Here is a 144179-nt window from a genome sequence, read left to right as displayed (position 1 = left end):
CAGGTTTGTGAGTTGCAGATTTCACCGGACGTTGTGGAGAGCTAGCAGCAGCAGGAGGCTGGAGGCTCAAGCCCGGCAGCAGGAGCTGATGTTTTCAGTTTCTCTTTGGAGAATGAGGAGAATCGGTCAGGAGTTGCCATCCAGTCCCAGAAGGTGAGAGCCCAGCAACAAGGAGTACTTACTGTGCCCCTGGTAGGTCTGCGATTTTGGGACATGGGGTGGCTGCCATCATGCTCTCCAGAGCAGAGATGGAAATGCTGACTGTCATTGTCATGTGCTCCTCTTTGGGACAGTGTAAGACCTGCCAGGACAGCAGGGATGAGGGGGGTGGCTGAGGCCCCATGTGCTTGGACTGATTCCTGGACTATGACCCAAGTGGGCACTGGCTCCTTTGTTGGATGGACTTATGGATTTTAGACAATGTGAAATACCCTGATGGGGGTGGGGGGGGGTAGCTTAGCTGGAGGCCATCCCCTGCCCCGGGAAGTTTTTCCCATGGTTAGAAAGAAGGCTGAGGACTTTCTGTGCTTTTGGGCAAGTGCTCAGAGACTGGTGAAGTGTATCTTTGTAATTGTTGAAATTGTATGATTTGTTTTGTTGTTGTAATTTGTGTACTGTGCTTAATTTCCTTGTGCAGGTATACCTGTGCTTTAGATTGTGAAGCGAGCAAAAGGGGTGTAATGTTGATCAAATAAGTTTGTAAATATGATATATAGGTTTGCTTGCTTATAGTTTGCATTGGATGTGGGGGAACAGGCTGTAAGCAGGCAGAGTTGTTATACCCTAAGGCTTAGTTTCAAGACTAAGCCTTTCCCACCCTAAGTGACTTTGTATCGAAGACTTCCTTGTTTATATATTGGATTAAAGGTTTTGAGTTCTACACTATAAAGTGGGGCAGACTGGGAGCTTGCTGTCTCTTGGTTCCTGAGATTAGCATTAAAGGAGAGAGCAGAGTAAGGAGAGCAGATAAAGACCACATGGAGGAAAGAAGAGGCAGCCAAGATGGCAGAGTGCTGAAGGAGAAGCCCGTTTGTGCAGAGTTTGTGCAGAGAGTAGGAGATAGGGAACAGAAGTAAATAAGAACGGTGAGGTAGAAACCTTTGATTCTAGGAAATTCAGATAAGTTAGTAGTTTTGGGAGCCCTGAATGGAAAGGGAAGTGTTTTCCCACTGTTTATTTCTTGCCCACCAGGTGCGAGCTAGTATTAAATGTAATGGCCCACCAGTTCTTGCATCCATTGTTTCATTACCATTTGTCTGAATCAAATGCAAACTTGCATGGACCTGGCGGCTGTGATGGTGGCCGTGGTTACTGGTTTTAAATGCATAATAAAAACATTTGTAGGCCCTGGCCAGTTGGCTCAGCAGTAGAGCGTCGGCCTGGCGTGCAGGAGTCCGGGGTTTGATTCCTGGCCAGGGCACACAGGAGAAGCGCCCATCTGCTTCTCCACCCCTCCCCCTCTTCTTCCTCTCTGTCTCTCTCTTCCCCTCCTGCAGCCAAGGCTCCATTGGAGGAAAGTTGGCCCGGGCACTGAGGATGGCTCTGGGGCCTCTGCCTCAGGCACTAGAATGGCTCTGGTCACAGCAGAGCGATGCCCCAGATGGGCAGAGCATCGCCCCCTGGTGGGCGTGCCAGGTGGATCCCGGTTGGCCGCATGCGGGAGTCTGTCTGCCTCCCCCTCCCCGTTTCCAACTTCAGAAAAATACAAAAAAAATGTAATATTTTACATTGTAATTATGCTTACATGCCTATTAATTTTTAATAATTGTAAGAATAAAGTACTCATTTAGATACAAATAGGTCACATCACACCTAATGGATCAACTCTGCATAGATCAAATACGGACATTTATATATTAGTCTTACAATATCAAAAAGGAGGACATGTAGGAGGACACTTTTCGAGGGAGGATGGAACTTACTAAAGAAGGACTGTCCTCCTTAAATGAGGACAATTGGTCACCTTATAACTACCCTGAAATCACTATAAAAGTCCCAGCTTGAAAATGAAATGTTGCCTGACCTGGGGTGGTGCAGTGGGTAAAAGTGTCGACCTGGCACGCTGAGGTTGCTGGTTCAAAACCTCGGGCTTGCCTGGTCAAGGCACATATGGGAGTTGATGCTTTCTGCTCCTCTCTCCTTCTCTCTCTCTGTCTTTCTCTCTCTCTCTCTCTGTCCCCTCTCTCTAAAATGAATAAATAAAACCTTAAAAAAAAAAGAAAATGAAATAAAATGTTAAGGCAGGTTTTGAGTCTGAAGCCCTCTGCTTTCTCAGATTACTGGCCATCTTATGAAAGTGCATTATAATGATTCAATCCTTGTCTCTGCATATTGATTTGTGGTGACAGTCAGCATGAGCAGCAACACTTTCAGGTTACATTTATGGCAACTCTACAAGGACAGTTCTGGTAAGTTTATTGCTTGGTGGGAGTCCCATTGGCTGCCTGTACTGTGGGCTCCTGGGGTTACAAATACAGTTTCCCTTACAGCTGCTGAGTATTTTTTTTTCTATTTTTTTATTTTTCTTTTTTTCACTTGACAGTTTTTCTGCTTCTATCTCTTGGCAATACCTGATACCATCACCTCTGATTAAATCAAAAGTGCCTTCTGGTTCTGGTCTGGTTGCATACTGCATTCTGAATTGCAATTTTTGCTGTCATATAAACAATGAGGTACATTTTATACTCTGGTCTGGTTACGTATTATTGACTTGGCATGGCAAGAGGTTACAAGAAAAACCTTGAACTCGGCATGGAAAAAGTTATGGCCTGATGTTGTTGCAGACAGGGACTTTGAAGGATTAGAATCAGAGACCGAGAATGAGATTGAAGTGTTGGAGGAGATTGTGTCCCTCAGAAAGTCAGTGGGTCTGGAGATAGATGCGGGTGACATAAACGAGCTCATCAAGGAACATGAGGAGGAACTCTCAACTGAGGAGTTGAAGGAGCTACAGATGATGCAACAGACGAAGCTTTTGCAAGAGATTAGTAGTGAGGAGGAGGTAGAGTCGGAGGAAATGATTTCTACAAGTGAAATTAAAGACATGCTGGCAATGTGGGAGAAGCTTTCAAATTTCGTTGAAAAGAAACACCCAGAAAAAGTTTCAACTGGTCCTGCTTCAGCACTTTGTAATGACAATTGTCACATTTCCATAACATTTTAAAAGGCAGGCAAAAGCAACCCTCCTTTGATAGATTTTTATTCAAAAGTCCTGCAAGTGAAAGTGCAGACAAAAAGGCAAAAAACAGGTGATGATTAAATGGAAAATATGTAATGTTAAGCTTAGGTTAAGTTTAAAGTTAAGAAAGTGCATTTTTTTTACAATTAAGTTTTTGTGGTTTCATTTTAAGTAAAGAAAGTGCAGTTTTAGTTTTGTTTAACATAAAGAAAATGCAGTTTTAGTTTACACTTAGTGTTAAGAAAGTGCAGTTTTAGTTTACGTGTCTACAGTGCCTGCATCCCTTCCTCTCTCCCTCCTCCTCTGCCATTCACCTCCGTTAGCCGCACTCATCTGTCTCCAAGGTAAGAATACAGTACTAAATAACACTTTTTTCTTTTATTTCATATATTTTTTATGCATTGGTAAAGTATACATGTGTGTTTCTTAATTAAAAACATGTCTTTTTTCATAATTTAGGATAGTTTGGAGATATTCACAGGGCTGGAACGGATTAAATCCATTTCAGTTATTTTAAATGGGAGAAATTTGTTTGATATACGAGTTGACTGACTTACGAGCTCAGTTACAGAACGAATTAAATGCGTATCTCAAGGTACCACTGTATTGTGTTTTCTGGTTACAGTTTTCAAAGACTCCTTGTACATCATTTTTTTTCTTCACTGTAATTTTTTATTAATTGCTTCTCATATGTGCCTTGACTGGAAGCCAGTGACCCCTTGTTAAAGCCAGCAACCTTGGGCTTCAAGCCAGTGACCTTGGGTTCAAGCCAGCGACCTTGGGATCATGTTAATTATCCCACACTCAAGCTGGTGATTCTGCAATCCAGCTGGCACAGTCATGCTCAAGCTGGCAACCCAGTGTTCACTCTGTCTAAACTCAAAACTCAACTTCAATGATAGTATCCATATCCTCTTTCCCTTTCTAGCTTTAGGCTTTTACAAACACTGACCCTTAGCCTGGGGACCTGGGAGAAGGGGAAGGGCCTTTGTTCCTTCTAGGCCAGACTTTCTGCCTTATCTTTAATTTATTTAGAGAAGTACTTCCACAGCATATCTTTCCAACCCTTTTCTCTGACTGCCATATCCTTACTTTTTTTTTTCTTACTTCAAAGCCAGTGTCCACAGCAATGCCCCTCCTAAGATCACACAGCCATCTAGACTGTTTGTATGCTTGTAGCACTTATCTAACTGAATTGGAATCGTGCCCCAACAGTTTGCCTATTCACCCCAAAGGCTGGAAGTTCTTTGAGGACGAGACCTGCTTTGATTGAATTTTTTTTAATATTTCTAGTGCCATGTACTTCCTGGAACAAAAGAGGAATCCAGTAACTATCAACTGAGATAATGAATGAATTTCATGCTAGAATAATAGCATACAACTTGAAACTCCATAAATTATCACAAGAGATGGTGGGCTGTCTCCTGGCCTAAACCTATATCTAATCTCCTCAGAGAATATAAGTAACTCTACCTGAAGACCAAAGGATCTTTTGTTTTCTTTTAAATTTAAATTAGATGGCCAGAGTGAGATAATGCATAAACATCCGAAAGAGAATTTACAGATCTATGAATTTACACTAACATTTCTATTTGCTTTCTTCTGTCTTTCACCTCTACCAGGATAAGGTGAGTGGGATTAGACTTTTAAAATGTAACTGAAATATTTCTTTTCCACTTGCTTATTTTATTTTATTTTATTTTTTTAGCAAGTGAGAGAGAAAGAGAGGGACAGACAGGGACAGACAGACAGCAGGGAGAGAGATGAGAAGCATCAACTCATAGTTGTGGCACCTTAGTTGTTCATTGACTGCTTTCTCATATATGCTTTGACCAGGGAGCTCCAGCTGAGCCAGTGACACCTTGCTCAAGCCAGGGACCTTAGGTTTAAGCCAGCAACCATGGCTTCATGTCAGTGACCTTTAGGTTCAAGGCTATGGTCCCATGCTCAAGCTAGTGACCCTGCTGCTCTCAAGCTGGTGACCTTAGGGTTTCGAACCTGGGTCCTCAGTGCCCCAGGCAACACTCTATCTACTGCCCCATCACCTAATCAGGCTGCTTTCTACTTCAAATAAAAAGAACTGAATTCATTTCTTGCCAGCAAAAAAGTGAAATAGTTTGGTAATTTCTTAGTATCTAGATTGTTGTTAAATCATATGAATTTGAAAAAAACTATTTAAAAAATATTTTCTTTGTAGATTATTTTATTTAAATGTGAATTAACTAATTTTCAAGTAAAACTATTTATTCATTGAATGTGAAAACTAACCAATTAAGTTTTCAATTGAAACATGCCTCGGTCCAGTCATGGCGAGTCTATTTCGGGGTCTCAAATGGGAAAAGGTATGAAGTTGAATAAATGATAGACAGAGACTTAAAAATATATACATACAAATGGGAGGACACCATGGTGAACAGTCTCTACTGTTCCTGAGCCATAAGGTGGCTGCTCCCAAAGATGCATCCACCTTTATTCATGGGGAAAAAAACGTGGTCCATTAACAATTCAATTGTTTATGAGACAACTCAAAGGCAACCCCCACCATACCATTCAAATCTAACTTTACACCAATAAGAAACTAGCTTCCAGCCTCTTCCGGAGAACATAGGTGGGACAAGTGAGACTCAGGTATAGCTCTTTGTTAACTAGGCAGGTGAGGTGGGGGTTTGGCCCAGCGCCTCTGTCCCCAAGATATATACAAATTGCAAAATACCCTAATTATATTTCAGTCCCCCCAAAAAACATACTAAAACTAAAAATATTTCTAAAATAAAATTAGCATCTGCATGGTCTTTGTACAAACCTGGAAGTAAAGCAGAAAAGTTTTCCTTTTTAGAGGGGAACAGCTTTTAATGGAAATGTGCTTAAGTATTTTTACATTTAAGAAGTAGTAATAAATTTGACAGTTGAAATAATATTTCTGGGATTGCAATATGTATTTTTTAAAATATTTAAAATTTCTTCAAGTGGCTTTGGTTATCTTGTACTGTGTGATTTTTTTTAGTCTTTCAATATGTCTGCATGGGTAGACAAAGATAAACAATCATTTTTGATTTGAAAAGTTCTTTCAATCAACAAGAGATTCTATGGGCCCTGACCGGTTGCCCAGTGGATAGAGCATCAGCCCAGGAAATAAACATCCCAGGTTCAATTCCCAGTCAGGGCACACAGGAAAAGCTACTATCTGCTTCTTTCCTGCTCCCTCTCTCCCTTCTTTCTCTCTTCTTCTGCAGCCAGTGGCTTGATTGGTTTGAGCATGGCTCTGGGAACTGAGGATAGCTCAGTTGGTCCAAGTGCATTAGCCTCAGGTGCTAAAATTAGCTAATTGGCCCCAGATGGGGGTTGCCAGGTGGATCCCAGTTGGAGCGCATGCAGGAGTCTGTCTCACTATCTCCACTCCTCTTACTTAAAAAAAGAGAGATTCTGCCTGACCAGGCGGTGGCACAGTGGATAGAGCATAGGACTGGGATGCCAAGGACCCGGGTTTGAGACCTCGAGGTCGCCAGCTTGAACGTGGGCTCATCTGGTTTAAGCAAAAGCTCATCAACTTGGACCCAAGGTCGCTGGCTCGAGCAAGGGGTTACTTGGTCTGCTGAAAGCCCACAGTCAAGGCACATATGAGAAAGCAATCAATGAACACCTAAAGTGTCGCAATGCGCAACGAAAAACTAATGATTGATGCTTCTCATCTCTCCGTTTCTGTCTGTCTGTCCCTGTCTATCTGTCTCTCTGACTCTCTCTCTGTCTCTGTTAAAATAAATAAATAAATAAAGAGAGATTCTGTGAAAGGGGGTTATTCCAGAAGAATAAGCCATTGTGATTTAGATTTCTAATGGTAAAAAGCAGTCATTTTCTGCCCTGGCTGGATAGCTCAGTTGGTTAGAGCATCATCCCAATATTTAATGGTTGCAGGTTCCATCTCTGGTCACACACAGGGCACACACAGGGATCAATATTTTTGGATCTCTCTCTCTAAAATCAATAAACTTAAATATATATAATTTTAAAAAGTAGTTACTATGCAACTTGTTCTTATTAACTGTTCCCAAAGGGAATGCTCTCTGTTTTGTCTAAAAGATGCAGTGTTAAATTAATCCTTAAATCACTAAGTAGAATGTCTTAAAGTCATCATGTTTACCTTTGTCACTGTAAGAAAAGTCCTACCTTGTAAGAATTTTTATGAGTTTATTTGAGCCAAACTTATCAACTGCCAAGAAGCAATGTCTCAATAGATTGAGAAAATGCTCTAGAAAATGGCAGTTTTACCATTTATTTTATACATCAGAATTAAAGGGGAAGATGTAAGGGGTTTCATGAAATTGATGATAGATTAGAGAGGCAGGAAAAAGCAAAGCAGGAAAATCTTTGGGATTGGATAAAAAGTAAAAATGTATACTCAAACTTCTGTTATATAGGACAACATAAATAGTTAACAGCTAACAGTTAACATGATAATGCCTGATCTGTGGTGGTACAGTAGATAGAATGTTGACCTGGTATTCTGAGATCCCAGGTTCGAAACACTGAGGTTGCTGCATGGGCCAGGCGGCTGTGATGGTGGCTGTGGCTACTGGCCTTACATATTTGCATTTACTTCTTTCTAAAAATTTGTTAAATTGTTATGATCTAATTGGCAGTCTTCTTAAGTATGAATGGGATCTCTCTCCCTTTCTTTCTGCATCATGTCTTACAGAGCATGTTTACCTTTCTCTTCTGCCATTCTTAGATAAGAGTTAACAAACTGAGACCCATCCTTGCAACAGACCAATTGTTTTCAGTCTTAGCCTCAACAGCTCACTAGTGCTTTAGAACAAACAGTCCTCATAGATTTCAGGATCCCACTTTGGTTTTCTCATTCTGTTTTTAATCACAGTTTCTGAAATGTCTTCTTTCACTCTCTTTGATCAGTTATGATTTACAAGAAATAAAACACACACCAGTTTTAAATGGATAGTTTGATGGTGACAAATGTATATAATCATATAATTGACACGCAGATTATGATATATAAGGTGACCAACTTTTTTACAATGAAAAGTAGGACAAAAATAAATTGAAGAAAGCAGTATCATAAATAAAAGAAACATTTTATTCATTGCAACAATAATATACTATAAAATGATAAATGCATAATAAAAACATTTTTACATTGTAATTATGCTTACATGCTTATTAATTTTTAATAATAATTATAAGATAAAAGTACTCATTTAGATACAAATACATCACATCACAAGCAATGGATCAACTCTGCATCGATCAAATATGAACATTTACATATTAGTCTTCCAATATCAAAAAGGAGGACATGTAGGAGGACACTTTTTGAGGGAGGATGGAACTTACTAAAGAAGGACTGTCTTCCCTAAAGGAGGACGATTGATCACCTTATGATATAAATTGTTCCATCATTCCAGAAAGACTTTTTGTGCCTCTCCTTCCGCCCCCAACCACGGGAACCTACTGAACTATCGATACTTTCTGTCACTAAGGTTTATCCATTGTAGATTTTTTTATTGGTTGTTTTTAGAGAGAGAGAGGAAGAGAGAGATAGCAAGAGAGAGACAAAGAGAAACATTGATTGTTTGACTCTTGAATGTGTCTTGACTGGGGATGGAACCAGCAGCTGTGTCATATGGGGCAATGCTCTAACCAGAAAAGCTATGTGGCCAGAAAGTTGTTTTTTAACAGTGGTAAAATAAAATAAAATAAAATAAAATAAAATAAAATAAAATAAAATAAAATAAAATAAAATAGTACTAAATTGGCCACAGTGATTGAGACCCTAAAAGCTTATTTTGTATGACAAACACACCAATCCAGATACACAAAAATACTAATCCACATAATAAATTCAGTACTTATTATTCAAAATAAACAAGCAAAATGAAGGATGGAGACAACAGAAAGTAAATACAAGATAAAGATTTTGTAGAAGACTTTTCAATTTTTGGGCCAGATGGAACAGGGTAGATACAAGAAATAGGTCTTATTACCAAACTACAGATCTTGGCATTTTAGTGGGTCATAAACTCTTTCTACACTTTGTTTAAAGCTATAGATATTCTGACTCAGAAAAAATGTACACAATTCCGTATTTATCATTAGAGGCCAAGACTCTCAAGTTGAGAAATTCTACCATAGACATAATAGTTTGGTTTCTCTTGTTTGTAAAGGACAGGCAAGAGGGAGTTGGGTTGGGGTTTTGCTTTCATTTTTTTAATTGATTTTAGAGAGAGAGGCATTAATTTGTTGTTCCACTTATTTATGCATTTATTGGTTTATTCTTGTATGTGCCCTGATCAGGGATCAAACCTCCAGCCTCAGTTACATCAGAATGATGCTCTAACTGAGCTACCTGGCTAGGGACTGAGAGTTTTGCAGAAACAAACAAAGAAGCCCCAAAGTCAAGGCCTAGTTGAGAAGAAGATTCAGAAGAGCCTGACTAAAGCTTGGTCAAGGATAGACTCTTTGTCAAAGGGCCATCAAATATTGGGAATTTTATGAGTTAAACTTTATAAAGTTGACTGATTAAAAACATGCAGAATGTATAGTTTAACATGTAAATTTCCTAGCTGGTATGTGTAGTATGTGTAGAATCAGGTAGATGAGTATAGTACTCCCAGCTTGAATTTTTTTTTGTTTGTATTTTTCTGGAGTAAGAAATATGGAGGCAGAGAGACAGACTCCTGCATGTGCTCGACCAGGATCCACCCGTGAAGCCCACTAGGGGACAATGCTCTGCCCATCCAGGGCATTGTAACCGGAGCCATTTTAGCACTTGAAGTAGAGGGTATGGAGCAATCCTCAGTGCCCGGGCCAACTTTGCTCCAATGGTGGCTTGGCTGCAGGAGGGGAAGAGAGAGATAGAGAGGAAGAAGAGAGGGAAGGGTAGAGGGGCAGATGGGTGCCTCTCCTCTGTGCCCTGGCTGGAAATCAAACCCGGGACCTCCATACACTGGGCCGATGCTCTACCACTGAGTCAACCGGCCAAGGTCTCACAGCCTGAATTTCTTTTCAAATCAGGCTTTAACATCAAAATCTTGGTAGTGATACCACATATATGAAAATTATAAACATGTATGAAGTAGTTCCTATTATCTGTGGGAAATATGTTCCAAGACCCCTAGTTTATGCCTGAAACCACAGATAGTATCAAGCCCTATGTATACTATGTTTTATTCTATATACACATATATTTTTACTTAAAAGAAGCACTTTAGGTCTTCTCTTTGACATATCCAAATTACTAGCATCAACACTCTTGCATTTTGGGGCCATTATTAATTAAATAAGAGTTACTGAAACACAAACACTGTGATACTGCAATGGTCAATCTGATAACTCAGATGGCTATTAAGTGACTAATGGGGAAGGGGGACCATATACAGTGTGGATATATTGGACAAGAGATGATTCATATCCAAACATGAAGGAGCAAGATGGCTTGAGATTTCATCATAGTATTCAGAACGGTGTGCAATTTAAAACTTACTGTTTATTGAGTTGTTTATTTATGGAATCTCTTCATTAATTTTATTGGGGTGACACTTGTTAACAATGGAATTTTTATCTAATATTATTGAACTACTGTTGTCTACAGATAGCTGAATCTGTGGAAAGTAAAACAGCAGATAAGGAGGGACTACTGTCAACTGCAAAGTAGTACATTACCATGCTGATAGTACAGCAGTGGTAAGGTGATATGGTAAAGCTTTGGCCCAGCAATAAGGTAAAAACATGCAAATAGGTCTCTATTATTGAATTTGGGTTATAAGAAAACTCCTTACTCCAAAAAGTTTTCTCTGGTTGCTCTGGTTGTTCTGTTAACAGAACACAGGATTCTTTCTAAAATATGAGATAATATAAAAAGCAAATGTGAGCCTGAAATTTAAGAATGGGAACAAGAGAAAGAGGAAATTAAGGAAAAGAAAATAATGAAAACAAGAGTTGTGGCCACAAAAACTAACCCCCTGATACACAATTTTTCCTAAAAGCTAGGCCAATGAAAAATACTCCATCAGAAGCTGTTGGCTCACAAACTGGCCCTTAAACAGGAAGGGGAGTTGGAAGAAAAGGTATACAACTCTAGATTTGTAGGTGGCAGGTTTAATAACCAAGGGAACTTAGAAGTTTTGTCTTGAGAGTTTCAAGATGCATAGATCTCCACACCTGCCTGACAAATATTAAAAGTTTATATAGAGGCCTTGCATGTGTTCAGTCACATACCATCTAGAGATGGTCTCAATAATCTTATTATATCAAGGCTATGTCCTTGGACCAGACCCCACTATGGGAACAGTGGGCAAAACATACATTCCAAGGACAGAAGAGGTTGCAAGGAGCCTCCAGTTGCGTGGGTCCAGTTCATGGGTCAACCACACCTCCTACAGAAGAAGATGATGCTGAGTGAAGGACTAAAGGAGCAAATCAAGGGAGACCAAATATGGTCAAACACCAGTGTCCTCAGGAGAAAAAAAACTGAAAAAAGCATTCATGCATTAAATGAAGCTCCAAGACATTAGTTTTTCAGAGATAGAAATCATAGCAATGCTTTTTCATGACCTAAGACCTTTGACTATATGGAACAACCTTGTTTGTGTATGGAAGTTTAATTACAACTTAATGGGAAATAATGAGGAGTGAGGATAAGGAAAGAAAATATAACATTTTCCCATGATAATTGTATAGTTGTAAACTGTAAGAGGAAACCTAAAAAAAAAAAAAATTTAGATATCTATCCATCAGGGATCAGTTAAATAAATAGATTTCCATACAAATATGATCATATTCCTCATGATGAAATATTATAAAAGCATTAGAAGAAATAAAATCAAATCTGTATTTATGGACAAAATCTGGCAAGATATATCTTCTCTACCATCCACCAGGAGATGTTTGATTACCCTGGCCAGCGTTCAGCAAGAATCCTGCTAGATCAATATATATATAATATATATGAGTTTGTGGTTTCATGAATGTTCAGAGGATAAAAATATGTTTAGTGGGTGTACTAGGAAAACAGAACCTTTAAAAATTGGTAGCCTGTGCCTTGGCTGTTTGGCTCCATGGTAGAGCGCCAGTCCAGTGTGTGGATGTCCCAGGTTTGATTCCCGGTCAGGGCACACTGGAGAAGCACCCATCTGGTTCTCCACTCCTCCTCCTCTTGCTACTCTCTCTTCCTCTCTCTCTTCCTCTCCTGTAGCCATGGCCCAATGGGAGCGAATTGGCCCCAGGCTCTGAGGATGGCTCCATGGCCTCACCACAGGTGCTAAGGATAGCTCGGTTGAGTAATGGAGCAACGCCCCAGATGGGCAGAGCATCTCCCTCTAGTGGGCTTGCCAGGTGGATTTTGGTCAGGTACATGTGGGAATCTGTTTCTGCCCCCACTCCTCTCACTGAATAAAAAAAAAAAAAAGTTGGTAACCTGTTGACAGAAAAATGAGCTGAGAAATCTCCAGGAAAAGTAATAGTCTGAGCAAAGGCATAAAGCTGGAAAGGGGAAGATTATTTCCAGAGTGAATAACAGACAATATTACCTAGTTGAGCACTTACTACATGCCAGGTGTTTTCAGATTTGTGTTATTTTATAATATCCTGGAAAAAAAGGTACAGTAGTTCCCTTTATCTGCAGTTTTTGCTTTGCAGTTTCAGTTACCATTGGTCAACCACAATCCGAAAACATTAAGTGGAAAATTTCAGAAATAAACAATTGACAACTTTTGAATTGGATGTCATTCTGAGTAGCCTAATGAAATCTTATATCATCCAGCTCCATCCTACCCAGGATGTCAATCATCCCTTTGTACAGCATCTCCAAGATGTTATATACTCCCCAGCCATTAGTATTGTAAATTAGTAGCCAGCTCTCTTATGAGATCAATTGTCTTGGTAGCTCGGTGATTGTATACAAGTAACTCTTATTTTACTTACTAATGATACCAAAGCACAAAAATAGTGATGCTGGCAATTCGAATATACCAAAGAGTAGCTAAAAAGCACTTTCTTTAAGTGAAAAGGTGATAATTCTCTACTTAATGAAAAAAAAATGCTGAGATTACTAAGAACTACAGTAAGAACAAATTTTCTGTGAAATTGTGATGGAAAAAGATATTCATGTTAGTTTGCTTTGCACCTCAAACTATAAAAGTTATAGCCACAGTGCATGGTAAGTGCTTAGTTAAGATGGAAAAGCACAATGCCCTGGCCAGCTGGTTTGGTTGGTTGGAGCATCGTTCCTAAATGCAGAGGTTGCCCGTAGGATCCCAGGTTCAGGGCCCATACAGAAACAGATATTCCTGTCTCTTTCCTGCTTTCTCCTTTCCTCTAAGATCAATAAAATAAACGTTAAAAAAAAAAAAAAAGGATGGGCCCTGGCTGGTTGGCTCAGCAGTAGAGCATCGGCCTGGCATGTGAAAGTCCGGGGTTCAATTCCCAGCCAGGGCACACAGGAGAAGCACCCATTTGCTTCTCCACCCTTCACCCTCTCCTTTCTTTCTATCTCTCTCTTCTCCTCCCACAGCCAAAGCTCCATGGGAGCAAAGTTGGCCGGGGCTCTGAGGATGGCTCCATGGCCTCTGCCTCAGGCGCTAGATTGGCTCTGGTTACAGCAGAGCAATGCCCCTGGTGGGCATGCCAGGTGGATTTCAGTCGGGTGCATGTGGGAGTCTGTCTACCGCCCCCATCCAGCTTCTCATTTCGGAAAAATACCAAAAAAAAAAAAAAAAAAAAAAAAAGCATTAAATTTGTGGTAACTATTGGATATTAATCTTACCATTAACTATACCACAATTTACTTATTCAAATACCCTCTGATGGACAATTGTTTTTCCCATTTCACTTTGTCTTTGTCGGAGTGTCTGGTTCATGATAAATGTTTGAATGAATGAATAAACAAACAAATCAGTGAGTGAGTAATAAGAAACTGATGGCAAAGCACTTCTGACATGAACTCTGAGGGTCTATAGTTTATTTTCCATGCTACAAATTGCAGTGTGAAAGGGAAGGCATAAACAGAATTGTTAAATAGCCAGGGAAATTCAATGCCAGTCCACTGTCATCATTTCAAGACTTTAGAGATAAATGGGAGTAATTGGGGAATATTGTAATAGCATTTTATTGCTTTTGAACTATGTACTTTTTCAAATTTCATAATTTTCTTTGTTTTTTCTTTTGAGAGAGGCAGGGAAAGACAGGAACATTGAGCTGCTCCTGTATGTACCCTGACCAGGGAATCAAACTGACAACTTCTGTGCTCCGGGATGATGCTCCAGTCAATCGAGTTATCCGACCAGGGCTTGATTTCTTTATTTTCAGAGAGACAGAGGAAGGGAGAGGCGAGAGGGATGGGAAGCATTCGTTTGTTGTTCCACTCAGTTGTGCACCCATTGGCTGTTGTTTCAGGATGATGCTCTTAACTGGCTGATCTAACAGGCCAGGGCACTCAATTTTCATAATTTTCAGTACTCTCAATTCTTTCCTTTCCATCGCCAGACAATATTCCATTGTATGGGTAGGCCACACTTGGTTTATTCACTCATTAGTTGATATTTGGGTCTCTTCCATTTTTTTTTTTTACTACAAAGACTGCTGGGATGGACACTTTATTGTTTTTAATATAAAAATAGGTTTTTAATTCTCTTGGAGTATAGAACCTAGGAATGGAATTGCTGGGCCATACAGCAATTGTTTATTATATCAGAAATTTGAATTCTTCATCACATTATATGGCCATGCCACAATATGGTTATCCATTGATCAGTTGATAGACATTAGGGTTGTTTTTGCTTTAGCTATTATGAATAATGCAGTATGGATGTTCCTGTACAAGTTTCTATGTTTCTATCTCTCTAGGAGTAAAAGTGCTGGGATATGTGATAACTCTCTTAAACCTTTTGAGGAACTGTCAATCTGTTTTCCAAAGTGGTGCACCATTTTATAAACTTACTATCAACATATTAAATAGAGTTCCATTTCTTCACATCTTTGGTACTGTCTTTAAAAGTTAATAGAAACCAGCCTGACCAGGCGGTGGCGCAGTGGATAGAGCATTGGACTGGGATGTGGAGGACCAGGGTTCAAGATTCCGAGGTTGCCAGCTTGAGTGTGGGCTCATCTGGTTTGAGCAAGGCTCATCAGCTTGAGCCCAAGGTCACTGGCTCAAGCAAGGGGTCATTTGGTCTGCTGTAGCTCCCCTGGTCAAGGCATATATGAAAAATCAATCAATGAACAACTAAGGAACCACAACAAAAAATTGATGTTTCTCATCTCTCTCCCTTCTTCTCTGTCTGTCCCTATCTCTCTCTCTCTGACTCTCTCTGTCTGTGTCACAAAAAAATAAAATAGCAAGACTGATAAAAAAAAAAAGTTAATAGAAACCAGATAGGGCTATTAAGACAACGATATAGATGTATAAATGTAAAGCCCAAATTTGGCATCTAGACACTCACAAGTGTTTTATGGGTCTCAATGAGGTTATTCTTTTTTAAAATAAATGTATCAACAAACTTCACCACTGAGGAATTAGTTAAAAAAGGAAGCCACTGATGGAAATACCAGGAGCAAAGAATCTCATGGTTTGTGACTTAAATCATTGAATCTAATGTCTTTCAAGCCATTAGGACAGAGGTTCCTAAACTTTTTACACAGGGGGCCAGTTCCCTATCTCTCAGACCGTTGGAGGGCCGGACTATAAAAAAAAAAAACAAACTATGAACAAATCCCTATGCACACTGCACATATCTTATTTTAAAGTAAAAAAACCAAAATGGGAACAAATACAGTATTTAAAATAAAGAACAAGTAAATTTAAATCAACAAACTGACCAGTATTTCAATGGGAACTATGGGCCTGCTTTTGGCTAATGAGATGGTCAATGTCCGGTTCCATATTTGTCATTGCTAGCTGTAACAAGTGATATGATGTGCTTCTGGAGCCGTGAAGCGTGAGTCCGCATCACGGGAAGTAGTACTATACGTGAGCGACACCACACTTTGCATCCACATCCTGTGCTCCTCTCACTGACCACCAAGTCAGAAGTGCTTCCAGGCCTCCAGGCCTCCAGAGCACACATACCTCAGAGCCTGCACACCTCAGTGATACACGGCTCTGAGTTTACACACCTCAGAGCACACACACTCCTGAGCCATCTACCTTTCTACCACCCACCTCCAAGAGCACTGAAACTTCAACTCTGGTGCTGGTGACTGAGGGCTGCCACCAGAGGTGGCTCGTCCCCTGGCCTGCTGGCCTACATGGGGTGGGAGGAGGGTTTTGTGCTTGCAGAGAAATGTGGCGCTGCGTGGGGCGGGGTGGTGAGACCCGGCATGTAAAGGGGACGAGGTGTTGGCAAGCCCCCACCTGTGCCCGCTGGAGCTCTCATTTCTCCTCTACATGGATGCAAAATTGGCATAGATTCCATAATACACGCAGGTTTTAATAAAAAAAAAATACTGTACAGTGTGTCCGTAAAGTCATGGTGTACTTTTGACCGGTCACAGGAAAGCAACAAAAGACGATAGAAATGTGAAATCTGCACCAAATAAAAAGAAAACCCTCCCAGTATCTGTAGGAGGATGTGGCAGCATGTGCGCATGCGCCAATGATGACGTAACACCATGTATACAGCGGAGCAGCCCATGGCCATGCCAGTTGAGATGTGGACGGTACAGAGGAAAGTTCAGTGTGTTCTGTGGCTCACTAAATTCGAATCCGTGACCAAAGTGCAACATGAATGTCGGCGCGTTTATAACGAAGCGCCACCAAATAGGACTAATATTACTCGGTGGGATAAGCAGTTGAAGGAAACCGGCAGTTTGGTCGAAAAACCCCATTCTGGTAGTCCATCAGTCAGTGATGAGTCTGTAGAGGCTATACGGCAGGGGTCCCCAAACTACGGCCCCTGGGCCACATGCGGCCCCCTGAGGCCATTTATCCGGCCCCCGCCGCACTTCCAGAAGGGGTACCTCTTTCATTGGTGGTCAGTGAGAGACGCAAAGCATGGCATCGCTCACATACAGTACTATTTCCAGGATGTGGGATGCACGCCTCATGGCTCCGGAAGCACGTCACATCACTTGTTACATCTGGCAGTGACAAATATGGAACCAGACATTGACCATCTCATTAGCCAAAAGCAGGCCCGTAGTTCCCATTGAAATACTGGTCAGTTTATTGATTTAAATGTACTTGTTCTTTACTTTAAATATTATATTTGTTCCTGTTTTGTTTTTTTACTTTAAAATAAGATATGTGCAGTGTGCATAGAGATTTGTTCATAGTTTTTTTTAGTCTGGCCCTCCAATGGTCTGAGGGACAGTGAACTGGCCCCCTGTGTAAAAAGTTTGGGGACCCCTGCTATACGGGATAGCTACCCAAGGAGTGCTAAAAAATCTGTGCGTGAGCCCACATCGAACTGCACTGAATAGGTTTGAAACTGGGAGGGTTTTCCTTTTATTTCCTTTACAGACACACTGTATATTGGATAAATGAATACATAAATAAGTAAATACTGGGTCTCAAGAATTGAGTAAAACCGATATGAGAAAGTGCCTCAAGTTTACCCTGCAATTCTCTGTGCTCCCTTGCACGCACGCGCACACACACACACACACACACACTGGAATATGCATGACCCAGTCTGTAAACATTGGATAGACCTTACTCCATTTGACCCTCACAACAATCTTGTATACTGGGCATGTATTATCTGCACTTCACAGCTGAGGAAACGGAGGCTCCATTAGGCGCCCTCTCCGGGGAAATGGCCTCTGAGGACCAGAACTCCCGGGAGAGGGTGTGCAGTCAGGCCTGTGTTTCAGAAAGATCCTTGTGGTGACTGCAGAGAAGGGATCAGAAAAGACTGAACTGGGGACGGGGCCGACAGCGGGAAGGCTGCTGAGACAGGTGCCCTCGCTGGGCTGGGAGAGAGGACCAAACCCAGCAGCTCCAACAGAAGAACTGGCAGGACCCGGGGTCACTGGCGAATGAGGACAGAAGGACGAATGTCCCGAGTGTGACTCCAAGGTTTCTGATCTGGAGAAAGATCTAGCGAGGGGAGGGGCGCGATCTCAGTGCATTGACCAATGAGGAGCGAGAGGAAGCTAGTGCCCACCAGCAGGGAGGGGTGCAGAGCAGCACGAGATGGGGCGGGGCCGGTTCAGGCCTCCAGGTCTCCAGGCCTCGGGCCCTGCGTTGGTGGCAGGATAAATGGCCTGAGGGGGCGCATGCGGCCCGTGGGCCATAGTTTGGGAACCCCTGCATTAGGAGGAGGTAAAATCAATTGAGTGGGTTGGAAATTTATTAGCATTGGAAAAAGTAGGAAACATCGGAGTTCATCATAAGCAGTTAAAAACTTTGTGAAACATAGTTTTATTAATACAGAGGCTTGTACCAGAAAAGTGTTAAAATGTATTTTTTTTAAAAAATTTTATTTATTCATTTTAGAGAGGAAAGAGAAAGGGAGAAGAGAGACAGAGAAGGAGAGAGAGAGGAGAGAGGGACAGAGAGAACGTGGGGAGGAGCTGGAAGCATCAACTCCAATATGTCCCTTGACCAGGCAAGCCCAAGGTTTTGAACCGGCGACCTCAGCATTTCCAGGTCAGCGCTTTATCCACTGCGCCACCACAGGTCAGGCAAAATGTATTTCTTAATGTGGGTCACAAAGAAACACCTGAAGTGCAACTAACACTTGATGTTTGAATCCAAACATCTGTATCTGTGGGAATGTAAGTTTCTGCTTTAAAATATTATAGGTCTATTTTGAACATTTTGCTGAGAAACTTTTCTTCAAAAGAATGAAAGACAAGAACTTAAAAAATGTTTTGTCTCAACCTATTGGTTTAAATCTGTTGGAAAATTAAGCATGCTAAAGATGTATTTTCTTGAATGTGTTGCAGCATTAGAAACAGCATTGCTCACAAGCTCAGGCTCATCACTAGCTTTGAAGCTAGTCACTCATAAGTTAACTATCATTATCATTAATAATATGTGAGTACTAACATACCAACTGTGTAGGACAGCTTTAAGGTCTGTAAATACTACTGAAAACATTAACTTATAATCATAGGGGCAGAAGCCTTAGTGTGTACTGACCATATTTTACAGAACAAATTAGCTATGATCTTAAAAACAAAGTCAGAAACTTTTAAAGAGGTTATTAATCTCTAAAAATAAAAAACTGGTTGTGGCCGGGTAGCCCAGTTGGTTAAAGCATCATCCTGATATGCCAAGATTGCAGGTTTGATCCGTGGTCAGGGCACATAAAAGAATCAAACAATGAATGCATAAATAAGTGGAATAAATTGATGTTTCTTAATCCTTTGTTCTCTCTAAATATCAATAAGTAAAGTTTTAAAAATGAAAATTTGATTCATATTTTGAAAAGTTATGTCAATCATGGCATTTTAAACATAAAAGAAAATTATAATGACACTGTTTGAGAAATATCTAATAAATACACAGAATGACATCCCAAGTCAGGCAGTTAAAAATAAATATCATGTATACCATGAGCTTTCCAATATCCAAATGTACAGTTGGCATCCGTATCTATGAGCTTCTCATCAGCACAGTCAACCACAGATCATAAATATTTAAAAAAAAAAAGTTAGGTTGTTGCCGATGTGTATTATGTACTTAGACCAACAATGGTTCAATCTGTATTGAACATGTACATTTTGACTGGTTATTATTCCCTATATAATATAGTATAACAACTCTTTACATAATATTTACAATGTATTAGATATCGTAAGTAATCTAGAGATGATTTAAAGTATGCATGAATGTGCACAGGTTATGGGCAAATATGTCATTTTATATAAGGACTTGAGCATCAGATATAGATGTCCACAGAGGGGAAGAGGGTTTCCTGGAGCCAATTCTGCCAATAATACCGAGAGAAGACTATCGTATAAACTTGTCATTACAATAATTTTTTAATGGTCCCTGTGTGAGCTATTAAGATATTTGAGGGCAGGAATTTCCCACAGTAATTTACCTACTTGGCCTTCAATATTTACGGAATTTATTATATTTAACAAATACTTTATTAATTGCTAACTATGTGACCAATTCCCTGTAGTTAGTTCTAGGATTACAATGGATTTTATCGTTTCAGGGATTAGAGGTAACAGAAGGTTGAGTGATCACTATACAGTGTGTCTGTAAAGTCATGGTGCACTTTTGACCGGTCATAGGAAAGCAACAAAAGACGATAGAAATGTGAAATCTGCACCAAATAAAAGGAAAACTCTCCCAGTTTCATACTTATTCAGTGCAGTTCTATGTGGGCTCACGCACAGATTTTTTAGGGCTCCTTAGGTAGCTATCCCGTATAGCCTCTACAGACTTGTCACTGACTGATGGCCTACCAAAATGGGCTTTCTCCACCAAACTGCCGGTTTCTTTCAACTGCTTATCCCACCGAGTAATGTTATTCCTATGTGGTGGCGCTTTGTGATAAACGCTCTGATATTCACATTGCACTTTGGTCACGGATTTGAATTTAGCGAGCCACAGAATACACTGAACTTTCCTCTGTACTGTCCACATCTCGCCTGGCATGGCCGTGGGCTGCTCTGCTGTTACACGGTGTTATGTCATCATCTGCGCATGTGCACATACTGCCGCATCATCCTACAGAAACTGGGAGGGTTTTCCTTTTATTTGGTGCAGATTTCACATTTCTATCGTCTTTTGTTGCTTTCCTGTGACCAGTCAAAAGTGCATCATGACTTTACGGACATACTGTATTGTCTAGTGATGAGAAGCTAGCTGATGTCCAAGGTCTGTTTTAAGGGATAACTTTGAAAGGTAAACAAACAAGGGAAAAACATTAGTGGATAAGGAAACTTATATAAGGCACAAGTAACGGCGAAAAGTGCTGGAAGATACAGGGTGTTGGCAAGAGTAGGATTACAGATGTTCGTATGGAAACAAATACATTAATAAATACAATAAACTCTTGTTTCAGCATACTTACAACTGTAAACCTACTTTTGCCTTTGCCCACCCCAGTATAATTGGAGATGTACTTCATAAAGAGATTCTGATGCTGTGTTAAGAAGTTTAAATTACAAAACAAGACTAGCAAAGGCAATCAGGCAGGGAAGAGACATGATCAGATTAGATTGCTTTTGCATGGAATAAATAATAGACAAGTTGGGAGGTGAGATGAGCTATAAACTCAAGGCCTGAAGAACGTGTAGGGCAGTGATGGTCAACCTTTTTAGACCCACCGCCCACTTTTGTATCTCTGTTAGTAGTAAAATTTTCTAGCCGCCCACCCGTTTCACAGTAATGGTAATTTATAAAGTAGGGAAGTAACTTTACTTTATAAAATTTATAAAGCAGAGTTACAGCAAGTTAAAGCATATAATAATAATTACTTACCAAGTACTTTATGTTGGATTTTCACTGTTTGGCAGAATAAATCTTTATAAAACTTACTATAGTTAAATCTTTTTATTTATACTTTGGTTGCTCTGCTACCACCCACCATGAAAGCTGGAACGCCCACTAGTGGGCGGTAGGGACCAGGTTGACTACCAGTGGTGTAGGGCATTGTCAACAACTTTTGAGTATACCCTAATTTACAAAGGTATTCGGAAAATTGTTCCTCTATTAAGAGAACTTATATTTTAGCAGTTTAGACAGGTATTTAAGATATAACCTAAGAATCTAGGGGAACTAAGGGTGTGTTAGTGAAGGATTCCCTGAAAAAGTGATACTAAAGACTAAGGTAAAAGATTTTAAAAATTGACACTAATTTGAAGTACTTACAGTGTTTAGCAAAAAACTCTGCATAATCCCTAGTCTTCTCCAAAAGAGAACTAGGGATTTGCCCTAGTTCTTTTGCCCACATTGTAAATCTATCAAAGAACCTAAATGTTTATTAAAAAATTATGTGATAAAGACAAGATAGTCTCTCTCTTATCTATTCTCCTATCGCAGCTTATATTTGCATCAATACACTGTATTTTAAGTACTTGAGAATTTAGAAGACTAATTGAAAAAAAGGCTAGATTTAAGAGCCAAGAAAGAGATACTAGAAAAGGAAAGGTGAATGTAAAAGATAATTTAAAATGGCAAATACTTTAGAATGTTTAAGTTTCAGCAATCCCTGTAGCTCAGTTGAATTGAGCACCTTCCCAATATGCCAAGGTTGTTGGTTTGATCCCCACTCAAGGCACATATAATAATCAACCAATGAATGCAAGAATAAGTGGAACAAGTCAATGTTTTCCCCTCTTTCCCTTCCACTCTCTCTAAAATCAACAACAAAAAAATTAAAGTCTGAGCATTGTCCATTTAACACAATAATTTGGAGGTCCCTATTAATGTGTAATTTCAGTAAGAAAAGCATAGTAAATGACAACCAAACTGGATTGAGGACTGCTTTGCTGAGAAGTAATGCTACATGAGGGTTTTTTTTTGGTTATGTTTCTCTTTATTAAGGAAGGAACAGAGGATTTTCACGATCTTTGAAAAAAAATGTCACTTGTTGAAACATTATGAACATATAGTTTTAGCAACCTGTATTGGTACTTCCCTAGATTCTTGCATATATATAAAAAAATGTTAATACCATTTTCACCTACCACTAGGATAGAACATGAGATGTATACAAACTCTTAACATTTACACTCTGGAGAAGGTATAAATCTGTAAGGTATGAACCAATCACTTCTGATCATTTCTTCCAGGCCATGGCTAAGAGAGAAGCTAAGAAATAATTTCCCCCCAAAGAAAGAAGTCAAACAGACAAGTAACATTTAAAACAATTTATTGTTTAATACATTGTCACTTGCATATTCCAGTGATGTTTTTACATTCCAACTTGTATTTGTAATGGTGAATGTCACTGACAAGTAAGACAGTGAAGCACCAAAATATTCTTCCTTACTAATTTTCTGGTCAAATCCCTTTTCTGTGTGCTGATTATTATGCTATGCATAACAAAATCAGTTCATACCTTCTCGTAAGGCATAATAACATTTTAATCTCTTAACTTCATTTCTTAACTTTCATTTCCCTGCTGTATATGGCCGAGGGGTGTAATAAAATTCCAGCTTAAAAAAACAAATCAAAACCTAAAATGACTTGCCAAAGACAAGATTTCTCAGAGATACATAGCAGTGTAAAATTTAAAACGAAGTGGTAAAAACAAGAAGCCCTTCTCAAACATAACTTTCAGATAACACATCAGTATGATGAAAACTGAAAATCCCTAATGCTTACCAGTTGGTTCATTTTTTTAAAACCAGTTTCCACCAGGACAAATGAAAGATTGCACACTTTACTTCCTAATAGTATTTGTTCTGTTTTCGTGCCCTTGAAGAGTGCTTATGCTTATTTTTACAAAACACAACTCAAAAGCCCTCTTGATGACTTAGAGGAAACACCTCCAACCTTTGCTCATACCAGACATTCTTGGACATTAACAGGAGCTTATAATATTTTATAATTTTTCCACATGTAACTTCTGCTTCTCAGATTTTAACACTCGAGCCTGTGGCTCCAATTCACCGCCTGTGAATGTTCACCTTCTCAAAATCAGGATTCCTTTGAAACTGTTTTCCATCTATTACAGTACTCCCGCTACCGCACTAGGTAATTCAGTATTTATAAAGCTGAAAACTGGTGGTCGTGGCGTCGCGCTCACATCTTCATTCCAATCCACCAAGACTTAACTTTATCCTCTTAGCTATTTTCTTTGCCTTCCCTGGTCTGGGAAAAATTGTGCCGCCCACACATGCGTTACCAGAGACACTTGTCAGCCGCTGGCAGTCCCGCGGTGGTCGTAGCAGTCTAGCCCTGCCGACCAACAGCCCTCCCGGTACCTCATCCTCTTACGCACCTTGGCCCGGTTTGCGGGCTGCCCCAGGGCCAGGAGACGAGGACCCCCAACCCTCGAATGGCCCCGCTCCTCCGCGACAGGCTGAGAGACGAGCTCCGTAACCAGGAGCCAATCCAAAATTCGGCTGGGTCGGCCTAGCTCAGGCCACACTCGCCGTAACTAGGAAGGTCAAGCGCACCTTGCGGAAATACGCGCCCAGACCGCGGCTAGACCGAAATAGGCCACCCGGCAAAGTCCTCCCGAGTCAGGTGAGGGACGGCCAAGTCATAGGCTCCGCGACAGCGGTCGTAGGCGGGGTCGTCTCCCTTCCCGGCAGGCCGTCGACTTCCGGAGCTGCGCGTCGCCTCTCTGCGCTGCCGGGCCACCCCTCCCCCCGCCCGCCGCTTCCCGGCATGCTCCGCGGAGGAAGGGACGGAGTCGACAATAACAAACCCTGCCGCGGCGGTGTCCGCGGCCCTGCCGAGCCGTCGGCGCTGCCTCGGGGTCCTTCTGTCGCTCCGGCCCCTCGGCTCTGACTGGCCGCGGTTCCTTATCTCCCGGCCCCCGACCCAGAGCCGAGGGGCCTGACCGTGTCCCCTCTCTGCCCGGCCCCCTCCCTTCTGTCTGGAGTTCGGGGCCGCGGCAGGAACCGGGACGCCAGCGATTGTGTCGGTTGGTGGTGCCGGATGGGCGGTTGGTAGCCGCCGACGACGACGAGGCGGCGGCGGAAGATGGTGCCAGGGGCTGCCGGCTCTGCTGCTGCCGCCGGCAGAGAAGGAGGTGCTGCCAGGTAGGTGCCGCCCGTGTCCTCTTCCCTCAGCTGGCACCGCGGCCGCGCTGTGAGCCCGGCACGGGGGGTTTGGGGCCCCGGGGTCCTGGCAGCGCTGGAGCGCCGCCCGCGCGCAGGTGTGTGAGCCCGCGGGTCCGGCGCGCTCGGTCGCTGCAGGTGTTGCTTTGCGGTCGCCTCCCTAATACGCCAGCCCCTGTGGAGACACGTCTCCTGTGGAAGCCTCACTGGGCTGCGGGAGGTGTGGGGTGGGCTCGCCCGGTCCGGGCCTGCTCCATTCTCCTGTGAGGCCCCCAGGACGCCTGCCTGTCCGCGCCTTCGCCCGACTTGCGGGAGTGGCTGAGGGAGAGAGACGCCCGAACCGACCGGGGCGCATCCTTACTCATCCTCGCCGCTGCCGGTTTCAGCCCTAATGGTGTCTTTGACTTGAGAAACCGGAGAGGGGAATTGGGCCGAACGAAGCGGCCGCTGGGGAGGAACGGAGAGATGTCTTTGTCCCGACCCCGGAGTGCGAGGATCGGTATAAAGTTACTCCTGGGAATGACTCAGCCTCCTCCCGCCCCAGTGATAGATTTGAAATGGAGTGTATATGCGGATTTCACAACTTCCTTGGTAGAAACAGGAGAAATGGCAGCTTCTTGGAATATCTTTATAGTGTCTTCCACCTCCTGGTGGATGTGTTAGGTGTGTTGTTTATAGTTTCATAATCTCGTCTCTTCTATCATGACTCTTTGAAGTGTGGTCATACCACAAAGTGATGTTGGCCTGAGTGCCAAGGAAGACTAATACGCTTACTGTTGATAAAGAGTCATGTTTCTACAAGACATTAAGCTAGATAGGAATGTTCGTCTCAAGTCTACAAGTGCATAGAGCAATGATTTGAAAATGTGCCTGTGTTGCTGACCACTTTATTGTATGGTTTCCAGTTTTCTGTGTGTTGATGGTGATTGTATGGTTTATCCGAAAGGTTGGAAGGTTAGCTGTTTATTAGGAGACTAAGACAAATCTGGATTTGATTGAAAATTTCATTACTGTATTTCAATATTTGATACAAAAAGGGTTCTTCCAATTTTAATATTACTATGAGAAGCGGAAGGACCACTGAGGAAGATGTTTGATGTAGTCTTTGGGGGGTTATTTGATATGTAAGTAGACCATTGCTAAGGGTGTAAAGATAGTTTGCTTTCTTTAATGTTGTGACAGAATATGGCCTGAATGAACGTAATTTTCTCGGTAATATTTCTGTATTTTTTTTTTTTTTTTTAGTGTTTGCAGTGTGTTTTAAAACCTAGAGTTTTATAAAAGAAGCTTTATGTTTATAAATATCTATTGATGAATATTGGTTATGGACTAAGACCAGTTTTGTTTTTTTTTTTGTATTTTTCTGAAGCTGGAAACGGGGAGAGAATGTCAGACAGATGCGCCCGACTGGGATCCACCCGGCACGGCCACCAGGGGTGATGCTCTGCCCCTCCGGGCCTCGCTCTGTTGTGACCAGAGCCACTCTAGCGCCTGGGGCAGAGGCGGAGGAGCCATCCCCAGCGCCTGGGCCATCTTTGCTCCAATGGAGCCTCGGCTGCAGGAGGGAAAGAGAGAGACAGAGAGGAAGGAGAGGGGGAGGGGGAGGGGTGGAGAAGCAGATGGGCGCTTCTCCTGTGTGCCCTGGCCGGGAATCGAACCCAGGACTTCTGCAGGCCAGGCCGACGCTCTACCACTGAGCCACCCGGCCAGAGCTTAAGACCACTTTTTGAAAGTAATTTTATGTAGTCTATTTTGAATCTTTTATGTTTGTTTAAGTTAGGTTTAGTTATTGGCCTAGTTCTTACTGTGATCTTATTGGATGACAAGGAAGACAATGAAGTTGTAATCTTTGAGAAAATTTTCTAGCTCTTGCTAAAAAACACAAACTTAGAATGTCTGGCAGATTGACTTTTAGTAAATCAAAATTATAAAGTCCAAAGGGCAGAGGAAGTGTTACCCTTTCAAGAGGAATTTTACATGTAAGCTTTGTATATAAGGTGGTAGGAAATTTTAAAGAAGATAAATTACAAATGCAGACTGTTTTAGAGGCTTTGTTCTTGAAAAGCCATACTTTTGAACCTGAATTTGTTGTTATGTAAGTTTTGGAAGAGCTTTAATTTGGCTTCTCATTTTGATAATTTCATGCATTCAGCAGGTATTTGAATACCTGGTGTATACTTTATGTTACAAATGTATGTAACTTATGGATTTTTTTAAAAAAAGGAATGGATGGTAAATTTTTCTCATTTGGGTAATACTATAATATTTTCTAACCCTTCTACTACAGAAAATAACTGGCTCAAAAAACTCAAGTGAAAATGTAACAGCTCCTTTCCACACATACTCATTCCTACAGTTATTTACTTACCACAGACATTGAAGTCACTGTGAGGGAATCTAAGAATGTATAAGAAAGTATTCTTGCTTTATAAAAGAAAGAAAATTGGAGTCTTGCATAAAAATAATTATTATTGAGCATTACTGGAAATTTGAAGGAAACATACTGAAGGGATTTAGCTTCCAGAGAGTATAGGAGGATATTTCTAGGAGAAGAAAAATCATGATAGGACATGGATAAGTCACTGCACTTTTAAAAAAATAAAATCCTGGCTATCTCAACAAGTTTTGACAGAGATTTATCATGTACCTACTATAAACCACACATTGCTATAATAATGTGGGACAGTGGACAAACCGATCCAAAACCCTGTACTCAATCAAGAAAAACATGGAGTAGTAGAAACAGGTTAAAGAGAAAAATAAAGCAGAAATGGGAGGAAATGAAGTATTAGGATGGAAGGGTTGGAACTATCAAGATTGGAAGGCCTCACTAATTGGTAACTTTTGAGTCAAGACCCAAGAGAAGTGAGGAAGCTAGTGGTATTACTGACCCTGGGGAAAGAATATTCTTGGCAGAAGGAAAAGTAACTGTAAAGGATCTGAGATACTTGGCACAGACACAGAAAAGTGAAAAGGTTACTGAAGGTGGCTAGGTTACAAGGGAGGGTGATAGTAATAAGAGAATGTGGTGATAACAGGGGCTCTACAGATACTCAGATTTTTGAGTCTTAGTAAGGAAACTAATGTACTCTAACTCTGCATGGACAAAGGCACAGAGGTTTGTTCCTTTATACCCACAAGTCTGGAAAGCAGCTTGGATCTCAATTCTTTTTTTAAATGAAGTGTTACCCTTTCAAGAGGAATTTTACATGTAAGCTTTGTATATAAGGTTGTAGGAAATTTTAAAGAAGATAAATTACAAATGCAGACTGTTTTAGAAGCTGCAGTGGCCCTGGCCAGTTGGCTCAGTGGTAGAGCATTGGCCCAGTCTGTGGATGTTCCCAGTTCGATTCCCAGTCAGGGCACACAGGAGAAGTGGTCATCTGCTTCTCCTCCCCTCCCCTTCTCCATTTTCTATCTTTCTCTTCCTCTCCCTCTCAGGCAGCCATGGCTCAGTTGGAGCAAGTTGGCCCGGGGTGCTGAGGATGGCTCCATGGCCCATGGCCTTGCTTCAGGCTAAAAATAGGTCAGTTGCCAAGCAATGGAGTAAGGCCCCCAGATGGGCAGAGCATCCCCAATAGGGGGCTGGCCCAGGGGATCTCAGTTGGGATGCATGGGAGAGCCTGTCTCTGCCTCCTTGCTTCTCACTTAAGGGGAGAAAAAAAAGAGAGAAGCTGGAATGGATGTAATGTTAGAAAAGGAGATGTGCAGTGCTAAGTGATTTTATACTTACTGTCATAGATAAAAGTATAAATTTTAATAGTCACATTTCTCTGATTCTTTCATTATTGTGAACCTAATAAATCTATAGTAATTTGCTTGTTGACTGGATTTCTGTTGGCCAGGGCCTGGTGAGGGTGACTTTTCTTTCTATCCCTCAGTAAAGCTGAAATTCTGTTAAGTTACTTTTTGCAAGTACAGTACTTGTGTGCCTGTAAACACCCTATTTCTCATTGGTTAGTTTTTTGTTTTCACAGCTGTTTAGTGAGTGCTCCAAGGCTTATGGAATGACCCCTCCCCCCTCCATGATTTTGCTCTCTTTGTAGTCCCATATTTTACCAGCTTGTAGATATGCAAAACACATAATAGCCAGTAGTTATCCAGACTATTTATTGAAATATTAGATCAGTACCATACTGTTAATCTTTCCAAATTCTAGGTGTGTACATCTTAATATTGCTGAATGTTTGTGTAAAGCCTCAGTTTAAAAGAATGAAGTTAATTCAACATTTGCTTATATAATTTTGGTTTCTTTTTTAACTTAATATTTATTATAAAGTGAAACAGAACAAGAAAATTGTTGCTGTATAGTTATGTGAACATTAAAACATTAAAACTAGAATTCATATTTAAAGAAGTGTCACAACTTGATATTGCTATCCCTTAACAATTATACCATGCATAGCTCTGGGTGTCATACCTCGATTGGTGACAATAATATAGGAAAAACTGGCTGTGGCTTCCATACTTGGTATACTTTAGAGCAGGGGTAGTCAACCTTTTTATACCTACCACCCACTTTTGTATCTCTTAGTAGTAAAATTTTCTAACCGCCCACCAGTTCCACAGTAATGGTGATTTAAAAAGCAGGGAAGTAACTTTACTTTATAAAATTTATAAAGCACAGTTACAGCAAGTTAAAGCATATAATAATAATTACTTACCAAGTACTTTGTTGGATTTTCACTAAGTTTGGCAGAATAAATCTTTATAAAACAACTTACTACAGTTAAACCTATCTTTTTATTTATACTTTGGTTGCTCTGCTACCGCCCACCATGAAAGCTGGAATGCCCATTAGTGGGCGATAGGGACCAGGTTGACTACCACTGCTTTAGAGGGGGAACTATTATGTAGCAGACTTGACTTAAACTCATTTTAATGGTTCTTTTGAGTCTGTTAAGCAGAAGCTATCAAATGATAGGACATAGATAAAAAAATTGTATGCAAAAGTACTTATAAAGTGAATTTAGTTTTTATGAATGAGACTAATTCATAATAACAAAGGTTAATGATATTCTCAATTGGGACTTTTTTTAGACTATTTACTATTTCCAAAATTAAATGATCTTTGTCAAGCATTTTATATAATTTTTTATAAATGGCAGACATTGAATTTTGCAATACATTATATATGTACTTATATGGAAAAATTCCATATTATATATTTGTTACATAAATAACATCATACAATTGCCACCAATTTTATAGCAGTATGCATGATGTTATTTCACTTTTATTAAACCAGATTGTCTGTGTATACACATATATTTCCTGTCTACATAGAAAAAATCTGAAGGACATACTCTACTATTAAAAACTGTATTTGTTATCGCCATTCTTTTGGTGCTAGGAGAGAAAGAGAGACAGACAGGAAGGGAGCAAGATAAGTATCAACTCATAGCTGCCGCACCTTAGTTGTTCCTTGATTGCTTTCTCATATGTGCCTTGACCGGGGTGGGGGGTGGGGGGGTGGCTACAGGAGATGGAGTGACCCCTTGCTTAAGCCAGTGACCTTGGGCTCAAGCTGGTGAACCTTGCTCAAACCAGATTAGTCTGCACTCAAGCTGGAGACCTTAGGGTTTCGAACCTGGGTTCTCTGTGTCCCAGGCTGATGCTCTATCTGCTGCGCCAGTACCTGGTCAGGCTGGTGATGTTCTTGTATGAAGTTACTTATTTAATTTTAGACAAGACTTTCAGTTAGCAGACCCTGAACCTCTGAGGAAGGGTTCTCTTCAGAAGAATGTGAGGAAGATGGTTGACCTACTCTTAACACTAAATGTATGCAGTTTGGGGTGTCATTTGGGATTTTTCCCTTTGTTCTTTCCATATAAGGAAGCTAATTCTAAAATTTGAATAGGTTAGACTAGCTGACAGTGCGTTAGCTGGTATGACTAACCTAATCAGCATGGTTGTACTAAGAACTTCTAAATTATTCTCCAATTGATGAATTGGAAAGACTATTTTTTCCTTTTATAAATATAGGAGATGCTTTCTTTTTTTTTTTTTTTTGTATTTTTCTGAATCTGGAAACAGGGAGAGACAGTCAGACTCCCGCATGCGCCCGACCGGGATCCACCCGGCGCGCCCACCAAGGGTGACGCTCTGCCCACCAGGGGGCAATGCTCTGCCCCTCCGGGGCGTCGCTTTGCCGCGACCAGAGCCTCTCTAGCGCCTGGGGCAGAGGCCAAGGAGCCATCCCCAGTGCCCGGGCCAACTTTGCTCCAATGGAGCCTTGGCTGCGGGAGGGGAAGAGAGAGACAGAGAGTAAGGGGGGGGGGTGGAGAAGCAAATGGGTGCTTCTCCTATGTGCCCTGGCCGGGAATCGAACCCGGGTCCCCCGCACGCCAGCCCGACGCTCTACCGCTGAGCCAACCGGCCAGGGCCAGATGCTTTCTTGTTCTTTTCCTTGTAGACATCAAAACCGAGTTGTAACCCCTGTATATATGGGAGTAAATGCAATGGAATCAGTATTTCAAAAAGTACATCTTTCCTTCCCCTCATTTATAACTGACTGTATCCCAGAAGGATCCACGAGGAGCAAATGTCCTTTAATGATGTGAAATTCTCCCTACTCCCATAATGTAATCTGTATTACCTTTTATAGTTAATTAAGAGCTCTGTAAATGTGGAAGTGGAGAAGAGAATACTGTGGGCCACCTATGACTAGGGAAGATTTCCTAGAAGTGCTAATAGGACCATACTTTTGGACAATCCTTGGATAAGTAAAATTCAGATAAGCAGAGATGAGGGAAATTTTTATCTGGCAAGACTTGTTAAAGTGCACGTATAGGTTTTGTGTAGGAGAGTAGTTGAAGATACTTCTAGAAAGATAAACGTATTAATTATGAAGTCCTTGAGTGTTGGAGTTAAAGTGCCACCATTTTTAAAGTTTCTATTATATTCCTTGCATTCTGAACAAATCTGAAATACATTATTTCTGTTTCTCTCATTCACTCCATAAAAGGTAATATTTCAGTTTATACATGGTGAACTGTTGTGTGAAGGTTCTCTGAGCCTCAGTGGGAGAGATGAGATTCAAATACAAGTATATCTACCCCAAAGTCTGCCATTTTAATGCTAATCCAGTTTTATTCCAGAGATAGCAAATGTATGTGACTAGAGGGGCAGGCAGATAATAAAATTAAGTGAAATTATCTGGCTACTGAACTGAGGTTAGGAGAGGTAGCTGCATAGAAACAGAACAGAGCTTGGTGAGCCATTGGTTTGGGGACAGTGAGCCTCTAGAAAAGATACTTGGAAAGGAAGCAAACTGACTGCCATAGTTGTAATTGGTAGAACTGTTCAGGAAGAGTTGGAGCCGGATGGAGACTTAAAGGCAGTGAGAAGCATTTTCAAATTCTAAAAGAAGGGTTATGTCATTTGAAAATAAGGGGTTGGATTATAAAGGGAAAAAAGGATAGGATTTAAATAGAAATAACAAGTTTTAAGTGAAAGAGAATGATAGGTTTTGTTGACAAAAGAAGTAAGGAAATAGTTTTAAAGGAAAAGCACTGAATTGAAATATGGACATTTTGATTTTGAAATAAAAGTATGAGGGCCTGACCTGTGGTGGTGCAGTGGATAAAGCGTCGACCTGGAAATGCTGAGGTCGCTGGTTCAAAACCCTGGGCTTGCCTGGTCAAGGCACATATGGGAGTTGATGCTTCCTGCTCCTCCTCCCTTCTCTCTCTGTCTCTCTCTCCTCTCTCCCTCTCTGTCTTTCTCTCTCTCTCTCTCTCTCCCTCTCTCTCTCTCTCTCTCTCCCTCTCTCTCTCTCTCTCTCCTCTCTAAAAATGAATTTTAAAAAAAAGTATATATTTTTTTAAGTTGAGAGGAGGTGAAATAGGCAGGCTTTTGCATGTGCCTGGACCGTGATCCACCTGGCAACCCCATGTGGGGCCAATGCTTGAGTACCAAGCTATTTTAGCGCCTGAGGTTGATTCACCCTAGGCCAAACTCAGACCAATTGAGCCACTGTCTGTGGGAGAAGAAAATGGAGAGAAGAGGGTGAGAAGCAGATGTTCGCTTTTCCTGTTGCCCTGACTGGGAATTGAAACTGGGACATCACCTGGCAGACTGATGCTCTATCCACTGAGTCACCGGCCAGGGACAAAAGTATGATTTCTAATTGGAGATATGTAGTATCAGCTAAGTGCAAGTCCTGAGTTCAGAACAGAGTTCTGAATTAGCTAATAACTGTACCCGATGTTTGTATTACCTTTAGTTTGCATTGCTCTTCCATGTATGTGTAGACATTTTCCCATGATAACCTTATGAGATAGGTAGTTTCTTTTTCTTTTTGTAATCAAAATTGTTAGGTAAGGTAGTCAGGGTTACACAGACAATAGGGACAGGGCTTGAATTATGGGTCTTCTGATCCTAAATCTCATGTTCTTTTCACAGTTCTAGTCTTCATTTTATGTGTACATAAAGATAACATTGGAGAACTGAATATGAATGATTAGGGAACACATTTAGTGGGGAGGGAGATTTCTACTGGAACATCAAATAGGGGCTAGAATGGGGAGCAGATCGGAGATAATTGTCTTGTTCTCTTAGTTGTATCAACTTCTCTAGGTTAGTATGTTCAGGTTCTTTATATCTTTGTAATGCATAAAATATGTGGGTTTTTTTTTTCAAAATAGAAATAAATATTTTCCTCCTGACTAAATGTCAGACCAGAGAAAGTGAAAGTTTTACATTCAGAGATAGTCCTTGTTAAAAAGATTGGTGTTAAACTATCCCGACTTTTTTGATGCTTGTGTATACATACACATCGCTGAGCATTAGTTAATAAATAAAAATAAAATCCTCAAACAGAATCACATGATATATTTTGAAACTTGATTTTTTAAATATATATATCACTAATCTATATGTAGATCTAACATTTTTTTGTGTTACTTTTTTTGTTACTGAATTTATTGGGGTGACATTGGTTAACAAAATTATACAGGTTTCAGGTGCACAATTTTACAACACATCTTCTGTACACTGTACAGTGTGTTCACCCCCCAAGTCAAGTCCCTCCATCACCTTTTAACCTCTCCTCTCCCTCCCCCCCCCCCGTTTCTTCCACCACCCCAGCAATCACAACATTTTTGTCAGTTTTCATGCGTATTTCTGTGTTGCTCTTTCCCATATATATATGTTTTTTTTAGTTTGGATCCTTTTTGTTCAGTCCTTCCACTCCCCTCACCCAGCCCCTTCCCCAAATAACATTTTTAAATGTCTAAATAATAGCACATATAGGTGTACCATAATTTATTTGACCAGCTTCTATTGATAGTTTTCTAATTTTTCATTGTTAAAAATAATAGTTTAATGAAAATCATTGGATATATGCCTTTGTCCTTGTGTCTGGTTGTTACCTGCTTCCAGTACATTTTCAGAGGTAGAATTGCTCGTTTGCATATTTTAAATTTTGGTATATATTGCCAGATTAAATCTCCTTAAAAGTTTTAGCAGTTTATATTCTTGTCAAAATTGTGCCAGTGTGCTGTTTTCCTGTCACCACTTAGTATTCATTTTAATAATTAGTTGTAATCTAAAAGCTAACGTTATATTTCAGATATACTTCATTCTGCATGCTGTGGATAACCATTTGTCATAATATTGTTGGTTGAACAATTTATCCATTTCTTCAGTTTGAAATTCTATTATGTATCTGTGTGTGTATATAAAGATATGTTTTATTCTCTTCTGTTCTATATGTTATCTGTCAGTGAATGGGCTAGAATCCAAGTTTTGAAAACTGTTGTATGTTTAATATGTTTTGGTACCTATTCCTTCCAACATTTTCTCTCTGTATGTATAGTAGATAGTTAATAGTTATTGTTTCAATAGGCAGAAACTAAAGACACTGTAGACAAAGGGTCATATAATTGTTTTAAGAACCATTTTTTGTCAATTATTGAGTTATTATTTTTTTTAATTTTTAGAGAGGAGAGTGAGAGAGAGAGAGAGAGAAGGGGGAGGGAGGAGCAGGAAGCATTAACTCCCATATATGCCTTGACCAGGCAAGCCCAGGGTTTTGAACCGGTCACCTCAGCGTTCCAGGTCGACGCTTTATCTACTGTGCCACCACAGGTCAGGCACTTGTTGAGTTATTAACCTGTTGCTTTTTTTTTTTTTTTTACAGAGGCAGAGACAGACAGGAACGGAGAGGGATGAGAAACATCAATCATTAGTTTTTCGTTGCGCGTTGCGACTTTTTAGTTGTTCATTGATTGCTTTCTCCTATGTGCCTTGACCGTGGGCCTTCAGCAAACCGAGTAACCCCTTGCTGGAGTCACCCTTGCTGGAGTCAGTGACCTTGGGTCCAAGCTGGTGAGCTTTTTGCTCAAACCAGATGAGCCCGAGCTCAAGCTGGCGACCTTGGGATCTCGAACCTGGGTCCTTCCGCATCCCAGTCCGACGCTCTATCCACTGTGCCACCGCCTGGTCAGGCTTAACCTGTTGCTTTTAATTTAGAATTCAGTTGTGTTAACTTTTATAATACTATTGTCACGTAAGAAGCATCAAACCTGTGGAGGATTTTTATGAGTTTGAGCCAAACTGATGACAATTGCTAGGAAGCAAAAGCTCAACAGATTGAGAAGATGCTCCGAGAGATTGGTAGTTTTGCAATATGAAATTTCAGGAGGCCAGAGAAAGCAAAATGGGATTGGATAAAGAGTAAAATGAAAAGACATACTTCTTTTACATTGGTGGGTATACGATAGTTAATAATGAGCATTTACAGGACAGAAAATGGTATTTGAGCAATAAGATAACAATGAGGGGTTCTGGTGGGAGACTGCCCTAAGGGGTCTGGAAAAAAGGGATTACTCTTACATTCCAAAGGTCTGTTAGATTAGATGCAAAAAGACAATAGGTTCAGTTAAGGTAAAGATTGACCTTCATGTAGGAAGATACCCACCTAGGACATGACTATCCTCCATGACTTGCTTTTATTATATAGGAGGTTTTAATTTCAGACCATTCTATGTGGTTACTTTAGGACTCTTGAGTTTGTAATACCTGCCGTGCAAGTCTCTCCTGAGCTTGTCAGTTTTAGTATGTGGTCTCTTTATTGTCCATACTAGGTATAATTTCATTTCTATAGAAATCAAGTTTATATAGAAAACGAACATTGTTGTAAAATAATACTGTGTTATATACTAGGCTTATATCTTATAGGTCGTGTAAAGTTACTTAATCAACAGCAGTTGGCTTCCATGCTGGTTCTTTACAATTGCATGTAATAACTTTAGTTCTAGATCATTTAGACTCAACCCACTTATGAAATTTAATAGGTTTGCCCTAGCCGGTTGGCTCAGCGGTAGAGCGTCGGCCTAGCGTGCGGAGGACCCGGGTTCGATTCCCGGCCAGGGCACACAGGAGAAGCGCCCATTTGCTTCACCCCTCCGCCGCGCTTTCCTCTCTGTCTCTCTCTTCCCCTCCCGCAGCCAAGGCTCCATTGGAGCAAAGATGGCCCGGGCGCTGGGGATGGCTCTGTGGCCTCTGCCTCAGGCACTAGAGTGGCTCTGGTCGCAACATGGCGACGCCCAGGATGGGCAGAGCATCGCCCCCTGGTGGGCAGAGCGTCGCCCCTGGTGGGTGTGCCGGGTGGATCCCAGTCGGGCACATGCGGGAGTCTGTCTGACTGTCTCTCCCTGTTTCCAGCTTCAGAAAAATGAAATTTAATAGGTTTTATATAAGGAAAAAATGTACACAGTGAGCAATTGCAACTTTTAAAAGTTGAGAAAATGTGGTGCAGTGGATAAAGCATCAACCTGGAAATGCTGAGGTTGCCAGTTCGAAACCCTGGGCCTGCCTGGTCAAAGCACATATGGGAGTTGATGCTTCCTGCTCCTCCCCCCTTCTCTCTCTCTCTCTCTCTCCTCTCTAAAATGAATAAATAAAAAAAAAGTTGAGAAAAGGATTGGCTCTTTCTAATGATTTCGTAAAGCGAGTCAGTGCTTTACTAAGCTTATTCTCTTAAGTTTTAATATATATGATCAGAGAGGGTAAACCATAGATTTCTAGCTGGAAATCAGCTTTATATACTCTTTTTTGAATGATGCCTCTTTTATGTGAAAGTATTCTTCACATCTTGCATATTCCTTCACAATATAACTTTTGCTTACCTCTCTGTAGTAGTGTATCTTATTGGAATGTTCATTTACTGTGATTAAACTCCTTGAAGGCAGATAGCGTGTACTTTTATTTTAATCTTTGGTGACTGGCACATGAAATAAGTTAGAACTGGATTTAATATATAATCTGACTATATGGCATTTTGTAGGAGCTTGGTAGAATCAATCAGTTGTACCCTGTACGGCAAGTAGCTGCGGCCACCATCACAGCCGCCTGGCCCATGCAGGGTCGCATTTGATTCGGACAGACGTTAATGAAACAACAGAGCCAAGAACTTCTGGGCCATTAGCTTTAATCCTAGCTTGCACGGGGGGGGGGGGGGGGGGGGGGGGGGGGGGGGGGGGGGGAGGACACACCACACACACAAGAAATTCACACATTGGGAAAACACTTTCCTTTCCATTCAGGGCTCCCAAAGCCACTGACTTCCTCTGTTTTTTTACTAGAATCAAAGGCCTCACTCAGTCCCCTCTGCATGTCTCCATTTTGGCTGCCTGCCTTCTCTACAACCACATGGCCTCTTCCCCTGGACCAATGTGGCCTCCTCCTCCTTTTAAAACTTTTCTGCGGGACAAGCTCTCACCCAGCACACATTAGCATAACCAGGCCCCTTCCCAAGCAGGAAGGTAATTAATGTTACCATCTAGGCGATGGCCATTCACGTGGGCAGCGCCATCTTTAATAAAGTGAGCATAAAAATTACAGTTTACAAACTTAATCGGCCCAACATACCCCTTGAATTTTCGGTTGAGGAAATGTATTCAGAGAAATTAAGTACCTGGCTCTCAGGGTCACAGAAGTAAAGATATGCTAGGATTAAAATTCAGATTAAAAAAAATTTTTTTTTCTACATACTTTTAAATGTCAGGATGACCAAATATGTGCTGATTACTAATGTCCCTTTTTGCATAATATTTTAAGAAGTTATACACAGGAGAGAATTCAGTTTTGTTGAATTCATCACATTTTAATAGCAAGGATATAGGAATATGTAAATAAATTATACATTCTTGTAAATAGAGATAGTATTCCTGTGGATTCTCTTGGAACTTTTTTCTTTTTTCTTTCTGATTTTAGTTTTGGTTCTTTTTTTTTTTTCTTTTTTCTTTTTTTTTTTTTTTTTTCTTACAGGGACAGAGAGAGAGACAGAGAGAGGGATAGACAGACAGGAACGGAGAGAGACGAGAAGCATCAAAAACCAGCCCTTCGTTGGGACTCCTTAGTTGTTCATTGACTGCTCTCCCACACGTGCCCCAACCGCGGGCCCTCAGCAGACCAAGCAACCCCCCCTGCTGGAGCCAGCGCAACCCCCTGCTGGAGCCAGCGACCCTGGGTCCAAGCTGGTGCGCTTTTATCAATATTTTTTTGCTCAAGCCAGATGAGCCCGCACCCAAGCTAGCGACCTCGGGGTCTCGAACCTGGGTCCTTCCACATCCCAGTCCGATGCTCTATCCATTGTGCCACCGCCTGGTCAGGCTAGTTTTGGTTCTTGATCTTATGGTCTTGGCTTCATTTGTAGTATGTTAGTTATTATGGTGGTTTGAAGAGAGTTGTAAAGTATCACCAAATTTTTTCTAGTACGTTTTATATAATACAATTTAGGGAATGTAAAGCATTTGTCACATGGGGAAAAAGTGTAGCAAGCCATTTATTTATGTTCTGATTGCAATATTTGATTATTTGAAATTTTAAATGTAGGCTTTAGTGCTTAGGAAGTATCCTTGACAGTTGAAAGATTGGTGAAAACTTTAGGCACAAGGATGCTTGGGACTTCTTGGTTACAAAATGAGGGCAATGAAATGGCAAGAGTAAAGGCACAAAAAACCCAAGGCTTATTCACCTATTCATATGTCGGGAAATCAATTTAAATGGCATGGAGCTGCATACAGTCCCGCATAGAAGGGCAATACTGGAGTGTTAGTCCAAAAAATCTAGACAAAAAACAGTTTCACCACTGACTTTATAGATCACAATCAAAGAGGGTTGTATGAAATCCACTGCTGATAGATTAGGGAGATGGAAGAAAGCAATCTGGGATTGGATAAAAAGTGAAATACACTTATTTTACATAAGCTGGTAAAGGATAGTAAACAGGTAACAATTAACATTTTAATAATAACAGTGGGGATTTGTGGTTTCTACTCTGGTAGGTGGGTTGTGCCCTGAAGGGATGGAAAAGATTACTCTTAAATTTTAAAAAGTATGTTATCAGGTACATTATTGTAGATGCAGAAAGACAGTGGTCAGCTTCAATTAAGATAAGCACTAAAAAAATACCACCCTAGGACAAAACTACCCACTATAAACTACTTTTAGTTAGAAAATTTTAATTTCAGATCATCTTATATATGGATACTTTTAGGTCTCTTGAGTTTGCAAAACTATGCAGGCCTCTTCTGAGCTTGTCAGGTTCAGCATGTGGCCCCTTTTTCATCCATAGAGGTCATTAAGAGACTTAGTTAGGACAGGAAGATGTTTAAGGTAGAGATGCTGATGATTACTATTTAAGAGCTTTTGAATACATTGACTAATAAATAAACTACTGCTACTGCTTGGATATGATCTCTTGGTTACAATTTGAACTCTGCTTTGTCATTTATTTACTGCTAGTGGTATCCTATGAGTACTTTTGCTTGTGATAGGCTGTTCACTCAGTAGATGTCTTGAGTACTTTGTGTTACTTCCCAGTTACTTCCTGTAACAAGGTAACATTTTGGAGTATTTATTGTGAAGGTAAGACATTGTGCTAAGTAAGCTCTTCTGCGTGGTGTGGGTCAAATAAGTTTGCACATATGATGTATAGAATATATGTTTGCTGGCTTATAGTTTGCATTGGGTGTGGGGGACAGGCTGTAAGCAGGCAGGGTCGTTATAACCTAAGGCTTAGTTTTAAGACTAAACCTTTCCTACCCTTTTAATTCTAAGACCTTCTCAACACAAAGCCTTTCCCCACACCTTTGACTGTTGCATGATGTGGGGTGGAGCACTCTTATGAGGATCCCATTTATGCCTCAGATAAGTGGCTTTGTATCAGAGACTTCCTTATTTGTATACTGGCTTAAAGATTTTGATTTCTACACTATAAAACAGTGGTCCCCAACCTTTTTTGGGCCACTGACTGGTTTAATGACAGAAAATATTTTCACGGACCGGCCTTTAGGGTGGGTCGGATAAATACACAAAATAAAATTATGCGACCAGTGTAAAAACTGTGGTATTTTAAAATATAATTGTCGAACTTACGAGATAAGCATCAAGAGTGAGTCTTAGATGTAACGGAATCTGGTCAGTTTTTAAAAATAAAACATCGTTCAGACTTAAATATAAATAAAACGGAAATTATATGTTATTTATTCTTTCTCTGCAGACCGGTACCAAATGGCCCACGGACCAGTACCCGTCCGTGGCCCGGGGGTTGGGGACCACTGCTATAAAATGAGACAGACCAGGGGCTTTCTTACTCTGTTCCTGAAATTTAGTATTACAAGGAGAAGCAGCCAAGATGGTGGAGTGCTGAAGGAGAAGCCAGTTTGTGCAGAGAGAAGGAGATGGAGAACAGAGGTGAATAAAGCTGGTGAGGTAGAAACCTTTGACTCTAGGAAACTCAGATAAATCAGTGACTTTGGGAGCTCTGAATGGAAAGGGAAGTGTTTTCCCAGTGTGTGTATTTCTTGCCCACTGGGTGCAAGCTAGGATTAAATCTAATGGCCCACCAGTTCTTGGCTCCCTTGTTTCATTACCGTCTGACCTAATCAAATGCGAACCTGCATGGGCCAGGTGGCTGTGATGGTGGCTGTGGCTACTGGTTTTAAAATAATTCAGCAGGATTTATTCAAGGATAGTGAGATCTCAGTAGACATCAAAGAGGCATTAATGCCTCTCCCAAATAATAATTCTTAGTCAACTAAGACTATTAGGACAGTTTCAAGTTAAAGAATATCTCTCATAAATCAAAAGCATGGTTAATGTTACCAAACAAACAACAGAAAAGCTGGCAGCATTTTCATTGAAGTTAGGAAGAAACAACTCCTGACCATCACCATTGTTATTCCATTGTTGTTCCACATTGTGCTGTAGATTATAACCACTGTGATATGATATTAAATAGCATTAAATGGGAAGACCTTTCAACATTCTCAGAAGATTTACTTGTTTGCCAGAGACAAACATATGGAAGCAATAGTGAACCTAATCTATCTATCCCATCTGGTGTAATAGTTACCCGTGTTTTGCTGATCTTATGTGTCTTCTTGCCCAATTAAGTCTTCCTGCCTTTATCCCTTTCTCAGTTTTTGCTAAACTATTTTCAAACATCTCATGATTTTACACATTAATTTTCATAATTCATTATTTCATAACTAAAATGCCATTCTTATCCAAAAAGAAGAGAATAGTTTCTTCAATAGGATCTAATACCTATTTCATATTTACATTTACACATATATTTCAGAAATGTCTTTACAGTAGTTGGTTTGATTCAGAAGTCAGACAGATTTACACATTACATTTGGTTATGTCCCTTATTCCCACTTTAATAGAATTCTTCCTTCTCTTTCTGTAGCCATTTGTTAAAGAAACTAGGTTATTCTGTAGAATGCTCATTTCTGAATTTGATTTTTTTCTTACACTATTGTTTATGTTTTATCTCTATAGCCCACATTAATTATAAATTGGTAATTGTAGGTAGATGTAGATTTAGCCCCCACCTCCCTTTTCTTGCAGGGAGAGGCAAAAGTACTCTATAGATGGGTTCTGTGCTTCCAGTTGAAACACTGGCACTTGTGTCAGTTGCAGAATGACAAATGATCAATGTGTTCGTGTTTGTCAGCTTTATCTGTCACTTCATTTATATATTTTATTGCACAATGGTCAGCTATATACTATATGTAATATAGTATTAGCTGGAGTTTTCATAATAAAGGACATTTCCTTTATCAAATATTGGTTATCCTGAAGTATAATTCATATAGGAAAGAGGATAAGTGTATTATTTTTGTTTTCAGTTCTTACAATAGGTTGCAGCCCTGGTTCATTCTGGAGTATTTATCCTTTTCCCCTTCTAGAAGCCTGGTAGGAGGCTTGATGGCCTGCTGGATTTCCTACTCTAGGGCTGGAAATCTGCTTCTTACAGTCAACAGTACCAGCAGAGTTCCTGGCATGTAGGTGTCCCTCACTGTGCATTCTGGGAAAGGCATCCTTGGGAGTAGGGTGGGTCTCTGTGATTCCAACACTTGTCTCTTGGAACAGTCACCATATAGCGAGTACGCTTCAGAGTTAAAGAGGCTTTTATCAGTATTTTATACTCAGTCATGAACAAACTCAAATGTATACATATATAGAGAACAGTTATTCCTCTGAGACAAATGAGGGCTGAATGAAGAGCATTTGAACAACAGACAATAGACAGAGATCAAACAGAGAAAACTGAGAAGCTGAGGAGACCCTCAGGGAACTGTGGGAACACTCTAGCCTTTAGGAGTCAGTGAATGTCATTGTTTTGTGACCCTCCACTTCCATAGGCTGGACACAAACTCTGTTTAGGCCAATGCCCAACGTTTCCTAAGTGCCCTTTGGGCTCACCTGGCTTATCAAAATGTTTATACATAAAGCCTCACACTGGTCCTTTTATGCAAGAGCACTTTCTGAATAATAAACAATAGAAAAGGCTGGGGATGTGAGGGAATTCTTTAGAAACTGCTGAAATTCTTTGAGGTGGGAGGTGCTGGTGAGCATCATTGTATACCACCCTCTATCTCCATGGTGAGGTTCTATCCAGGTGCTCTGGTTTGCAAGGTTGCTATAGCTCATTCCCAGACACATCACTCAAGTCCTGTTTGGCCTTAAACACAGGTAACAGGCAGGATCAACAGGGCATTACTACACATCTGTCGGCACTCTTTCTGTAGGGCCCTAGGCACCTGGTTGGCTCTTATTAGCCTGCCAGAATACAGAGGCCACCTCTACACAAAACTACTTTTCAAGACTCAGAGAGATAGCTATTTTGTCTAATTCATATAACAAACATAGTCAAACAAAATAAAAAGAATATTTCTCAAATAAACAAGAAAAAACTCCAGAAAACAAACCCTAAGGAAATGAGTTAATTTACCTAATAATGAGTTCAAAGAAATGGTCATAAGGATGTGCATCAAACTTGAGAATGGAATAGAGGAATTTATAGAGTACAGTACTTCAACAAACAATTAGAAAGTATAATAAATAACAAAGCAAACTTGAAGAATACAGTAATTGAAATGAAAAACACATTAGAAAGAATCAACAACAGATTAGCTAATACACAGAAGGATAGATCAGTGACCCTGAAGACAGACTAGTGGAAATCAATGAGAACAGCAAAAATCATTTTTTTAGAAAGTGATAGTTTAAGGCAGTGTTTTTCAACTGCTAGTCTGCCAGAAATTTTGTGCTTGTACACAAAATTTTGGGGTTTCATAACCTGTAACAGTGGTTTTCAACCTCTGGTTCATGAGAAAGTTAATGACCCTGATGTTGTATGAAGATAGTAGACCCAGTGATTATGGACTCCTGTAATCTTCATACAACATCAGGGTGGTTAACTCTCACGGACCAGCAGGAAATTTCTGGCAGGTCCACACAGTTGAAAAACACTGGTTTAAGAGACATCTGGGATTATGCCAAGTGCTCAAACATTTGCTGTGTAGGGATCCCACAAGGAGAAGAAAGAGAGATAGGAACAGAACCTTTCACTGGGGAACAGTTTTTTTTTCTTCATTTTCTGTTGCATGAGGTTTTAGAACTGTTTCTGCATTGCTGATTCCAAATCTGAAATCTATTTTTTGGTGCATGCTCTAGTTTTTGTGCAATTTTAATTTTTTAGTTACAATTAATGGCATGCATTGGTTTTTAAGTTGGAGATAAAGGGCAACGACTCTTGGATTGAACATAACTACAAGGCAATTAATGTTTTAAAAACATCACTTTTACATAATTATAGCTGTTTTTAAATGTAAAAAAATTATTATCTGATAAAAACACACTTATTTTGTTTTAAGATTGAATCATGGCTTCTTCGAGTAGGCATAAATGTAAAAATAGTCTTGACACCTGTTATCTATGTGGTTGTTACACACTTCAACGTCAAAGGCGCAATATTTCATCATTTGTGACACGTGCATATATTGCCTATTTTCAAGTTCCCCTTGGTGATCAAGACAAAAATTGGGCTTCTCATATTGTGTATCATAATTGTAAGGAAATGCTTTGTGACTGGACAAAAGGAAAACGCAAAGGAATGCCTTTTGGTATTCCATGGTTTGGCATGAACCTAATGACCACAGCAGTGAATGTTATTTCTGTCTGATCCATACAAAGGGCGCCGGCAAGAAAAAACGGCATATGATCGCATATCCTAATATCCCTTCAGCAATACGACCTATCTCACACTCTGAGACACTCCTGGTTCCAGTTTTCAATGGTTTTATTTCTTCTAAGGACGAAGAAAGTGAACATGGTAATCAAGTATATTTTGATAAGATGCATGAGGAAATGGCTGTAGAATCTGAAGGGTCTTCTTCTGATGCCAAGCAGTCATTAACCCCCTCAGCAGTTTAGCCAACCCAAATTGAATGACTTAGTAAGAATGACATAAAAATTGTCCTTGACTTTCTGAAGCATGAGGAGCATAACTAAATCATTTGTGTGCATTTTATTTTATTTTTTTGTATTTTTCTGAAGTTGGAAATGGGGAGGCAGTCAGACAGACTCCCGCATGCACCTGACCAGGATCCACCCAGCATGCCCACCAGGGGGCGATGCTCTGCCCGTCTGGGGCGTCGCTCTGTTGCGACCAGAGCCATTCTAGCGCCTGGGGCAGAGGCCATGGAGCCATCCTCAGCGCCCGGGCCAACTTTGCTCCAGTGGAGCCTTGGCTGCGGGAGGGGAAGAGAGAGACAGAGAGGAAGGAGAGGGGGAGGGGTGGGGAAGCAGATAGGCGCTTCTCCTGTGTCCCCTGGCCGGGAATCGAACCCCAGCCTCCTGCACGCCAGGCCGATGCTCTATCACTGAGCCAACCGGCCAGGGCCTGTGTGCATTTTAAAATGGTAAATTTCCTGCTAGGACAACAGAGAGGTTTCACGAAGTATCCTTGCTTTCTGTGTTTGTGGGACAGCAGAACTCAGGAGAAACACTGAACTCAGAAGGAGTGGCTGAAACGTGAAGCTCTGGAAGTAGAGATGCAAAATATTGTGAATGAACCTGTAGTTAATCGAAACAGGATCATTTTCCCCCCACTTCACATCAAACTTGGCTTAATGAAGCAGTTTGTTCAGGCTTTGAATAGAGAAAGTGAATGCTTTCAACATATTATTTCTGCTTTTCCTGCCTTGTCTTTTGAGAAGTAAAAAGCAGGTATATTCGATGGACCTCAAACTCGAGTCCTCATACGTGACGAATTTGCCAGGAAGATGAATAAGGAGGAGAAAGCAGCATGGCAGTCTTTTGTGGCAGTTACAAAGAACTTCCTTGGCAACAAAAAAGAAGAAAACTATGAACTTCTGGTTCAAAGGATGCTGTTGGTGTTTGCTTTCCATGACATTGGATGTAACATGAGTGTTAAGAATCACTTCCTGAACAGTCATCTTGATAAGTTTCCCGAAAATCTTGGAGCTGTTAGTGATGAGCAGACTACTGCTGGAGTATCAAACAAGATTGTCCTCAACAAGTACACAAACGTGAGAGCTACAAACGCAAATTTTTGCCTGAATAGAATTTAAATGTTTTGCGCAAATTTTATGATTTAAAATAAGTGTTTTAATTTGTTCTATTTTGAAATTGTAGACAAATTCTGATGCAATCATATCTTTTAGTATATTAGTGTATTTACTGCTGTAAGGCCAGTATCCAAGGCCACTATCACAGCCGCCCGGCCCATGCAGGTTCTCATTGTATTCAGACAGTCGGTAAAGAAACAACGGAGCCAGAACTGGTGGGCCATTAGCTTTAATCCTAGCTTGCACCCGGCGGGCAAGTAAAAACACACACTGGGTTCCAAAACCCACTCATTCAGTGCTCACAAAGCTACTGACTTACCTGAGTTTCCTAGAATCAAAGGTTTCTAGCTCACTAGCCTTATTCACCTCTGTTCCCCATCTCTTTCTCCCTGCACAAACTGGCTTCTCACTCAGCACTCCGCCATCTTGGCTGCTTCTCCTGACTTCCTCCATGTGGCCTTTCTCTGCTCTCCTCTTTAATGTTAATCTCAGGAACGGAGAGAGCAAGCTCCCGTTCTGCCCCACTTTATAAAGTGCAGAAATCAAAACCTTTAATCCAATATACAAAATAGGGAAGTCTCTGATACAAAGTCCACCCCACATCAAAAAGGGTGGAAAAGGCTTAGTCCTAAAACCAAGCCCCAGGTTACAGGGATCCTGCCTGCCCACAGCCCGCCCCCAACACACATTAATACAATCACGCCCATTCCTAGCAATCACCTGGGTGACTTTCATGTGGGCAGCGCCATCTTTAACAAAGTGAGCATAATATATTTTATCTGCCCAACAACTGCATTATATGAATTATTATATTTTCACAAAGTTGATGCCCAAGAAGACATTCTACTTCATTATGTTAAAGTAAATGTTGAAAATTTTACAATAAGATGAAAACCTAAAATCTTGAATTGCAAAAAAACTGTAGTGTACAGAGAAAAACTAATGTCAGATTTGAGATCAGCACACTCGAATTAGGTAAGAACAAGTGTTTTTATGGATGCAACAAAAATTTTGTTTCCCAGTGGATGAAAAATTTCCTAACTTGGAGTACGAAACCAACATCCAGGTCTAGGAAGCATGGAGAGTTTCAAATAAGATGAACTTAAAGAGAGCCACACCAAGGCATAATGTGTTTTAAATGGCAGTGGTTAAAGATAAAGAGACAATTTTGAAATAAGCAATGGGAAAACAATGAATTGAATGCAAAGCAAACTCAAGGCTATCAGCTGATTTCTAAGTAGCAAATTTACAGGTCAGAAGGGAGTGGCAAAACATCTTTTAAAGGTTTAAAGGAAGGAATTTACAACTTAGAATAACTTACACAGTAACATTATTATTCAAATTGAAGGAGATTTTTGCAGTAAAACAAACAAAAAAACAACCCCCTCAAAAACAAAACAAAGAAATAAAAAATTTACCACCATTAAACCTACTTTATAAGAAATTTTAAAGGGTCTTTAGGTAAGAAAGCAAAGACCATAACCAGAAACAAGAAAATGTCTCATAGGTAAAGCAAAATATTTAATGAATACAACAACGTACACATGAAAGAAGCTGCTACAAAGGCAAAAAAAAAAAAAAAAAAGTAGTAAGCTCAACTCAGATTACAATAAGGAGGAGTTAAACAACACAGGAAGGTCTAAAACATGACAATAACATGAATTATGGAAGGAGGAGTAAAATTGTAGGCTTCATGTAATATATTCAAACTTAAATGACTACCATCTTAAATAGACTGCTACATATATAGAATGATATACATAAATCTCATGGCAACCACAAAGCAAAAACCTACAAAAAGCAATACACGGAATAAAAAGAAAGTAACCCAAACAAAATAATAAGGAAAACCAACCAACCACTATGGAAGAGATTGAGGAGATAGGAACAGAGAACTATAAAAACTGAACAAAATGGCAATAAGTAAATACTTTTCAATGGTTACTTTAAATGTAAATGGATTAAATGCTCCAATGAAAAGACAGAGTAGCCATAAGGATTAGAAAATAACATGACCCACCTGACCAGGTGGTGGTGCAGTGGATAGAGTGTCAATGTTGTACTGTTTGGGTTAAATAAGTTTGCAAATATGATGTATGTGTTTACTCACTTACAGTTTGCATTGGGTGTGGGGGACAGGCTGTAAACAGGCAGGGTCATTATAGCCTAAGGCTTAATTTTAAGACTAAGCCTCTCCCACCCTTTTAATACTAAGATCTTTTCAAAACTAAGCTTTTCCCCACACCCTTGACTGTTGCATGATGTGGGGTGGTGCACTCTCATGAGGAATCCCATTATGCCTCAGATAAGTGACTTTGTATCAGAGACTTCTTTGTTTGTATATTGGATTAAAGGTTTTTATTTCTACACTATAAAATGGGGCAGAAGAGCCCATGCTAGAGGAGAGCAGAGAAAGGTCAAGTGGAGGAGAGGAGAAGCAGCCAAGATGGTGGAGTGCTGAAGGAGAAGCCAGTTTGTGCAGAGAGTAGGAGATGGGGAACAGAGATGAATAAGGCTGGTGAGCTAGAAGCCTTTGATTCTAGGGAATTCGAATAAGTCAGTGGCTTTGGGAGCTCTCAATGGAAAGGAAAGTTTTTCCCAGTATGTGTATTTCTTGCCCGCCAGGTGCAAGCTAGGATTAAAGCTAATGGCCCACTATTTCTTGGCTCCGTTGTTTCATTACAGTCTGTCCAAGTCAAATGTGAACCTGCATGGGCCAGGCAGCTGTGATGGTGGCAGTGGCTACTGGCTTTACAGACTGGGACGCAGAGGAATGAGGTTTGAAACTCTGAGGTTGCTGGCTTCAGCGCAGGATCACCTGGTTTCAGCACAGCTCACCAGCTTGAACCCAAGGTTGCTGGTTTGAGCATGGGGTCACTCGCTCTTTTGTCCGTCCCCCCCCCCCCCCCCCCCCCCCGGTCAAGAGACATATGAGTAAGCAATGAACAACTATGGTGCTGCAAATGAAGAATTGATGCTTCTCATCTCTCTCCCTTCCTGTCTGTCCATCCCTATCTGTTCCTCACTTTGTCTCTCTCTGTCACACACACAGAAAAATAACATGACCCCTCTATAAGCTCCTTTCAAGGGACAAACTTCAAATCAAAAGACATACAGACTGAAAGCACAGAGATGTGAGAAAGGTATTCTATGTAAATGAAATTAAAAGAAAGCTGTTTAGCATAAATAGGCTTTTAAACAAAAGAATGATGTTAAATAATTATAAAGGGGCCAACTCTAGAAGAAGAGATAACAAGAGTAAATATCTAAGCACCCAGCATAAGAACATCTAAATATATAAAGCAATTATTAATGAACTGAAAGGAAGAAGTCTACAGTAATACAATACTGGTAGAGAATTTTAATATGCTACTCATATCAATAGACAGATCATTGGACAGAAAATCAATAAGGAAATAATGGCCTAAATGTCACATTAGACCAGATCTACTTAATAGAAATTTTATAGAACATTTCATCCAAAAACTGCAGAAAACACATTTTTTCAAGTATACATGGAACATTCTCCAGGGCAGATCATATATTAGATCACAAAGTAAGTGTTAAGCATCTTTTCCAACTACTTTCACATGAAGCTAGAAATCAACTAGAGAGACAACACTGTAAAAAAACAAATACATGGATACTAAATAACATGCTGTTAAACAGTCAATGAGTTAACTACCTTGAGACAAATAAAAATGAAAACACAACTTTTCAAAATTTATGGGATGCAGCAAAATCAGTTTAAGATGTATCATAGAAAGGAAGTAGGGGAAAAACAAAATCAAAAGTAAATGGAAAAAAATATTAAGCTCAGAGTAGAAATTAATGAAATAGAAATCAAAGAAAACAGAAAAGATCAATATAGTAAGAACTAGTTCTATGAAAGAAAGACAAAATGGACAAACCATTAACAAAAATCATCAAGAAAGAGAGAGGCCATATAAATAATTTGAGAAATGACAGTTACCATCAACACACCACAGAAATGCAAAGAATCATTAAAGAATACTTAAACAATTATTTGTAGACAAATTCAACAATCTAGAAAAAAAGGATAAATTTCTAGAAGTATGTAACTTTCTAAGACTGAACCAGGAAGAAAGATAAAATCTAAACAGTAATTAATAACAATGAAATTGAAGCAGTACTTAAAAACGAAATATCCGGCACCAAATGGTTTCACAGGTGAATCCTACCAAACATTTAAAGAACTGATACCTATCCTTTTTAAACTCAAAAAAATAAAAATAAATGTTGAAGGGGAAGGAACACTTCCAAACTCATTCTCTAAGGCAAAAAGTGTTGGCCCCATCCCTGAGGATAGCTCAGTGGTCAGGGTGTCAGCCTCAGGTGCTGAGCATAGCTCAGTTGATTCGAACATTAGCCCCAGATAGGGGTTGCCCAATGGATCCCATTTGGGGTGCATGTGGGAGTCTCTCACTATCTCTTCTCACCTAAAAAATAAAAATAAATAAATAAATGTCCTTACTACCTAGAGCAATATACAGATTCAGTGCATTGCCTATTAAAATGCCAATGAAATGCTTCTCAGAGATAGAACAGTTAATCCTAAAATTAATATGGAACCACAATAGCCAAAGAAATTATGAGAATAAGTAGGAGAGATCAAGCTCCCTGATAGCAAACTATATTATAAAGCTACAATATTAAAACAGTGTGGTACTAGTATAAAAACATATTGATCAGTGGAATAGAATAGAGAGCCTAGAAATAAATTACCACTTATATGGATATGGTATATTAACCTATGACAGAGGAGTCCAGGATATGCAGTGTGGTAATCTCTTCAATAATGTTGCTGGGAAAACTACTGATACATGTAAAAAAAATGAAATATGCAGAAGTAAACTCAAATGAATTTAAGATTTAAATGTGAAGACCTGAAACCATAAAACTCCTAGGAAAAACATAGGCAGTAAACTCTTTGACAGCACTCTTAGCAATATCTTCTTGGCTATGTTTCCACTGGCAAGGGAAACAAAAAATTGGGACTGTATCAGACTAAAAATCTTATGCACTACAAAGGAAACCATCAACAAAACAAATAGACAACCTACAAAATGGCAGAAGATATTCACAAATGATATATCCAATAAGGGGTTAATCCAAAATATGTAAGAAAGACATACAACTTAACACCAAAAAAAAAAAAAAAAAATCAATTTAAAGATGGGCAGAAGACCTGAATAGACATTTCTCCAAAGAGAACATACAGATGACCAATAGACATGAAAAGATGCTCAGCATCATTAATCATCAGGGGATTACAACTGAAAACCACCAGGAGTTATCACCTCACACCTGTCAGAATGTCTGTCATCAGTAAATCAGCATCAACAAGTGCTGGCAAGGATATGGAGAAAAGAGAACCCTCACACACCATTGGTAGGGGTATAAATTATTGCTGCTGTGAAAATCACCATGAAAACAGTATGGAGATTCCTCAAACAATTAAAAATTGATAAAGATTAATGTGTGTGTGTTTGTGTACACAAGAATAAACTTTTGAGTACTCACAAATGTAAAGCTGCTTTTGCCCACCCATATGTATAATATGGAATATTATTTAGCAATGAAAAGGAATGAAATCTTGTCATTTGTGACAACATAAATGGCTAAGTGAAATAAGTTAAATAGAGAAAGACAAATATTGCATAATATCACTTATGTGGAATCTAAAAAACCAGAATAAGAAAAAATAGAACATAGATATTGAGAACAAGTGATGGTTGCTAAAGGGAGGATATGGGGGATGGGAATAAAATTATTGAAGGGAGAAAAGAAAAAATAATGGAATTATACACGAAAAAAATCGAAGAGGTGCAGGAACCAGCCACTTTGAAGAGTATGGATAGTTAAGTAGGAGATGCCAGTTAGTAATCCTACAGATTACTACTAATTGGTAGTAGTAAGTCTGCATGCTTATTTATCTAGATTCTTATAGGCTATCTACAGGGAAAAGGAAGGGCCTACTGTTAATCTAGGAGTAGTCTGTTCATTGCAGTGCCCACCCCACACATTTTCTTACATATTTAATTTTGTTTTATAATGATTTGAACCCAGTTGAAAAAAAAAGAAGAAAACCTTACCATGCCACATTTTGAAGTGTTCCGCCATCCTGTTCCCCTACTTAATCTTGGACCTGCTTTTGTATTGTATTTAGAAAGATAAAGATTTAAAAATTGTCAAAGAAAGTAGTGAAATTGGTAGGAAAAAAGTATTTGAATTTCTAAGGGAATGGTAAAATGTCAAGTTATTGAAGGTGCTTATTATATATGTTTTGGTGTTTTTTCTTTTATCCTGGATCAAGCCATGGATTTTTTTTTTTTTTTTTTTTTCATTTTTCTGAAGCTGGAAACAGGGAGAGACAGTCAGACAGACTCCCGCATGCGCCCAACCGGGATCCACCCGGCACGCCCACCAGGGGGCGATGCTCTGCCCATCCTGGGCGTCGCCATGTTGCGACCAGAGCCACTCTAGCGCCTGAGGCAGAGGCCACAGAGCCATCCCCAGCGCCCGGGCCATCTTTGCTCCAATGGAGCCTTGGCTGCGGGAGGGGAAGAGAGAGACAGAGAGGAAAGCGCAGCAGAGGGGTGGAGAAGCAAATGGGCGCTTCTCCTGTGTGCCCTGGCCGGGAATCGAACCCGGGTCCTCTGCACGCTAGGCCGACGCTCTACCGCTGAGCCAACCGGCCAAGGCCAAGCCATGGATTTTTAACTCTGGTTGTATTCCTCTATTTCTGCATGTCTTTGCAAAATAATTGATCTTTTTTTGTGCCACACTTTTGCCATTTAATTGATAGGTATAAAACTAACCTTTCTCATAGTATGTATTGTGAGGATGTCTTGTAGCTGGTAGTCTTTATTTCATTTTTTCAATCAATGGTAGCTGTTGTTAAGCCAACGACTTCAATATCTTTAAAGAATAAAGCAGAACAAAGGGAAACAGTAATAAGATGTTTCTTACATGTTAAAAAAATAAGGAAAAACAGTGCCTACAACACAACTGAGTGTATAATGACTGGCTTATAATGAATCACTCAAGTGTTCTTTATCATTATTCTATGTGCCATGTACTTCGGACATGTGGAATATATATAAGAAATTTGAGGACGTTTAAGCCATACGCCTGACCTTTACTCACAGACCACCATCGTTAGTAGACCCATGGGGAAATGATGACTGATCTTAATAGATTTTTCTCTATGCTGTTCTAGGGTAGTCCCTTGGTGGTAGCTGACATTAATTGAGGATGTTGTAGAGAGTGACTATTCAGAAGGGGGCTCCCTGGTTAAAGCTGCCAGTTTGATGGCCATAAATAATAGATAATGGACGAAAACGTGGGATGTCATACCTGGGTGGGTCAAAGATCATCCTGTCATTAACATTACCCAGAAGCTGTTTTTAGGTGAGCTAAAGCAGTGGTCCCCAACCTTTTTTGGGCCACGGACTGGTTTAATGTCAGAAAATACTGTACAGTGTGTCCGTAAAGTCATGGTGCACTTTTGACCGGTCACAGGAAAGCAACAAAAGACGATAGAAATGTGAAATCTGCACCAAATAAAAGGAAAATCCTCCCAGTTTCTGTAGGATGATGTGGCAGCATGTGAGCATGCGCAGATGATGCCGTAACACCGTGTATACAGCGGAGCAGCTCACGGCCATGCCAGTCGAAATGTGGACGGTACAGAGGAAAGTTCAGTGTGTTCTGTGGCTCGCTAAATTTGAATCCATGACCGTAGTGCAACGTGAATATCAGCGCATTTACAACGAAGCGCCACCACATAGGAATAACATTACTCGGTGGGATAAGCAGTTGAAGGAAACCGGCAGTTTGGTGGAGAAACCCCGTTCTGGTAGACCATCAGTTAGTGACGAGTCTGTAGAGGCTATAAGGGATAGCTACCTAAGGAGCCCTAAAAAATCTGTGTGAGCCCACATGGAACTGCACTGAATAGGTATGAAACTGGGAGAGTTTTCCTTTTATTTGGTGCAGATTTCACATTTCTGTTGTCTTTTGTTGCTTTCCTGTGACTGGTTTAAAGTGCACCATGACTTTAAGGACACACTGTATTTTCATGGACCAGCCTTTAGGGTGGGACGGATAAATGCACAAAATAAAATTATGCGCATGGCGTAAAAACTGGTATTTTTAAATATAATTGTCAAATTTACGATATTTTTTGGGCTAAGTTAAAGGAGGAACTAGCATGTCCTTATTATTCAGGCTGTATTTAAATTTGTTATTCTGACAACGTTTCATGTTATTTATTCTTTCTCTGCGGACTGGTACCAAATGGCCCACAGACCAGTACGGGTCAGCGGCCCGGGGGTTGGGGACCACTGAGCTAAAGGACAAATAGTGGTATCAAGTATGACTAGAGAGAGGATCCAAAACTTTAAATTCTACAGCCACTGCAGTCAAAACTGTCCTTGAAATTATGTTGCTCATGAAGTATATATATTAATTCTCAAATTTTGTTCACTCTTCTTTTTTTGTCATTGTTATTGACTGTGGTTGCTTATATTAAACTGTTTCTTATGATGAACATCGATAAAGAGTGTTTGAATGCACACAGCTGCTACAACTTGTCAGATTCTCTTCATACTGTATTAGGAAACGGGAATGGCACTGAGGTCATTTTTACTCTTTAATAATTTCTAAAGTGTCTGATGGATTGAGAGCATTATTGCCACAGAATGAAGGAGAGTGAAATGATTTTATAACTAAATGCAGTATATGATCCTGAATTGCATCTTGTAGGGGGGTGGCAGGGCACACTATTAAGGGTATTATTGGGGCAGCAATTTGTAAATGGACTGTGGATTAGATGATGATGTTGATGTATTAATTGTTAAATTTAATGATTTGATAAATGTGCTTTGGTTGTGTATGAGAAAATCCTGACTGTTAGCAAACAAGATTCTGAAGTATGTGTAGAGTCATCTGTCTGCAAATTACTTTCAAACATTTCAGGGGAAATACATATATATGTAGAGAGGTGTTTTCAGGTATGAAGTTGCTCAAATGATAAAGCAAATGGAGCACAATGTACACAGTTGGTGAACCTGGAGAGAAGATACAGTGTTCTTTGTAGTATTATAACTTTTCTCTAAGTGTAAAATTTTATCAAAGCAAAAAAGGTAAATTTAAAAGGAAACAAAAGAAATGACTTAGAATAATATAGTCACTATTATTACAGATATTTTATGTTTAGTCTCATGTGTGCTTTCTTGTACTACCTGTGCAGGACAGGCTTTTTCTCATCCCTATGACCCCATTGAAATGTAATCTACATAGAGATCTACTTTGATCACCCAAATCTAAAGGAGGCCCTCCTTCCTGTCTACCCTTTCATTATATTTATCACAGCTTATCGTATGTTTGTTTTCTTTTTATTTAATGCCTTTTTCTCCTTTAAGACTGAACTTCGTCAGGGCAAAGATCATGTTTGTTTTGTTCACAGAATACCAAGTCCTGGCACATAAGCTCAAAAAGAGTTTGTTGGATTTGGATGAATTAATCACCAGTATTCCTTCCATGTTCGTTACCTTTTTTTAAAAATTTATTTACCTTAGCCTTCAGAAAACAAGGTGACTCTTTTTAACCTGTTAGATGAAGTCTGTACTTTTGTATTTGGTACTTAGTGGCATTTATTTATTCTTTCAATCTTTTATGTATTGTCTTTATTGAACACAGTCATGTATTTCCCTGCTTACCTTGCTAGCTTCCTCTCTTGCCAACTTCTCTCAGATCTACATGCCTTTCTGGGGATGCACTGTCTGGCTACTTGTCACTTATCAGTATAAGTGCCTTTCATATTTCCTTATCACTTTCTGTACAGTTCTTCGAGAGCATCATGTTTACGATGTTTCTGTCTGCAGATATTACAACTTTTATGCATCATTTTTTTATCTAAAGTACCTGGCAATAAGTGTACAAAAAAATTTGTTTATTAAGTGTATTTACTGTTCACTGAATCCTAATAGCCTTAAAATATTTGAATGTTTCACCCAGTAAATTTACTTCTAGGAATCTACTTTATGGAAATGAGCATAAGAAAAATAAAATGTAGCCCACCACTGGTGGCACAGTGAATAAAGCATTGATCTGGAAAGCTGAGGCTGCTGGTTTGGAGCCCAAGGTTGCTGGCTTGAGCTCCAGAGCTTGGGGTTGCTGGCACAATCCCAAGGTCACGGCTTGAACCCAAGGTCACTAGTTTGATCCTTTGTCAGAACACATATGAGAAGTAGTCAATGCACAACTAAGTTTAGCAGTGATTTAATGCTTCTCCCTCTCCCCCCTCCCCCCCCACTCTCTTCTCTTTTTCTCTCTCAAAATGTCAAGATTACAAAACCAAACCCTGGGAAATAGTAAGTCAATAAATTTTGGTGAATTCACAAGTTAGAATGCATTTTGGGCATCAGTAATGATTTTTTTTTTTAATTTTTTGGAGTGAGGATGAGAGGGAGCAAAAGGCAGGGGGAGGAGCGGAGAGCATCAGTTCGTATTAGTAGTTGCTCCTCATATATGCCTTGACCTGACAAGCCTGGGGATTTGGACCAGCGGCCTCAGCATTCCAGGTCAATCATTTATCCACTGCGCCACCACAGGTCAGGTCAAGATTGATTTTTATGAAGCATTTGTAATGATATGGAAAGATAACTATTAAGTGAAAGACAAATAATAAGTCAGGATATACTGGGTTGTGATTTGGAGTAAAATACAACAGCTACCAGTTACAAGTATTTGTTATATTCCAGGCAACTATCCTAAATGTTTTACTAAATAAAATTCTTTCATTTGATCCATACAGGAATCCTTGTGGTGTGTAGATAATGTCATCATCCTCATTTTGTAGATTAAACAAAGAATTAAGGACTTAAATAATGTCACAGGTCAGTGGTATTCAACTGCCAGTCTGTGTACTGGTGCTGGCCCCCCAGAAATTTCATGCTTGTCCACAAAAGACTTAACCACCCTGATGATGTATGAATATTATAGACCCAGGAATTATAGACCCAACTCTTTTACTTGGAGGCTATGATAATCAACTGTATTTTTTATTTTAATCTGTTGGCTTCCTAGTTACTTTCTTTTATTCATTAAAGAATTTGGTGCTAATCTTAATTATAATAGGAACATCTTTTTATCTGGTAGCTGTGGAGAACTTGAATGTCTGATTAATTGGGTCAAGTCATTTGGGGCTGCATTTGTTGAGTATCTTAATCACCCATAAGTGGTAGAGTTGGACTGATGAATAAAATGGAGCCTTATATATTGTTGTGAAGATAATGATGTTGGGAAATCTAGGGCTTTTTCTTTGAGAACAAGCTGAAGAAATTCTGTGGTAGATGTCAAGCAATCTTTTCAAGGATATAGAATAATCTCTAGTATAGAATTCATTTTTTTTTTTTAAGAAAATATAGAGCTAGTTCCCAGGAATGCACAATCTTTGCTTTAAAAAAGCTTGCTGTTTAGTAGAGGTGAGAAATATGAACAGAAACATCAAACTTTATGCAAGCATAGAAAGATGGAGTAGTTAGCCCAGCTAAAATGATTGAGATTAAATCTTTGGAAAAAAATGTGGGTCTGGGGCATAGAGCAAGGGGAAAGGAGTAATAATAGCAGGTAGAAGAAGTAGGATTTAAGTAAGGAAAACAGTTCTGATGAAGTTCAAAGACTTTAAACAGGTTGTTTTGTCCAGGGAGTTTTTAAATGATGTGGTATTTGGCAGTTGTGGGAAGGATAAGGATATTAAGTTGTGGAAAGGAGGAACCAAATAATGTTCGCTGTCTTATTGAATGGTTTTGTACTACTATAGTTAGATGAGAAAGTACAGTTGGATTGCTTGGATTTGATAACCTGTAACAGTGGTTTTCTACCACTGATTCATGAAAGAGTTAACCACCCTGTTGTATGAAGATCATAGAGTATAATCATTGGGTCTATAATTTCATACAACATCGTGGCAGTTAAGTCTTGTGGACAGGCATGAAATTTCTGGGGGGGCCAGTAACAGTCTGCAGACCAGCAGTTGAAAATCACTGATCTATGACTTTATTTAAGTCCTTAATTCTTTGTTTAATCTACAAAATGAGGATGATGATGTTATTTGTCCACCACAAGGATTCTTGTCTGAATCAAATGAAAGAATTTCATTTAATAAAACATTTAGAATAGTTGCCTGGGATACAATAAATACTCATTAATGATAGCTTCTGTAAAAATCATAATCACAGCTGGTTTAAAGCAGCAGAAAACTGGATTAACCTGGCATTCAGAATGGTTTATTTTAAGGTAGTATGGAGGTTGATAGACTAGGGATATAGGAGATTGGGAGCAGGTTGTAAAAAGAACTTTTGTAAAAATCTAGAACGAGTGAGTGCCTTATTTAAGGCAATAAAAATAGGAATAGATGGTAAATATTTGTATTAGAATTGACTGGACGTAATACTGCTGTGTATGTGTATATAAATAATCTGTGAAGAAGAGGAAAAGCTAGGATAGCTCTTGAGAAATTGGGTAAATGTAAATTTTATCAACAAAAGAAACAATTGAAAAGTGAGTATGTAAGGAGGCAGAAAAATAAGGAGCTCAGTTTTAGAAACAAAATAATGAAATGCATATGGGCAGTTTAGATTTGTTAAGTTTGAGCGGGGTTGGATAAATAATTCAGGTCTAGGGAGAAATTTGGGTAGGTTTGGGAATCAACAATGGTGGCAACTGCAGCCTTGGGAGTAGGTGAGCTCTACCATACATGAGTGAAGAGGGATGTTTGAGATCCTATCCAAACACTGGAGAGTTAGCAAAGAAGGAAGACCAGGCTTATTTATTAAATTCTTTTTTATTTTATTTATTTTATTATTTTATTTTTAGAGAGAGGGAAAGAAAGAGGAAGGGAGAGAGATGTGAAGCATCAGCTTTTAGTTGCATCACTTTAGTTGTTAATTGATTGCATCTTGTGCCTTGAGCGTGGCGCTGAAGCTGAGTCAGTGACCCCTTGCTCAAGCCAGTGACATTTGGGCTCAAGCCAACAACCATGAGATCATGTCTTTGATCCCATGCTCAAGCTGGTTTGGGTTTCAAACCTGGGACCTCAGCTTTCAAACCTGGTCCCAGGTCAAGCGCTTTATCCACTACGCCACCACTGGTCAGGCCTGTTGAATTTTTATTATCTGCTGAGCTCCGTGTCATAGTATCCCTAGGATGTGGGTTGCTCTTGCTTAGTAACAAAGTATCACAGTCTTAGCTGTTTAAAACAACACAAATGTATTATTTCAGTTTCTGGGTATGGTTTGGCTGGTTCCTCTTCTTCAGGCTCCTACAGGACTTCAGTGAAGGTGTTGGCCAGGGCTGGAGTCTTGTCTAAGGCTTGACTATTTCCAAGCTCATGTTGGTTGTCAAGATTTAATTCCTCGCAGGACTGAGGTCTTCAGCTTCTTGTTGGCTTTTGGCCAGAGCCCAACTTCAGTTTCTTGCTACATGGGCCTTTCCGTAGAGCAGCTCATTACTTCACAAAGATGGCAAGGAAGGGAATCAATCAGTTGGCAAAGTGAGGGTATAATGAGTGGAGGGTACAAGTAGCAGTCATGAGACATTTCATCACATGTACCAGATTTCACTGATTATTAGAAACATCTTAGATCCTGCCCACACCCAAGGGTGGGTGGATTTCACTGGAGTATGGATAACTGGAGGGGCTCTCTAAGGTACCATTTTTATTCTTTTTTTTTTTTTTTTTTTTTTTTTTTACAAAAGAAGAAACTGAAATAATTAAGTATCTTGCTCAAGATCATATACAAGTAATGGGGCCAGAATCAAACTCATGCAATCAGGCTCTTTTACTATTGTATTATATTTTAAGGAGTGAGAAATAACTGTAGGGTTGGACAGTTGGGGGAGTTCTTTGGAGACTCTGTTTGATGACTTCTGTTGGTTTATTTTAGAGAGAGAGAGGAAGAGGGTTGGAGAGTGAAAGACATTTTTTTGTTCCCCTTATTTGTACATTCCTTGGTTGATTCTTGTATATGCCCTGACCAGGGATCCAGTGGCAACCTTGGTATATCAGATTGACGCTGTAACCAACGGAGTTACCCTGCCAGGGCCTGTTTGGTGACTTTTGATGGAGTGGTCTGGGTGAAAGTCACATGGTGGTTTTAGTGAATGTACAGGGAAGAAAGAGACTAACTAGATTATTCTTTTAGAAGGTACTTTTAAAAGGAAGGGAACAGTAACCATATGTTCTTATCACATACTGAATTATTTCTCTTTATAATCCAGAAATTTTTCTTTTACAGTTCACTGAGTTTAACCAGTAATGCCATTCAGTTGCCAATATCAAGCAAAGCAAACATAAGCCAGTTTTAATCTGCTCTTTAAGAAAAGTGGTAGTCCTTTTTTCACAGTGCCTGACGGTAAGTCACAGTTCCTACCTTTATAATAGAGTTTTCAATATATTTTTAAAGATCAAAGGCATTTAAAATAATGATTTGGGAAGCAGTAATTTTAAAATCTTATTTTTCTTTTCCTTCTTTCCTGATAATTTTACTTCAAAGGTCATGTGGAAAGAATATAAAGATATTAGGGTCTGGGAATTTGTTTATTTTTGTCTTTCACCATTTTCATTAATCTTAGGGAATTTTACCTCCAGTTGTTAAAAGGCTCAGTGTTGAAATCTGTTCCTTTTTCTGTAAATGAGGAAGTTTTGTTTTATATGTGAGGTATTGACTTCGACAAGTAGTTTATGGCACAGTTGTTTAAATATTCTGATTTCCAGACTCCACTGTTCACAAAGTGATAAACTATTAGGGCTAGAATTTGTTAATTGGAGGATTTCAAACTCAGAGTGGAAATGTAACTCGCAGCTGAGGAGAAGAAATTGGGATTAACTCATGTCCCTTAACTTTCAAGTTGATGGCTACTTCTATTTGCTCTTCTAATTTACTAATTTCTAATTTAACCTTCAGATTTTTTATTATAAGGAAAATGTGGGGGAAGAAGGTTTTGTGTTAGAAGATGTTTGACCACCTGACTAGGTGGTACTACAGTTATAGAGCATTGGACTGGAACACAGAGGACCCAGGTTCAGAACCCCAACATCACTGGCTTGAGAAAGGGCTCATCTGGCTTGAGCGCTGGGTTGCTGGTTTGAGCCTGGGGATCATAGACATGACCCCATGGTCGCTGGCTTGAGCCCAAAGGTCGCTGGCTTGAAGCCTAAGGTCGCTAGCTTGAGCAAGGGGTCACTTGTTCTGCTGTAGCCTTCCAGTCAAGGCACATATGAGAAAGCAATCAATGAACAACTAAGGTGCCGCAACAAAGGATTGATGCTTCTCACCTCTCTCCCTTCTTGTCTGTTCCTGTCTGCCCCTCTCTGGTGTCTCTCTCTGTCACAAAAGAAAAGAAAAAAGAAAAATGTTTGACCAAATTTTTTGTTTTTGCTTTTAGTTTTGTTCTCAGTGTAGAGTAGTGACGTGTACACATAACTTTTTAACCACTGACCTCCCACCCTGCCATGGTAAAATAGTTATGCTTTTTACTAATTTCATTATTTGTTTTTAAGCAACAAGTTTACTAAATTGTCCAATTACAGTAGCCATTATAAACCTGTTTTTTTGTTTGTTTTTTGTTACTTACGTAGTACAACTGTGCTATGCTTTATGTGTGGGTACTTTTATGTTTTTAAATTTGACCACTTGTCTCTTTCTTTTAGTAAGTATATCAGTGTGAGGAATAAGCCCACAGAATCCAGAGAAATCATCATGAAGTTATATGTATTTCTGGTCAACACTGGAACTACCCTAACATTTGACACTGAACTTACAGTGCAAACGTGAGCTGTATTTTACTTATTATCTTTGCATTTTTTTCATGCAGAAAGTTAGCAGGAACAGTTTGATGTTGTGAGAATTACTCCTTTGTTAAATACGAGTAGAGATTTTGCAAGTCGTAAATACAGTATTTCATTCCAGTAGATTATCTTTTTCTAAAATGAGAAAGTTAAAATCATTAAGTTGTGCTTTCTTCTATTTATTTCTATTCTATATTATTTGAATAAACAATTTACACACAAACGTGCTAATTTCAATTCAAGTTAATAAGTAGAAGTAAGTTTTCAAAGCTGATTGCTTTTTCTAAGATTCATAGGACACTGCTAAGGAGATTACTGCCAGCTATAATAAATCAACATGTATCAGTCCCATGTGTTTTTGGTGACATTTTAATTCTCTTGTATGAATAAAGACAGTAGTTTAATAATTTTAGCTAAATTAGTGGAATTCAGATGTCTAATAATTTTCTTGCTGTGCAGGGATTTTAAATATTTGATGAATGTCCTCTTATTATATTTATAAAAAGTGAGAACAGAAGAGGAAAGATGTACTATATTTTGTAGCCACGTGGGAAGGAGATAGAAGCAAAAATATAGGGTGAGGCAAACGTAGGTTTACAGTTGTGAGTACAGGAAACAGAGTTACTTATATTATTATTTAGTAAATATTTTCCATGTGAACCACTGCAAACCTTTTGTTTCACCCTATATTTCCAAACGTGCTTTATATTTTTATGGTTACCATAATAGCAAAGACTTGATAGCACAATAGAATAAATATATCTGATACTGAAAATATTATAAATAATTTTAGTTTTTAAAATGGAACTGAAATTGTTTTTAAATTTTTTTTTAGCTGTTATAAAATATAATTTTGCCAGTAAAGGATTGCTTTTTTGAAAAATAGGAAAAACAATTTTCATGTGGTTTAGACTTAATTTATGGTTGTGTAATGTAGTATGGAGATTTTAACACATATCCTGTGTTTTGAAGATTTTAACAGACCTGATGCTAATTTGAGCATATTCCTTTGCTACGTTATATAAATAACGTAAAAATAAATATGTCTACTGTCTGCATTTCAAATATGGCACAGGGGTGATTTATTCTCTTAAGATCAATCAAAGAGTGAAGTTCATTAGTCTATCATATTTTTACATAGCGCTATTTTGATAATAAAGTGTTTGTCATTGGGGTTATGTAAATAATTGATTTTTTACCTTTTTATTAAAGTGTGACAGACCTTAAGCATGCTATTCATAGCAAATACAAGATTGCTATTCAGCACCAGGTGCTGGTGGTCAATGGAGGAGAGTGTATGGCTGCAGATAGAAGAGTGTGCACCTACAGTGCTGGGACGGTAGGTGTCTAACAGCCTTTTCATTCCAACATGCTCCTCCAGCTTCACATCAGATAGGGAATTGGGAAGTCAGCAGACGTGTTATCTGCTTCATGTATAGAAGGCAGTGTGCATGTTCAGTATTTGTAACATTTTACTTCATTTTTTTTTGCATTTTTACTTTTATAGGACACAAATCCAATTTTTCTTTTTAACAAAGAAATGATCTTATGTGAACTTCCACCTGCCATTCCTAAAACTACCTTTTCAACAGAAAATGACATGGAAATCAAAGTTGAAGAGTCTCTTATGATGCCTGCAGTTTTCCACACTGTTGCTTCAAGGACACAGCTTGCAGTGGTGAGACATAAGTATTTTTGAGTTAAAATTTATATTTAGTACAGTTTAAAATTGGTGCATTTACCAAAATGAAGTCTTATATATGTACTTGATAATATTGTCATGAATTATTAGCTTATTAGGCATTTGTGAACATTCTGACAAATTTATTACTTCTGTAAGTATTCACATCTAAACAGCAAGTATTCTAAATTGAATCAAAAAATGTGAAAAATAAAAAACTTTAAAAATTTTGTGGTCAGTATATCTTATATCTGTTTTTTAAATTTTAGGACCATACATTATTAGTCATTATATACAGTGTCAAACAATGACAAGATCTTACAGTAGATAGCTCTCTTAAATGTGATTTGTTCAACTTTTTTCCTAAATATTGGTATGCAGATAAAGAACATGCTTTAATCAATAAAGTACCTATGTTAGATTAGACATAAAGAGAGCTTATGTAACTGTGTTAAAAATATGATTCTTTTTCCCCATCCATATTTAGGTCCTGGAGGAAAGCCAAGTTTCTTTTCAGTACATAACCTTTTGTATTATAGTTTCCATGGATTGTTTGCCAGTCATTGGTTTTCCTTTCTCACTTACTAGTATTTGACTGTAATACTGACTCTAAGCTATGAGTAGTAAGAAACATTTTATCTTCGGACATGAAAAGATGCTCTTTTAAAATCAACCAATAGTAGTTACTTTTATCTTTTATAAGAATAAACAAATTAATAAAATATTAAATTATTATTAGTGCTAACATTTGCTTTTTTTTTAAGGTAATCTAAAGGTTTGGTTTAATATAACATGTACATGTGTGAAACCACTGCATTTTTTGCATAGGATACAACATAAAAAGAGAATAACCTCATGTTTCTGAAACACATTTAATAATTATCAGAAGGTCCAGAAATATTTTTGAGAAGCCAAAATTATTTTTTAAATTATAAATTCTGTAAACAACTCATATAGTAGAGTCCTTTAGATTTGTTTTGGGATTATTAACAAAGTGAGAATATTGGTGTACAAATACCGATGTACAAAACTTTTCTACACAGTTACATGCCATTTGAAAAGTAATCAAGTATTGGCTTGTTTAAAAAATATAGATACTACACATTAATAGAAAAGTGTAGTATTAGATACAGAAATTAAATGATAGCAAAATTGTATATATAATTACAATTGTATATACAATTAAAGAGAAATTGAACAGATAAAACTCAAACAACAGCATTATATTAAAACACATTACATGTAAAAGATTAAAAAATTGGGCTTGGGCCTCTGGTGGCACAGTAGATAGAGCACTGATATGGAATGTTGAGGGTGTTGGTTTGAAACACTGGGCTTGCCCGGTGAAGGCACATACAATAAGCAACCAATGAACATCTACAGTAAAGCAACTACTTCTTGTCCCCCCACCATCATCTCTCTGTAATAACAATAAATAAAAAATCTTAAAAACAAACACAAACAAATAAAATTGGTATGCCCAGAAGTAGTAGGTAAATGTAGAAAAAATAAAAATAGCAATATGACAAAGTGGATGTTAAATCATTAAATAGAACAAAGTAAAATTGATAATAAAAGATTTAATTTGTGAAAAGTCATCTGTATTTACCTATTAACACATGCTAAATAATAATGATTATAGGTATTTAAGAAGAACTTAATAAAACATAATGTTTTATACCAGTGTTTATAGAAGCATTTACTATAGCCAAATTGTGAGACTAACCCAAATGACCATCAGCAGATGGATAAACAAAATGTGACATACACGTACAATGGAATATTATTTAGCCTTAAATAGAAAGGACACATACTACAATATGGATGGACTTTTAAGATAATATCTAAGTGAAATAAGACAAGCACAAAAGAACAAGTATTACATGATTTTAATTATATGAAGTACTTAGAATAGTCAAATTTATAGAGACTGAAAGTAGAATAGTGATTACCAGGGGCAGGCTTGAGGACAAAAGGAATGTTGTTTAATAGAAAGGTTTCTTTTTGGGATGATGAAAAAGTTCTGGAGACCAGTGGTGGTAATAATGGTTTCATGGCAGTGTGAATGAATGCTACTGAACTGCACACTTAAAAATGGGTTTAGTCCCTGACCAACAGTTGGCTCAGTGGTATAGCGTCAACCCAGCATTTGGATGTCCTAGGTTTGATTCCTGGTCAGTGCAAACAGGAGAACCAATCATCTGCTTCTCCACTCCTACCCTGCCCCTTCTCCTCCCCCCACCCCTTATCCCCTCCTGCAGCCATGGCTTGATGGTTTGAGTGCATTGGTCCTAGGTGCTGAGATGGCTCTTTGGAGCTTCCACCCCAGGCACTAAAAATAGCTTGGGTGCAAGCATGGCCCAAGGTGGGCAGAGCATTGGCCCAAGACAGGGGTTTCTGGGTGGAATGCAGTCAGGGCTCATGTGGGAGTCTGTTTCCTGTCCTCTCATTTGTAGAAAAGAAGAAAGAAAGGGTTTAAATGGTAAATTTCATGTTTATTTTACTGCAATAATTTAAAAGGGGGAAAGTTTTAATATATTTTTTTATAGAAAGCTCTTGTAGACTAGATTTAATACAGTATATCCTGAAAATACAAAATATAGTCTTTTTCCTTTTCATTTTTTTTTTTTTTTAGATTTTATTCTATTTTAGGGAGGGGGAGAGAGAGAGAGAGAAGTGGGGGAGGAGTAAGAAACATCAACTCCCATATATATGTGCCTTGACCAGGCAAACCCAGGGTTTCAAACCAGCGACCTCAGTGTTCCAGGTCTGTGCTTCATCCACTGCGGCACCACAGGTTAGGCCTTTATTGATTGATTTGGGGGGGGGGGGTAGAGAGAGATGGAGAGAAGAGAAGAATTGATTTGTTGTTCCACTTATTTATGCATTCATTGGTTTATTTTTGTATGTATCTTCACCAGGGATTGAACCTGCAACCTTGACTTAGGCGAGCAACACTCTAACCAACTGAGCCACCAATCTAGGACATTCTCTTTTTCTTACAGATAAAACCCTGATGAGCATCAAATAATAATATTAATAGCAAAGAAGGTATAATTTAGGAATGCAAGGATATTACAGTATTTAGGAATGTATTAAATATAATATAGTTAATTGTCTCAGTCATTAATACTTTATAGTTTATAGTAGAAAACACACAAGGTCATATTAATATTTTTCAGAAGAGGCATTTGTTAAAATTTCAGCAGCTGTTCCTAAGAAATAAAATATAAGGACACAAAATTAATGTAACAGAGACTTGTCCAAATATGAAAAGATGTCAGCTTTCAAATCAGTGAAATGTTAGAGGCATTTTTGCCTAACTCAGAAACAGTGTATTTCAGTATTTTTTGGAGCTTCTGGGATATGTACTAAAATAAGAAAATGAAATGTAAAATTAATTAAAATAAAAAGGGAGCCTCGTATTTAATAGAAACCTATTAGAAGGAATTTTGGTAAGGTGGCTGAATCTGTAATAAATAAATGTTATTCAGATTTCATTGAACTGGTACAGCTTTGAAATGGAAATGAAAAATATATTGTGGTCTTAATAGGAACAAAATCTACATAAAATTTTATTCAAGTACATAAAAAATTAACATATTCTTAATAGTATTGATAATAATACATTCACGAACTTAATAAATTACAGTTAATATTGCCATGATGAAGAAGCATTTTTGCTTTCTGGGGACTAGGGAGCACTTTGAGTTATTTGGTTTTATTTTAGGTTGGACTTATGTGGAAGGATCAATGTCTAAGAATAGCCAAGAAAGTTACAAGAAAGAAAGGAAGGTGGAGAGAAGAATGTATCTTCTTAGTTTGTTTTTGTTTTTTTCTGAAGTGAGAAGTTGGGAGGCAGAGAGACAGACTCCTGCATTCGCCTGACCGTGTTCCCCCACCCAATGGCAAACCCACTGGGGGGCATGCTCAGGCTATCTGAGTGCGTTGCTCCATTGCAGCTGGAGCCATTCCAGGGCCTGAGGCGGAGGCCATGGAGCCATCATCAACACCCAGGCCACCTTTTCTCCAGTGGAGCCTTGGTTGCGGGAGAGGAAGAGATAGAAAGAAAGGAGAGGAGGAAGGATGGAGAACCAGATGGTAGCTTCTCCTGTGTGCCATGGCCGGGAATTGAACCTGGGATTTCCACACTCTGGGCTGACATTCTACCACTTAGCCAACCGGCCAGGGCCTCTCCCTTAGATTTTTTTAAAAGCACATTCAAAACAGGGACTTCAGTCAAATGATTCATTACTATGCAACAAATTAGAGGCACTATAATTTAATCGCAAGTGTGTGGTCTAGAGTCACATTGCTTGAATTTAAATCTGGCCACCCCAATTCCTTGTGATGTACCTTGAACTCAATTACTGTCATTATTAAAATAACAGATTTTTGTTTATTGAGCTATTATACATACATGTTCATTTTTAGGACATTAATACAAACTTACACACAAATTTTAAAATATGTCGCCCCAGAAACCCAGCTTCTTGCTTTCTCAGTATCTATCATCCCTCTTTCTTAAAATATGATAAATTACATATCCATTTTTTGGACTTTAAGTGTAATTCATACAGTTTTTTTTCCTTTTGTGTCTGGCCTGTTGTATTCAGCTTATGTTCCTGAGATTCACTTATGTAATTGCATGTCTTAATGGTTTGTAGCCATTGCTACATAGTATTCCATTGTGCAGACACTCTACTGTTTGACTTTTGAAATTGCTTCCAATTTTAGACGATTGTGACTTAAGTTGTGAATATCATTATATACTGTTTGGTGCACCTTTTGCATTTCTCTTAGATGTACTTCTTTTCAACTTCAGATACTGCTCTGTTGTTGGAAATGGTTTTATCTGTTTATACTCCCACCATTATTGTGGGATTGATTGTTCCACTTGTTGAACAAACTCGCTCTTAATTTTAGTTATTCTGATACATGTAGGTCTAGTGGTAGGCCATTGTGAGCTGATTTGTGTTTGTTTAGCAATTAACAAGAATAAACAGATTTTCCTTACATTTATGAAACATTTGTGTATTCTTTTCGGAAGTTTTTCTAGTTTTTGATTATATATTGGCTTGCTAATTTTCATTTTTTTTACAGAGAGACACTGATAGGGACAGACAGGCAGGAAGGGAGAGAGATAAGAAGCATCAGTTCTTCGTTGTGGCACCTTAATTGTTCATTAGTTTCTCATATATGACTTGACTGGGGGGGGGGACTACAGCAGAGCTAATGAGCCCTTACTCAAGCCAGTGCCTTGTGCTCAACTAGGGACCGTGGAGTCAAGTCCATGATCCTATGCTCAAGCCAATGACCCTGAACTCAAGCTGTTGTGCCCACGCTTAAGCCAGATGAGTCTGCCCTGAAGCCAGCAGCCTCGGGGTTTCGAACCTGGGTCCTCTGTATCCCAGGCCGACGCTCATCCACTGCACCACTGCCTGGTCTAGTCAGGCTGGCTTAATAATCTCTGTGACTAATTTTAGTGCTTTTATATTATCTTAATATAAGCTTTTTTGTTGGTATTATATGTTGGAAATATTTTCTGCCATTCTGTGGCTTGCCTTTTTACTCAACTAATGATGTCTTGTAATGAATAGAAATTCTTACTTTAAGGTTCAGTTTATTAGTAGTCTTGTCTTGTTCTTGGTTTGTAAATCTTTGCATATCTCAAAGACATAAAAGTAACAGTCAATAAAAATAGAGCAACTGAAGTAGATCTGGTATGCTATATTCCAGATGCCATATCTTGCCTCCTCCCAAAGCTTTTATTTAAAAACTCTCACATTTATATCTGTGGATCACTTGTAATTGTATTTTTTATATAATGTATAAAAATAGAATAATTCACCTTATGAATCCAGCACTCCACCTTTTAAATTTAATACTATATATTGATCTTTTCATATCTTTTTTTTTTTTTTTTGTATTTTTCTGAAGCTGGAAACGGGGAGAGACAGTCAGACAGACTCCCGCATGTGCCCGACCGGGATCCACCCGGCACGCCCACTAGGGGCGATGCTCTGCCCCTCTGGGGTGTTGCTCTGCCGCGACTAGAGCCACTCTAGCGCCAGGGGCAGAGGCCAAGGAGCCATCCCCAGCGCCTGGGCCATCTTTGCTCCAATGGAGCCTTGGCTGCGGGAGGGGAAGAGGGAGACAGAGAGGAAGGGGGGTGGTGGAGAAGCAAATGGGCGCTTCTCCTGTGTGCCCTGGCCGGGAATCGAACCCGGGTCCCCCGCACGCCAGGCTGATGCTCTACCGCTGAGCCAACCGGCCAGGGCCTTCATATCTTTATATGTAAAAATATTTTGTTGTATGTTACATAAATTTCATTTTATTGATGTAAAAAGTTTTTGATAGACTTTTAGATTGTTTGCATTTTATTTCATAGTATTGAAATTAAGCACCTTTTTCTGTTCTTTATTTGTTTGAGCCCTTGCAGGGAAAATTTCTAGATAAGGAATCAATTTGCCAAACTGTAGATACCACTTTACTTTTTTTTTTTTAAGCAAGTGAGAGACAGAGACAGGAAGGGGGGAGAGATGAAAAGTATCAACTCGTAGTTGTGCACTTTAATTGTTTATTGATTGCTTTCTCATATGTGCCTTGACTAGGAAGCTCTAGCCAAGCCAGTGACCCCTTGCTCAAGCCACTGACCTTTGGGTTCCAGGCCAGTGACCATGGGATCATGTCAATAATCCCATGCTCAAGCCAGTGGGGTTTCGAACCTGGGTTCTCCACATCCCAGGTCAGTGCTTTATCTACTGCACTACTTCCCTGGTCAGGCAATACCACTTTACTTTTGATAGTTATTGCTAAATTGCCCTCAGTAGATGCTTTACCAGTATATACTCTCAGCAGCAATGAGTTAGGTGTTTCTCTTCCTCAGCTATGATAATAAGCCAGAACAAATAAGATAAACTTAGGTATTCCCTTAATGCTTTCTTTAAAATGTGTTTGGAGTGCTTTCATGCATACATGTAAGTACATATTTGGAAACATGCACAAAAACATTACCTTATTCTACTGTTTTGTTTTTAATATAGGAAATGTATGAAGTTGCCAAGAAACTTAGCTCCTTCTGTGAAAGTCTGGTGCATGATGAACACCTTCAACACCAAGGCTGGGCTGCAATTATGGCTAATCTGGAGGACTGTTCAAATTCATACCAAAAGCTACTTTTTAAGTTTGAGAATATTTATTCAAATTATCTGCAATCCATAGAAGACATCAAGTTAAAACTTACTCAGTATGTGTGTCATTAAAATGGATAATAAGATGTTTGTTTAAACTGTTTTTGCAATTTGTTATTAGTGTTTTAGTAATTAATATTATTGCAGATAGGCCATATATTTATTATAATCAAAATTCATTTTTTTGAAACTTTTATACACTCTAAAATTATGGTCAGTTTTACTCACCACATATGTTACGGGCCTCTCACATTTCTGTTTCTTCTGTTGTTTTCTTTATGTTAAAGGCTTAAAGTACTTTTGCACTCTTTTACAGTCCTAAGATTCTTTGTGTCCTCTCCCCTGCTACCATTTTTCGAATAAAGTAAAGGTAACATCAAAAAGAGCTCATTCAATGGAAAAATTTTCAAACAAGAACCAATCAAGGAAAATTTTGTTTTCCTTTTTAAATGTTGCCATATGATGATGCTTGCTAAGATGGAAAAAGGCCATTGTGTTCAAACTCTAATCTTGATAATTTTCTTGTTCTTTGCATATAAGCACATTCGATACTCCTTCTTTTTAAAAAGGGCTATGATGAATATAAAAACATAGCAGTAATTCGTGAATGTAGTCCTTTGTTGTGTGTGTTTGTATGCTTTCAATTTTTTTGCATTTTTTTTTTGGTATTTTATTGCCTTGAATTGGGTTTTGTTTTTGTTTTTTCAGTCATTCAGTCAAGTGAATCCTGTAAAAGCAAATTTCTCTATTTTGTGGAATGAGTCTTTAGAAGATTTTGGCCTCAAGTTGATAATGGGACAAATATTACAAAGGAAGGGAATGATTATGACTAGAAATATCTTTTAAAATGTGTTTATAAAACCTTTTCAAGTAATTCTTAGAGAGGCTCTCAAATATGTCAATTTAATGTAGGACTCTGAATCATTTTACATAAGTTCTTACAGAAGTCACATCATCAAGATTTCCTTTTTTCCCCATGCCTTTCGACAGCATGCTTCTACCTGTCTGTTTATTTTCAGGGTCTAATGAATGGAAGAGTTCCCTTCATCCTTATTAAGATTGTTAATTTTATCCTGTGCTTTCAGTATATCAGAAATACTTTATTAACTTAAAAACAAAGAATTATACTTTCAGAGACTATTCTGTTAAATCTTTTTTGTAAGTTTGAATATCTTTTAAGGTTTGATAAAAACCAGGTATTCACTTATTTAGCATGAATTGGCCACCTTTATTTTAGAATAGAATTTAAATGTGTTGTTACCCCTCTTTCTATGTAACTAGTTTTCTGTTAAAGAATACCTCCTAGATTGCTTTATATATGTATAACATAATAGAAAGGTGGTAAGATATATGTATAATAATAAAATTCTAATCTTTCAAAATGCTAATCTCTAAGAGTAGTCCTGTTATTTTACTGACAGAACTTTTGTATTTTAAGTTTAGGAACTGCTGTTTCAGTGATGGCCAAGATTCCGCTGTTGGAGTGCCTAACCAGACATAGTTACAGGGAGTGTTTGGGAAGACTGGATTCTTTACCTGAACAGGAAGACTCAGAAAAGGCTGAGATGAAAACCTCCACTGAACTGGTGCTCTCTCCTGATATGCCTAGAACATCTAACAAGTCCTTATTAACCTCATTTCACAAGTCAGTGGAACATGTAGTCCCAGATACAACAGATGCTGAAAGTGGAAAGGAAATTAGGGAATATTGTCAAAGTACTGCTCAGCAGGAGGAAACTTCAGTAGATACTAAAGATGGAGCTCTGCCTTTTTTTAATGTTTCTTTGTTAGACTGGATAAATGTTCAAGATAGACCTAATGATGTGGAATCGTTGGTTAGGAAGTGTTTTGATTCAATGAGCAGGGTAAGTAATGTTAACTTGATATTTCTTGTCATTGCAATTATTTGAAATTTTATTACTTATACTAAATATTTTCTATATTAGGAGAACGGGTATTATAGTAGAAATGTAAGTTTTGGAGTGAAAGAAAATTTTATTTTTATCTTTATAGTTTTTATGTATTTATATTTTTATTTATGCTCATAATGATTTATATTCAGTTAAATACACATATCCTAAAGTGGTTAATTCGTGAGTAACCACGACCCAAAAGAAGATACTGAATGTTTTCATCTCCCAGAAAATTTTCACCTGTCTCTTTCTAATCACTATCCCCCCAGAGGGAACCTCTTTCTGACTTCTAAAAAAGAAATATGAAATACTGCATTTGCCTGAGATATTTTAAAATTCAGAATTTAGACATTATGTTTTTAGAGTTGTATTTTGTAATTCTAGTGAGACCTGTGTGTGAGTTCTTTCCAAATACACTTAACAAAAACTTTAAACCTGGGTAATAAATACCTCTTCAAATCTGATACATATGCTGATAGAAAGAAAATCTTTGAAGCCGGGAAGGAAGTGAATGGGTTACATGATTCAGTGATGCAGAAATGCAAATTAATATTTTGAAGTCTGCTGTTGTCTAAAGGTAAGTGCTGGAATAGTCAGGTTTGTTTAAAAGCATTCTCAGTGGGGAAAAGAGATTTGATCTTTGAATATTGAGAGAAAAGCAACAGATTGTCTAGAATGCCTGGAAAAATTACACATGTCTTTCTTTCTTAAGTTGTAGGACAGTAAAATGGAAAATTAGTAAAAATAAATTCTAGTCTTTTTCTTAAATCTTTCAAAATCCATTTTCTTGATGACATCTTTGAATAGGCATTTTATTTTAACCATTTATTATTTAAATCATCATAGAAAGCTTCAATTAATCATTTGCCAGGGCAGAATAGTATGTAGCACATTATGCAAAGATTAGTGCCAAAAATGAGCCAAAACTATATTCTATAGGAACTATTGACATTTTGATAACCTAAGAATTTCATCTATGATTGTGGAACATCAGCCACATGATTGTGATTAGGATAATTGAGGTATCATTTTTTAAAATGTTTTTATTTATAGATTTCAGAAAGGAAAGAAGGAAGGAAGGAAAAGGGATAGGGGTTGGGCCCTGGCCGGTTTACTGAGTGGATAGAGCATTGGCCTAGCATGTGAACGTCACAGGTTCGATCCCCGATCATGACACACATGAGAAGCAATCATCTATATCTCTTCCCCTTCCTCTCTCCCCCCTTCTCTACCCCCCCCCCCCCCCACAGCCAGAGACTTGATTGGTTCAAGCATCTGACCTAGGCACTGAGGATAGTTCGGCCCCAAAAGGTGTTTGCTGGGTGGATCCCAGTTGGGGCACATGCAGGAGTTTGTCTCACTATCTCCCCATTTCTTACTTAAAAAAATAAATAGTCTGACCAGGTTGTGGCGCAGTGGATAGAGCGTTGGATGGGACATGGAGGACCAGGTTCAAAGCCCTGAGGTGTTGCCAGCTTGAGTGCGGGCTCATCTGGTTTGAGCAAGGCTCACCAGCTTGAGCCCAAGGTCGCTGGCTTGAGCAAGGGGTCACTCCGTCTGCTGTAGCTCCCCAGTCAAGGCACATGTGAGAAAGCAATCTTTGAACAACTAGAGTACCACAAATAATTGATGCTTATCTTTCTCCTTTCCTGCCCGTCTCGATCTGTCTCTCTCTGTCTCTGTCTCTGCACTAAATATCATAAATAAATAAATAAGAAAGGGGAGAGACAGACGTTGATTTATTGTCCCATTTATTTATGCATTTGTTGGTTGATTTTTATATGTGGCCAGACCAGGGATCGAACCCACAACCTTGGTGTATCAGGACAATGCTCCTGCCTGCCTATCTACCAGGCCAGGTCTGAGGTATTTTTTATATAATATATACCTGTGAATCAGCAAATAGGACCATCAACTATGAGTAGAACTACTTTTTTAAAGGATGTAAAATTGATTTTGTATTTGTATGTTTCAATGAAATCTACCAGAGCAATAAGTTTTACTCACTTTATGTGACAGGAATTTATACCTATAGAAAACAGAAATTAGTTTTAGTGTTTTTACCAGGGGATCACATCATTGACTTCTCTGAGGTTAAATGATGATAATAGCTTTGTGACTTTCAAGTCACAGTGAGCTATAATGGTAGGGTTCAAGGTATTTGTGATGACTTTTGTGTTTTCTTTGCTTTCTAGTTTTATATATCAGAGGCCTAAAATATGAATGAATACAAAAAGCATGTAAAATAAAAGCAGTATAAGAATAAGCATTAGTGATAGTAGATCCCAAATTCTTATTAGAATCTGATTCGGACAAAGATTATTCAATAGTATTTACCTGATGATGCATAAATATTACTGATAGTGACACTTAATTTAGTGGTAAATCGTCATCAGATGAGGAAAATTCAGAACCACCAACAATTTCTTGGCAATCATTATCCCACAAGAAAAATAGTTTTCATCCTCCTTGGAAAGATGTTTAATGCCAAGCACAAACTGTTTTATGGAATTCCATACTTAAGCTTTTATACACACAGGTGCAAACGTTGTGAACGATCGTTACTTCAAAATTACAAAACATATTTTTTGTAATGAAATCACTGAAACTGCTGAATTTATTGTTAATTTGTATTTATAGGTTGATATTTGTTGATTTCATGTTACATAAATTTTTTGATAGTCATGAAAAAAATTTGGCCTATAGAGAGTTAAATTGAATTTGTATGTAAGTTGGAACAGGTACATTTAACTATTAAATGCAACTTAGATGTTTGTCTTAACATAGTATTTATTTTCATCTTTCTATGCATATAATTTTTCCAAAACAACCTTAAACAATCTTGGATGATACAGAAGTTGATGCACTTGTTGGAGAGGATTAGACTGGTGTGAGAGTCAGCATTTAATTCTGCTGCTGGAGTTTGTTTCTTGAAGTAGGCACCAAGGAAGGATTGTACAGAGCTTTTCTTTTTCTCATCGTAAATAGCCTACAGTATCTCAGGCCTTCGGTAACTGTATGGTAAACTTGGGTGAATCTCTCTGTATCAGGATCTTGCTCCTTTAAAGTTGCCATTCCTGCTTCAATGAGATGAAAAGCATCAGCTAACTTTTTTTTTTTTTTTTACAGAGACAGAGAGAGAGTCAGAGAGAGGGATAGACAAGGACAGACAGACAGGAATGGAGAGATGAGAAGCATCAATCATTAGTTTTTCCTTGCACATTGTGACACCTTAGTTGTTCATTGATTGCTTTCTCATATGTGCCTTGACCGCGGGCCTTCAGCAGACCGAGTAACCCTTTGCTTGAGCCAGCAACCTTGGGTCCAGGCTGGTGAGCCTTCTGCTCAAACCAGATGAGCTCATGCTCAAGCTGGCGACCTCGGAGTCTCGAACCTGGGTCCTCGGCATCCCAGTCCGACGCTCTATCCATTGCACCACTGCCTGGTCAGGCTCAGCTAACTTTTTTGTAGAAAACTTTTTTGGTCTGGAGTTTCTAAGTCCCTTTTTCTTCCCTAAATGCTATCATTTCTGCTCTAGTTTCATAAGGTCTTAATATTGGTTAGTTCTTTGCCATGGGAGTCAAGCAACTCGGATATCATTTTCACTGATGTCCAACTGCAGTTGATTACAAATAGCCCTTATGGTGCTCCATTTCTAAGTATGAGTTGTACGTAACTCAGGTATTTGTAACTTGGGGACTTACAGTATAATATAAAAGGAAAACTGATTTGCTTTTTTGATTAGTAATTGGAAACAGGTACACAAATTACTTCTAAGCCATCCAGAATAATATTGGGGTCCTTGGGTTACGACAGTCTTGACATACGACATTTCAAGTTTATGAAGCTCACATCCATAAAAACTTTAAAAAATTGAGACATGAGTGTTTCGGCTTACACCATTAGCATCGTACTTACATACTATGTGGGCAAACTAGTTTGGTTGTGTGCAGCAGAAGAGTACTCAGTATTATTTTTCTGAGGCTTAGTTGTGTTTTTATGTTCTAGATTATGATTTTACAACTGTGTTAGGATAGATACGTGACCTAGGCAAAGGTGTGTTAAAACTTACACCAAAATTCGCTTTACGTCACTGTCATAGAATGGAACTGTATTGTAACCCGAGGACACCCTGTACAAGCATCATAATTTATTGAATCTTGTCTTAGTATTTCATTCAGGAGACATGATCTTATTGGAATATTATTATTTGCTCTGTTGTAGTGGATTTTGGCTAAGGGGTGGGGTGGGAGAATGGAGAAGGCAAGAAAATACTTATAGTTTCTTCTAAGACAACAATGCAAACCTTTGTAGATAGATGTTAAGAGCCCAATACTAAAAAAATTAGTGTAGTCCTATGGTCAGTTATTGAAAATATGCTAAATAATTATTAATATTAATTAACATGAATAAGCTATATTCAGTGATTCAGTAAATATTCTTTAGTACTTGTTGTTGTAGTTGAAGTATACTTACAATGAATTATGAAATGAGACAGCAGGAGCCCTGCTTTTATATGTGCTTTTTCTAATTTAAATCATTACTATGTTAATTCTATGTATAGTTATAATTTTGCCCAGTTTGAAAATTTGAAGCTATTTTAGTCATCCTTTTTAGTCTTTTATCATCCTAATGATTTATAGCTAGTCTTTGGTTTGTATAATACTTTGTATTATAAATGTGTGCACACTGGACTCATTTACCTTGAAAGTGAGAAAATGATCACATATGCACAAGTTTTAGTGCTAAGCAAGTACTGCCAATACTTAAGTAATTTCTCTTAACTTTTTGTAGCGTTACAAATGTAGCCTCTTATAAACTACATTGGAGTCTTGGTAATAACATTAAAATAGTTTAGTTTTTTTTTTAAAGATTTTTATTTATCGATTTTACAGAGAGAAGGGAGGGTGGTAAGAACTATCAACTTGCCTGACCAGGCAGTGATGCAGTGGATAAAGCATTGGCCGGGGACACAGAGGACCCAGGTTCGAAACCCCGAGGTTGCTGGCTTGAGCACAGGCTCACCAGTTTGAGCGCAGGGTCGCTGGCCTGAACTTGGGATCATAGACATGACCCTATGGTCACTGGCTTGAAGCCCAAGATTGCCGGGGGTCACTTATTCTGCTGTAGCCCCTCTGGTCATGGCACATATGAGAAAGCAATCAATGAACAACTCTGGTGCCACAACAAAAAATTGATGTTTCTCATCTCTCTTCCTTTCTATCTCTCTGTCCCTCTTTCTCTTTCTCTTTCTCTTTCTCTTTCTCTTTCTCTTTGTCTCTGTCTCCCATAAAAATTTAAAAAAATAAATAAAAAGTTATCAACTTATAGTTTCTTTACTTTAGTTGTACATTGTTTGCTTGTTGTACTGCCATGACTGGGCAAGCCCAGGGATTCGAACTGGCAACTGCAGCATTTGGGGCCGTTACTTTATCCACTGTGCCACCACAGGCCAGGCTAGAATAGTTTTAGTTTTTTAATTGCTTTTGTATGTTCTCTGTTTACCAGATGTTGTCCATAAAACAATTTAGGGTTCTTTTGACTGTAGAGATCAGGAAAGGCATCATGAAGGAGGTAGTATTTGACTATGACTCTTACAGAGAGGCAGTGATGTGCTGAAAAAGCTAGGCAGGACATCAGTTTGAACAACTATCAGACTTAGAGAAACACAGGGTTTGTCTGGGTATAATAGGCAACTCAATTTAAAAAGGTGGACCTGGAAGGAATTACTGGTATCAGATTACTGAAGCCTTTTCTGTATTCTATGTTCTTTAAGTGTCATTGTTGGCAGGAAAAAGCCATTTAAGGATTTCTACAGGAAACAACTATGAGTTAGTAATAGAACATATGATGGTTGTTGTTGGCACATAGCTATCAACAAGCAGTCAGAAATACAGCTGAACATTTATAAGAATAAAGAATTTAAAAAGGGTTGGGAGTTAGCTCCATGGAGGATATACCAAAGTCATATAAAGAAAACTGATGGATTAGATAGGAAAAGGAGCCAGAGTAGGGTACGATGAAGGAACCCCTGATGTAATGCCCCAAAGCTTCTTAGGTTTGGAAACTGTTGTTTTCAATGCTAAATGTTGTAAGAGCCTTAAGTACTAAAAGGTCACAGGTGATCTTTGGCTGAAGGGTTGTTATGGAGAGTGCATACAAAAGATTGGCAATGTAAATACTCTTTCAAGGGAAAAGGACAAGTGTAGTTGATCCATTTCCTTGAGGAACTAGGATCCAGAATAGAAATGTCTCCAGGAGGGAGGTAAGTTTGAATATGTTATGTTTGAGAGAGAAGTTGGATGGATAAAACAGTCAGTGATCAAAGAATTTGTTTAGTTTTTAACTCTGCTTTTATTTCATTAGACCTTGAAAATATGTTCTTTGGAATATTGACAATTTAATAATTTGTGGCATTGATTGAAATGCCTGGATAATAAATGTATAATTTTTGGAACTGTGTATGTCTAATTGTGTATTCTAGTATATCAGTAATACTTGTTTATTAACATAATTATCTTTCTTTTGAAAAATACAGCTTTGATTTCTACATTTTTCTCTGAAGTTGTTATAAAAATAGTGTGAAATATATTTTAAACTATTTGATGAAAATTTATTCACATGTGTGTCCTTGTCATTTAGCTTGATCCAAGGATTATTCGGCCATTTATAGTAGAATGCCGTCAAACTATTGCCAAACTTGATAATCAGAATATGAAAGCCATCAAAGGACTCGAAGATCGGCTGTATGCCCTGGATCAGATGATTGCTAGCTGTGGCCGACTGGTGAATGAGCAGAAAGAACTTGCCCAGGTGCTTATTTCAAAACTTCTCTCAGGAAAAGGAATTTGTAGCTTTTCTATAAAGTATTTTACGTACAATATTAATTTGGAATGTACCATGAAACAAAGATGTTTTCACCTCATCTTTGAATATTAAATATTGTTAATAAAGCAGTCTTAATATTTTAGTGTGATAAAATAAGTTGAGCATAAGCTATTTTAAATGAAAAATGAAAGATAAACCATAAAAATTCTGTGAGCAGCTGGGAAAAAATGTGTTGAAAGAACATATAAAACAGTCATTTTACTAAACCTTTGTATACTTCTGCTTCCCTCTCAAAAACCTAAAAAGAAAAAAAGAAATTTATAAAGGGAAACATATGAAATCTTAAAGAATTTACTAATACTAGGCTTTTAGGTCTTAAATAATTTAATGAAATGTTCCAATAACTCAAATTACATTTATTGTAAAAAATAATAATAATCTAGCCATTTACTACCATACTAGTGACAGTTTAGTTCATCACAGTTTTGTCCTCTACCCACCCACCCTGTCAAGCTCTAGGCAAAACAGACTATAGCAAGAGTTGACTTTTAAACATGCATTTCCAGTTGTGTAAATGTGTTCTTTCACTAGAACATATGAATAATCGTTTTAATGGGAACAGATACACAGTATCTTGTCTTTTTGCACTGACTGGAACACCAATACAGTGCTGCAATAGTGCATGTTCTTGTTTAATTCCTGATCTATAGAAAGTGGCCAAGATTTCAGAATTATGATGTTTGTAGTACGGTTTTTTCCCTCTTGGTCATAATCTATTGTCCTTTTTATGTATATCTGGATTTTGATGAACATATTGGCAAACTGAATTATATTAACTTGTATGTGTGTAGTTTTCGTTTGTTACGTATTTATGAAGTTTTGGCATCAGGGTTATAATAGCTTCAATGTAAGTTCTTTTAATTGGAATATTTAGTCCACTTATTTTTTGTGAATATTTGTCTTTAAATCAGTTATTTCTGATTTTGCTTCTATTTTTTTTTTTCCTTGTATTTTTTTGAAATGAGAAGGGAGGGAGGCAGACAGACTCCCGCATCTGCCCAACCAAGATCTACCCGGCATGCATACCAGGGGGTGATGCTCGGTCCCTCTGAGTCATTGCTGTGCTGCTATTCTAGCGCCTGAGGCAGAGACCATGGAGCCATCCTCGGCGCCTGTTCCAATGGATCCTTGGCTACTGGAAGGGAAAAGAGAGGGAGAAAGGAGAGGAGGAAGGGTGGAGAAACAGATGGGTTCCTCTCCTGTGTGCCCTGGCCAGGCATTGAACCTGGGAGTCACACGCCAGGCTGGCGCTCTACTGCTGAGCCAACCTGCCAGGGCCTCTTCTATTTTTCTTTTAATTCTATGTCCTTTTCTGTCTTTCTGCTGTTGCCATTTATTTGGATTACTTTTACTTTAAAATATTTATTTTATTTCTAATTCTGTTCATCATAACAGTATTAAGTATTTTCCTTTTAAGTACTACTTGATGTACTAAAGCCTTAGTCCTCTATTGTTCTTTTAGGGGCAAATTCTGGTTTTTTCATTTGAAATATCTCTTCAACTTACCTTTAATTCTGAAGAATAGTGTTAGAATTATAGGTTGTTAGTGATTTGCTTTTAGCACTTTACCTTTTGTTTGGTTTTAGCTTACTATGATATGACAAGGTGTGGCTTTATTTGTATTTTTTCTACATTGGGCTTGTAATACTACTTAATGTGTGGCTTTCAGTTTATTTTCATATCTTGCCTTTGTTTTTTTTTTTTTTTGTTTTTTTTTTTCTTTCATTTTTCTGAAGCTGGAAACAGGGAGAGACAGTCAGACAGACTCCCGCATGCGCCCGACCGGGATCCACCCGGCACGCCCACCAGGGGCTACGCTCTGCCCATCAGGGGGCAATGCTCTGCCCATCCTGGGCGTCGCCATGTTGCGACCAGAGCCACTCTAGCGCCTGAGGCAGAGGCCACAGAGCCATCTCCAGCGCCTGGGCCATCTTTGCTCCAATGGAGCCTTGGCTGCAGGAGGGGAAGAGAGAGACAGAGAGGAAAGCGCGGCGGAGGGGTGGAGAAGCAAATGGGCGCTTCTCCTGTGTGCCCTGGCCAGGAATCGAACCTGGGTCCTCCGCACGCTAGGCCGACGCTCTACCGCTGAGCCAACCGGCCAGGGCCTCTTGCCTTTGTTTTACGCTGTCCCTTCTTCTTCATTGATTCCAATTGCACATTCATTAGACTTGTACCTCATCCTTTCTATTTACGTTTCTTTTCTCTGTTTTGTATACTTGTCTTGCTTTGTTCTGGATTTTTTCTTTTGACCTCTCTTAACAGTTCAGATTAATTTTCAGATATTTTTTCAGCTCTGCATATCTGTGAAACTTATTTATTGATTTGCTATTACTATTCTTTATTTTTAGCTTTACATTTTCGATTTAGTTTACTTATTTATATATTTTTTAATTAACTACCAAGATGTTCAATCTTATCCATTATCTCTGGTTACATTAATCATATAGTAATTTAAAGGCTGTATCTGTTAACTCCATTATCTGTGCCTATGTGTATATATATTTTTCTGTTGTTTCTTATAGTTTTAAGCCATGTGGCCTTGCTATTTCATGAGTCTGATTATTTTTGATAAGAAAAATCAAATATGAAGGATAACATTTTCTTTTTTAAGTGAATTTATTGGGGTGACACTGGTTTAACAAAATTATACAGGTTCCAGGTGCACAATTCTACAATATATCATCTGTACACTGTATTGTGTGTTTACCATCCCACACCAAGTCTCCATCTATCAACATTTATCCCTTAATATCCTTCACCTCCTCCCTACGCCTCCCATCCTCCCTTGCAATCTCCACACTATTATCTGTGTCCATGACTTTTTTGCTCAATCCATCCACCTCCCCTCCCAAAACCCCTGACCCCAGTCAGCTATCAGCCTGTTCTTTGTCTATATATGAGTCTGTCTCTATTTTGCTTGTTCGTTCATTTTGTTCATAGATTCCACATATAAGTGAAATCATATGGTATTTGTCTTTCTCTGACTGGCTTTTAATATTTTATTTAACCTAATACTCCCCAGGTCCATCCATGCTGTCGCAAAAGGTAACATTTTCTTCTTTTTTATGGCTGAGGAGTATTTCATTGTGTAAATATACCATGGCTTTTTTTTAATGTTTGTTTACTGATGGACACTTAAGGTGTTTCCAAATCTTGGCTATTGTAAATAATGCTGCAGTGAATATAGGAGGTGCTTATATTCTTTCAAATTGGTGTTTCAGGTGTCTTAGGATAAATGTTCTTCTAGGAAGAATGTGTTTGCTTCTTTCATATGGTAGGGGCAATTACAATCTAGAACACCGTATTCTTATTTCAGAGATTTAGATGGGAAGTTCTCGTGATGGTCAGTCTACTTATTTCCTAGGATATAGCTTTTGGGGATAATAATGCATTCTGTTCATCATCATTTTACTAGGCTGGCACTGGTCTCTGATTTTTTATTTCCTAGCTCCATGAGGAACTATCAGTAGGATTGCTAATCTTATTTTTAGCTTTAGGCTCTACTTCAGGAATCAGCAGTTGTCTCTAGAGCAAAGCATTCCCATTTGCCTAACACACCTCTGCAGGTTTCCTCCTCCTTCTCCAAAATTCTGGCCCCTTCAATAGGTCTGATTCCTTCACTGCTTTCTGGATACCCAGTAACTAATGCCACAGGAAGGTTGGTGTACATTACCATACATTACAGTCTACCATCACTAGAGGCAGAACTTGAATTCCTGTGTGTATGTGTATTTTTGTTAGATTTTTTCGCTTTTCAGAACTCTGAATTCTTGATCCTTTGCTTCTTCCCTAAGGTTATTCTCTTTTAACCCTCAATAAAATGAATGAAACACTGCATTTCTTTATTTTTTTAAAGGTTTTATTTATTGATTTTAGAGCGAGGAGAGAAAAAGTGGGGGTAGGAGCAGGAAACATCAACTCGTAGTTGCTTCTTGTAAGTGCCTGGACCGGGCAAGCCCAGGGTTTTGAACTGGTGACCTCAGCATCCCAGGTTGACACTTTATCCACTGTGCCACCACAGGTTAGGCTCAAATAATTTTTTTAACCATTCTTGATCATTTAGATTATTTCTATTTTTTTAATTACATTGTTTTAATATTTTAATGCATCTTTATGTGCATATTCTATTGAATAGTATTTTGTTTTGCAGTTTATTTTTAGTTTTTAAATTTTTCTGTTACAATTAACATTCAGTATTGTCTTAGCGTTTATTTAGGCACAGTCTTCAATAATAGAATTGCCAGTATAAGTATTTGTGCATTTTAAATATTAACTGATAATGTTATAATACCCCCCATAAAGGAAATATCAATCAACAGTCCTAGCAATTAGGAGCAATTTGCCATGTATTTGCTCTGAATTGTCATTTGCCAAAAATTTTTTAAACTGATATTTTTGTAAGAATTTATTAAATATAGTCTGGAAAATTCTGTGATATAAATAATATAGGTACTATATCTTTGTTCATAGTGGTAAGCTTTTTTACAGAAAATTTTAATTTTGATCTAGTTAAATATCTTAGTCATTTTTTCATAGCTTATTTTATGAACCCATCATTCCCTTAAAGCTCCAGATTTTTTTATGTATTCAATTTGTTTTTTAAATTGAATAAACCAGGAGTTCCAGTTCTTTTATATATATATATGTATGTATAAATATACACATATTTTTATATATGTATATATAAATATACACATATTTTTTTCTCTCTCTCTTGCAAATCTCTTGGTTTTTAAAAATAATGCTACTATTTCTAATCAGACAGAATAGGTTTATATTTGATTGCATTTTTAAAAAATCTACTTTTGATGTTATCCTCAAATCTGCATTGGATTCAACAAATGAAGCTTTATCCTACAAGGATAAGTAATTTCTTTGGAAGTATAGTTACTGTGATAAAGGGGGTAACAGTACTTTTTTATTTTCTCAAAATAATTTTCATTTCTTTAAAATTAGAGCTTTTCTTATTTGCTTTTCAAGTCTTGACTTTCAAACCTTTTGGAAACCAAACTGAAATAAAATTTATTGGACATCCCCTATATGGTTCCTGTGGAAGTTAAAAATCTAATTTTTGATACCTTGTGATCATAGAAGTGTCCTGTGTAAACATCTTCTCTTCCCCTCATTTATTTGCAGCTTTTGCCAATGTTTTCTACTGCAGTAGCTGCTCATATAATTTAATTTTTAGAACATCTTACTATAATTAAAGACAATATTCTTAGTTAAAAAAATTTTTTTTGTTTTGATTTTGATACCTGCAATGATATGGTCACCTTAGATTTTGAAAGACAAATAAATACTTATTTAATGATTTTTCAGTTAATATTTCTTGATGTCTGTACATACTTCTTAATATGGATGTGTTCAGAAATCATCTTGTTAACCTGGTTATATATTGGGAGCAAATTGTAAAATAGAAATCAAGGCCCTAAAATGGATGGATCTCAAGTGGGTTTGTCTGAGTGAATCTGGCTATTACAGAAATTGGGTATATAATAAGATTATTCTCAAGGTGTGCATGAGAAGTGGGGAATAACCTATTGAAGTTATGTGGTATGTGGTCATTGGAGCAGTTTTTCACTAATATATCTTTGTGTGTGTGGTTGACATGGATTTACACAGGGGAGGATTTTAAACATATCAGCTGGTATGCTTTCTCTGAACTGGCAGTCTTAATCAGATCAGTTACATTTTGTCTTAGTATGCTGTACTTAACAAGTATGTGCTTTCAGTATCAGGAAATCCTTTATTAATGGTCTATAATTTAGATTTGGGTATTGATTTTATATTTTTCTTAGATGCAGTAAAAATTAATTAAAAATCTATTAAGACTTTGTCAGAGGTGATAAAAGAAATACGTTATTTTTAAATCACTGAAATTACAGAAAAAGTATAACCACAGTTGAGTATATAGCATGCTGAAAGAAAAGTAAGCTATAAAATTTGAGTTAAAATTGTCATATTTTTATATATAAATTATTTTGGCTTAATTTTAAATATACATCATTTAAATTTAAGTAATTTCCTGATAGTTTGGAAAACATGAAACAAAAGAATGAGAGAACTACCCGAGACTAGGAAGACACACTTGCTGTTTTTTCCTGATCAGTATGGTTAAATCACCCAAAGGATAATTATTTATAATTGCAAGTGTGGCAGTCAGATGGATGTGCAAATCTTAAGATTTATATAACACTAATTACTTAGTAAATAGAACAGGAAAATACTTAGTAATAACCTCATCAAGAGGTTATCAAAGAGATTATAAGCTCTTTGGATACTTTTTAAGTATTTGGCTCATTGCATATAGAAAAGAAGGCTTAAATATGGCAAATCTAAGTTAATTTATAGCTTAAGGACAATCCCTTTTTTACTTAACAAAATGATGTAAAGTAAGAGTAATGAGTTTTCAATAAAAAGTGCAAAGTCAGTTTGATTGTTTTTTATTTGGGGAAGTATACATTATACTATTTAACATCATTTGTCAAGATTAAATCAGTTATTTTTCATAGCTTAAAATCAGTGACCACATTTTATTTAACATGCTCTCATAGAATCATGTGTCTAGGAGTCTAGACAACTAAGTTCTCATTCTAATTGGGCTATTAAATGTATCCTTGGATAAGTAGCTTATGATCCTGGGTTTTACTTTTTTCTAACATGACAATGGAACAGAATAAAATGAACATAAGTTTCTAAAAAACTGAATCTTTCGCTGTGACCACACATACTATTGAATACATTCAAAAGAGTAGATTTTAAAACCTTGTTTGAAAGTAGGACAGTTCTTGTTTAACATGAAGATTTCCTCCTAAATGACTATTTATTTCTCTCATGAAACAAAATTAATTTCTTTTAAAATATTTTCTTTCAAGGGATTTTTAGCTAATCAGATGAGAGCTGAAAACTTGAAGGATGCATCTGTATTACCTGATTTATGCCTGAGTCATGCAAATCAGTTGATGATTATGTTGCAAAATCATAGAAAACTGTTGGACATTAAACAGAAGTGTACCACTGCCAAACAAGAACTAGCAACTAACCTACATGTCAGACTGAAGTAAGTGATTTTGTTATATCTAATTAGAATGTTTAGAGTTGATGTTATTTAATTTCTTCTAAGTGGTGGGATATTTTTCTCTTATCACTATGTTGAAATGATTAACTTGGAATTAGATTATTTTATATAGTTTGTATGTCTCAATTTCATTCTATAGGTGGTGTTGCTTTGTAATGCTTCATGCTGATCAAGATGGAGAGAAATTGCAAGCTTTGCTTCGCCTTGTTTTAGAGCTGTTAGAAAGAGTCAAAATTGTTGAAGCTCTTAGTACAGTTCCTCAGATGTACTGCTTAGCTGTTGTTGAAGTTGTAAGGAGAAAAATGTTCATAAAACACTACAGGGAGGTATGCAAGTTGAATTCTGTTTTAACTGTGTGTGACCCTTAATGAATTGTTATGTTATATTGACATAAACTTTTCTCCTTTTTAGTGGGCTGATGCTTTAGTCAAAGATGGAAAGCGATTATATGAAGCTGAAAAGTCAAAAAGGGAATCCTTTGGAAAATTATTTAGTAAGTGTTCTTCATTAAGTTTATTTTTTTAATAAAAAATGATAATTTAATAGAAATTTAGCATTATATAGCATGTATATGATTTTAGTCACCACTGAAATCTAAATAAAGATGTAAAATAACCATATTTTAATTTTTTTTATACAGGGAAGTCTTTTTTAAGAAATCGCCTGTTTAGAGGATTGGACTCCTGGCCCCCATCCTTTTGTGTATGTATTTATTTTCCTACTATGACTAAATTTTGTATGTATTCAAACCTTTATTTCAGAAGTTGAATTATCAGAATTTTTTTTTTACCAACTTAAAAATGTTTTGTTACAAACACTACTTGTTATAAAGCTTTAAAATTTATTTTTATTTTTTGATCTAAGTCTTATAACATAGAAGGATGTCTTATTGACACTGAAGATTGATAGGAACCAATTTCTTACTTATATTTTGTCTTTCTCTTCCTTCTTCTATCTCTTCTCCTTTTCCTTCATGTCTTGCCCTTTTCTCCTGTCCTCTCCTGTTTTCTTTCTCCTTTCATTCTCTTACCCATTGACCCCCTTTCTTTTATTTATTTTAACAAATCAGAATAGGATGACTCTCAGGTAGCTTTTTCATTGAACCATGAAAAATAGGCCCTGGCTGGTTGGCTCAGCAGTAGAGTATCAGCCTGTTTTGTAGAAGTTCCTGGTTCATTTCCTGGTCAGGGCACACAGGAGAAGCAACCACCCTACCCCCCTTCCCTCCCCCAACCATGGCCTGAATGGTTTGAGCAAAGTTGGCTCAGGGTGCTGAGGATAGCTCCATGGTCTTGGCCTCTGGTGCTAAAATAGCTCGGTTGCTGAGCAACAGAGCAATGGCCTCTGCTGGCAGAACATCACCTAGTAGGGACTTACTGGGTGGATCACGCTGAGGGTGCATGTGCAAGTCTGTTGCCTCCCTGCCTCTCACTTAATAGTTAAAAAAGAAACCATGAATAATAAATTGGCTATATTTCTAAACCAGATTCCACCATCAAAAAGGTTTAGGAAATGCTGTAGGGTTTTTTGTTTGTTTGTTTTTACTCAGACATTCTATTAACTATTAAATAGTTTTCTGTGTTGTAGGATTTCTTAGGGCTTTAATTGTATATGTTTTTGAATATCTGAGAATTAGTGATGTAATAGGGTTCCCACACTTGTCTAGAAAACTGTTTAATGAGGAGCATATTGACATGTCTATATCTTCTTAAGTAATGATTGAAATAAATGGAGTTATTTTTTAAATTGTATTTATTACAAACGAATGATAGGACTTAACAGATAATTTTTTTAAAAGAAGTTGAAAATTAAAAAAAAAACAATAAATAAATTTGAGGCCCTGGATGGTTGGCTTAGTGGTAGAGTGTCGGCCAGGCATGTAGAAATCCTACGTTCAGTTCTGGTCAGGGCACACAGGAGAAGCAGCCATTTGCTTCTCCGCTCCTCTCCTTCCCCCATTTTCTTTCTCTCTCTCTCTCTCTCTCTCTCTCTACCACAGCCATGGCTCCAATAGTTCAAGCAAGTTTGCCCCGGGCTCTGAGTATGGCTCCATGGCCTTGCCATGGTGCTAAAATAGCTCAGATACTGAGCAATGGAACAGCAGCTCCAGATGGGCAAAGCATTGTCCAGTAGGGGGCTTGCCAGGTCGATCCTGTTCAGGGCACGTACAAGAGTTTGTCTGCCTCCCCACCTTTTAATAATAAAAAAAAATAATTAAAAAAATAAATAAATTTGAAAAAAGAAATTGAAGGTGACTAAGGTTTGCATTTTTTAAAATGTAATAATGTAAAGGTCAAGGTAATGGCAAGGAAGGATTATATGGGAAAAAATTATTTTTATCATGTTAAAACCATAAAGCATACTAATCCTAATCAGTGATAGAAATAGATGTTCTATAGGTCAAGGAAAAATTTGGGAATAGTCTATGAACTACTAAAATAAATGATTCCTTTTATATTGGTGGAAATGCTAGAATAGCCATAAAGAGATGTTGAAAACAGAAAAGGGCAGGAACAAGCACATTAGTTGATCTATGAACAGCTTATATATCCCAGTTATTTAAGACTCAAATCGTTGTCATTGAATAGTCCTTCATTTCTAATTAATTATTTTATTCTATTTCTTAAGCGTGAGTAGATCACTTAAAGCATTTTTGTTTATTATTTTACTGAATTTGATTACAATAAGAGGCCATTTATAAATTTATCCTGTATATTTTATGGTAAATTATTATTATTTTTGTGTGTGTGTGTGTAGACACAGAAACCTCGAAAGTTTGACTGTGAACTTCCAGATATTTCATTAAAAGATTTACAGTTTCTGCAATCGTTTTGTCCTTCAGAAGTTCAGCCATTCCTCAGGTAAATGTCATTAGTATTTTATTTTTAGATTCCACCTTATAATCATTATTCTGGAGCTGTGGAAAGTAGCACCAGCAAGCACTGTTTGGAAGTGCCAGCATAGAGCAGAACTATTTTATGATGGACTAACTCTGCTATGGCTGCTTTAGGAAATTTCTAGAGAACATAAAAATGATCTGGAAATAAGGAAATTAATGTGTTATGTGCAGTTTTTTAAGTAGTTATTCTGACTTTGCATACTTTGGGAGGTTTCTCATTTATTATTTTAATGATTATATCTTAGGCTTCTTAAGCTATTCCCAGTATTGATTGAAAGAAGATATTAGTGCAGTAGTTATTTTTGATATAGATTAACTACTTGGTTGTAGTTATTTATCTTTTTATTAAGAAGTCAGAAACCTAATTTGATTACATTTTGTTTCAGGGTTCCTTTACTTTGTGACTTTGAACCTCTACACCAGCATGTACTTGCTCTACATAATTTGGTAAAAGCAGCACAAAGTATGGATGAAATGTCACAGACCATTACTGATCTACTGAGTGAACAAAAGGTAAACGATAAGTTCTTTCAGGTGGTTCACTTTGTCAGTAAAACGTTTATGTTGCTGCAGCTGTATAAACCTCTCTTTCTCTTTTCCAGGCATCCATGAGTCAGACATCCCCACAGTCGGTTTCCACACCAAGGATAGAAAATGCAACAGGAATTACAACTACTACCTCACCAAGAACTCCTCCTCCACTCACTGTGCAGGATCCCTTATGTCCCGCAGTATGTCCCTTAGAAGAATTGTCTCCAGATAGCATTGATGCACATACATTTGATTTTGAAACTATCCCCCATCCAAACATAGAACAGACTATTCACCAAGTTTCATTAGACTTAGATTCATTAGCAGAAAGTCCTGAATCAGATTTTATGTCTGCTGTGAATGAGTTTGTAATAGAAGAAAATTTATCATCTCCTAATCCTATAAGTGATCCACAAAGTCCAGAAATGATGGTGGAGTCACTTTATTCATCAGTTATCAATGCAATAGACAGTAGACGTATGCAGGATACAAATATATGTGGTAAAGAGGATTCAGGAGATCCTGTTTCTCTAAATGTCCAATTGGAAAAATGTAGGGTTGTTGCCCAAGACTCACAATTCACTATACAAACCATAAAGGAAAACCTTTGCCACTTTAGAACATTTGTACAAAAAGAACAGTGTGACTTTTCAAATTCTTTAAAGTGTACAGCAATAGAAATAAGAAACATTATTGAAAAGGTAAAATATTCTGTGGAAATAACACTAAATGAAAAACATCAAAAAGAACTACAGTCTTTAAAAAGTGAATATGAAGGCAAACTTGATACACTAATAAAGGAGAGTAAAGAAAATGAAAACAAAATTAAAAAGCTTAAAGGTGACTTAGTATGCCTTGAGGAAGTTTTACAAAATAAAGATAATGAATTTGCTTTGGTTAAACATGAAAAAGAAGCTGTCATCTGCCTGCAGAATGAGAAGGACCAGAAGTTGTTAGAGATGGAAAATATAATGCACACTCAAAATTGTGAAATTAAAGAACTGAAAGAGTCAAGAGATACAGTGTTAAAAGACTTAAAAAAGCTCCATGTTGAAAATGATGAGAAGATCCAGTTGTTGAGAACAGAACTTCAGAGCTTAGAGCAAAGTCATCTAAAGGAATTAGAGGACACACTACATGTCAGGCACACACAGGAGTTCGAGAAAGTTATGACAGACCACAGAGTTTCTTTGGAGAAATTAAAAAATGAAAGTCAGCAACGTATTGATCAGGTACAAGAGTCTCATGCCACAATTATCCAGGAAAAAGAACGACAGCTCCAGGAGTTAAAGCTCAAGGTTTCTGATTTGTCGGACATGAGATGTAAGTTAGAGGTTGAACTTGCATTGAAAGAAGCAGAAACTGATGAAATAAAAATTTTGCTGGAAGAAAGTAGAGCCCAGCAGAATGAGACCTTAAAATCTCTCCTTGAAGAAGAGACAGAAAATTTGAGAATAGAGATCAGTAAACTAAACCAAAAGATTCAGGATAATAATGAAAATTATCAGGTGGGCTTGGCAGAGCTAAGAACTTTAATGACAATTGAAAAAGATCAGTGTATTTCAGAGTTAATTAGTAGACATGAAGAAGAATCTAATATGCTTAAAGCTGAATTAAACCATGTAACATCATTGCATCACCAAGCATTTCAAATAGAAAAAAACCTGAAAGAAGAAATAGCTGAACTGCAAAGTAAATTGGATTCAGCATTGAGTGCTCTTGAAAAACAAAAAGATGAAAAAATCACCCAACAAGAAGAAAAGTATGAAGCTATTATACAGAAATTTGAGAAAGACAAAGAGAAATTCGTCATGAACCAGAAACAAGACAGAGAAGAGTTAATTCTGAAGCTTAATTGTGAAAAAGAAGAAGCTGTTCAGGCTGCCCTAAAAGAATTTAAATTGGAGAGAGAAGCTATTGAGAAAGAGTTATTAGAAAAAGTTAAACATCTTGAGAATCAAATAGCAAAAAGGTAAGAATTAACTTTAGTCTGTGATTATAAAATTAAAATACTGATGATTGTAATTTCAATTTTGTGTATAATCACAGTGCCTTGATTTACTCATTTATCTTAGGTAAATGTAGCAATTGAAATATATTTATGAAGTAAAAACTTAAAATAGTTAATGTTTATTAGAAACATTATTAAAATAACAGGCTACATAAATCTATTATTGAATTTAAAAAATGGAGTTTTGGATTTCTAGAGAAATGCTATTTTGAAGATTTCAAATGTTTTCAGGAGCTTGTTCTTTTCTTTTTTAAAATTTATAAATTTCCTTCTTTGGTTTATGTGAAGTTTTTTTCCCTAAATTCTTCAATTGAAAATAATTTTGTTCTTTTTGAATTGTGTATGTATGTATGTATATATGAATGATAATAGTTTTCTCTGAGCAGTGTTTAGTAAAGGCTAAATTGTAGATTGAAGGTATATAGTTTTATCATTGTTACTTTTTATAGTACTAAAATTTCAGTTATTTTTTTGGTGGTTCAAAGGTAATGTTTTTATATTTCAGGTTTTATAGTGTGATGGGTGTTTTGCAATTTTATTATTATTGACTGATGTTATTGCTTTTTACTAGGAAAAAAATGTTCCTTAGTTTTTTTATTATTAAAAATTTATTGAGGTGTTTTGTGGCCTAATAAAAACTTTCTAGAACATTATCAATTAGTTTTTTTATTAATTCTTCAAGTGAATATGTAGTTATATATATATTATATATCCTAACCTTTGTTTTTTCCCTTATCACATTTATATAATCTCTTGTGATTGAATCTCTACTATATAATATTCATATATTTGTATACAGTTAAACCTTATCTGTTTTGAAAACAGAAATTCTTTATGTATTTTGGGGGAATTAAAGGCCTTAATATAGGAGTTGGGACCTGCATGAATGTTTATAGAACTGGGGCAGGTAAGGTGGAGGTAGTCACTACTGAAGGCCAGGAAAGATCTAAGTGACATACGAGGAAGAGAGGCCCTGAGCATCCACCAAAGCTTATGGTTTCCATTGCTCACTGAAAAGCTGCTGCAACATCCAAGAATCCCCTCAAGCCCGAGTTGTGGCTCCATCTGTAGCACATAATACGCTAGGTCTCATTTACTTGACAGGAAGCTACTGTGAAACTGCATCTGAATACAGCCACCTATGGAAAGCTGCTTTCCTACTTTCCAAACCTTGTATGTGTTCTTTCATCGGCAAACTTGAAGTTACAAAGAGGATTCTGAAAAATATAGAATCTGCATTACATTGCAGATAAAATTCTAGAAAAGGGGAAGTGCAGTGGCAAAATGACAACAGTCTAGCACTGTACACATCATTTTAAACTCAGTAATCTTACATATCTCTTTTACCCATATTGAACTTCCAAATAAAGACACAATGTTCTCTTTCAGTCTAACATGATTCTGCTTATATGTCTCATGTCTCCTCAGATATCCTAACCCTCTCTTCAAAAGGTGAGACTCAAACTTATTCTAGCCATCCTGGAGTGAACATATTGATGTTCATTCATAATCATTTGTGTTTCTCAGAGACACAACCTCTCTTTGATATTCTGTAAGTTAAATGCTGTAATATAGGATTAACTACCATTAGCACAACACATGTTACGTACTAGGGGAATGGGAGAAGAAAAAAGACAAAAAATTAATATATATAGGCTTAGTGACTATAGTCTTTATTTCTATAATTAGCCTTTTAACTCTAGTAGGTATTTACAGCCTTCTTCCAGTACCTGCTCCACTTTTTACCATAGACATTACCTGCATTGATTTTACTTTTTGATCCTGAGGAGACTCATTAATGGTCCTTCCTACAATACAGTTGCTGTAATTTTTCATTTGACTCTTTATCATTGGGCATGGCACTGCCAAGAGACACCCTAGAAAAGCCCCTGACTTCCATTAATATTAATCCCTTCCCTCATTTGGAGAAACTTTTCCATTGATAATTTAGTTCAATTACGTTATTACAATCACCTTCTTTCCCTATTGGTTCAGTAGCATGAGGAGCCCTAATTAACCAAGTGGTAGTTTAAGTTTCCAGTTCCTTGGAACCCTGGTTGTATCTCTTGATACAGGAACTTGTGTGTGTGTGTGTGTGTGTGTGTGTGTGTGTGTCTATATATCTGCTCTGTAAATCACCATGTCCCAAAATTGTAGGGACAAGAAGCAGAATTTTTGTTAATGGCTCTAGGACTAATAGAATAGCTAGTCTAATTTCTATCCTCAGTTCCCCAACCCATGTATTCTAACTATGGGAGAATTAGTCTCACAAGAGTAGTGTCTGTTTCAGAGCATGTTCTGCATTCTTCACCCTAGCCATGCAAAACGCCACCCATCTGATACTGTAATTGAGTTTTCAATAGTTTGATCTACAATTTTATCAGGCCAGCTGCTTTAGGGATTGGCATATGTGTTGAGATCAGTCACTCCCATGGGCATGAGGTCATCGCTGCCCAACCTTCACGATAAAAACACTCTTCAGAAGCAATTTTAGTGGAATACATACTATAGCAGTGAACAAGGCATTTTATAAATTCTGGAGTGATATTTCTTGCAGAAAAATTGTTGGCATAGAAGGTAAAATTATTTGGAGACTAATGGGCTATGTTTATGAGAACATATTACTGTCTTTTTTCATGATGGAAATAGTCAGGGGTAGTTGACTGTTATCAACTGACTGGCTGGTGTTCTGAAAGAGCACTACAATATTGCGGGCTGTGTTAGTGACCAGATGTATGGAAGTCCAAATTACTGAGCCCATACATAACCTCGCTTTCTGGATGTCATTAACATTTTGAACAGGACTGATGTGGCTAAAGAATTTGATAAAGATTGTTCAACCTGCCCATCTGATTGTTATGAGATTTCTTGCCATGGGACATAATATACTGAGAGGACTTACATACCCTCATACCTTGTGCCCATTTCAAGAGGTTCATCCATGTTTCTCTTCTACAAATCTTCCAAGTCTCTCACTGTCCAGTCAAGTCATTGGCGAGTATCCATGAATCACTAGATTTATAGCCCTGACCATTTCTCCTCCTAGGAAACTTTAAGTACACTGCTTGACATATAGCTACTGGGAAGATTTTTTTCACTACTGTTTTTCAGGATCACTCAGTGGGGCTCTAATAGTTAAACTATGCGTTTTAATAGTGTCAGCATATTGTGCAGAATTATCAAGAAATCAGGTCTGCCACACACCCCCCCCCCCCTTCATATTGAATGACATACTTGTGATGGAGAAAAGAAGCAATGTAGCAGGAGTAAGAACCTTGGGAACCTGGACCTCTTGGATCTTATTTGTGTCATCAGGACTTGTTTGAGCTCCGTCCTATATATGCAACATATACTCGATGCTGGAGTACTTCATTGGTTGATGAGTTAGATGGTATTTACTTTATGACCAGCAACTCGGATAATGTGGTAACTTAGGAGACCATGATCAATCTTTCAATTTCTTTTTTTTTTTTAATTAATTTATTTTTTTACAGAGACAGAGAGTGAGTCAGAGAGAGGGATAGCCAGGGACAGACAGGAACGGAGAGAGATGAGAAGCATCAATCATTAGTTTTTCGTTGCACATTGCGACACCTTAGTTGTTCATTGATTGCTTTCTCATATGTGCCTTGACCGTGGGCCTTCAGCAGACCGAGTAACCCCTTGCTGGAGCCAGCAACCTTGGGTTCAAGCTGGTGGGCTTTTTGCTCAAACCAGATGAGCCCCCGCTCAAGCTGGCGACCTTGGGGTCTCGAACCTGGTTCCTCCGCATCCCAGTCCGACGCTCTATCCACTGTGCCACTGCCTGGTCAGGCCAGTCTTTCAATTTCTAAAAAGACCCAGTAGCAAGCCATTTTACAAGAGGAAAATATATAGTTACCTCTTTCAAAAATCCTAAGGGTCTCAATAGATTCTCTTAAAGGACTTGCTGGAAGCTCCATATATTATATTCATTTCTGCTGCAGGCCCTTCAAGCATCTGCTGGGTAATAAGCCTCAACTGGCAGAGCAACTCAAATGTAAGTGTGGACCTATTGCCAAGAGCATTGCTGTGGGTCTTTCACAGAACAGACAGCCTTATAAATTATTTGATAAATGAGTCATAGCAGTATACCTGATTGTACTATATATATATATTTTTTAATTTATTTTTTTATTTTTTTATTTATTCATTTTTAGAGAGGACAGAGAGAGGGAGAGAGAGAGACAGAGAGGGAGAGAGAGGAGAGAGAGAAGGGGGGAGGAGCTGGAAGCATCAACTCCCACATGTGCCTTGACCAGGCAAGCCCAGGGTTTTGAACCGACAACCTCAGCATTTCCAGGTCGACGCTTTATCCACTGTGCCACCACAGGTCAGGCCTGTACTATATATTGCATCCGAAATTTAGAGATGATCATCTAGCAACAGCTTATCTCTTCACAGTAGACGGAACATCTCACATGCTCAGACCATTGGATACTTAGAAATTTTTTTATGCTGATGAACTCCTGACTTTTTGTGGGCTTTATTGCTCAGTTTCTAGCACTTGTTGCCTTAGTAAGCTCAGGTAATTATCTCTTGTTTACTAGGTGTAAGAAGCATATTGCTGTCAATGTATTAGTATGGCATCTTGAGGAATAGCAATAAAACCAGTATCCATGCCAACTAGAGTTTAACAGAGGGCTAGAGAGTTGCTATAATCCAGAGATAAGACAGTGAAAGTACATTGCTCTGTAGGTAAAATTAAACTGCTTGTGGTCTACAAGAGGGGTTGACAAACCATGGCCTGTGGGAATTAACCCACTGCTTGATCTTGTCAGGTCACCTATATTAGAATACAGAAAGCTTATTCCTTTACCTATTGCCAGTGGCTGCTTTTGCCAGAGCTGAGTAGTTTGACAGAGATCATCTGGCTAATACATTTATTAGTTGTACTGCCCCTGCCTCCTCCCCACACCCCCAAAATTTATCAACCCCTGTTTTATACTAATAGGTATAGACAGGGAATAAAATACCACATCAGTAGCTACATTGTCGATTTGCTTCAGAAAAGATGTCATATGTGAAACAGTAGTTTTACTGGTGTTACTGCCTGATTAAATTCATGGTAATTAGGCCTAACCTGTGTTGGTGCAGTGGATAGAGCATCAACCTTGAATGCTGAGTTTGCTGGTTTGAAACCTTGGGCTTGCCCAGTCAAGGCACATGTGGAAGTTGATGCTTCCTGTTCCTATCCCCTTCTCTCTCTCTCCTCTCTAAAATGAATTAATAAGAGTTGTTTTAAAAAATGTTTTTAAAAATTCATGGTAATTTATTACATGTTTTTATGCTTACTACAGGGCATAAGAATCAAATAAATATATAATAGAAATCTTTTTCCCTGTGTCATTTGAAATGAGAAACAGTTTTAGGGATTTTACTTGGTTAATTCTACCATAATGGTCCTCATTCTATGAGTAAGAGGACCAGCAATGATTCCTCATTGGTTGCTTTTATGTCTGTTTTACTGCAGATTCTGGATGTAAGGAAATAGCTCTATGATGAGCCCCCGACTGGGCCCAGACCACTTACCACCTGATCATCGGTAATCTGGTGGACCACAGTTTCATTAGAATCCCCTCAGAGCCAGTGTTCATTAGTCCCCCAGAGTTGGATAATTACCTTTCCTGAATACATACGCACATGGAAAATCACCACAGGTGATTTTGGTGAAGGCTATAAAGACTTGACAGTAAAAAATTTTGGTTATTATCAACTCAGGTCTTGGAATTGAGTTGAGAGATGGTGAGTTTTTAAATTTAAGTTAGCTCTCCTAACAGATACTGAGTTTTTAAAGAAACAAACAATTTTAATGAGCCTTTATTCATCCATTCTATTATATCCTTAAGGGTATCCACTGTCAGATTTATCTTGGTCAAATCTGATCACTGCTCTGGGCTTCCTCTAATGGCAGGCACTAACTACATCATGTCTCTGGTTAGGGGTCAATAATAGGCTTCTGTCACTCCAGAATTCTGTTATTCTCATAAAATTCATTGAATTTCAGTGGTTTTACCTCCCTCTATTATCCTGTCCTGTAGAGCACCACTACAGAGCCTTTTGAAGTTGTATTTCTCAAAGCCTTGGCAAAGGGAGTATTAGTATTCTCTAGCCCCTCCCAGGGTATGTATAATAATTTCCAGTATACCTATCACCATCATTCTTTGGATGCCTTTCTGTAGACCAAGGGTCAGTAAATTTGTTCTTTAAAGCAGTATTTTTCAACCAGTGTGCCGCGGCACACTAGTATGCCGTGAGACATGGTCAGGTGTGAGTATAAATACATTTAGAAACTATATTATTAACTATATGTATAATATGTACTGTGTTAGGGTGTCATTTTGTGTCATTTTGGTAGGTGGCGTGCCCCAGGATTTTGTAAATGTAAAAAATGTGCCGTGGCTCAAAAAAGGTTGAAAATCACTGCTTTAAAGGAACAAATAGTAAGTATATGAAGATTTGCTGGTCACATGTAGTCTTCAACACATTATTCTGTGTTGTGCGTACACACGTGTAATTTGGTCTCAGTACCCATTCATTCATTCATTGATTTATTTTTTTCCAAGTTTAGAGGAGGGGAGAGAGAGAGACAGACTCCTGCATGTGCCATGACCAGGATCCACCTGGCAACCCCCATCTGGGACCATGCTCACAATGAAGCATGGGCAGTTGCAACTCTGCCTAAGACTGAGGCTCCGTGGAGCTATCCTTAGCGCCCAGGGCCAATGCACTTGAACCAGTTGAGCTATGGCTGTGGGAGAAGAGGGCAGAGTGGGAAGGGAGGGATGGAGAAGTAGATGCGCTCTTCTCTTATGTGCCCTGACTAGGAATCGAACCCAGAATGTCCACATTCGAGGCTGACACTGTACCCCACTGAACCAACCACCCAGGGCCCCAGTACCCTTTTACACACTCAAATTATTGAGGACCCCAAAGTGATTGTTTATATGAATTATCAACATTTTCTGCATTAGAAATTGAAACAATTATTAATGAAAAGAATTGTATTGTTTTATATATTTGCAAATCTCTATATTTGGCATAGTGGATTCTCATTCCTGCTTCTGCATGCAATCTGTTGTAATATCTTTTGATTGAAGTACAGGGGTTCACAGATTATGACACAGTTTCGTTCCTACAACAGTGACTTAAGCTGAATTTTGGTGTAAGTTGAAACACACCCTAACCTAAGTCATTTACCTATCCTAACACAGTTGTAAAATCATAATCAGAACATAAAAATACCACTAAGCCACAGAAAAAGGAAAAGGACATGAATGTACACTGTACTGTAGTAACAAAAAATGAGTGTAAAAAGAAATTTTGTGTCTTTAATCCTTTGGTTGGCTTGCACACTAGAAGGGGCATTGTAAGGTGGGAGAGAGTGACCTATTGGGCAGGGGAAGCTGGAGAGGCAAGAGAACCTGCAGAAGGTGCTAGAGATAGGTGAATCAGGATTGTCTAAGGAGCATGCAGGAGATGCTGGAGTTGATTCTACCTGTACTACAGGTATATCATCTTGAGAAGCAGCTGATGGAGAGGGTACAGGATCTGTTGCAGATCTCTCTACTGTAAAGAATTGTTCCAGGCTAGTCTGGAAGTTTGATGACTTCTCTTCCAAAATCTGCCTATAACATCGGAAGGCATCCATAACAGCTCGGTAGACCTTACTGAATCTGTCATCGCTGGGATCGTCAGCCTGAAATTTTGCCAACTCATCCTCTACCATAGAAAAACCCCTGCCAGACCAGACCCTTGGTGGTAAATCTCTTGGGTTCTGGGGTTTTTATCTCTTCCTCTTCAATCAACTGCTTCTCTAGCTTAATGACATCTTCGGCAGACAGCTCCTCTTCATGTGATGCCAGTAGCTCTGTGACATCCATCGTGATGGCTTTCGTCTTCTTCGAAGCACTATCATCTGAAGACTCTGACTTTCGTTTAGGAGCCATGATAAGGTGACAAAAAAGTTACCAAATAAAGCAACACAAACGGAACAGTTGGGCTTTTAACAGTTCAAAATGGTGTAGGTAAATGTACAGGGGATGCCAACTCCCTCATAATTGGCTGCATCATTGCGTATTCTTCTGCCGGATACAACCAGACTGGTTCGCCCATGTAATCCGTAAGTATGACGCTGATGTAAGCTGAAACGTCTCAATTTTTTTTTTAAGTTTTTATGGGAGTGAGTGTTGTGAACTCAAAACGTATGTCGAGACTCGTTACCCAAGGACCCCTGTATATGGAAAATCCAACCTTTTACATACATGGAATTGGACAGAAGAACATTTAAATAACCTTTCAGATAATTGTGGATATTGTTCCTTGGTAGTAAATCAAAATCCAACAACTGATAATTTCTTAAATTTCAGTTTTATTGAGGAATATGAATCTCTGTCGATGAATTTTTAAAATTAACTCTATGCTTAAATTCATTGAACTATCTTTTACTTTGAATCAGTATTTTACCAGTGCTTGATTTTGTTTCGTTTGGAAAACACTGGTTCATTGAGTAAAACAGAGCTTGCAAATGTTGATGTTTTATAAGAAAGATCTTAGATACTGGGAAGTTCTCAAAGCTCATAGTGGCAGATACTAGTTACATTTTTATCCTTGGGAACAAATTCCTCAGTTTATTAATGTAACAGGCCCATGTTGATCATTTTTGAAAAAAATGTCAGTCTAAAACCCAAGTCTGAATAATTATAAAGATTGTTACTTTTCAAATTGGGAAGTATATCATGAAAAAAGCACCTAGTTCTGTATGCAGCCAAAACAATTATACAAATGCTTTTCTATGAGACAGACACTTTGTAAATGGCAGCAGGGCTTTTTTATGTACTTATCATTTTGCCACACAGAATATTTTTAAAATGTGTACTTAATGGTCAGGATTTGATAATGTTAATAATTTTTACTACATCAAAATATTTCAGAATAAACCTGCATTATTATTTTTTCTTTCTTTTTTTTAAGGTGAGTATAGGGGAGATAGGCAGATTCCCATATGTGCCCTAACTGGGATCTAACTGACAAGCCCATCTATGGCTGATGTTCGCGTACCAAGCTATTTTTAGCAACTGAGGCTGTTGTGCTTCAACAGAGCTATCCTCAGCGTCCAGGGCCACACTTGAACAATTGAGCCACTAGCTGTGGAAGGAGAAGAGGGAGAGGATGCTGAGAGGGAGGAGGGGAAAAATAGATGGTTGCCTCTCCTGTGTGACTGGGAATTTAACCCAGGATGTTCATACGCTAGGCCAGTGCTCTATCTACAGAGCCATTGGCCAGGGCTGCATTCTTTTTCATTTTGAATACCTTGAAGTAAAGGATATGATAACTAGACATTCAGTTTGGTATTAATGTCTTTAATCTTGGTGAAGGTATCGGTTTTATCTGAAAATGTCAAGATGTAAAAGACATCAAATTAGCATTACTGTGAAAATGATTTTGACCTTACTGATCCCCTAAAAGTGTTCTCGTTAATCCCAGGGTTCTATGGATCAATCACACTTTGAGAAACATTGGTGTAGGGAATGGTTGACAATATTTCCGTAAAGTGTCATATTATTAATATTTTAGGCTCTGTAAGCCAGATGGTCTCTATGTGAGCTAACTCAACTTTATTGTTATGGCAAGAGAGGGAAACAATATGTGGTTATGTCTGTGTTCCAGTATATCTTTAATTACACAAACAGGTGGTAACAAGCTGGATCTGGCCTGCAGGCCATTGATTGCATTCATGTGGGTCTAGAGTATCTCATCTTGGCATCTTAGTTTTGTTTACTGTTAGCCATTAGTTCCAGGTTTCTGGCTGTCAACCTAGCAAACTTAATAGCCAACATTGAAATTAGAAGCTCTGGTAAGAACATTCATGCAAATAATTTTGGCTTTTTTTAACATTTTGTTTTTTTCTTCTTGGTCTAACTCCTATTGGATCTATTTCCATACATATTTCCTGTGTTTCTTCCAAAATAAATGAAAAATTTTGGAATTGCAGCTACTCCTCCTTTAAAACTTTTCTTGGAACCTGCCTGGGATTTAAATGCAGCAGTAGGTCTGGGAGTAATGAAATGGTGGGAGAGGTTGTTGAGAAAAATCAACTTGTTGAGAAGGGAACGACAGGAAAGGGAACACTAGGCTCATAAGGGAGAAGAAGCTGCCGCTGCTAAGGGAGGTTTGTTGTGATTTTGCGCAACAACTGGGACATCTCCAAAACCTTGCCTTTAGGTATTTGGTCCCAGAAACACACACAGTTGTCAGCCTTTCTGCCATGGAATGCCATGGTCTACCAAAGTTTCATTTTGCACTATTGGTGAGTTCATTAACTGCCTTCAGATAAAAGCAGATCAGAGAATTCCAGATTCCCATTTTTAGGGTTTGTTCCCCCTAAGATTATATTTGTATCTTTCTGGATTGAGCTTAGAAAACAGAACCTCTTTTAAATATTTCAGTGTTAAAAAGTTTACTATTAGAATTAGAACTTACATAAATTTGGGGAGAGCTAGTTAGTAGAATTGAAGAGTAATGAAGTGTAAGTCCCGGGTATTTATGGGTTAAAATCACTTGGAGCACCACATTTGGTGGCTAATTAGGAATCAGCTACAATTTTTAGAAGACATATACCAATTGTCTACTGAGACACCAATACAGGTAGGTTACTTAGAAACCCCTTATGAATCTTAAGTTGCCCTCATGTCTGAGCATAACAATCTCTGGAGAATGGATAGACTCTTACTCCAGTTTTTGTGTGGATACTTTTTGTTGACAAACTTGAACCTACCAGAACTTACTGGGAGGGGATGCTGGATAATGTAGTTCTCAGCTTGTCTTTCATACAGAGGAAATAACACTTCTACAAGTCAATTTTTAGAAAGGCAAACAATTCATTAGAAAAATAAGCACAGTATGAATAGACAGAGCACAGAAAAAAAATGAATAGCCTGTATGTGAATAGCTGTTTAGTCTACTCAAGATTAAGAAAATGTAAAATTAAAATAACTTTGCTTTAAAACTGGGAAAAATTAAATCAATAGTATACTTTATTTTTAAGAATTTAGGGGAAAGGACTTTCTTATACCCCCGTATACAAAGAAAATGAATGCAGAATATGTGTGTATAATTTACATATATCTGGAAATCTGTTCATTAGTCATGTTTCCAAGAAGTACATAGTTGATCTGGATCTGAGTGAAAATAGGAACATTTAAATAATTTTAATCTCAAATGGTTTTAAAAACCCATGGCAAATAATAATTCTTTAGTAGGCCCAAGTCTAATATAGTCAATGATAGGAAAGAGTTCAAGCATCGATCCAGTCTAGTTTTTATTTAATGCAGATTTTCTAGATATGGGGTATAATAGAACTTCTGCTACACACATAGTTTATTAATGGTAGGGGAACTATCAGTTAGAGTTCTGTATACAATAGTGTGAAAGTTTCAAACTGGTAACAATGTATCAGCTTTTCTGGGTTCTAATTTTCAGGTCTTGTTAAGGTATGTGCAGAGGTGGGAATACGTAATTTTCTCCTGTTTTTTTTTTTTGTTTTGTTTTGTTTGTTTTTTTGATCAGGGTAAGTTTACTGATAAAGTGTCTTTAAATTTGAATAAGTGTACATTTAAAACAATCAGTTGATTTAGTTCCCAAATAATTCGGGAATATTTACTATGTGGGGTAACCTCTTTTTTGTGGTGCAACATTTTCCAATACTTTTGATGGATTTAATTATCTGCTTGGGCAACTGTTTTTGATGTAAAGGATAACGTGGTTGAAACTAGATAAGATTAACTTCTATACCAGAACTTAAAATAACGATTAACTTGTGTCTGCTTTTTTCCTTGCCTTGTCCTTTTTTCTAGGGTTAGCACGTTTTAGAGAAATGAATATGAATTCAGGAATATGTAAATTTGCTGTGTATGAACATTTAAATTTAGCTATAGTTTTGTGTTATGTTTTATTTATTCATTAGTTAACAAAATTAACAAATTAAAATTAAAAAATTTTCAACATGTAACCTTGAGGCATGTGTCAGTTGTCGTATATATTGCAGTTGTAGGAATAGTATAATTGAAATTTGAAGCTTAGCTCTTGAAAAGTGTATTGTTTTCATACTGTTTCATATTGAAAACATTACTATTTTTTGGTAGAAGCAGATATAATAATTCAACCATGTTGGTGTCAGAATATATCATATATAATGTATTAAACTTTAACCTTGTACTTGTTTCCCTTTCCTTCATAGGTGAAAAGAGAGGGTTCATATGTCTTTAACAGCAATTAATAACTGTTGGGTTTAAGGCAAATCTATAGCCTTTTTGATGTCAAGTAGTTATTATATTTGGTATACTTGGTATTACATCTGCAATTTTGAAAAAAAAATTAATACTATATTTAACTTTCAAGTTCTGCCATTGAATCTACCAGAGAAGATTCTTCAAGCCTGGTTGCTGAACTTCAAGAAAAGCTTCAGGAAGAAAAGGCTAAGTTTTTAGAACAACTTGAAGAACAAGAGAAAAGGAAGAATGAAGAAATGCAAAATGTTCGAACATCTTTGATTGCTGAACAGCAGGTATGTTCTCCTGTCCCCATTTCATTATTTGAGGCTGAAGAAAGTAAACAGAAATTAAGAAATATAATTTCTTTGTGCAGCTGATTATATCTTAGATGTGATTTTCCTACATTGACCCTGTTAATATTATTAAATATCTTCTTCATGATAAAAACAATTTCTTTTTAATGATCTTAATGAAACAGCCTTAGATTCAGACTGAAATAGTCTTAGATTAGAAACTAGGAGATGTGAATTATGTTTCTAGTTTCTTAACTACCAGTGTGATTTTACATACATCTTTTAATCTCTTTAAAACTCAGATTTGTTATCTTGCAAAATGAAAGTGTTTATGCTATACTTAGATGATAAGCTCTAAAATTTTATTCTAAGTTATGTGCTGATCAGTACAAAATTTTTGTACTTTTTATAGTTATTGTTTATAATAGGCTATTGGTAGATCACAGTCAAATATTGTTAAACATTGATGGTTCAGTTATTAATATTGCTCAGTGGTGAATGGTAAAGCTTGTGAGGTAAGGAGGGGCCAGACTGTTAAGGACTATAGTGTGTGTCTTTTTAGGGAGCTTGTACTTGCTTCATTTCTAAGATACTTAGAGGAATGACACAGCTGGTTTATACTTAATCAAAATTGTCCCCTTAGATATAAAGAAAGAGTAGAGGATTGCAAGACATAAGCATGTGCAGGAGCAGTTGGTTGTCTGCTGTTGTAATTCAAGCCAAGGATAATATTGATGTATCGTTTTTTATCCTGCGAAATACAGTTTTGAAACTAAGGCACATCTTACATTTGATGTACACATTTAATGTTACAAGTTATTTTTCTTTTCCTGAAACAGTAATTTTAAATAAGCTTTTTAAAAGAGTTTAAATAATGTCAATCAGACTAGAAAGAAAATATCATCCAAAACCATTAGGAACTTGTTAAGGACTGAGGGGAAAAAGAAATTTCTGAAATAGGGGATTGAGAGAGATTAACTAGAAAAAAGAAGAGAGCGGCTTCATGAAGCCAAGAAAATTATTCAGGAAATAGGAGTAGTTAGCAGTTTTAAGTAAGAATTGTTGATGATAAGAGGTCGTTAATAATGTTTCAGTTTTTAAAATATTTGACTTTGTACATTGTTCTGCATGACTCATTCTATATAAAATAGATCTTTCGCACTTCTTTCTTTATGCTCCTTTGTAAGCACGTGTGCAATTTCAGTTTTAACAATTAAGCTAAGGATGAATTAACTAACTGACAAACCAAATATATAAAATTGGCAATTGTCTAATTTAAATTTGGATCTTTTCATTTTAAGGCCTCTTTTAGTATTTGATCACATTAGGAGAGGTGACTTCTAATGTCTCCTCCAGTTTCAAATAGGTTGGGATGTTAAGTGGTAGTAATTTGATTTGTAACTAGTTTTATATGGGTGACTTGAACCTAGTCAGTTACTATCTTAACCTGCCCTTGTTTCTAATATGTGTATTACAAATTATGTTAACTTTTATAAAACTCTCGTATTACAGAAACAGCAAAGAACATAAAAGTAAACAAAAACACTAAAATATTATTAGAAATGTTTATTAATCTTCTATACTTTAATTATACATGTAAAAATGGCTGTATACAAAGAAATATAAATGTTCTTTTGAGGGATCTTCCTGTATATGCTTTGTGACTAAAAATGATACATAACTCAGTGTTTAGTGAATTCACTAGTTTTGATCTAAAAATGGCATGTTCTTATTAAATCTCCCTTTTCTAATATTATTGGTGTAATTCATTGATGAAAAGATCATAGAATCTTTCATTTTAGAAATAGAAATGCTGGGCAGATGAAGATTCGATTTAGATCATTTCATCATTCATCTATTGTTCTTAAGTTTTAAGATCTTCAGCCTGACCAGGCCGTGGCACAGTGTATAGAACAGGAGTGGCCAACAGTTTTTGCCCTGGGCCAGATTAGAAAGAAAACTTTTTCATGGGCTGGATGAAATATTAAAATTAAAAAATGTTAAATCCAAAAATAATCGTTTAAGTAAACAAAATTTTATTATGTCATTTGTTTATGAATCAATGTGAGTGAAAAAAATTTTAATACGTAATATTTTAATAAAAATATATTTTAATAAAAATATAATTACATACTGTATAAATATCCAAACTTGCAGTCACTTGAAACAATATTTAATTAATAGAATGAGCTTGAAGGTTATATCAGCAATAAAACAATTATTTTGTTTTACAAACAGCCTGGACACATTTTCAGTTATCAACTGCAGCTATTGTCTATGCTACAATGCCACTTGAGTCAGCACACTTGGCCACAAAAATAAATTGTTTGACCTCGGGTGCGCACTGGCAAACTCCGCCTAAAAGAATGTGGGTTTCACATCGCCGCTAAACGTCAAACAGTTCATATCGAGTACAGACGAGTACAAAAGTTGTAAATCTTTATAAGGAATTGTTTTAAAAAATAAAAAAGTATTGTGAATTCATTCGACCAGTTATTGGAAGTTAACCCTAGATTAGTCACACATGGAATTCTTTTCCACATATCACTATCTTCTTTAATATCTAGATTTCCAATAATCAAAGACACTTCCGCTTTTGAGTAGCTGAGATTTTAAAGTAGCGGAGAATATTAAAAATTTAATCGCGGGCCACATGTTGGCCATGCCTAGTATAGAGTGTCAGACTGGGATGCAGAGGAGCAAGGTTCAGAACCCCGAGGTCGCTGGCTTGAGTGTGCGCTCATCTGGTTTGAGCACAGCTCACCAGCTTGAACCCAAGGTCGCTGGCTTGAGCAAGGAGTCACTCAGTCTGCTGTAGCCCCCTTCTCAGTCAAGGCAAATGCGATAAAGCAATCAATGAACAACTAAGGTGCAGCAATGGGGAATTGATGCTTCTCATCTCTCTTTCTGTCTGTCCCTATCTGTCCCTCTCTCTGTCTCTATCACACACACACACACACACACACACACACACAAAATTTCAAGATCTTCATAGAGATCTTATAAATGAAATTTTTGACAGTTTAGTCATCTTTGTAAAACAAACAGTACAGTTAGATCTGTGCAAGTAGTTGGATATATGAGTATTACAGTAAGAAAGTTTTTCTAAAAGTTGAGTAACAGGACTAGCCATTATAAAGCATAGGTGCAGTGGCCACTGAAATATCTAGATAAGAGGTGGAGATGGGATAGTCATTCTGAAATGTTACTCTAACAGTCAGGATTTAGCTAAAGACAGGAAGATTCCAGAGGCAGGTAGATTACTAAAAGAATAGGTAAAGTATGCCTGGCTTATGATGGCTCAGCATCCGCCTAGAATGCTGAGGTCATCAGTTTGAAACCCTGGGGTTGACTGGTAAAGGCACATACAACAAGCAGCAAGAAAGCAATGAACAACTAAATTGAATCAACTGTATTTCACCCTCCTCCTCACCCCATCCTCTGAAAATCAATATAAAAAATAAAAAAATAAATGAATAGGTAAAGAATGTAATAGCATTTGTTAATTTGTTAGTAATTTTATTTCCCCAAAATTTTTCTTTTTTTCTGACAATAAATGTGTGGACAATAATACCTTAATATGGAACCAGGAAAACAAAATCACATTATATTTACCACAGTATACATTTTTATTTAAAAATAGGCATCACTTATAAATTTTACTTTTTTTTTCTTTACATATAAATGTACTGTGTAAAAATATTTGCAAGTTAATTTTTTTAGTCCTAGCTACTATGTGCATACACATAGTTTATGTACTTATCATTCTGTGTTCCAGACCAATTTTAATACTGTTTTAACAAGAGAGAAAATGAGAAAAGAAAACATAATTAATGATCTTAGTGATAAGTTGAAAAGTACAATGCAACAGCAAGAGAGAGATAAAGGTTAGTAATATTTTGTAATATAATATTTTTAATTATTAAAATTAAAAATCATTTGAGATATTTTGTGATGCTTATTTCAACTTGGGGTACTTTTCAGATTTGATAGAGTCTCTATCTGAAGATCGAGCTCGCTTGCTTGAAGAAAAGAAAAAACTTGAGGAAGAAGTTAGTAAGTTGCGTGGGAGCAGTTTTGTTCCTTCACCGTTTGTAGCTACAGCCCCAGAACTGTATGGAGCTTGTGCACCTGAACTCCCAGGTGAAACAGAAAGGTCAGCCATAGAAACTCAAGATAAAGGAAGAGTGGACTCAGCAATGGAGACAAGCATGATGTCTGTACAGTATGTATATTTTTCTTCACCTATCTTAATAGGCTTTTAAACCACTAGTGTACTTCTTAAGTTAAAAGTTCCTAAGATAGGAAATATAGTTTATTAAGTCCTATTGGTTGTCCATAGCCCATATATCTAAAAGTTGTGCCATTTTAATTCTTCAGTCTATAAATATGACAGGTATTTTAATATTACTGTTGTTCGTGCTATGAATCACTCCCGCATGTTTTCATGGGCTGCCAAGATAAGTATCACTATAGTAGTATTAAGCTATTCTTATTTATAGGGAGTGTTTAAACTTTAAAGTTCATAACCTAGGAGAAGACGTTGGTATGCTAATGGATATATTCATTTTGGTGAGAGTGTTATTGGCTAGGGGAAGGAAGAGACTTTTTTTTTATTCAGTGTAAGGAGGGGAGGCAGAGAGACTCCTGCATGCACCCCAACTGGAATCCACCTGGTAAGCCTACTAGGGGGTGATGCTCTCTGCCCATCTGGGGCATTGCTCCATTGTTCAGCAACCAAGCTCTTCTTAGCAGTGAGGTGGAGGCCATGGAGTCATCATCAGCACCCAGGCCCAACTTGTTCCAGTCGAGCCATGGCTGCAAGAGGGTAAGACAGAGAAGTGAGAGGGGGAAAGGTGGAGAAGCAGATGGGCACTTCTCCTGTGTGCCCAGACCAGGAATCGAACCTGGGACATCCACATGCCAGGCCAATGCTCTTACCATTGAGCCAACTAGCCAGAGCCAGAGATGTTTTGAAAAGTAAAAATGTGTGTAGGTTTCTGTTCATTTCCAAAAAAGGGAGTAGAAACTGACTAACTTGAGACCTAGAAAGGTATATTACTTAAGAATATAAGTGAAAAATAGAACAAATACATGTAATTTAAAAATGCAAAGAAAACATAAACATAAAAGATACCATGGCATTAGAAAACATAAATGACAGAAATAAGTCCAAATGTACTACCATATTTCCCCCTGTATAAGACGCACCTTAATTTTGGGGCCCAAAATTTGAAGAAGAAAAATTATATAAAGTTATTAAACTCAAGTTTTATTCATCATAAAATTTATACAACTTCTTATCACTGTCAAAATTCCCCCATCCATTACCTTGTCCTCATCTGTGTCTGATAACAAATCACTGTCTTCATATATTGCCTCATCCTCTGTTCCATCTGTGGCATTTGAAATGCCACACTTGTTAAAGGACTTGACAACCACTGTATAAAATGCACACAGTGGCCCTGGCCGGTTTGCTCAGTGGTAGAGTGTTGGCCTGGCATGCAGGAGTCCCGGGTTTGATTCCCGGCCAGGGCACACAGGAGAAGCGCCCATCTGCTTCTCCACCCCTCCCCCTCTCCTTCCTCTCTGTCTCTCTCTTTCCCTCCCGCAGCCAAGGCTCCATTGGAGCGAGGTTGGCCTGGGCGCTGAGGATGGCTCTGTGGCCTCTGCCTCAGGCACTAGAATGGCTCTGGTCGTGGTAGAGCGATGCCCCAGATGGGCTGAGCATTGCCCCCTGTGGGCGTGCCAGGTGGATCCCGGTCGGGCGCATGCGGGAGTCTGTCTGACTGCCTCCCTGTTTCTGGCTCCGGAAAAATTAAAAAAAAAAAAAAAACGCACACAGTTTTTAGACCCCAAATTTTTCAAAAAAATATATATCTTATATATGAGGAAATACAGTATTGAAAAAGTAAACAGACTTATCTATGAAACCTGTCAGAAAAGGGAAGCATCCCAATTGCATTCTATGTACAAGAAAAGTTTCTAAAAGTTATATAAACATTTAGTGTAATGTGATTGAGAAAGGTATATATAAGGCAAATAAAATATATATAAGCCATGTAAAGCTAAAGATTTTAAAAGTAAAATAGGAAATTTTATAGAGAGAGGACACACTTCACCACAAGCAAATAATTGTTAATGTCTAGATGCTTTAAAATGTTACTGAATCATAAATGAAGAACTTTTTAGAGCACTGTTAGGGTAGGATACTTCTTCCTCTCAGGAAACAAGTAAAAAGTAAGAAGTTGAAAAACAGAATATTAAGTAAAAAATAAGGTAATAGAAAAACAGCTAAGAAAATTAACTACATATCAAAATCAACAAAAAGTCTCAAAGTTCTAAATATTGATATAATTCAAGCCACCAAACATAAGCAATAATATTAAAAGATAGTAACAATGTTTGCATTTTTCTGATGAGCATTTTTTCAAATGTCTGTTGGCCATATGTACATCCTCTTTGGAGAAATGTTCACTCAGGTCCTCTGCCCATTTTTTATTTGGTTTGTTTCTTGGAGGTGTTAAGTCAGCTCACACGTTTCAGAATGGCTATCATCAGAAAAACAAGTGTTGGTGAGAATGTGGTGAAAAGGGAACCCTCGTGCATTGTTAGTTGGAATGCAAATTGGTACAATCGTTGTGGAAAACAATATGCAGTTTCCTCAAAAAATTAAAAATAGAAGTACCGTATGGCCTATCAATTTTACTTCTGGATATTTATCTGAAGAAATCAGAAACACTCATTTCAAAAGATATATCCACCCCTATGTTCACTGTAGCATTTATTTACATGTGCAATCTAAAGAACAGAATAAATACATGTGGAATCTAAAGAACAGAATAAATTAACAGCAAAACAAACTGTCATAGATACAGAAAACAAACTGATGGTTGCTATATGGAAGAGGATTTTGTGGGGCTGGGTGAAAATGGTAAAGGGATTAAGAATTACAAATTAGTAGGTACAAAATAGTCAAGGAATATATGGCCAATAGGGAATATAATCAAGAATATTATAATAATTATATATAGTGCCAAGTTGATACTACACTTTATTGGGGTCTCACACTGTAAATTATATAATTGTCTAACCCAAGTTGTATACCTGAAACTAATGTAAAATAATACTGAATGTAAATGGTAATGGAAAAATTAAAAAAACAAAAACGGAAGTATTTTTTTAAAAGTTAGTCTCAAAAATAGTTTATAAATCTGGAAATAAATCTCCTTCCTCAAGCCAGCAACCATGGGATCATGTTTATGATCCCACACTCAAGCTGGCAAACTTGGCGTTTCAAACTTGAGTCCTCGGCATCCCAGGTTGATGTTCTATCCAGAAGCAGTTTTCATAATTTAGGAAGAATGCCAACTATCACATCACTATTCAGCAAGACAATAAATAATAAAATCTGGCAAGTAAAATCTGAACTGTCATCATTTCAAGGTAATATTCTTTTCAAACCACTAAGACCTAGCAAACTATTAGAACTAATAAAACTACATTAGAGCCTGACCAGGTGGTGGTGCAGTGGATAGAGCCTCAGACTGGGCGGGACACAGAGGACTCAGGTTTGAAACCCCAATGTCACCGGCTTGAGCATGGGATCATAAACATGACCTCATGGTCACTGACTTGAGCCCAAAGGATGCTGGCTTTAAGCCCAAGGTTGCTGGCTTGAGCCAAGGGGTCACTTATTCTGCTGTACCCCCCCTTCCCCCGTCAAGGCACATATGAGAAAGCAGTCAATGAACAACTAAGGTGCTGCAATGAAGAATTGATGTTTCTTATCTCTCTCCCTTCCTGTCTGTCTGCCCCTATCTGTCCCTCTCTCTGTCTCTGTCTCTCTTGCTAAAAACAAAAACAAACAAAAGCCACATTAGAGTACAGGTCATCAATATATGTACAAAAAAAAAGTTTATATATTTACTAGCAAAAGCTGATTAGAGTATATATAAAAAATTCTGATAAATGTGTAGGGAAATGATTTGTTATTAATGAATTTAGCAAAAATGTACAAGACCCTTACGGAGAAAATGATAAAATTTTATGAAAGATATTAAAAGGGCTAAAGCTTAGAGATGGGTAGAAATATAATATTATAAAGATGCCATTTCCCCTTTAGATTTGTTGTTATTTAATTTTACCCAATTCGAATTTTAACAGGATAAGTTAGGTAAAATTTCCAATTGGATGCTAAAATTCATATGGAAAAATAAACATGTAAATACTGTTGATAACATTTACAAAAATGTTATAATAGTGGAATTTATTCTGCTAGTCTTAAGCAATATGGCAAGTAATTAATTCAGCATATTGTTGGTAAAGTCACAGACATATAGATTACTAGAATTGGTAGTCTTGAAATAAACCCAAGGGTATTTGGAAATTTATGTCATTTTTAATCAGCTTTGAAAAAGAAATGGCACACAGGAATAATTGGTTACCCATTGGTGGAGGGTAACCCATCTTTTACATTATATACCAAAAAATATTGCAGACATATTAAAGGCTAAAAGTTACCTTAACATATAGAAATTCTTAAAACAGGAGAATACACTGAATGTGCAGTAGGGAAGTACAAAGAAAATACTACTAAATGTTATTACATCAAAATTTAAAACCTGAGCACAGCATAAGATTGGTGGTTAATGTTTTTAACAAATGAATGATAAAACTGTCAAACATTTAAATAATTAATGCCAATTCCTCAGTCTTTAAAAAAGTTGAAGAGGAGACAAATCTTCCCAACTCATTCTTTGAGTTCAGTGTTATGCTTATATCAAAATCAAACAAATACATCTCCAGGAAAGAAAAATAAAATAAATCTCTCTAGAGCACAGGAAATTTTTAAACATTTTATGGATATGTTTAGGTTCTTGGTTGTGGTGGTATTAATGAGTGAGTGTATTTGTATGTCCAAACTCATCAAGATGTGGATATTAAATATATGAAGTATTTTATATATGGTCTACCGGAAAGTTCTGTCCGTTTTTGGAATAAAACAAAATACAAATTTTTCTTACCGTCAATAAACTTTATTAAATAATATAATTGCCATTATTATTAATGATTTCTTGCCAGCGTGAGGGCAATTTGTATATCCCATTTTTGAAAAATGTTTTATCTTTTGATGCGAAAAATTAAACCAGTGCTTGTTTGATATCTTCTTCATTTTTGAATTTTTTGCCCTTCAAAAAATTTTGTAAGGACAAAAACAAGTGATAGAGGGTGCTAAGTCCGGGGAATATGGTGGATGCAACAGAATTTCCCAACCTAGTTCTGCAATTTTTTGACGAGTCCCCAAAGCAGCATGTGGCCTGGCATTATCATGATGCAGTATGATGTTCTTCCTATTGAACATCGCCGGCCTCTTTTCTTGGACTGCTGTCTTTAATTTATCCAGTTGCTGACAATACTTCGAATTGAGCTTTCCGTTCGGTTTTAAAAGCTCATAATGTATTGGTCCTTGAATGTCTCACCATATACACAACATTCTCTTATTCAGAGTCAAATTTGCTTTAGAGGTGGAAGGGCTAGGTTTTCTGGGTTCACAATATGCCCTTTTCCTTACGATGTTTTCGTAGGTAATCCACTTTTCATCCCCATTTATCATCCGGTTCAAGAGGGGCTCAATTTTGTTCCGAGCAAGCAGAGATGTGCATATGACGACTCGATCATCCAAATTCTTCTGACTTAATTCATGTGGCACCCATCTTGAATATTTCCACACCAATCCTATCTTCCGAATATGATCCGAAATGGTTTGCTGAGCTGAATTAAGCCTTTCTGCAATCTCCGATGTTGTCAGAAAAGGATCTTGCTCCAACATGGTCTTAACAACATCGTCATCGATCAAAGATGGTCGCCCAGAACGTGGCTTATCAGAAAGGTCAAAATCACCTGTTTAGAATTTTTCATACCATCTTCTGCATGTCCTATCAGAAACTGTACCTTCACCAAACACTTTCAATAAATTTTTGCATGCTTCTGTAGCATTTCTTCCTTATTGAAATTCGTAAAAATACAGTGGCGTAAGTGAACTTTATCAGTAGCCATGGGTACACTATCGCTTCACACATAAGACTAACATGAATCAACTTTGTTTTAGTTAATTTGCTACGTCAGTATGTGTACATTAAGTGATAAAAATAGAGAGGCACACATGTACCAAATAAATATGTGCTTATGTGTCCAAACTTGTTGTGATAGAAATGGACAGAACTTTCCGGTAGACTTGACATATCAATTATACCACTATAAAACCAAAAAGAAAAAAATAATTGCTAGTGCTAGTAATGCAAACTTTGTCCTTCCCTGATTGCTTGTTGCATGTGCAGTGCTTCTACTTGTTTTGGCCTAATTTTGAATCCACCCTTTATTTTATGTTTGTGTTTCTAAAGTTGTAGAACAAAACTGTTCATTTTAGAAAAATCAAAAACAACAGATTATTAGCACAGTCATCTTCAATTTGTTCCCTAAATGAGCAACATCAAAATTACTATTTAACTTCTTAGAAATTAAAATCTTGGAACTCATCTTGTCCTACTGAATCAGAGACTCCACGTCAGTAAATTCATTTCTACTATGTTAAGAAAATATCTCTTAGGACTGTAGATCTAGATATTCTCAAGAAAAAAAAAACTAATAAACTGAATCCAGGTATACAAAAGGAATTCTTACTGGGTTTATCTCTGGAATGCAAGGTTGGTTTAACATCTGAAAATCAATTTATGTAATATATCAGTATTAATGGATAAAAAAAAAGCATTTCATAAAATATAATAGCATTTCATTATAAAAACATTCAACAGACTAGGAATTGAAAAGACCTTCCTTGACCTAATAAAAGGCATCTGTGAAAACCCACAGTTAAGATCATACTGAATTATGCAGCATAATCAAATGTCAAAATAATCTAGAGATGTTTTCTCTGAACATATGTACCTTGATTTACCAATGTCACCCCATTAAAATTAATCAAAAAAAAAAGATCATACTGAATTGTGAAAGACTAAATATTTTTCTCCTTAAATCAAGAAAAAGAAAATCACCCACTCTTGATGCTGGTCGTTAACATTGCACTTGAAGTTCTAATAAAGGGCATTTACTCAAAAAAAAGAAACTGTAGGCATACAGATTGGAAAAATAGAAGTAAAACTATGTCTATTATACACACACACACACATATATCTTATAATGTTGTATATAGACAGTTCTAAGGATTCCACTAAAAATCTGTTGTAACTGATAAACAACTTCAGTAAAATTGCACAATACAAGATCAGTATCTAAAAATCAATTGTCTAGCCTGACCAGGCGGTGGCGCAGTGGATAGAACGTCGGACTGGGATGCGGAAGGACTCAGGTTCGAGACCCCAAGGTCGCCAGTGCTGGCTCATCTGGCTTGAGCAAAAAGCTCACCAGCTTGGACCCAAGGTCGCTGGCTCGAGTAAGGGGTTACTCAGTCTGCTGAAGGCCTATGGTCAAGGCACATATGAGAATGCAATCAATGAACAACTAAGGTGTCGCAACGAAAAACTGATGATTGGTGCTTCTCATCTCTCTCCATTTCTGTCTGTCTATCCCTGTCTGACTCTTTCTCTGTCCCTGTAAAGAAAAGAAAAAAAAAATCAATTGTCTAGCAACTCGTCTGAAAATGAAATTAAATTTTATTTATGGTACCATAAAAGACACAATACTTAAAAATAAAAGGTCAAAACTTGTTCATTGCGGATTATAAAATATTGTTTAAAGAAATAAAAGGAGACCTAGAAAAACATCTCATGTTCATTGGTTGGCAGACTTAGTCTTGTTAAGGTGGCAGTACTCCCCAAATTGATCTGCAGATTCAACATAATTCTTGTTGAGATATTTGTTTTCTTTTTTTGTATAAATGGGTAAGGTAGTCTTAAAATTCATATGAAATTGTAGGAACCCAAAAGAGCCAAAGCAGTCTTGAAAGTGAAGAACAAAGTTGGAAACACACACATTCTTATTTTAAAAATTAATACAGTGCTAGTGTGGTGCTAGCATGATAAATATACATACATGCACACACACACACACACAATGTGTCTGTAAAGTCATGGTGCGCTTTTGACTTGTCACAGGAAAGCAACAAAAGACTATAGAAATCACCAAATAAAGGAAAACCCAATTTCTGTAGGATGATGTGGCAGCATGAGCACATGCACAGATGATGATGTAACACCGTATATACAGCCCATGGCCATGCCAGTCGAGATGGTACAGAGGAAAGTTCAGTGTGTTATGTGGCTCGCTAAATTCGAATCCGTGACCAAAGTGCAACGTGAATATTGGCGCGTTTATAACGAAGCGCCACCACATAGGAATAACATTACTTGGTGGGATAAGCAGTTGAAGGAAACCGGCAGTTTGGTGGAGAAACCCCATTCTGGTAGGCCATCAGTCAGTGATGAGTCTGTAGAGGCTATACAGGATAGCTACCTAAGGAGCCCTAAAAAATCTGTGCATGAGCCCACATCGAACTGCACTGAATAGGTATGACACTGGGAAGAGTTTTCCTTTTATTTGGTGCAGATTTCACATTTCTTATCTTTTTTTTTTTTTTTTGTATTTTTCTGAAGTTGGAAATGGGGAGGCAGTCAGACAGACACCCTCATGCGCCCAACCGGGATCCACCCGGCATGCCCACCAGGGGGCGATGCTCTGCCCATCTGGGGCGTTGCTCTGTTGCGACCAGAGCCATTCTAGTGCCTGAGGCAGAGGCCATAGAGCCATCCTCAGTGCCTGGGCCAACTTTGCTCCAGTGGAGCCTCGGCTGCGGGAGGGGAAGAGAGAGACAGAGAGGAAAGAGAAGAGGAGGGGTGGAGAAGCAGATGGGCGCTTCTGTGTGCCCTGGCCGGGAATCGAACCCGGGACTCCTGCACGCCAGGCTGATGCTCTACCACTGAGCCAACCGGCCAGAGCCCCTATCGTCTTTTGTTGCTTTCCTGTGACCAGTCAAAAGTGCACCATGACTTTTTGGACACACTATGTATGTGTGTGTGTATGTGTGTGTTTGTGTGTGTGTGTATACAGAAATAAGCTCTTATATTTATTGTTAGCTTAACCCTTGCATTTTGGTCAAGGGTGCTTACTGAATTCAGTGGGGGAAATGTGGATTTTTCAACAAATAGTGCTGGGACAGCTAAACATGCAAAATAATTAATTGGAACTTTTCTTCACCATACAATACAAATTAAATGTAATAATTTTTTGTGTGTGTGACAAGAGACAGAGAGAGGGACAGATAAGGACATACAGGAAGGGAGAGAGATGGGAAGCTTCAATTCTTCGTTGTGGCACCTTAGTTGTTCATTGATTGCTTTCTCTATGTGCCTTGACTGGGGGGCTACAGAAGACTGAGTGACCCCTTGCTCAAGCTAGGGACCTTGGGCTCAAGCTCGTGAGCCTTGGTCAAACCAGATGAGCCCGCGTTCAAGCTGGTGATTTCAGGGTCTTGAACCTGGGTCCTCTGCATCCCAGAATGACGCTCTTATCCACTGCACCACCACCTGGTCAGGCTAAATGTAATACTGTGAATGAAATTATAAAACTCTTTTAGGAGGAAGTGTTCATGACTTTGCAATAGGCACAGCCTCTTTCTACAAGAATTACCATTTATAAGGAGAAACAATTCCAGCCTTTATTAATGTTACTTTAAAATATAGTTGGGGAATTATACCTGCAAGAGAATTTAAAAATCCACATTACAATTAATAACCAAAGAATTATGAAGAATTATAAGAGATGACTATGAACAGTTATATGCCAACAAATTGGACAACCTAGAAGAAATGGATCAACTCCTAGAAACACACAACTTAACAAGACTGAACGGTGAAGAAATAGAAAATCTGAACAGACTGATTACTAGTAAGGAGATTGGATCAATAATCAAAAACCTCGCAGCAAAAAGAAGTCATGGACCAAATAACTTTATAAGTGGATTTAACTAAACATTTTTTAAGGAACTAGTATCAAACTTTTGAAATACTTTCAAAACATAAAAGAGGAAGGACAACTACCAAACTCATTTTACAAGGCCAGCATTATCCTGATAGTAAAGCCTAACAAAAAACACTACAAGAAAAAAAAATTATTCCTGATTAATGTATTGATGCAGAAATCCCCAACAAAATGTTAGCAAACTGGATTCAAATACATAGAAAGGATCATATACCATGATCGAGATTTATTTCAGGGATGCAAGATTGTTCAATGTCCACACATATCAATCAATGTGATAATTGAAAGGTGGAAACTCTGGAGACTCATGAAGAACACGAGGCTAAAATGCATTAAAAGTAAAAGTTTACTAAAAATGCCCAGATGCGAATGGGCTGAGACAGATCAAACCACATCAGCCCTGAGCAGATACAAGGCACTTTTTCACTGAAAGGTGGGGAATGGGGGAGTTTATCAGCAGGTGGGTTTTCTGTTAACTCCTAGTTTTCAGTTTCTAACCCAGCACACCTCAGTAACTGTTTTAATTGGCCTGTCTTCAAGTGATTGATAAACAGATTTCTCCCACAGGGTTTATTGATTGGCCATCAGTCAAACTAATTTCTAGCTATAGAATGGGAGTGAAGTGCTTCTATTTATCTAACAATGATCACATTAACAAAATGGACAAAATTCACATAATCCTCTCAATAGGTGCAGAAAAAAGTATATGACAAACTTAAGCATCACAGTTGAAATTCTGGGAATTCTAACCAGAACATTTATGCAAGAAAAGGACATAAAGGGATTCAAATTGAAAATGTTATTATATATAGAAACTGTTAAGACTTCACCAAAAAATAGAGCTAGTAAATGCTGGCAGTGAATTTGTAGGATTCAAAATCATACAGAAAAATTAGTTGTGTTTTTGTTCACAAACAGTGAACTTTGAGAAAGAGAATGGAAAACAATCCCATTTAAAATTTTATCAAAAGGAATAGAATTCTTTTTTTTTTTTTATAATTTTATTTTTTTAATGGGGTGACATCAATAAATCAGGATACATATATTCAAAGATAACAAGTCAAGGTTATCTTGTCGTTCAATTATGTTGCATACCCACCACCCAAAGTCAGATTGTCCTCTGTCACCTTCTATCTTGTTTTCTTTGTACCCCTCCCCACCCCCTATCCCTCTCCCATTCCCCTCTCCCCCCCACAACCACCACACTCTTATCAATGTCTCTTAGTTTCACTATTATGTCCCACCTACGCATGGAATAATGCAGTTCCTGTTTTTTTCTGATTTACTTATTTCGCTTCGTATCATGTTATCAAGATCCCACCATTTTGCTGTAAATGTTCCGATGTCATCATTTCTTATGGCTGAGTAGTATTCCATAGTGTATATGTGCCACATCTTCTTTATCCAGTCATCTATTGATGGGCTTTTTGGTTGTTTCCATGTCCTGGCCACTGTGAACAATGCTGCAATAAACATGGGGCTGCATGTGTCTTTACGTATCAATGTTTCTGAGTTTTGGGGATATATACCCAGTAGAGGGATTGCTGGGTCATAAGGTAGTTCTATTTTCAGTTTTTTGAGGAACCACCATACTTTCTTCCATAATGGTTGTACTACTTTACATTCCCACCAACAGTGTATGAGGGTTCCTTTTTCTCCACAGCCTCTCCAACATTTGCTATTACCTGACTTGCTAATAACAGCTAATCGAACAGGTGTGAGGTGGTATCTCATTGCCGTTTTGATTTGCATTTCTCTAATAGCTAAAGAAGATGAGCATCTTTTCATATATCTGTTGGCCATTTGTATTTATTCCTGGGAGAAGTGTCTATTCATATCCTCTTCCCATTTTTTTATTGGATTGTTTGTTTGTTTGTTGTTGAGTTTTATGAGTTCTTTGTATATTTTGGATATTAGGCCCTTATCTGAGCTGTTGTTTGAAAAAATCATTTCCCATTTAGTTGGCTTTCTGTTTATTTTGTTATCAGTTTCTCTTGCTGAGCAAAAACTTCTTAGTCTGGTGTAGTCCCATTCATTAATTTTTGCCTTCACTTCTCTTGCCATTGGAGTCAAATTCATAAAATGCTCTTTAAAACCCAGGTCCATGAGTTGAGTACCTATGTCTTCTTCTATGTACTTAATTGTTTCAGGTCTTATGTTTAGATCTTTGATCCATTTTGAGTTCATTTTAGTACAGGGGGACAAACTGTAGTCCAGTTTCATTCTTTTGCATGTGGCTTTCCAGTTTTCCCAGCACCATTTATTGAAGAGGCTTTCTTTTCTCCATTGTGTGTTGTTGGCCCCTTTATCAAAAATTATTTGACTATATATATGTGGTTTTATTTCTGGACTTTCTATTCTGTTCCATTGGTCTGAGTGTCTATTTTTCTGCCAATACCATGCTGTTTTGATTGTCGTGGCCCTATAATAGAGTTTGAAGTCAGGTATTGTTATGCCCCCAGCTTCATTCTTTTTCTTTAGGATTGCTTTGGCTATTCGGGGTTTTTTATAGTTCCATATAAATCTGATGATTTTTTGCTCTATTTCTTTAAAAAATGTCATTGGAAGTTTGATGGGAATTGCATTAAATTTGTATATTGCTTTGGGTAATATAGCCATCTTGATTATATTTATTCTTCCTAGCCAAGAACAAGGTATATTCTTCCATCTCATTATATCTTTTTCGATTTCCCTTAACAATGGTTTATAGTTTTCATTATATAAGTCCTTTACATTCTTTGTTATGTTTATTCCTAAGTATTTTATTTTTTTTGTTGCAATCGTGAAGGGGATTATTCTTTTGAGTTCGTTCTCAATTGTTTCATTGTTGGCATATAGAAAGGCTATTGACTTCTGTATGTTAATTTTGTATCCTGCGACCTTACTGTATTGGCTTATTGTTTCTAGTAGTCTTTTTGTGGATTCTTTGGGGCTTTCGATGTATAGGATCATATCATCTGCAAAAAGTGATACCTTTACTTCTTCTTTTCCGATATGGATGCCTTTTATTTCTTTGTCTTGTCTGATTGCTCTGGCTAGAACCTCTAGTACCACATTAAATAAGAGTGGAGAGAGTGGACAACCCTGTCTTGTTCCTGACTTAAGGGGGAAAGCCTTCAGTTTAGTGCCATTTAATATGATGTTAGCTGATGGTTTATCATATATGGCCTTTATCATGTTGAGATATTTTCCTTCTATACCCATTTTGTTGAGAGTCTTAAACATAAAATTGTGTTGTATTTTATCGAAAGCCTTTTCTGCGTCTATTGATAAGATCATGTGGTTTTTGTTATTTGTTTTGTTGATATGGTGTATTACATTAACCGTTTTACGTATGTTGAACCATCCTTGAGATTCTGGGATGAATCCCACTTGATCATGATGTATTATTTTTTTAATGTGTTGTTGTATTCGATTTGCTAGTATTTTGTTTAGTATTTTAGCATCTGTATTCATTAGAGATATTGGTCTGTAGTTTTCTTTTTTTGTGCCATCCTTGCCTGGTTTTGGTATGAGGGTTATGTTGGCCTCATAAAATGTGTTTGGAAGTATTGCTTCTTCTTCAATTTTTTGGAAGACTTTGAGTAGAATAGGAACCAAGTCTTCTTTGAATGTTTGATAAAATTCGCTGGTATAGCCGTCAGGGCCTGGACTTTTATTTTTGGGGAGGTTTTTAATGGTTTTTTCCATTTCTTCTCTACTGATAGGTCTGTTTAGGCTTTCTGCTTCTTCTTGACTCAGTCTAGGAAGGTTGTATTTTTCTAGGAATTTATCCATTTCTTCTAGGTTGTTGAATTTAGTGGCATAAAGTTTTTCATAGTATTCTACAATAATTCTTTGTATATCTACGGTGTCCGTGGTGATTTCTCCTCTTTCATTATGGATTTTGTTTATATGAGTTCTTTCTCTTTTTTCCTTGGTAAGTCTTGCCAAGGGTTTGTCAATTTTGTTGATCTTTTCAAAGAACCAGCTCCTTGTTCTATTAATTTTTTCTATAGTTTTTCTGTTCTCTAATTCATTTATTTCTGCTCTGATTTTTATTATCTCCTTTCTTCGGCTTGTTTTGGGTTGTCTTTGTTCTTCTTTTTCTAGTTCCTTAAGGTGGGAAGTTAAGTGGTTCATTGGGCTCTGTCTTGTTTGTTCATATATGCCTGAAGCGATATGAACTTCCCTCTTATCACTGCTTTTGCTGCATCCCATAGATTCTGATATGTCGTATTGTCATTTTCATTAGTCTGTATATATCTTTTGATCTTTGCACTTATTTCTTCTTTGACCCATTCATTTTTTAAAAGTATGTTGTTTAGTTTCCACATTTTTGTGGGATTTTTTTCCTCTTTTTTGCAGTTGAATTCTAGTTTCAAGGCTTTATGATCAGAAAATATGCTTGGTACAACTTCAATTTTTCTGAATTTGCTGATGTTGTTTTTGTGGCCCAACATATGGTCAATTCTTGAGAATGATCCATGTACACTGGCTAAAAATGTATACTCAGTCACTTTGGGATGAAATGTCCTGTAGATGTCTATCATATCCAGGTGCTCTAGTGTTTTGTTTAAGGCCACTATGTCTTTGTTGATTCTCTGTTTGGATGACCGATCTAGAGCCGTCAGCGGTGTATTGAGGTCTCCAAGTATGATTGTATTTTTGTCAGTTTTTGTTTTAAGGTCAATAAGTAGCTGTCTTATATATTTTGGTGCTCCTTGGTTTGGTGCATATATATTAAGAATTGTTATGTCTTCTTGATTCAGTGTCCCCTTAGGCATTATGAAATGACCATTTTTGTCTCTGAGTACTTTTCCTGTCTTGTAGTCAGCATTATCCGATATGAGTATTGCTACACCTGCTTTTTTTTGGATGTTATTTGCTTGGAGTATTGTTTTGCAGCCTTTCACTTTGAATTTGTGTTTATCCTTGTTACTTAGATGAGTTTCCTGTAGGCAGCATACAGTTGGATTTTCTTTTTTAATCCATTCTGCTACTCTGTGCCTTTTTATTGGTGAGTTTAATCCGTTTACATTTAGTGTAATTATTGACACTTGTGAGTTCCCTATTGCCATTTTATATTTTGCTTTCTGTTAGTTTTGTGTCTTGTTTGATCCTTCTCTTTCGTTTTTCTATCTTTTGTTTTTATTTGGTTGTATTCCATACATCTTTCCTCTGTTGCTATCTTTTTTATCTCATGTGCTTCTGTGGTGGTTTTTTCAATGGTGGTTACCTTTGAGTAATGAATAGGGTCCCTACCCTGTTCATTGTAGCGAACTATTTTGTGAGTACTTTTGCACTCCATCGTCCTTTGCTACTGTTAATCTCCATCTTCTCCCCCTCTGTCTTTTTGTTGTTGTCACAGTTTAAATTTGGTTTTATTATGTTCTTCTTGGAGCTTTTACTTGTGGCTCTGTTTTTTTTTTTTGTTCTTTGTATCTGATTGGAGAACCCCCTTTAGTAATTCCTGGAGTGGTGGTTTTCTGATGATAAAAGGAATAGAATTCTTAATGGATAAATTTAACCAAATAGAGGAAAGAGCTATATACTGAAAGCTATAAGACATTGATGAAGTAAATTGGAGAAGACAAATGAATGGAACAGTATCCAGTGTTCATGGATTGGAAGAATTAACATCGTTAAAATGTCCATACTACCCAAAGTGATATACAGATTCAGTATAATCCCTATAAAAATTCCAATGGCATTTTTCATAGACAGAAAAGCTATGCTGGAATTCACGTGGAACAATATATGAAAGACCCTGAATAGTCAAAATAGCCTGGAACAAAAAGAACAGAGCTGGAGACATCACACTTTCTGATTCCTAACACTATTACAGCACTGTAGTAATCAAGCATTATGGTATTAGCATAAAAACAGACACATAGCTCAGTGGAACAGAATAGAGATCCCAGAAATAAGCCCCCACGTATATGGTCAACTATTTTTGACATGGGATCCAAGAATACTCAATGTGTAAAGAACAATTTTTTCAATCAGTGGTGCTGGGAAAACTGGATAGGCACATAAAAAGGAGTGAAACTGGACTCCCATCTTACACCATTCATAAAAATCAACTCAAAATGGATTAAAGACTTGATGATAATCCCTGAATTGATAAAATTTGTATTACATATAGAGGGTAAGCTTTTTGACATTAGTCTTGGCAGTGTTTTTTTTTTTTAAATTTTACACTGAAAGCAAAGGTAACAAACAAATAAACAAGTGGGACTACATCAAACTAAAAAGCTGTACAGCAAAGGAAACCATCAACAAAATGAAGTCCCTTATGGAATGGGAGAACATTTGTAAATCATATGTCTGATAAATTGTTAATGTTGAAAATGTACGAAGAACTCACAATTCAATGACCCTACAAAAAATAAACAGACAAACAAGAAACCCAAATAATCCAGTTAACATTAGGCTAAGGACCTGAACTGAACAGATACTTTAAAAAAAAAAAAAAAGACAGATCACCAGCAAGTATATGAAAAGGTGCTCTACATCACTAATCAGGAAAATAAAAATCAGAACCATGATGAGATAACAAAGCCGTTATCTCAAGGGGATGTTCATCCATCTTCACTGCAGTATTATTCACAGTTGCCAAAATATAGAAATATCCTAAGTGTCAATGAATGGATGAATGGAATAAGAAAATGGTGAAAAATATCAACTGGATTATTATATGAAGAAGGAAATCATTCCTTTTATAACAATGTAGGTGAACCTGGAGAGCATCATTATGCCAAACAAATAAGCCAAATAGAAACAAATTCTTCATGGTATCCCTGATAGTACATGGAATCTTTAAAAAAAAAAAAAAGTCAAACTCATAAAAATAGTAGACAAGTAGTTACTGGGAGGTGGAGGAATAGGAAGAGGTTGCTATAAGGATGCAAATTTTCAGTTATAGGATAAATAAGATCTGAGGATCTAATGTGTAATATGGTGAGTATAGGAGATATCAATGCGTGTTTTACAGTTGAAATTGAGTAAGAGAGTAAAATTTTAGTATCATCTCCCCTTCCCCCCAAAAAGGTAAGTAATGTGTTAATTAACTTGAAGGACTCCTTTCACAGTGTATACATATATCAAATCATCACATTGTACACTTTATCTTACAATTTTATTTGTCAATTATGTATCAGTAAAAAATAATATAAAAAAACTTACTATTTTTTTAAATTATTTTTTGAATATTTTAATGGATGGGCAAATTTACATATGGCATATTGACTAGCACATTGTAGCTACTTTGTAATACTTCTAAAGTCTTTATTATAGAGATTTAGTTTATTTTTGTATACTGAAACTATTATTGTTCTGTAAACTGACTCAATGGTATTTTGTTTTTAGTATGAATGGTGAAGCCACCTAAGAACTACCACTTTATTTATAACACGGATTCATCCACAAATAGGAAGGAGAAGGTTCTTAATCCCTGAAAAACAAACAACAAAAACCAAAACCTTGACATTTTAAAGACATTCTAGAAAAGGACATAGACAAATATTTTGTTTATAATTTCAAAAGGTTTATATGTCCAAGTTCAGGACCTCTGGTACAAAGATTGTAGACCATTGAAATGTACCCTAGTTCATTCAAGCAGGATGCTTTAGAAAATTTAGTACAGACCCTTAAATTTTAAAGTAACTTGTTTAGTAGTAGTAATAGTTAAATTTCTAAAATTCTTTTGAAAAATTATTTTAAACTAAAATAATTCATTCTCTCTTAGAGAAAATGTTCATATGCTATCTGAAGAAAAACAGAGGATAATTCTGTTAGAACGAGTAAGTAAATTGTTTTAAGTGTAATATGTAATATGTTCATTCTGAGGATGCAGTTAAGTAAACCAACCCTGTGCTGAAAACATACTCTGTGTTTATAAATTAGATTGTTTTTAGTTGGGGGGGGGGGGGACAAAGACAGATAGGAAAGGAGAGAGATGAGAAGCATCAGTTCATAGTTGCAGCACTTTATTTGTTCATTAATTGATTCTCACATGGCCAGAGGGCCCCAGCTAATCCATTTACCCCTTGCTTGAGCTGGGCACCTTTTGGGCTCAAGCCAACAAACATGGGGTCACGTCCATGATCCCATGTTCAATCTGGCAACTTTGGGGTTTCCAACCTGGTCTTAAGCATCCTAGGTCAACACTCTATCCACTGTGCCACCACCTGGTTAGGCGATCTTTTTTTAATGGTTATTTTTTTTATTAATATTTTGAGAAGTAGCTAAATAATTGGCAATATTATTTCAGGCTTCTTATTTGTCATATCTTTCCATTAAATGAAGTCTGTATTAGAGAAAAGATAAGTAGTCTATAAAATAAAGATGTACAATAATAGTTTTAATCATAGCTCAGAATTTATTAAAACACTAAGTAGGATTTTTACATTTCAAAAAACAAAGGATTAAATACTTACCCTGCATTGGGCAAGAATAGAATATATGGATGATGAAGAAAAGTTGTCTTTTCTAGAGATTGACATGAACATCGCCAGTGAAAAAATTGGCAGTAAGTGGTTTTCTCCCAGCTGTACTATCAGATAATGTAATTTTGATTTAAATTTAGCATCTTTGTTTATAGACCATTTTTCATTCCTTAAGCTTTTTAAGAGTTAAATTTAGCAGGGTTTTTTTGCTCTTTACAAGCTTATCTTTTAAAAATATAGTCAAAATTGTACAACTTGTTTTCTAGCATGCATTTTATTTGTTATTAAAGGGTTTTATGGTCACTTACATCAGAATCAACTGGGGTATGTGCAGGTCCCTCCTCTTAAGCTGGACCTACTACCAGAGTTTTTGGGATAAATCTCAGATATTTTAACTGCATACGTAAAAGTTCCTCAAGTGATATGATGTAAACTTCCGAGAACTCTTGGCTTAGGTAATTATACTAAAAGTGTTCTAATTCTCTTTTAAGCGAGTAAATAAAACAGTGGGAAAGGATCTATGAGAAATTATTTTCCACTAACTTTTCTACTATAACCAAACATTAATCTGAAGTTTAAGAAAATTTTGACATTTCTTGTTTAGATTTGAGTTAGGTACAGCAATAAACCGTAGGTCTCTTTTCTTCTCTGTAGACATTACAATTAAAAGAAGAAGAAAATAAGCGGTTAAATCAAAGACTGGTAAGTTTTTTATTGCCCAGTTGATCTTAACATTTAAAAATATTTTTCATTGTATTTCATCATAAAGATCTGCCATCGAAAGGATTATTTCTATTAGTTTTTATTGAGCTATGGTGGTCATTAACTAGTGATTCTTAGAGTTACCATATATGTTCATGTATCTGACCAATATAATTTAATATATGTAACACTCAACAAAATTTTTGCAATAAAAACCTTATAAATGTTGTACTTTAATTATGTAACCTTTATGAACAATTTATTTTTATTATTTTTTTAGATGTCTCAAAGCATGTCTTCAGTGTCCTCAAGGCATTCTGAGAAGATAGCTATTAGAGAGTAAGTATTTTATTTATATTTTATGTGGTTTTTTCTGTGCAAAAAATTTTACTGAGCTGAATAATACTGAATTGTTAATGAAAATGAATTTCAGTGCCCATAATTCTAAAGATCCAGGTTCATTGAACTGAATATTTTGTATTTGGGTGTATTTATCTAAAAATAATATAATGATGTGTTAATAATAAATATAATAATGATGTGTTAACAAAAAGAGCGGTATTTCTGTAATGAAATGGTATAATAGAGTAACTATATATATATATTTTTACATCTGCCGCAAACCAGCGCAGCCAGTAATTCCAGGTCCTGAGTTGGGAACAGTGCGAAATTAAGAAAATACAGGGTCCGGGAGGGCCCTGTAATTGCTGCTGGCAAAAACAAAGTGCGCTGAAAAACCTCATCTTGCTTTATTTATAGGGCAAAGTGGGCCATTAGCAAATCAATGAGATCTTTGATCATGTTTGTAAGGCAACCCAAGAATTTTACCAAGTGCAGAAAAGCCCCACCATATATATCATCTTAACTTTACACCAAACAAAGGATTGAAGAAACTTGCCTCCAGTCTTTCTGGGGAACATAGGGGGTGGTGTAAACAATCCAGCACCACAGCTTAACAACCTTTTGCAACCTAATCAGGCAAGTGAGGTAGGGGGTTGGGCAGACTGTCAGCTTACAGCCAATTTCTTATACCTCTGTCCCCCAAATATCTAAACTCCAAAAACCCTGTTGGTTTTTTGATCCCCAACAGGCACATATTTCTCTGGAATACCATAGGGCGCACCTGGAAATGTAGGGGGCACACTCTGAGAACCTCTGGTGTAGTGTATAGTATTGATAATTTCTTCGCCACTGCAACTATAAATGAAAGATTATATTAATAGGATGAATATCTTCTTCATACAACTAGATGAACTGTAGTGGGTTTTTTTTTTTTTTCTCTCTTCATGTCTTATGTTCTTAAAACAATAGATAGTAACAAAGATTATTTTTAAAATATTTTTCATCTGCTACAGTCGCTAGCATCATTCTTTGAACATTTTCTATTTGTGACCAGCATTCCCATTAGGATCTCGATAGAGTTAAAATATATATGTAATGTAAAAGCAAAAATTAATGTTGCACTGATAATATTTCAATATATATATAATTAAACACTGAAAAATATAAACTTGAAGTTTTCAGGATAGGGTGATACTAAACTTTTCAGGCAATAATATGGTATTCTTTATTCAGTTTTCAGGTGGGAGATTTGGTACTCATCATCCTAGATGAACGCCATGACAATTACGTACTGTTTACTGTTAGTCCAACCCTCTATTTTCTGCATTCAGAGTCTTTGCCTGCCCTGGATCTCAAACCAGGTGAGGGTGGTAAGTGTCACATTCAAAACTAAAATAATAAACTTGAAGTAAAGAGGATATAACATTACTTTTTTGCCAAATTATAAAGTGTCTTTTCTATCTTATTTATCATCCTGTGTTTCTACTTTATTTTTTAATGACTTTGTCAACACTTAAACGGTTAAAAAAGGCAATAATAAGCTCTTTTAAAATATATTAAATTGGCCCTGGCCGGTTGGCTCAGCGGTAGAGCGTCGGCCTAGCGTGTGGAGGACCCGGGTTCGATTCCCGGCCAGGGCACACAGGAGAAGCGCCCATTTGCTTCTCCACCCCTCCGCCGTGCTTTCCTCTCTGTCTCTTCCCCTCCCGCAGCCAAGGCTCCATTGGAGCAAAGATGGCCCGGGCGCTGGGGATGGCTCTGTGGCCTCTGCCTCAGGTGCTAGAGTGGCTCTGGTCACAACATGGTGATGCCCAGGATGGGCAGAGTATCGCCCCCTGGTGGGCAGAGCGTCGCTCCTGGTGGGTGTGCCGGGTGGATCCCGGTCGGGCGCATGTGGGAGTCTGTCTGACTGTCTCTTCCTGTTTCCAGCTTCAGAAAAATGAAAGAAAAAAAATATATATATATATTAAATTATAATGTCTATTATATGACTTTAAAAAATATCTTTCAAGTTTAGATATATTTGGGCTGACCAGTGGTGACGCAGTGCATAGAGCATCAGCCTGGGATGCTGAGGACCCAGGTTCGAAACCCTGAGGTTGTCGGCTTGAGTGTGGGTTCATTAGGCTTGAGCTCAGGCTCACCAGCTTGAGTGTGGGGTAATTGACATGATCCCATGGTTGCTTGTTTGAGCTCAAAAGTCGCTGGCTTGAGCAAGGGGTCACTTGCTCTGCTGTGGCCCTCTCTCCCCCGGTCAAGGCACACATGAGAAGGAATCAGTGAACAACTGGAAGTGACACAAGTAGATGTTTCTCCTCTCCCTGTCTCTCTGTCTCTAGCTTTCAAATCTCAAAAAAACAAAAAACAAAACCTACCAAGTTTAAATAATTTGTGATTTTGCTGAAGGCTTTATAAATTGTATCTATGGACCAGTGATTCCTGGGTCTGATGTAATAAACTAGTCTCATCAATCAAGTATAAATTTTTAAAAATTTTTGGACTACTTAATATAAGTCTAATCTAAAATCAGGCTCAAAATAAATAGCTCTTTGCTACCACAAGCTGTGTTTCCACCCCCTTACCTAGACCTAATATCTTTTTTTTCCTCAAAATAAGAGAATGAAGATGAAAGACCTGCTATCACTATACTGATCAATATTAAAAAGTAATTTTTTTTACCCAAGAAATATAATTCCCTTTAGGAAGGGAAAAGAATATATCATACATGGGTCTTACTTTTCTCCCTCTCACATTGATGTTTTTTTTAATGATGTGTTGTACTTGTACTCAGGTAAAACTTCTATTCTTGGTTCCACAACAGACTTTTCTTTGACTTGTAGAAACCATTCTCTGTATTTATATATGGCAACCTGTTTTTTTACTGCATTCCTCTTCATATCCATTCCTATTCTCTCATTTGTTTATATTTGCATTTTTCTCTTCCCTAGAGTCCAAGAACACACAATTTCAGATGAAATTATGTTAGGACAAAGGTTTTTCATTTTACAGTAGTTCTTCCTATGGTTTTAACTGATTGTTTCTTGATACATATTCTTTATTATTCTTTAGTGGGCCATGATTTTTATATTTTAAATGCCTGTAGGGAAAAGGTTTTTACTGTTTAGAAGGAAATTTTTTCAGTGTTGGGCTTATGAAACAGTGGTAATCATTCAATGAATAGTAGTCTCAGGAAGTCTGGGTCTCTTCTCATCTTCATCTCCACCTGGTGCCAAAGGGAAACCATGCAATTAGGTTTAAGTGGGCACATAAAAATGTACACCATACTAGAGTAAAAGTGATAGGGAAAGGGATCCTCCCTTTATTTTCAATTTTTTTCTATTACTTTGAAGAATTTCAAAAGAACAGAATTGATACCTTGGAATACTTAACTAGTAAAACAAGAATGTATGTTTATTTGATTACTATTCCTATTTAAATTATAACCTGGTCAAATTCCAATTCCTAAAGTAGGCCAATGTCACATGATTACTTTATCATGGCTGTTGGTGGTGAGTTATATAGAATACACATAAATATGTATGTTTTCCAGGTAACTATGAGAAATAAGATATGCTTACAACTTACTGGTTCTGTACCTTCGAAACAATGAACTTTTTCTTTCTGTGATATTCTTTGTGTGTGGTTTTTGTTTTGCATTTGTTGAAACTTTTACTTGAAATTTTTTTTTTTTATATGACAGAGAGAGAGTCAGAGAGAGGGATAGATAGGGGCAGACAGACTGGAACGGAGAGAGATGAGAAGCATCAATCATTAGTTTTCCGTTGCAACACCTTAGTTGTTCATTGATTGCTTTCTCATATGTGCCTTGACCGTGGGGCTGCAGCAGACCTAGTAACTCCTTGCTTGAACCAGCAACCTTGGGTCCAAGCTGGTGAGCTTTTGCTCAAACCAGATGAGCCTGCGCTCAAGCTGGCGACCTCGGGGTCTTGAACGTGGGTCCTCTACATCCTAGTCTGACGCTCTATCCACTGTGCCACCGTCCGGTCGGGCCTGAAAATCATTTTTAAATTTACCAAAAAATAGCATAAGTATGGTACAAAAATATCCATATACTTTTACCCATGTTCACCTTTTGTTTCTAACATTTTACCCCATTTCTGTTATTTCTATATGTCTATGTCTAAATGTACAAATATATAATTATATACAACATGTTGTGTGCACATTTTGTTTCCAGAACCATATGAGGCTAAATTATATCATGTTCCTTTATCTTTAAATATTTTCAGTGTGCATATCCTAAGAATAAGGAGTTCAATGTTTAAGTTTTGGTAACACTGCCTACTCAGAGACTCGCAGTGCAGAATATCATTCTAAAGGCTTTCACTAGTCTTGCAGAAAATAATTTATTTAACGATGTTATATAATTTACCATAGCACTGCACCACCCCACCCTTTTTTTGAGGAATACAGAGCAGAGAATACCAACTGTGGTAATGCTACCCTACCCCTCTGTTGTTGCCCTGCGAATGCGTGGATTCTAAGAGTGTTTTTATGCCTGAGACAGAGGGACTCATAAGTCCTCATATGTAAAACATAAGCATTTCATTGTGAAGGATTCTTTTCAGGACCATGAATTGTCTGAAATGCTATATTACTCATCATAGTATATTTCACATCCTGTGGTCCAGGGGCTCTATCATGTAATAGTGTCTATGTCTGTACATTTCTGATGGTTTTTTAGGAAATCTTTCATTTACAGGGGGTCCTCGGGTTATGACAGTCTCGACATACAACATTTCTAGTTTACAACGCTCACTCCCATAAAAACTTTAAAAAATTGACACGTGAGTGTTTTGGCTTACACCATTCGCATCGTACTTACAGACTACGTGGGCAAACTAGTTTGGTTGTGTGTGGATGAGTACTCAGTAATGCAGTGTATATGAGTGAAGGAGTTGGCTTCCCCCATTGTGCTTATTGACCCCAGTTTAGACTGTTAAAAATTGCAAGTGTTCCATTTGTGTTAGGCTAAGGTATGATTTGACTTACACCAAAATTCGGTTTATGTCACTGTCATAGGAACGGAACTGTGTCGTAACCTGAGGACCCCACTGTATATTTATTTATGGAATAAAAATCAATTCAGGCTTCTTTTGGGAATCTCAAAGACTTTAGCCTAGACAGATAATTTATTGGCCAGAGTACTTTTGAAATGAAGTTTTTATGATAATTTATGATGAATTTAAAGAGATTGAGTATTTGCCTCTTCTCAGTTTGTCACACTTGGGCACTGTGAGGACTAGCTTTTTGATTGTCTCCTCTCCCATTTTCCGTCTCCCTTTTACTCAAGTACTACCCTTCTAGACTTGCTTTGCTTCCTAACCCTTGTTGTGTCTTGTACACCAACTGTCTTCACACTACACTGCCAGGCCCTGAGGAGGACAGATGTGAGAAAGGTGCAGTTTCTGTACTTGAACACTGGTGTTAAAAGCATTGCTTTAAGAACCTATAAAATAAATTTTGTCTGCCTAACTGCTTTCAGAATTGATAAGGTCGTCTTTGTTATCACTTTCAATAGATGGCAATGTTCAGCTAATTTAGAATTCTTTAGGTTTATGATTTATACTTAGATTATTTGTATTTCTTTAACTTCATTAGTTCTCTGATTTTACTTACCACCTATATTTAATGAATAAATAAAGCCAAAATTACTGGTTGGAAAGTAGAATGAATTCAATGTTGTTTTGTAAATCGTTACACATTTTTGTGATATCAGCAATTTGAAAAGTCTAACTCATTCTCTTATTCTTGGAAATGTATTAGTCTGTTTTGGTTCTGGCACTTAAATTTTTAAGATAATTATAACTGTACTTTTAAAAAGAAACTAACAATTTGTTTGAATAGCTTCAGGTGCATCTAGAAGACCCTGGGTTCTTGGAAAAGTAATGGAAAAGGAATACTGTCAAGCCAAAAAGGTAAAAACTATATCATATATTAAAAACCTAGGAATTATGTAGAAAATGTTTATACTACTTTATACAGAAATCTTTAATAATGCTATCCTTGGCATTTTTACTCACTAGAGTTAGACCTTGAATTTAATGAGCCTAACTTGTGGTGGCTCAGTGGATAAAGTGTCGACCTGGAACACTGAGGTCGCCGGTCCAAAACCCTGGGCTTGCCTGGTCAAGGCATGTATGGAAGTTGACTCTTCCAGCCCCCCCCCCCCCCCTTCACTCTCTTCTAAAATGAATAAAATCTTTAAAAAAAAAATTGAATGTGAGTTTGACCCAGCAATTTTATAAGTATTTCTGTTTTTTATCTTTGGCTATTAGAGGTAGATTACCAACAATCCATTGATCTATGTAGAAAAACTACTACAAGTAGTTTTTCTATGATCTATGACTATTGATATTAGTGTTTTTATGTACAAAAAAGAACACAGCCTAACTGTTGATTGAAAGTGAATCTGCTATAGAGTTGATATTTTTTATTTTCATATAGTAATGCCATTGAAGAAGATATTTCACAGCTAAAAATGCACCTGACTGTACTATTAGCAATGCCAGTACAATACAGTCAATGAAATCTAGTGAGACTTCTCCCTAATTAACTGTAATTTTGGGCCCCTGTGCTCCGAAACACTAATAGAGAGCTTAAACTATGTAGTATAAAGGTTTCTTTGATACTTTAAAGTAACTACTTATGGTTCACTGTATACTGTATTATTTGTATTATTTGGACTGTATTCTTCGATCAGTATTAATGGCTCAATATACATATTTTCACCTGCTGAGGGGTAGATCATGTATAGTTTGACAAAGACTCCCCCAATATTCTAGAATTGAGTAGTGTGATGTGATGGTACCTGTGTAATTTGGTTTCTTTCCTTCTTAGGCACAAAACAGATTTAAAGTTCCTTTGGGGACAAAGTTTTACAGAGTGAAAGCTGTGTCGTGGAATAAGAAAGTATGACTTAAGGAAGAAAAGAATTCATTCTGTGACATTTTCCTGATTTGTCATACAGTATTCATCACTCCAAAAGCAGCAGGCCATCTTTTTATACAAAAGTCAACATGACAGTATGCTTCATTGGTGTACATCATTTACTTTTTAACTGGCTATACTTTAGGAACAATAAATTCATTAAGACACTTGGCTGAATTAAAATGGTTTTGTTTTTGTTTTTACCCAAATAACTAGAAATGTGGACCAAATTAGTTCATTTTTTCAAAGGGCATACCCTGTGCATTGTGGCTTATGATTAGCCATATTAATTGCCTGTTACATATACATTAGCTTGAACTTAGATATTAAATGTTAGTTGTTATTACCAGCATTTGTCCTTTTGTGAAATCAATAGCAAAAAACTTGCACTCTTTAACACGTTCTTTATAAAATGTGTAAATTCTTCAAAACTATTTAAAGAAAGAGAAATGTTATTGCATGCAGATAATCATAATTTTGAGTTTGCCTCTGAAGATTACTAAAGCAAATTGTTTCATTTATTTTTTTAAATGCCCTTTGATGTTTCAAAACAGACCAAAAAAAACTCAATTTGATTTTTAAGGTCAGCCATAATTAGCAGTCTTTTACAGCACTTTCAACAGATTGCTCACCTGGGTTCTAAAGGGAAGAGTTGGTGCTCTTGACAGTTTCAAATGCAGCACTGAAGCCTTCCCAACATCTTTATTAATCTGTTTAGAATGATTATATTGATGAAATTAAAATTCATGGTTCAGTTTCAGAAAAAACATTCATTGTACATTAACCATTTAGAGGTCATTTAAATAACAAAATATTGTATTGTAAAAGACATGTAGAATTTTAAAACAATAAAAATTTGAAACTGTAAATGTGTATGCCTTTTAAGAAGGGTACATTTTTAATATATTTGAGTGATTGCTGGGATGTGGGATAAACTCATTCTGTATTATATCAAAAGAAACATGTTTATTACAAAAATGTTCTTTAATTATATACTATGTAACAGGGTAAAACAGTGTTAAGTGGAATAGAATTGTGTAAACTAGATCTTTAGACAAATTGCCATGGTGCAGAGGTATTTAAATGAGTTAATTGAGTTGGATGAGACTTGTTTCAGGTTTGTTGCTAGAGAACAATAAAATAATTTTTTTCAGAAAATATTTAATTTCTTCATAAAAATAAGTTAAATATTTTTTTAAATATGTATATCTAATAGTACAGAAAATGGAATAAACACCATAGTGTATAAAAAACTGAATTTGACAACATATTAATGAATAAATGAACAAATGACTTCACATGTTTCTATTTAATCCTTCCATGACATCTTAATACAAAGAACACCAAAGCAATAAATTACTTCATGTACAAAGTGGTTTTTCTTAAAGCAGGTTTGGTCAGGTCTAAATGAATCTGCCAGATGGGCCATTTTTACTTAACTGATGCCATTCAAATTTAATATGTGATCATTGTGCTGTGGATTTGTAATAGACTGACACATGACATCAAATCCATCATCTTGTTAATGTTGCTATTTAATTTTGTCGCTTATAGTTCTTATATCCATCTTGTCAGTGTTCACATGTATGTTTATAAAGCAAAAAAGAACTGCGATTTTCTTTGTTAAAAAGAAGAAAAATGAAACCTGAAAAATCAAAACTCATTAATTGTATTCTTACCTTTGGATAGTTAAGGAAAATGTACTGTGCGGTTTGACATCCGAAAGTTTACGTCAAGTCTAGGTATAACTTTGGGCAAGCTGTGTAAACTCTGAACTCAGTTTTCTCACATATAAAATGGTGTATGTAATAGTAGGACCAACCTCATAGGATTATTTTGAATATTAAGTGATAAAAATTATAAATCTGCCTGACCTGGTGGTGTTGCAGTGGATAGAACGTTGGAATGGAACACAGAGGACCCAGGTTCGAAACCCTGAGGTCGCCAGCTTGAGTGTGGGATCGCTGGCTTGAGCAAGGGATCACTCGCTCTGCTGTAGCTCCCTGGTCAAGGCACATATGAAAGACTAATCAATGAACAGCTAAAGAGCCACAATGAAGAATTGGTATTTCTTATCTCCCTCCTTTCCTGTGTTTGTCCCTATCTGTTCCTATGTCTCAACACACACACAAATAATTATAAATCTAAAATATTTTGAAGTTTCAAAAAATAGATTAAGTACTAAGTAAACATTAGCTATTATAAAGATTACTTTAAAAAGTTAAGAATTCGGTCCTGGCCGGTTGGCTCAGCGGTAGAGTGTCGGCCTAGCGAGCGGTGGACCCAGGTTCGATTCTCGGCCAGGGCACACAGGAGAAGCGCCCATTTGCTTCTCCACCCCTCTGCCGCGCCTTCCTCTCTCTCTCTCTCTTCCCCTCCCGCAGCCAAGGCTCCATTGGAGCAAAGATGGCCCGGGCGCTGAGGATGGCTCTGTGGCCCCTGCCTCAGGCGCTAGAGTGGCTCTGGTTGCAACATGGCAACACCCAGGATGGGCAGAGCATCGCCCCCATGGTGGGCGTGCCGGGTGGATCCCGGTCGGGCGCTTACGGGAGAGTCTGTCTGACTGTCTCTCCCTGTTTCCAGCTTCAGAAAAATGCAAAAAAAAAAAAAAAGTTAAGAATTCACTGTTAAGTTCTAATAGAAATATTGCTTTTATCACAAGTTTGAATACTTAAATCACATTTCACTGCAAGTAGCTATATGCAAATTGTGTGATTATTTTGGCCCAGGTGCCTGGATATACTAAGAAAAGAATGAATGAAAATTATTTAAACTTTTATTTTTACTTATTTAAAAAATCATCATGGTGTAAAGAAAACAAAAACAAGTATGCCCCTAAACCCCTGTCATAATTCCCAGTTTTGACTGGGACCACTGCTTTTTCTTGATAAACCAATTTACATTATTAATTTGCTTTCTCATATGACATGAAGATTTAATTATTTGCATAAGAACTTTCTCTTCTATTATTTTCTAGTTGGTTCATTACCATTTACATTATCATGACTATTTTCTGCTGAATCAAGTGCTGAACTGTAATTATATTTACTTGTACAGTTCAGTGTCTTTATTTGAAGCTTTTCTGTTCTTTTTTTCAGGTGCTATTACTATGTAATTACCATAGCTTTAATCTTTTCAAATACTTCATATTTTCTATCAAGTTACATTTTCTCAAAGACCTCATCTTGGAAACATTAGCTCTTCTACTTCAAATTAATCTGGTTGCTCTCTAAGCCTACTAGACCATATTCTAAGAATATGAAATAATTAACATTTTTTGTTAGAAAGCCATTGTTTCTTGGGCTCTCTTGGTGGATCTTAAAATTGTTACTTTCTAGGAAAGAAACAGTAAGTTTTCTGAAATTTGCAAATATTGTATAATCACACTTGGCAGTTTAATTGGATATAGAATTTTTCAGAAGTTACTTCATTTTATTTTGCTTCCTAAGTTATTGTGAAATCTAATGCCATTCTATTTCTTCTATTATAGATTATATACATTTTTGCCCCATTCCTATGCTCTTCAGATATCTTTAAGAAGCTGCTTTTTAGACATATACAATGGCATGATGTCTTTGTGGGTGGGTAGGTGGATGTGTGTGCACACGCATGCGAGAGAGAAACATGAAAAAGAAATGAGAAGCATCAGCTCATAATTATGTTACCCTAGTTCAGTGGTTGGCAAACTCATTAGTCAACAGAGCCAAATATCAACAGTACAACGATTGAAATTTCTTTTGAGCCAAATTTTTTAAACTTAAACTATATAGGTAGGTACATTGTTACTAAGAGCTGTGGTTTGCCAACCACTGCCCTAGTTGTTCATTGATTGCTTTTTATACATTCCTTGACCCGGGGGCTCTAGCGAGTCAGTGACCTTGGGATCCTGTCAGTGATCTCATGCTGAGGCTGGTGGTGACCTTGCACTCAAGCTGGATGAGCCCACACTGAAGGCAGCGACCTCTGAGTTTTGAACATGGGACCTCAGTGTCCCCGGTCGATGCCTCTATCCACTGCACCACCACCAGTCAAGCTGGCATGATAATGTCTTGCACTTCCTTATATCCTTGCTGTTAGTGAATCTTTTCGACCTAAGGATGTCCTATAGCGCTAGGGGAAATTTTTTAATTTTTTGTTTATTCCTCAAACGTATGTTAAACCTTTTAGGTCTCTGTTTTCCTTCTATTCTGAGAACCTATTTTCTATTTGATTGACAAATGTTAGTCTTTTCTGAGCATTTTCTCAATGTTTTCTTTAAACCAGTTAATTGAATTTTTATGTTGGCAATTATTTAATTTCTAAAATTGCTGATTATCTTTCATGATAAGGTTTCATTATCTTTTCATATTTCTCTAAGCATATAAAAATTGCTTTTCTATAGTTTTATCTTTTCTATTGTCTCCAAGATATTTTTCTTGTTTTTATTTTATGTCAGACATGTTCCTGAATTGTCTTGTGTTCCTTGTTAATCCCCTCAGATTTTAGAGTAGGGCATTAAAAAGCTGATGGCCAACTTTTAAATCCCTTTCTGCACCCCTCTCTGGGTAATAGGGAAAAAAAATTTAAATGGAATGAAATCTTAGAAATCATATGGCCTACCCATTTTTGGTTTTTATTTTATTTCATTTTATTATTTTATTTTAGCGAGAAAGAGGGAGGGACAGGAAGGGAGAGAGATGAGAAGCATCAACTTGTAGTGTGGCACATTAATTGTTCATTAATTGCTTCTCATAAGTGCCTTGACCAGAGGGGTTCTTTGCCCAAGCCAGCGACCTTTGGGCTCAAGCCAGTGAAAATGGTCATCTATGTCTATGATCCCACACTCAAGCCCTTGATCCTGCATTCAAGCTGGTGAGCCTGCACTCAGGCCAGCGACCTTGGAGTTTTGAATCTGGGTCTTCAGTGTCCCAGGTCGACACTCTATCCATTGCACTACCACCTGGTCAGGCTGTTTTTAATTTCAAAGTGAACAATCTCAGTACTATATTTCTTTATATGTATATATGTAATATCCACAGTACATATTAATTTTAGGATTGACTTCATTTTAGTCTTCCAATTTATAAACATAACATCTTTCCATTTATTTATAGCCTCTTTAATTCCCAACAGATATGTTTTGTAATTTTCAATAGAACTGAAAATGAGCATCTTTGTGTTCTTGGTCCTTGAGAAAAAGCTTTTTTAGTCTTTTGTGTATGCTCCTATTCACTGTGGGTTTTTCATTTATGGCTGTTATGTTAAAAGAAATTCCTTCAATTTCTAGTTTGCTGAATGTTTAACACCAAGGGGTGTTGAGTCTTTCTTGTCATTGCTGAAGTGTAGGCACTATTGTCTGAGGGTACTAATTCGTCATTTTTTTGTGACATCACTGTCGCCCTGCTGCTTTTAAATAAAGACAAGAAAACAGGTTTAGAGTGATAGTGACTTGGCCAATGTTTCAGAATTGGGAGCTCAGCTGGCAATTAAATTGTTTGTTGTTTTGTTTTATTTTTTGTCTTTTTCTGAAGTGAGAAGAAGCAGGGAGACAGAGAGACAGACTCCTGCATGCGCCTGACTGGGATCCACCCAGCAAGCCCACTAGGGGGCGTTGCTCTATTGCAACCAGACCAATTTTAGCACCTGAGGTGGAAGCCATGGAGCCATCCTCAGTGCCTGGGCCAATTTTGCTCCAGTGGAACCTTGGCCGCAGGAGGGGAAGAGAGAGATAAAGAGAAAGGAAATGGGGAGGGGTGAAGAAACAGATGGGCACTTCTCCTGTGTGCCCTGGCCAGGAATCAAACCTGGGACTTCACACGCTGGGCCGATGTTCTACACTGAGCCAACTGGCCATGGCCCCCTTGTATTATTATTTACTACTTGCATTATTTTCCATATGAACAACTAACCCTACTTTTGTCCCACTCTAAATACTCAACAGTGTCCGAGAGTAAATTTTAAATGTTCTCACCACATAAGTTAATAGATGCATTGACTATATTGTGTTAATCATTTTGTAACATATGTACCAAATCACATTGTACACCTTAAACTTACACAATATTATGTACTAATTGTATCTCAATAAAGCTGAAAAAAATATATATAACAAGGCTTTTGATTGAATAAGATTCTAGAGCTATTAGATTTACAGGAAAACTGGAGTACAGAGAGTTTACACATATCCTCCACTCAGTTTCTTATTAATATGGCACATTTATTAAAATAAATGAACCAATATTAAAATTCTTATTTATTAAAGTCCATACTTTATTTAGATTACTTTTTACTTAATGTCTCTTTTATGGTGCAGGATTCTATCCAGTATAACCATTACATTTTGTACTCATGTCTTATGCTCTTCTCGGCTGTGACAGTTTCTCAGACTTTTTGATGACTTTGACAATTTTGTTCATTTTGTAAAATATCCCTAAACTGAAATTTGCCTGATATATATTTTTAATTTTAATGTATTGTATCGACATGATTTCAAATGTCCCATTCAATATAACACCCTCTACACACTACATCATGCCCCCCATGCCTCATGAAAAGTCTCCACCCCCATTTCTCCCTCTTTGCCCTTCTGCCCCTACTGTCTCCCTTTCACTCTGGCTATTGCTACCCTGTTTTCTATAGATATGTGTTATGTATATAAGTTTTTGACTAATCCCTTCACCTTCTTATATCATCCCCTCTTCCCCCTTCCCTCTGACAGCTTTCATTCTGTACCCTGCGACACTGTCTGTTTCTATTTTGTTTCTCAGTTTATTTTGTCCATTAGATTCCACTTATAAGTGAGATCATATGGTATTTGTCTTTCTCTGCCTAGTTTATCTCAGCATAATCTCCAGGTCCACCTACCAGTGGTGGCACAATGGATAGAGCATCATCCTGAGATGTGGAGGTCCCAGGTTTGAAACCGCAAGGATGACACCTTGGGCATGGAATCGTCTGCTCAAGTATGAGTTCATCAACATTCCATAGTCCCTGGCTTGAGCCCAAAGGTCACTGGTTTGAGCAAAGGGTTACTAGCTTGGCTGGAGCCTCTTGGTCAAGGCACGTAGGAGACGGAATCAATAATCAACTAAAGTGCCACAAGTATAGGTTGATGCTTCTCATCTCCCTTCCTGTCTGTCAATCTCTTTCTCTCTTTTTTGCTAAAAACACACCTCCTCCTCCTCCTCCTACTACTACTAATCTTCAGGTCCATCTATGCTGTTGCAAAAGGTAAGATAGATGTCTTTCTTTTTTAAGGCCACATAGTGTTCCATTGTGTAAATGTACCACAACTGTTTTATCCAGTCGTCCACTGATGGATGCTTGGACTGTGAACTGATCTTGACTATTACAAACAATTCTGCAATGAACATGGGGGTGCATATCTTCTTTTGAATTCATGTTTTGGGATTCTTAGAATATATTCTTAGAAGTAAAATAGCTGAGTCATAAGGCATTGGTGGTCTACTTTAAATTTTTTTGCATGTACCTGTACAATTTTCCTAACATCATTTATTAAAGAGACTGTTTTTATTCCATTGTACACTTTGCCTCTTTGTCAAATATCAATTGACCATAAAGGCATGGGTTTATTTCTGGGTTCTCTGTTCTGTTGCATTGATCTGTTTGCCTATGCTTATGCCAGTTTTGATTACAGGCTGGTTTTTTTTTGCTTGTTTGTTTTTGTTGTTTTTTTTACAAAGACAGAGAGAGGGATAGATAGGGACAGACAGACAGGAATGGAGAGAGATGAGAAGCATCAATCATCAGTTTTCCGTTGCAACGCCTTAGTTGTTCATTGATTGCTTTCTCATATGTGCCTTGACCGTGGGGCTACAGCAGACCGAGTAACCTCTTGCTCAAGCCAGCAACCTTGGGTCCAAGCTGGTGAGCTTTTTTGCTCAAGCCAGATGAGCCCACACTCAAGCTGGCGACCTCAAGGTCTCGAACCTGGGTTCTCCGTATCCCAGTCTGATGCTCTATCCACTGCACCACCGTCTGGTCAGGCTGATTACAGGCTGTTTTGATTACAATGACCATATAGTATAGCTTGATAAGAGGAAGTGCGATACCTCCCACTTTGTTTTTCATTTTCAAGATTGCTGAGGCTATTCAGGTTCTTTTTTGGTTCCCTATACATTTTAGAAATTTTTATTTTAGATCTGTGAAGTGTGCCATTGGTATTTTAATAGAAATTTCATTGAGTCTGTAGATTACTTTGGGTAATATGGACATTTTAATTATGTTAATTCTTCCTATCTATGAACATGGAATAAATATGCTTCCACTTATTAATATCTTCATTGTTTTCTTTTTTCAATGTCTCATAATTTTCTGAGTACAAGTCTTTTATCTCCTTGGTTAAATTTATTTTTAGGTACTTTATTTTTGTTGTAATAATAAATGGGATTATTTTCTTAATTTCTCTTTCTGACTGTTCATTGTTGGTGCATAAAAAAGCTACTGATTTCTGAATATTAATTCTATATCTTACCACTTTGCCAAATTCATTTATCAGATCTACTAGTTTTTTGGCTGAGACTTTAGGGATTTCTATATACAGTATTATATTGTCAGCAAAAATAGTTTTACTTCTTCCTTTCAATTTTGGATGTCTTTTATTTCTTCTTTTTGTCTGACTGCTGTGACCAGGACTTCCAGAATTATGTTGAATAAGAGTTGTGAAAGGGGGCACCCCTGTCTTGTTCCTTTTTTTTTTTTTTCCTTTTGGATCCTGATTATTATTATTTTTTATATATATATAAATTTTTATTTTAATGGGGTGACATCAATAAATCAGGGTACATATATTCAAAGAAAACATTTTCAGGTTATCTTGTCATTTACTTCTGTTGCATACCCATCACCCAAAGAGAGATTGTCCTCTGTCACCCTCTATCCAGTTTTCTTTGTACCCCTCCCCCTCTCCGTCTTCCCCTCCCCCCACCCCCCGTAACCACCCCACGCCTGTCCATGTCTCTTAGTCTCATTTTTATGTCCCACCAATGTATGGAATCCTGAAGTTCTTGTTTTTTCTGATTCACTTATTTCACTCCGCATAATGTTATCAAGATTTCACCATTCTGCTGTAAGTGATCCGATGTCATCATTTCTTCTAGCTGAATAGTATACCATGGTGTATATGTGCCCCATCTTCTTTATCCAGTCTTCTATTTTTTTTTACAGTGATTAAAAGCCTTTAAGCAAACTCTTGGCCAATACAGCAAGAATCCATAAAAGAGTAGTGTCCTTAACATGTTCACCAGTTCCAAGTTGGCCCCATTACCATGCCAAATTCCTGAAAAATGCAACCCAACCACAGTTCAGTCTGTTAGGAGCTGTTACAGGCAGCAGGAGTCCAGGAAAAGTCCACATTCCAGGAAATGTCCTCATGGCACTGGAAT

General features: G+C 37.4%; 1 protein-coding gene across 4 annotated transcripts; it reads left to right on the top strand.

The window, feature by feature from the left end:
* The first annotated feature begins 23023 nt into the window (after positions 1-23023).
* On the top strand, positions 23024-141052 carry RB1CC1 (RB1 inducible coiled-coil 1). Of its 4 annotated transcripts, XM_066266119.1 has the most exons (25): positions 23025-24808; positions 56564-56645; positions 60048-60164; positions 61463-61582; positions 62813-62939; positions 63108-63278; positions 70328-70530; positions 71913-72339; positions 79030-79200; positions 86151-86335; positions 86493-86679; positions 86765-86846; positions 86994-87055; positions 89111-89214; positions 89639-89765; positions 89855-91755; positions 104212-104377; positions 108156-108264; positions 108362-108602; positions 126102-126156; positions 127456-127503; positions 127784-127842; positions 129079-129215; positions 133714-133784; positions 134707-141018. In XM_066266119.1, the coding sequence occupies exons 4-25, from the start codon at positions 61512-61514 to the stop codon at positions 134782-134784; spliced, it is 4782 nt and encodes a 1593-aa protein (XP_066122216.1). In that variant the 5' UTR covers positions 23025-24808; positions 56564-56645; positions 60048-60164; positions 61463-61511; the 3' UTR covers positions 134785-141018. The 4 variants fall into 4 exon arrangements, with proteins under 4 accessions (XP_066122218.1, XP_066122216.1, XP_066122215.1 ...); XM_066266121.1 differs by lacking the exon at positions 56564-56645 and having other exon boundaries at positions 23024-24808; positions 129079-129206; positions 134707-141052; XM_066266118.1 differs by lacking the exon at positions 56564-56645.
* The last annotated feature ends 3127 nt before the right edge of the window (positions 141053-144179 follow it).

Source organism: Saccopteryx bilineata, chromosome 3 (assembly GCF_036850765.1).
Source record: "Saccopteryx bilineata isolate mSacBil1 chromosome 3, mSacBil1_pri_phased_curated, whole genome shotgun sequence".
NCBI classification, from domain to species: Eukaryota; Metazoa; Chordata; class Mammalia; order Chiroptera; family Emballonuridae; genus Saccopteryx; species Saccopteryx bilineata.
The sequence above is the reverse complement of the archived record's forward strand: the minus strand, read 5'-3'. Positions and strand labels throughout refer to the sequence as shown.

Bases quoted from the DNA above. Each gene is read 5' to 3' on its own strand.
- RB1CC1 (XM_066266118.1), top strand. From the start codon at position 61,512: ATGAAGTTATATGTATTTCTGGTCAACACTGGAACTACCCTAACATTT. The intron at 79,201-86,150 runs GTGCTTATTTCA...TTTTCTTTCAAG, and splicing joins AGCAGAAAGAACTTGCCCAG to GGATTTTTAGCTAATCAGAT. The intron at 127,504-127,783 runs GTAAGTTTTTTA...TTATTTTTTTAG, and splicing joins AGCGGTTAAATCAAAGACTG to ATGTCTCAAAGCATGTCTTC.